Source organism: Opisthocomus hoazin, chromosome 2 (genome assembly GCF_030867145.1).
Source record: "Opisthocomus hoazin isolate bOpiHoa1 chromosome 2, bOpiHoa1.hap1, whole genome shotgun sequence".
NCBI lineage: Eukaryota > Metazoa > Chordata > Aves > Opisthocomiformes > Opisthocomidae > Opisthocomus > Opisthocomus hoazin.
The window spans coordinates 105059526-105170529 of NC_134415.1; the positions used below are offsets into that span (position 1 = coordinate 105059526).

Sequence of the window (111004 nt, forward strand, 5' to 3'; positions counted from 1 at the left end):
CTTGTGTTTCCACAGATGTAGGACCTAAATGATTCCCAGCGAAGTGCATTAAGCCGGTGCTAGACAAGCAACAGACAACAACAAAAGACTCTAAAGCGCCTGCTGAACCGTCAGAAGACATTTTGAGTGATAACACACTGTTTGATGGCAAGTGATTCGTTTGAGACTGTAAAGAGTGGCGTATCAGGCCTTACTAGGCCGCAGGTGTCTATACTTTTAGTCTGTAAGCGCTGTTATGGATATATTATCACACACTGTATATTTTGCAAAAGGTGTTTGATTTATTTTAATGGTAGTTAAATTTTAATGGTAGTAGATTTATCTGAATCGTACCTTAACACCCTTGTGCATTCGCTGTAAAAGAATCGATACCGTAAGTAAGATCTATTCAATCCGCTGTTTTGCTGTAACACAGACCAGTATATAAGATGGAAATGATAACGATCCTCTTAAGCTTGATTGGGTGTATACAAGTAGTATGGGTGCCACCACAACCAAAATAAGTGTGTGGTTCACACTAGCAGACCTGACAAGACCAGATTCAATTTGCCTGTCCATAGCATCTCCAGGGAACCCCCTTTCCCACATGCCTTGTCGGTGTCCCTTTAGATGTATGGCCCATACCATCGGCACTGACCAGTGTGGTCCCCCCAAACAACAGCACAGTCACTGATATGTGGGACCTATGGACTGTTCAACCACCTTTGGCCCAGTTAGAGCCTCAAGAGGTAGAATGGCTTGACTCCATACCAAAGGATTTTTGTTTTGTTTTTTAGCTATGCAAGGAGGAATAAAACACATGCATGGAGCGTTAATACATTCAGCATATCTAAATCAATTAATCAACCACTTGCTTTACCCCATAGAGTATTTATCATTTGTAGGGACCATGCTTAGCCGTGCATCCCATCCCATATAAAGGAAGGTCCCTGTAGTCTAGAGAAATAAACGCTTTTAACACCAAATCAGATCGTGATAATTGGCCACCAAAATACACTATACTGAGGGAAAACAAAACAAAACAAAACAAAAAACCCACGATTCATGCTTTTACCTCAGATTACAAACACAATATCAAATTTTGGAATAACGGTGAAATAATCACTGCATCATTTTTAGCCCCCAAGATTGCAGCATTTCAGGCTCTAGCTGCCCCAGTGAAATTGGCATATGAGTTAACCAAGAAGACTAATGTGACTTCTTGGGCCTTAAGTAGTTTGTTTTTAGATGTTGATTTGGTTAAACACGCAACTTTACAAAATTGTGTGGCAATTTATTTTTGCTTTCAGCACAAGGACATGAGTGTGAAGATTTTGAAGAAATGTGTTGTATGAGTTTGTGTGACCACTCAAAATTGATACATCAACAACTGAGTGAGCTACGCAAAAATTTGAACACTATAGAGGTAGAGTCAAGACTGAGAGACTGGCTCAGTCACCTGGGCATCAGTGGGTGTTGCATCTGGTCAAACAGGGAATAGCGATGTTGGTTATGATTCTGATCATGCTATGCATTTTTAGATGCTTGATAAGTTGTGCCATAATGGTGGTTAAGAAGATGTTTAATGGTATCTGGGTTGCTCAAAAACAAAAAGGGGGATTTGTGGGGTTTCTGGAAGAACAGGACATATTTTGAGCAACCCAGACACTCTGAATATGGACTCAATCGGTTTGTAGTAGTGCAGGCTTCAAGCAGCACAGGCCTCAAGGCCTTTCTCAGGCCGGCTGTGGGAAAACAAATCTTTCTCAGGCTGGCTGTGGGAAAGACTATCATTCTCAGGCCAGCTGCAGGTAAACAGTCGTTCTATGAATACTGACCAATCATAGCTGAGTGTTGCATTGAGTGTTTATGTATAGTGACTAATCACAATTAAGTGCTGCCCATATAATCTAGATTCTTTACTAATGAAGTTGACTGTTATGGATCACATTGGTCGAGTCCTTGATGCCGCCGCAACATTTTATAAGGGAAGAAATAGACTTGTGGTCAATAAAACTTGTTTCTCCTTGTCTGAGACCTATAAATAAATCTGGTTTTATTGAAAAAAGGACCACTACAAACAAAAAATATTTTATAGGATGAAAGCTGATTTTAATATTTTTGAAGTGATTGATTTTTATCTTTCCTTATTGCAAAAACCTCATTTTTATTAGGGAAAAACTCCGAATTTTTGTCCAGCTTTATAATTGCTCAACATCAGATAAAAATAGGATTGAAATCTCTGCTTTACTTCTTTACACCCTCTTTTGAAAATACAAAGATCCTGTAAACCTAAGCTTAGATTATTAATTTTAGTCGTAACAATGCATGTAAACTGAGAGGCTTAGAAAGTTTCACAGCACACACCAGAGACCAAATAGAGGAAACACACACAAGTTTCTATCAAAATATGAAGTCATTATAATATATGAGTTATTGAAGATGAATATTTCACAATGAAATTTGTACTGAGGTTGTTTTTCAGTTGGCTTTGAAGCCTTGATCACCCCTAACTTGTGCCTACATAAATCAGCCTTTTGACCATGCTGAGATACGCACATCAATAAAGACTAAAGGATCCAAACAACAACATTCTGTAAACTGGCTCTTCATTTAAGCCCTCCTTGCCAGCAGCACAATGGGTGTAAATCAGAATTAGGTTTCAGTTTTCAGACTGCTCTGTGCCGGTGCTCCTGTTGGATGCCAAACAGCTTACAGAAATCTGTGTGAGGGTGAATACAGGCTTGGTTAACCTTGTCCTTGGGCGATCAGTAAAGCTTCCAGGACAGAATCAGAGCAGTTGCTGAAGGTTTGCAGCAAGTCTAGGCTGGAGTGATGCATGACTTGGTCTAGCTATTCATGCGGACTCTACTTTTTTATCACAGTAGTGGTGTGCTCCGGTTTAGGAGCTCGATAAGCAGCATGGGGAGAATCCTCCTAACACCCCTTGTTGAATTCTCTAGTGGCAATTGGCTATATACCCTGTCCCCACCTCTAAGAGGATGCTGCTGGAAGCTGGTATCGCGTATGGTCCCCCAAGCCAGTTGCTCAGTGGTTTGTGAGGGTTGCAGGCAGGTACATTTCAAGAAGACTTTGGACATGTCTAAGCTAGAGCACCATGAAGTGTGTCCACAGACCACCATGGGAACTTGACACACCAGGGCATGGCATATGCACTATTTAAAATCTGCCTATGCCCAGCCCAAGATCAATTAAGTGGTACCTGGGCTCCATGCCAGCTGCCTGAATTCTCACAGGCATGGCTTAACAAATTATTTATAAAAGAAACTTATTTTCTTTTCTACTCTAGAGGTTTACGGAACAGCTATTCGAGTTATAGATGACAGTAATCTCATTGATGCAATACCTTTAGATGTCAAAGGAGCTTTATAATTGCATTACGAAAGCCTGTCCTGGAAACAAAATAACAAGAGAGCAAAGAGGAAAGTCTTTCTGGTAAACAGGAATGTGTGGAAGGGGAACAGCCCAAGCTGGACATAGCCATGTTCAGCAAATCCAAAAAAGCATCAGAAAGCTTTGCTTGGCCACTCATCCCTGAGCCTCGAATCAGAGATCTCTTCTTCCCCTTCTTCTTTGCCATCATCCTATTGCTGCCATTGGCAGCATGCAAGACTGCAGAAAAGACAAGGAATCAATACTTACGTGCATACTCTTCCGTGGTCACTGTTCCTGAACCAGATAAAGAAAACCACCAGGTTTGACATAGAAACAATAGACAAGTATTTATTTAATGCTGTCCTTTATTCACTAAATGATGAACCTGAGAGAGAGTTAGAATTAGGCAGGGTGTAAAGAAAAACCATACAATTTTTTTTTTTTTCTGACATCATCAGCCTTTGAAGCACATTCATTACAAATCTGCAAGAAGCCTCTAGTGGAACTGCACCCTCTAGAAGAGGCTGCCAGCAATTGTCAGGCAGAGAAACTATAACAAAACTCCAACTGTGGGGAAAAAAGAAAGTAGCAGCTTTGGGGGGATTTCCTCAGGATAGTTCCCTAGAGATTTTTGTCCTGAGATTCCCCATCTTGAGGTGCTGTCTTAGTACAGCCGTGGCTTTAGACTGATAAACATGATTTTGTTAACACCATGGGTTCTGTGAACAGATATTCAGATTAGCTGTGCTAACATCTGCTGCAGGGGTGCAAAGTGATGCCCGACGTCACAGGTGGATCTATACTAGAGGTGAGAATCTGATCTCTGGTGTTCAGATCCCATTTTCCATCTGCTATGCCATCCTTGTGTCTGTTCACATCCACTTTCAGTTTTGGCAATTTCACCTGAAATGTAGGTAGCAAGTCTGAAACATTTTCATTTCCAGGAGGAGGATCCTGGGAACTACAGGCCTGTCAGCCTGACCTCGGTGCTGAGCAAGATTATGGAGCTGAGGGAACTGGGGCTGTTTAGCCTGGAGAAGAGGAGGCTGAGCAGAGACCTTATTGCTCTCTACAACTACCTGAAAGGAGGTTGTAGTGAGGAGGGTGTTGGTCTCTTCTCCCAGGTAACTAGCGATAGGACGAGAGGCAATGGCCTCAAGTTGGGTCAGAGGAGGTTTAGATTAGCTACTAGGAAAAATTTCTTTACTGAAAGAGTGGTCAGGCATTGGAACAGGCTGCCCAGTGAAGTGGTGGAGTCACCATCCCTGGGGGTGTTAAAAAAACATGTAGATGTGGCACTTTGGGATATGGTTTAGCAGGCACAGTGGTGTTGGGTGGATGGTTGGACTTGATGATCTTAGAGGTCTTTTCCAACCTAAATGATTCTATGATTCTATGATTTCATGGAAACAGGGTAGGAAAATCATAGTTTGCTTCAGCTCTAACTGCGTATTAGCCACGTACACTCAATTTCCAAAATTAATGTTATTGCCCTAAGACATGGGTTCAGTTGTGACGTGAACTGCTTATCTATTTTTTAGACCAAGTTATCACTAAGCAAGTCTGATACCGGCAAACTGTAGTTCAAAATAATTGGGCATTGCTATACCATACGATGAGTGTGTTTTCTGTGTCATACAGTACCGAAAAGAAAAACTTAGGTTACTGTTAAATAGTGAAATAAGCCCAGAAACTTCGGTGGTTAGTCTTTAAATAGTTACTATTACCGAAATATGACCCAGAAAAATCTATAATTTTCTCAATGTGTTAAAGTGTCTCATCCTTGTATTTGGGTAAAATGCCCCAGCAATTTCAAGAAAGCAACTCGGATAGATAGCTACAATAAAACCAGTGAGGCTGCCCACATGGGCTAGTCAAACCAGCGAACTGAAAAGGAAAGACAGTCTCTGCCTTGGGTGGTGGTTCTCACAGAGGTACGTCTTTAAGGTGGGTGGTGCCAGCTTAACAGCAGTGGGAGATTGGCTCTCTAATTGGATATGGCTCGAAACTCCCACCAGAGCTCCAGAGTTTAAACACCCCGAGGAAGATGCCTGTACTGAGTGGAGGCTGAGTTAAGGTCAGGAGGTAAGTGCTAGCTTATGAATTCCTTTTTCTTAAAGGTTTTGAGTGACTTTTTATAGTGATGCTACCTCCAAGTATGTTAGGGCTTCTGCTGGTGTAATGTAAATTATCTGCTCTCTTTAGTTCATATGCCAGGTAGACTAAGTATGGCTTGGTACTGATCACCAGCTGGAAGCTGCAGGAGAGAGAAAGCAAGAGAAAGCTGTTTTTTAACCAGGAAATGAATCCCGTGGTGCGGTTCAGAGCTGAGCAAGGCAGCTGTGAAACTGCTGAGAGGGAAAGCAAAGGTGGGTGGGAGAACGTGACACAAGCCCCCAGTGCTGTGGCAGTTTCTTCTGGGTTTGAGTGGGAAAGCTGCTGCATTTGGTACTCTGGGCTCTGCTCCCAGCTCTGGGGCTAAAGGGTACTTCCCACTGTATGTGGATAATGCTGTTTCTGCAAGACCATCCTCTCTTAAATGATTTTTACATTGCTGAGAAGCATTCTCTGAGAAATTCAGTATGGGCATATTGTTAAGGCTCATTAGGAAATAGGATGGAAATACAGAGTTTAGACAATAGCAGTAAAAACATTTTTATAGAGATAGTTTTTGTTTTTGAGGTCTTTGCTAAATATTACTTAAGGCTAAAGGTAGTGCATGTAAGATGTGATTACTTATTTGGCTGTAACATAAATTCCTGGCATGAACCAGTTCTTCAGCAGTTTCTGGGCTAGTGCACTGATTTCAAAATGCCCTGGATGGTGATGCATTTTTGCTATGGGAATCAGGTGCTGCTTAGGTCAAATAGGAAGGTTTTCCATATTTGCTCCGTATTCCCTGGGAGTCTTTGATCAGTTCATACCTTTTGCAAGAGTCAGTTTCTTCAGCAGGAACAGTCAAACATATCTTTTCAGAAGCAAGTAACACCAGGTTGAACCTTTGGACTGCTTGAAAGCCTGGCAGTTTGCATGGCTATCATGCCGCACCTTTACAGCTATATCAGTTAGACTGTTTCTTATCTCTTAGTTTGTCCTTCTGCTGGCATGGGCGGGCTGACGAATGATACCAAGTTTTGCTGACAACTGTATAGCTCTTAACAGCTCAATAATTTTCAGAGCACTTGATATTCTACTTCCACTAGAAGTTATAAACTCACACAGCTTCCGTAACTGCCCAGTAGCGTGGCATAGTCCAAATGCATATAGAGAATCAACATAAATATTTGCCGTCCTTTCTTTGGTCAGCTTATAGACCTTAGTTAGTGCAATTAATTCAGCTGCTTGTGCACTCAGCTTTGGACTGAGTGGTGAAGCCTCCACTACTTCATTCACAGTAATTATTGAATAACCTGTTAACCTGGTTGCTGTTCAGATAAGAGGACCTGCCCACAAATAGTTTGAGATTGGGATTTAGAAACAGCATGTCTGTGACATCTTCTCAAGTTTCTTCATCTTCATGGGTTGTTACTACACATCCATGATATGGAATTCCTTCCTCAGCTGAAGTGAGTAGAGTAGCAGAATCACAGAATGTTTGGGGTTGGAAGGGAACTCTGTGGGTCATCCAGTCCAACCCCCCTGTTGAAGCAGGGTCATCTAGAGCAGGCTGCACAGGACCTTGTCCAGGCGGGTTTTGAGTATCTCCAGAGAAGGAGACTCCACAAGCTCTCTGGGCAGCCTGTCCCAGTGCTCCATCACCCTCAGAGGGAAGAAGTTCTTACTTCTTTGAGCAGGGTTCAGCATGTTAGATAACATCCCAGAGGCTATCCCTTGCCCTTCTTGTACAGACAAGGTAAAAGGTTTATTGTAGTCTGGCAATCCCAGGGCAGGTGCAGCTTGCTACAAAAGCTTGAATGTGTTTACCTTGTCTGTTGTCCAGTGAATGGATTCTCCAGCATCCTGAGCAATAATCTATATCGGGGGTTTTGCCATTTCCTCAGAAGCAGCTATCCAGGGGTGGCAGAATCCTACAGCTCCTAAAAAGGCTCACGTTTGCTTTTAGTAACTGGTCGGGGAAGATTTTGAATGGTTTTATTGCAGTTTTCAGATAAATGCCACTCCTCTTGTTGGAGAATGTAACCCAGATATTCTACACTACTCTTACAAAAATTTAACTTATGCGGAGAGGCCCAATGGCCCTTTTCAGCTGAGGCAAACAGTAAGGAACAGGTGTCAGCTATACAAGATTCCTTGGCTACTAGTAAGTCATCAACATGAGAACTGGCTGAATGGCAGAACTCAGAGGGTTGTCATCAGCGGCGCTGAGTCTAGTTGGAGGCCGGTGACTAGTGGTGTCCCCCAAGGGTCAGTACTGGGCCCAGTTTTGTTTAACTTTTTCATCAATGACCTGGATGAAGAGTTAGAATGTACCCTCAGCAAGTTTGCTGATGACACCAAACTGTGAGGAGTGGTAGATACACCAGAAGGCTGTGCTGCCATTCAGCGTGACCTGGACAGGCTGGAAAGTTGGGCGCAGAGGAACCTGATGAGGTTCAACAAGGGCAAGTGCAGGGTCCTGCACCTGGAGAGGAACAACCCCATGCACCAGTACAGGCTCGAGGCGGACCTGCTGGAGAGCAGCTCTGTGGAGAGAGACCTGGGAGTCCTGGTGGACAACAAGTTGACCATGAGCCAGCAGTGTGCCCTGGCTGCCAAGAAAGCCAACGGGATTCTGGGATGCATCAAGAGGAGTGTGGCCAGCAGGTCAAGGGAGGATCTCCTTCCCCCCTATGCTGCCCTGGTGAGGCCCCATCTGGAGTACTGTGTCCAGTTCTGGGCTCCCCACTTCAAGAAAGATGAAGAGCTACTGGAGAGAGTCCAGTGGAGGGCTATGAGGATGGTGAGGGGACTGGAGCATCTCTCCTACGAGGAGAGGCTGAGGGAGCTGGGCTTGTTCAGCCTGAAGAAGAGAAGGCTGAGAGGGGACCTAATATATGCTTATAAATATCTGAAGGGTGGGTGTCAGGAGGATGGGGCCAGACTCTTTTCAGTGGTGCCCAGTGACAGGACAAGGGGCAATGGGCACAAACTGAAGCACAGCAAGTTCCATCTGAACATGAGGAAGAACTTCTTCCCTCTGAGGGTAATGGAGCCCTGGAACAGGCTGCCCAGGGAGGTTGTGGAGTCTCCTTCTCTGGAGATATTCCACCTGGACGCGGTCCTGTGGAGCCTACTGTAGGTGACCCTGCTTCAGCAGGAGGGTTGGACTAGATGACCCACAGAGTTCCCTTCCAACCCCTACCATTCTGTGATTCTGTGAACATGTTGTATCAAAAATTGATCTTTTCTTTTTTTTTTTTTCATCACAACATCGTGTAAATCTTTTACTGAAATTTTAGGTAAATGGTGGAGGACTGAGTAAAGTCCTGAGGGAGCTTTGCCTATGTTAGCTGTACCTTTCCCCAAACAAATGCAAAAAGGCATTGAGTGTCTGGATGAATAGGTATGCTGGTTTACGGTAGAAAAATTTGCCCCTGTCCCCAATAAATCCAGGGTTGGATTTATCTTAATCTGCCCACCTTTAGGGAATCTCAGGTGTCAGCAGCCATGAAGGAGTGGGCAGCTCAGCTGAGCCCTTGGGACAAGACTCAGCTGCAGACCCTGGCACTGAAATGTAGGTGTCTGTACGTGAGCTACTGTGTGTCAGGCCCCTGTATAGTCAATGGAGACACATTCAGTGGATCTAAAGATTGAGGCCACTTCACCAAATACCAAGGGGTTTTTTCTGTGTCAGAAGCTGAAGACAATTAAAATCCACTTATGGCTGACAGAGTTATTCTTAATTTTAAAAAAAAGGCAGCTGATGACAGGTTTTTATTCTTCATTTGTTATTCTATACGCTATATACAATGTCTTATTCATGCAGAATGATAAAATGACACCTAAGACTTTTCATTCCCTCTGCTCTTGTTCTGCAAACAATAGATAAAGTTTCCAAGAAGATTAAGTTTCTTATTCCTTGTATTGCAGTCTTTGGCTTTTTTAGTTAAAGGAAAAGTCTTATTTGTTTCAAGTGTCTGCACGTTAGCAGTTGGGGCAATATGTGTTGAAATGGTATGGACGCAATGTATCTGAGAAGTATGATAATGAAAGAGGCACTAGTTAGCTGTTGTGAATGGCACAGATAAGCTGCACTGCCGTGCAGTGAAAGCTAGTCACAGAACGGGCAGAAACTGATAAAACCACGTAGAGGCAAAACATTGTAATTGGCAACAGCTATTTGCCCGTTAAAATTGGAGGTAATCATTTTCTCCTTTATGTGTATTTGGATTATATAATTTTAATTACCTAAAATATCCCTATTTATTGTAGTACTGTGACTTGGCTCTTACCAGAATTGTTCAAGGGAGAACTCTCAATATGACTGTTCTTTAAAAGTTTTGGCAAAATATGTTCCAAATGTACTTTATTTTAAGTACACTTGCAAAGGGCTGTGACTTGAAGAAAACACATCACAAGAGTGTATGGAACCTGACTCGAATGGGAAATGTCATGTGGATGGAAAGTGTGACAGACGTAATGTTGCAGCTTTGGCATATAGCTCTGAGAAAACTGGGGTTGTCTTTAAAATTATTTTTTTAAATCAGGCACTCTACTCTGGTTTCTGAGCCAGTAGGACACAATTAGGATACCCATTTTTAACCTCTTTTTTTCTCCCAGTCATCAGTGTATGATACTAACATCTTCGTGAAGGGGGAGCACTAGTCCAATTTTTTTAGGAATTAGGGCAATGAAGCACAGAGAAATTAAGGCCTGGGTTTGGAAGCACTTGTAGTTGAGTGTCAGCACAGCCAGTCCTTTTGGCTGTCCCTGCGTATGGAACATCTCAACGTGGGTGTGCTCTCTCTGCCGCACACTCTGCTCATGGTGCAGAGAGGTGCTGTTACGGTGAGCTTCAGCCTCTGAAGTGCCGGTCCCCTGGGCACAGTGGTCCTGGTGCCACGAGGGCTACCTTCGGGGGCAGCTGGGGCCAGTGCAGCCAGGTTCCAGATCTGGATTCGAGGGACATCTTGAGGTTGCCATAGGCAGCAAGGAAACAGGCTGAAGCTGTTCAATAGGACTGCTAAGGAAGCTCAGCCTGTCTCACGGAATACAGGGAAGATTAACAATTCATTTGCCCCTATATGAGGAAAGAAGTGATGGCAGTTGAAGATGCAAAAAAAGCTAAGCAAATTTTAGCCTACCAGTATGTTATGTTTTTCCTTTTCTTCACCTTTTCAATGAGGATGATGGCAACGAGGGTGAGGAACTTCCCTGAGGCTGGGGTAGGATTTTTGGTGGCTTTGTAAAATTGTCTTAAAATGCAACAAGGTTCCCTCCCCCTGTAGCTTGGGACTCATACCACTTGTTTAAACATGTCTGTGTTTGCTTTTAATCATAACAAACCTCCCTAGTAGCACTGGGGAAGGCTTTACGGATCTGCACATCTTTCCTTTCCTAGCACAGGCTGTGTGGTGTCACTTGTCCATCTCTCACTTTGTGTTTTAAACCAGATGAAGTTCAAACTTCAACAGACGTAGTGAGAATAAAAGCCTTTGTCTTCCCTCCAATTAATGGTACTTACACCAGTTTTGAGACGCTGTTTTCTGCTTAATGTTTTCCAGGGCACCAGGAGCTCAGAGGCATGTCGGGGAAGCCCAGGCTTACCTACTGTAATGGGAGGGGGCGAATGGAGCCCGTGCGATGGCTGCTGGCTGCAGCCGGCGTGGAGGTTAGTTAACACCAGTCTGGGATGCTGTACCGACTGTCTTCAGCTGGCCTCAGTAAGGAACAATTTAACGTGTACATGGAGGATAAACGGCTGCAAGGGGCTGGCTGAATTCATTTGGCCAGTGACACTGCGTGTTTGTAACTACCCTGTTCAGTGGGTGATATTTGGGGTGCAAACTCGGTGGAGCTTGGAGTTTTATAGAGCTGGTATCAGTCCCCTGAAGTAATTAATCATAATGGGTCAAAATGCGGATTTATTTAAAGGCACTTAAGAAATCTGAGTTTTCCAGCTGTGCCAAACCACCTCAGTCTTACTGAGTTTGTGGTTACAATATGTATAAATAAGTGTATTGTTGATGTGCATGCCCAGGGGTGGGGTTAGAAATAGTTGATTTGCCTTGTGCTTCCCTTGGCACTGGCTGCAACCTTCTGTAGAAGTCTGTTTCTACCCACACTAAGGTTATCTCTGACCCTGGCTGCTTCTGCCTCAGGGCACCAACCCTTCTGCTCCTCTCCAGCTCTGAGGCTGGGTGGGGGATCCCCAGGACATGTGCGGCCAAGCAGAGCAGCTGAAGAGCTGGCTCATCATCTTTTGCTCGGTTGGGTTGTTCTGTGTGTGGTTATGTGCTGTCACTTATGAAGAAAAAGGTTGAAATACAGTGGTGTAACACTCTCTCTCCTTTTCCAGTTTGAAGAAATTTTTTTGGAAACAAAAGAGCAGTATCAGAAGTTAATCAATGGTAAGAATTTGACATTTGAGGTTTAGTCCTTCAAAAAATTGCTCCAATTTAGCTAAATTTGTGGTTTAACATTAGTTTATTTAAACCAGTGCAAACATCTAGGTGTGCTCCTAGAATACTGAAATACTAGTTTTGAGTAACCTGTCCTTTCTGGTGCCGAACAACTCCTATAAGCTAAATGCCACAGCTGCTGTGACTGTGTTTACCATAATATGTTAAACAGGGGTAGCAAACATTCCTATTTGAGCCACTTCTCTGCTGTTGAGCTGTTAGTGTAGTTCCTGGCACAGTTTGGCCCAGGGTGAATAGCACTCCCCAAAGCAATTCCCAGGCATCATTTGGGTGTTATCCAAGGCTGGGGCCACTTCCAAGATGCCATTTAGATGTGACCACCGTGCTCTGTCGGCAGAGACAGCTGAACAGAGTCAATGTGGCTGGTCTGTGCCAGCTGTTGTTGACTGGTATGGTGTGTTGGTTCTGAACTTCAGTGGGATAAGTCTCTAAATGAAAGGCTGGCACGGCACCAAAATCCCCAGGACAGCCAGTTTTCCTTTGTGCTAGGCTCTGTGCGAACACACTAGTGACAGTCCTAAGCAGGATAAGCCTGAGCCATGAAGCTTTCCACAATTAAACAGGGAGTCAGTGGAATGCCTGACATGGTCAAACCAGCAAGCCACACAGGCTTCATGTCAGCCCTGGGGGTGAGACCAGTTCCCAAACACCAGTGCATACCCCCAGCCACTGGCCTTGGTTGTAGGCCAGAGGAAACCCAGCAGTTGCCCTGGAAGGAGAAGACCTTGCTCCTGGGGTGGGGAAGGAGTTGGCACTGAGGAGCGCTACAGAGTGCACCTGCCCTGCAGTTTACCTGCTGCCCAAGACATGTAAGAGAAGCCTCACAGCAGGCTAGGCTTGCCAAAACATACTGGGAGACTTGGAAGAGGACTTGCCTGTATTCTGGCTGCTTGCTTGGAAAGGGAAAGCTGTGTTTAAAGAAATTCTGACAGGGAAATTAAAATGAACAAAAATTTAAAAAGCAGTGGTGTTGAGAAGGTAGGAATTAAAGTTGTAGGTCCAGCTGGCTGGGAATCTGACAACGTGGGAGGGCAGTGCAGTGTAAAGACACCAGTTACAGCTCTAAACAAGATAGCTCAGATACTGAGAGCCCAAATCTGAATTTGCTCCACAGAGCTGATCAATCCAGACTGTGTGGTACAATCCTGGATCCAGTGTCCAGGCCTATGCATAGCCAGAGAGAAGAATTAAATAGTGATGAAAAGAATAGGGAAGTTTTATAAAGAAGAGCAAGGGCTTTAACGTATATGTATTAAGCTTAAAAGAGTGAGAACACAAAGCAAAAGGTGGGGTTTGATATGATATGTTGAAGAAAGACAAATCAGTTAGTCATCGTGAGAAAAGGACCTCTGGAACGGTGCCAGTTGTGTGGGGCAGGACTGAACATGAATAATCTCACATTACCTCTCCCTCTAATTTTTTGTTCTCACTACCAACATGTTTTTTTGCCAGGATATCCTGTGTTTAGACACCACTGCATTGTTAGAATGGCCCGGGCATGACTTTAGCCCATGCCAGCTGACAATCTTCTAAGCAATGCCCCAGCAGTGTCCAGGATGACGCCTGGGCCAGGGGCTGTTCCCAGCAGGCAGCGTGCAGGTAGACAGCAGTTTTGGAGGCTGAGAGAGTTAAATAGCATCGGCCTGGCCAGACCTGTACCTGTTGGCCTGTGAGAGACTAGCCTGGCTCAGTCTGTGCAGCCACAGGTTGCCCAAGTTGCTACCTGGGTATCAACAAGCTCTGCTGGTCAGTGACAAACAGATGATGGTTTTTCAATGCATGCTCCACAGACCACCTTCCACCAGCACAGTCCAATCCACAAAACAAGTGGCAAACCGCTTTTAATTCTGCATATATATATTGTATGCAGTGGTTATGTGAAGTGGTTCTTGATGCAAAGTGAGGAGAAGCAGTCCACTGGTGGTCATGACAGAGAAATCCCTCTTTGCTGTAGATAAAGAAAACAAACCATGCATTCAGTTCATTGATGTGCTGCGTCACTTTTTGTCAAGGGCTACAAAGTCACATTTTATTTTTCACTTCACATCTTTCTGCTGAAAAATATCCTTGCAGAGCTGTTAGTTTTCCCATTATATTGTGTTTCTGCTAGATAGATACCAAGTAATGTTTCTTCCTTAAGCTGCAGAGGTGTGTTCTGGAAAGGCATGAAGACACACAATCTTCCTGTGAATGTCTGCAAGAAACAAACACAGGCTATTTGTTGCTGCAGAGAGAACTACTCTTTGAATTTAAACTAAATTAATAATACAGAATGAGTGAAGAATGTTTATTAATTCTAGACTACCAAAGTATTTTAATAGCTCTGTGGAGAAAAAAAAAGCAAACAGTCATGCCTGTTAGAATGAACCCTGATACCTGAAAGAAGGATGCACTGAACAGATTAAAGTTGAGCAATTAAAATAAATTATTAACTTTGAGCAATGCGAAGTGGCAGCTGCCTAGTTGGATTTGGAATTTTGCTGTGATTTTAACAGGGCAGTGAAATAACAGTGCGATTGTTCTCTGGATGCCCTTAATGGGTAAATAGAAGAGGGAGTATCTCCAAAGATAGTGAATTAGTCCAGCAGAAAACTGGTCTGGAGAAGACTGACTTTGCTAAGCTGAATCTTTGTCAGCTTAGCTCTCGGAGCTGCCTCACTGAAGGCTCAGACAAATGCTGCTTCCAGCACTGGGAGAAAATGGGGCTACAAAGATGTATCTGAGTAGGCTTAAATTGTTGTGGGATGACACTGAGTGTAGGCCCGTAATGAAGACCTATGGGGACTCTCAAACTTTTGTCCCTTGAGTGACTGCATAAAACTTATTTAAACAGCAGCTGCTGCCACAGTCCCTGTCTCTAACTCTGTAGCTTCATGATATTTAAAGCGGCCTGACCTCTTCCTTTATCCCAGTAGCTCAGTCTTGCTGTGGTACTACCCCTTTCGTTCTTTCTACTCATCTGTATGTCCCTGACAGGGAACCGATCTGCATTCAAAATAATTGGATTTTTTTTTGAAGTTCAGATTTAACACATATCTTTATTCTCCTTTGATCCCTTGGGTTGAAAGTGCTGGTTCAGGCTTTTCCTGCCAGCATGAGGCAGGGTCCAGCAGTGCAGAGGAGCAGGCAGTGCCAGCTCCGTCAGCCAGTGAAGCTCTGGCAAAGCTGTGGAGCAAGGGGCCCAGCTGCACTGCGATGACCTAGCTACAAAAGCATGATGCAGGCTAGTTAATATTTGATCTTTCCCACAATGTTAGTTTACTGCATGGAGTTTTACAGTTTGGGCAAGACATCAATGATCTCCGACACTGCAAAAGAACTGTGCTCATCCTCGTGCTCTCCTGTAAAGCTAGCACTCTAGGAGGAATTAACAAGCTTTCTCTCAACTTTCCACCCTAGATGGAGTCCTGCTGTTCCAGCAAGTGCCCCTGGTTGAGATCGATGGGATGAAGATGGTGCAGACCAGAGCCATCCTCAGCTACATAGCAGGGAAATACAATCTCTATGGGAAAGACTTGAAGGAGAGAGCCCTGTACTGTAACACCTCCTTTCACTTAATGACTAATCTCTTATTTGATAGCTGCGTTATATGTAACAAATTTAATCCTGTAAACCCAGTAGAAAGGCATGAGAAAGGCTAACACAATAAAAAGCAAGGACGCTAGCCTTTGCTTAGGTTTTAACCACTGCTTCTGAAACGCTGCTGAGCAGACACAGGCTTTTAGTCTGTTTAAAAAAATATTTAACTTTAGTTTATGTTTAGTTTTGGCTATGAAAATTGGCACTATGGTGGTGATGTAAAATTGCTAGAAGTTTTCCTTAGTTAATTGGAAAACAGATTAAATAACTCCTGTGCTCTTTTCTACTGTCTTTACCCCACCAATAGGATTGACATGTATGTAGAAGGAATAGCAGATCTGATGCAAATGATTTTGATGTTTCCTTTCTCTCCACCTGAGGCAAAGGAGAAAAATCTTGACTCAATTAAGGAGAGGGCAACTAACAGGTACTTCCCTGTCTTTGAAAAGGTAAGTGACAGTGAGGATATGTCTAAAACTTGTATTTAAAATCATCAGAAAGTTTCCCCCAAATAAGAACATCTTTGTAGTGCAGGTCAGTTCCAAATCCTCAGCTTTCTTGGCTCTCTCAAAGAAGCGAAAATACAGCAACACGTGTTCTCTCATTGTTGGCTTGTATTGTCAGGACTCTGGTATTTGAACATCTACAAATGAAACAAAGCAGTATGTTCTCGGCTATACAGCAAAGCTTCTCACTAAAGTAAAAGCAAGCACGTATGATTTTTTTTCTTTCCTGGAGAGGATAGTTCCACACTTACATTTGTTTGGAGCACATCTCTCTTCTACATGTAATTTCAGTTGGAACATATTCATCAGGCAAAAAGATTAGGAGTATTTAGTGAAACAATAGTCATAGATTTCTGCACATCCCACTTTTTAAAAACAAAGAACCAAACCCATATGACTTAGGCATCTGGCAACATTTCTCACTTTTGTAACATTCATCTAGTTTTGATGGAAAACAATAATAAAGGCTGAACAACGTAGAAGTTCTTATGACTAATGATAAATTATTCCCAAAGGCAGGGATTTTCTTTGGTTAGCTGTTCTAATCCTGCGTTCCTAAGTTTGCTTCCACCACGAAAGTTCCTAAGTTTGCTTCCATCAGCATTGGACATAACTTTAAATGAAATATCTAAATGGCAATTTTATAAATTCTCCAAGTTACTCTTTAGTCCCTCCATTATCCCTGTTTCTAATTCTATGACTGTTACCAGTCTACTTAAGTGCGGGGTTTTGTCCCTGTTCATAGAATCATAGAAAGTTTTGGGTTGGAAGGGACCCCTAGAGGTCATCTAGTCCAACCCCCCGCAGCGAGCAGGGACACCGCTAACTAGATCAGGTTGCTCAGAGCCCTGTCCAACCTGGTCTTGAATGTTTTCAGGGATGGGGCCTCCACTACCTCTCTGGGCAACTCGTTCCAGTGTTTCACCACCCTCATTGTAAAGAATTTCTTCTTTATATCCAGCCTAAACCTACCCTGTTTTAGTTTAAAACCATTACCCCTTGTCCTGTTCCCAGTGCCTAGCATCATTCATCATTACCGAGTGACCAAAGTTCGTAGTCTGTGTGATACAAGAATTCAGCTTTTATCCCCAGCAGCAATGAACTGATTTAGGCTCACAGGTTCCAGCTGAAAACTCCATCCTGAAATTTCAGCTATAATCTCTTTTCAGCTCTATAGCTGTGCTGTGAGGCTTAGCTGCCAGGCATCATATGTCTAGTTCTCATCTGCAGCCCACATTCTCTTGTATTCTACAGGTTTTGAAACAACATGGCCAAGACTTTCTCGTGGGCAACAAATTCAGCTGGGCAGATGTTCAGCTAATGGAAGCTATTTTAGCAGTGGAGGAGAAAATACCTGCTGTGCTATCGGGGTTTCCTCAGTTGCAGGTAATGTTGTTATTGAGCATGGCTGTATTCCTGTATTCGGGAGCTGGAGGGCAATTCCAAAGTTATCGTCTCTCCATGCTACGTAAATCAGGAGTGTGGTCTCTTTGAGGAACTGTCACTGTCATATGTTTGCTTAACATTAAGCACAAGAGAGAACTGATTTAGTTGGTTTGTGGTAAGACACTGTGCTCCTGACTAAGCTTGTTCAGGTATGCCTGTCCCTGTTTGAGTGCTATATGCCTCCTCAACAGAAATAAATTAATGTCATCCCAAGGGATTCACTGATCTAAGCTTCCCTGTTTTCATTTTCCTGCTTCCTGCCAGCAGATGCTATCTAATACCAAATAACAAATTAAATTTGTGATACAGGTTGACGTGTTAGATAAAGGTACAGTGTCCCATTTTTTGTACTGGCTGCTATTACAGTTTTGGGATCCCGGTAGCCTCACTTCACTGCTGCCTGCTACAGTATGACTAGAGACTCAAGCCTTAGCGTTGAGCCACGGATGTCTTTCAATAATGAACTCGATACAATCGAGGATGAATTCTCTGCCTTTGTGCCATGTACAAAGTCTGAAACCAAGCAGAAGTGAGGCACTTCTGCGGTGAGACTTGACCAGAAATCAGAAGCCTCCAGTCACGCAGCATGCTGTAGAGCACAGAGCGTGGGCAAGCCTGGGGCACGACCTGCAGGAGTCATGTTGAGATACAGTGGACCCAAGTAGACTGTGCCTGAAAAAAAGCCAGTAGTGTTCAGTAGTCCTCCCATGTGCCTGTAATCCTGGTAATAAAGCAGTGTAGAAAATGCAAATTTGGGCTGAGGATGCAAGGCTTGAGGCCATGCTTCTTTGTGTTTACAACTGTTTATTTGAGGAGTGCACTCGGAGACTTTGGCTTTATTCCCATTAATAAAAGAAGCTGTTCAGCAGCAGACTACCACAGTTAAGTTTTCTGCTTGGAATTGATGACGAAAAGATCTTTGATTTTTTTTTTTTTTTTTTTTTAATTTTTAACTCTCAACACTTTAAAATCTCTTAAACCCCAACAGTTTAAACCTGAATTTACTGTGACAGAATGAGGCACTTCAGCCACAAATTGGCTAGTAATGTGTGTCTGATTTTATGCCATACAGTTTTGCAGCCTCAGGTAATTCTTGCCTCTAGCTCCCATCTTCTAGCAAGACATCGTAGCCACTAGGCATGGGCACAATTCTGCTGAAGCCATGTCTTGAAGATTCCTTCACTGCCAGAAGGGAAGAAGTTTCTAAGATTATTGGTTACTTATTTCACAGTTTTCTCTTTTATTGCTTCTTGTATTTTCCCCTTATCCTTCCAGTGTCTGTAAGGAAGAGGAAATTATGTTCATATGTCTGCCAGCATTTGTGAAGCTCCTCTCTCCCCTTAGTCCCATTGTTAGAAAAGGTTTAACCTAGATTGCTCAGCTAACTGTGGGGTTTCCAGCTATTTGCAGTCTGCATCAGCGAGTCCTCTCTGACTGTCTGTATGATGAGATGTCTCACGATCCTTGAGTCGGTTGCCTTAATGCAGGCATCTGTTGCCACCTGAGATGCCCAGCTCTTTCCTAATCCTAGTCCTGGCCTCCAGCCACTGCTCCAGAAGGTAAAAGGTCTCCCTGAGGGGCTGTTATATCTGCCAGCCCTATGCAGATATTTTGGCTATCCTGGACTACAACATGGTACTAGAAGCCTCTACTGGACAACTGAGTTGAGCCAAGGATGCCCCCGGACATTTCACCTTCACCTATGCAATCCTGGAGGTGCTGGAACAGTGGGACAACAGTGGCCATGCTAGATGTAAACAGAGATCAGATCCTTCCATAATGTAATAAAAATGGAAATCATTTTAATACATATAGTGGTTTGCCCATGTGGTAGTTTGCACCATCGGAACCAGCAATGAGAAGAAGGTCATGAGCTGGGTATTTGTACCTTCAAAACTATTCCCTGGTGCTCCCAGATGTTGAATTTCTGCCTTCAGTTTCTTTCAGTCAGTGGAGATGTAGATATTGTCTGTTCCAGTACTGCCTTCTTCTGTAAGAACAGGGTTTTTGCAGCAGCGGGGTCCTTCTGTTGCGCGGAAGGAGACTGGGGATGGCACAAGATCTGAATGAATACTGAGATCTCTTCTGGCAGCAGGGGGAAGCAGTTGTTCGGTGCAAGGAGCACTGTTTGCTACTGGAGTAGCAGGAATTTCTCCCTTACTCTGTTTTTTATTTTTTAGGCTTTTAAAGTAAGAATGAGTAATATGCCTACAATTAAGAAGTTCCTGCAGCCCGGCAGCCCAAGGAAACCCCCACCAGATGAACATTATATAGAAACTGTTTTGAAGATTTTTAAGTAATGAATGCCTTCCTACCTTCAGTGAGACCCAAAATACTGGGGGGGGGGGGGGGAAGCCCCAAACCAAAGGAATTAGGAAGCTCAGTAAATTAGTATTGTTGTAGTTAAAACCAATGGTAAAAAAACCCCTCCAAAACCAAAATAAAGCATTCTGATTACTCTGGCAATGTGACAGCAGATTTGTCTTTATTGATACAAAATACTTGGCAAAACATGATAATAAAGGACTATGGAGGCAAAGAACTATTTGTAGAGTAGGAAATTTATTCATTTGGAAAAAGATCGATGCTGGGTTAGTACTGTCAAAATGTGACTAGTTGAAAAAGATATTTTCTGGATGAAAATAGGCTTTGGAATAAGAGCTATGGAAGAAAAGAAAGAGAAGGTGGCTCACTGAATCAGTTATCCTTTTAAAGAAGTAGATTTGTTTCAGTTTTGGTAAGTACTTATATGGCATTATTTCTACAGTGTTGTGTGAGTGAAACTTCTAATTTAGTATTAGTTTCACAAATCTCTTTGGTTTCTCACGCTTCCCAGGTCTTGTCCAGGAACCAGCTCTTACGATGTTCCATTATTTTCTTCCTCTGCCTCTTTAATGTGAATCTTCCAGGCACCTTAGTTCGTTGTCCGCCACACGCTGGAGTCTGTGCACCTCTTCACGTGATGAACCTCTTCAAAGTATGCGGAGGGCAGAGCTGCATCTTCAAGCAGACGATCGCTCAGGTTCAATATTTGTTCATGCTGCTTTCTGTGCATTCATCTGTCATTTTGGGAGACTCTCAGCTGCCTCCTAGCCCCAGTTCTGGACACCAATGGCCAGCTACATCTTTGTCCTAGTAAAACAAGAAGCACCAGGCTCCATTCCCTGGCTACGAGGCCATAGACACACTTCTAAACTCTCCTATTACCCAGAGCTGTGTAGCTACATCCCAACAGCCTGTTGCGTCTGGGCCCTGGAGTGGACTGACCATGGCTGGGAGCCATCTGGGTGAGAGCTGCAGGTTCAGACCAACAACCCGCTGTCAATTCAGTAACACAGATGGCATCTTCCAGTGCCCAGGCACTGCCTCGTGATATTTGGAGAACTCCAGAGGGCAAAATCTGAGCCTGAGCTGCTACTTTGCACAGAATGAAATGTGGGTAGCCTGGAGGTGCTGCTGGTCTGGCATTGCCCTTGTGGCAATGTGGTGGGACCAGTGACACCAAGGTGGTCACAGGTCCTTCCAGCGAGGCCTGTCTGCAATGGTGGAGACAGCTCATAGGTGGCAATGGGGAAGGGAGGAGTGGGGTCACAGAGCAGCACAGGTTTTATGGTTAAGACAGCTCAGATGTATTAAAGGTGGAAAAAGGTTGCTGAAGTTTCCCTTACTATCAATTTCTCCTCTTGCAGGTACGTTCACTAACCATTTAGTGAGTTGTGCTCATTATCTCTAACTTAAAAACAATTTAATATTTCCTGGAAAGTGGCTCTGCTCCAAGGTGAGCAATGAAGAATGTGCCACCCAAAAGTTTCCCAGGTCTGATGTCAGGGTCGCTCAGGTTGGAGGGAGGAATGGACCTGCATTGCCCTCACCCCAGATCTCTGCTCCAAACACTGGGCCATTGGGCACCACAGTGGCAGGCGTTGTGGCTGGCATTGCCGCCTTATTCCTCAAGACTGGCAATCCTACTTGGTCGGGACTACCTAATCCTCTGGGAGTCACAGGAGGTCTTGGAAAGATCTCATCTCGAGGTGGCTCCTCATGTACCCAGTGTGCCTCATCCTCACCAGGCACTCTGAGCCACGATTCCCCAGGCCACCCAAGTGCTCGGCTTTGTGCTACCAGCCTCCTTTTGCCACCGCCACCGCCGGTGCTTTGTCTCCTCCTGGTTCCCTAGGGAGTGAAAGCAGCAGGTCTCAGGCAGTTCCTGGAAGAAGCTGCTTTTCCTGTAAAATCCAGAAGGCTGGATTTTATAGGAAAAGTACCTGGATTTATCTGTCAGCAGTTGGCAATGACATAGGCGAATGCCTGTGTGGCTTCGGTGCTGTGTGCACCCTGCCACCTTGTGTCACCAGGCACCTCTGGGCTGACCCAAGAAGAAAGCGACTGCGTGCCTGCTGGTGCAGGGATGCCATCTCCATGGTAGATGCCACTGCAGCGATGTACATCTCCATGCAATTCATGCAGCTTCTACCTCTCCACACTGAGCAACAGGATAGGCTTTGGACATGAAAGTAGAATTACTGTGAGCTGGTTGGTACATCACTTGCTTACACACCTGTAGAAGGTCAAAATGTAGTCAATGTTACTATCTTTAAATTAAGGCCTGTGGTTAAATTGGATTTTTTAAGATCTCTCTGCAAAGTTCCTTGAAAAATTGATTATTTTTCTTCATATGTCAATTATTTCAAACCTTGTTTATGATCTTACCAGCATTTCACAAGCAGGTTACAAATATGTTATCCCTTGAGAGCGAGGCATCACGGAAGAAATACACAATCTATTTTGCAGGCTCAGGTAAGGCAGAGGTGGTTTATTTCTACAGCTGTAGGACAGAACACAGAGCAACAGAGGTTCAGCTTCTATTGATTTCACAACAAAATATACATTTACAGCAGACAAAAACTTCCTAGTGACGGGTCCTGATGTGTCAGAGCAGCATCTGCACAGAAGGAAAACTTTATTTCAGCAGATGTCAGTAACCAAATCTGATGCTTAATATTGCCACAATAAAAGTGTAGAAAAAGGGAAAAAAAATATTGGAAAATGAAGCTGGTAGGAAGAAAACAGCAGAATGAACTTCCTTTTCAGATTGCCCACTCTCCAGCATTCCCCCACGCCTCTCCCATGCAGCAGACTGCAGAAGGACAACTAATTATTGATTTCTGTTAGGATGCAACTAGATGAGGTGGGTTTTTTAACTGAATATTCTCTGCATTTTGTCAGAGGCAAGTTGTTCTTTTTCTGTGTCTGATATTGTTTTGCAGGCTTTTGGCTATGACCTGCAAACACTCATCTTTGCTCATCTGAGGGCAAGTGTGTTCTTACACACAGAACTCGGTGAGTGCTAGTGAACTGTGTACTCAAGTGCACCTTTATGCTTTAAGCATAAATAGAACTGAAGTAGAAAATATACTGATGTGATACACGTGTGTAAGGTAAGGCACTCCTGTAAAATTTTACTTTTGCAACCAGGATTTAAAAAAAAAAAAGCATGTTCCTTAGTGTTGTCAAGCTTTCAAGCAAGCTAAACAAGAGAGTAACTCTTCTCAAAATAAGGTTGCTGGAAAAATGCTAGCGTACCCTATTTGCAGCTTAGCCCTGCAAGAGTTACAAAAAACTTGAGCCCAATTGCATTTCCCACCACTGGTATAGGACATATATTGGCTTAAACTGTAGGGGCAGAGAGCACAAGCAGTTCAAGGAGCCATATGGCATGCTCAGGCTCCACGGAGCAAGAGGGCTGGAGGTTACTGTCGGGAGAAGGCAGATAAATGTAGGCTTCTGGTACCTGGTACGTCAGTCTTCCTTTCCACACCCAACTTGGGTTTCAAAACAGAGGTCACTTTTCCCATCGGTTTTCTGCTCTCAAATTCTGCTGGAGGAAGAGCTCACAGCAGGGTTAAGTGGGTGGCACCCCTCTCTCTAGGGTGGTGAGGACCTGCAGGTCAGATGTCAAAACGGTCAATGCACCTTTGCTTTGGGCCATAAGTGACCTTAGAGTGGAGTCGTGCAGGTTTGTACCGTGTTACTGCTGGAGTGGGCTTGGAGGGATACTTGCAAAGGAAGTTAATCCTTTAACCCTGGGTTCGGAGAGGAGGAGTCTGAAATCAGTACTAGTAGTGATCTAAGAAATGCTTGAAGTTCTGCAAATATGAGGATCCTTTCTGTGCTAGCTGAAAGAAAGCTGAGAGAAGAAGAAGAAAGATGCTGAAGAGAAGGTTTTCAGGTATGAAATGCTCTGGAAATCCTGATATTGCCTGTCCATCATTGGTATGCTACATTCTATTCTTACGTATGGACTGTCTCTACGAGGACAGAATCAGATCCAGAAAGGAGAAAGGTCCAGAGGCTTGAAGTCTGGAGTGGAAAATAGGGAATAACCACAGGTAAGTGAGACAGTTCGGAATTTGCCAGGAAGACACAAAACCAAGCAGGAGAGAGAGAGACAGAGAAAGGGAGCCAGCTAGAGGGAACTAGAAGGAAATCTGAAAGCTTAACATACTGTTATGTGGGGAGAGAGCTCTAAAAGCCACGGTGAGCAGGTAACACTCCATTCACAACCTTCACTTTGTGGGCCTCACATGGAGATGGCAGGAGCTGCTGATGTTAGCCAAAGAAAGATGGTCACTAATTTTCACTGAATATCAAAGTGTTGTTTTGGTTTTGCTTAGGCAAGGTCTTGTGTTTGGTATTCAGACTGTCATGGGAGGAACTGCTGGCAAAAATACATAATAGTAAAAATAATTCAAGCTCAGTAGCACTGAGAACACCTGCTCGTTTCTAGGTAACTCACTTGCTCTTCAAGATGGTTGGGAAACCACCTAATGCCCTTCACACACCTGAAGCCAAGCATTAAGGCAGCATGAGGATCACTGGAGATAAGGACATTTTCTCTCTTTCTCTCTTCTCTATGCAGAGCTCTCTTTTGTAAACATATTCATGGGTTTATGAGATGGTTACACTGCACGCTTACCCTGCCGGGCTCAGAGGCCGTAATTCAGTGTGGAGAAATGTTTCATGTGACTTGCTGTGTGAGCCGCACTTTTCAAGCATGCTGAACATAGGCAGCGCCAGTTTGGAAAAACAACAAGTGGGACCTTTGTTTTAAATGATATGAGACACTGGAGCTGCACTTTCTTTCTGCAGCAAGGCAGGGCTGGGCATGTCCCAGCAGGTCTCGTTAGGCACAGATGAGTTTCCCTTCTCTACAGTCCCTATTCCCCCTGCTAATGCAATAAGGCACAACAGTTTGTGTGTGCACCTGTTTCCCTTGCAAGCACATTTTAAATATTGGCTCATAATTTTGAACACAGCTCCAACCCAAATTAACTTAATTCTGATATGTTTTATGTAGAGAGGAAAGTTCACAAAGCCTGATGACACAAAACATTTTCTAATGCTTTATCAAGAAATTAGTACCATGTCTGAAAAATAAAATTAAAAAAAAATGATATCTTATTGTTTTAAAGGAAGAGGCTAACAGAAACAAGCTGGTGGGCAACAGCAGCAGCTGGCGTGAATATTAGCTCCTAAATTATCAGGGTATCTTTGACATTTCCCCTGGTTTTAACTCCTGGATGGTCAATTTGAACCTATAAGTACTTAAGAGATCAAGTGCCTTCAGGCATGCAAGGTAAAAATGGCGCTTCTATAGCATTTTCCAAAATACTTTACAAGCTCAGTGAAGTGACATTTCCAGAAGTCCTGCTAAATTGGGAGACAGACTGTATTGCATTTTTCACTTTTATTTAGGCTTGTAACTATGCTGAAGAGGACTTCTCTGAAATCTTGGTGGATACCTCTCATAGGGTAAGAAATGTCAGTATCAGGATAAATCACCCCTTGAAAACTCCTCTCCCCTACCCATGAGGAAAGGTTGAAAGGACTGGCTTCATCTAAACTTTTAACTGCCTCAGCTGAGACAGCATCCATCCACCTTTTGAGTACATACTGCTGGCTTTGGTTTGGGTATCAGCTGTAGCTCAAGTGTATGGGGAGGGACTCTGCCTGCTTGAATTTACACCTGTTTCAAGGAGACTTTGACAGCTAGACTATACACAGGTGGCTACAAAGTTCGGGGAGATGAGTTTTCTCAAGTTGTCTACACTGTGATTAAGTTTCATGCTCGAACTCATGTATCGCTACCCTGCAGTCCCCTGACACAGTGGATGTCAACTCCTTGTAGGAGCAGTCACTAGACCTTCTGTGTTATCTCCTAGAGTTTATCACGGCCAGGCCTACAAATCATTAATCCAGCCAAGCCACCTATGAGTGCGTTTGGATTTGTGCAACACCATCAGGCACACCTTGGTGCACATGTCTACGCAGGGAAACCTTCAATCTCCCACATTATCCTAGATTCTGGATCATAAGTCGTGTCTGTCCAACAATGCCGACACACTGTTTCCAGCAGTGTAGTTTGACCTTTTACTCTTAAAAAGCCCTGTGCTAACAGCAAATGTCAGCATGCCCAGAAGGCTAGAGGGGAGAGAAGCCACTTCTCAAGCAAGCAAATAACACATTCTTATGCAGAGTTCTGTTTCATTATAAAATACGAACAAATTATTTCAGACTGGATGCTAACAGAAAACAAAATGTGGGCAGCCTGTGCTTCTACAGCAATACCAAGGGTGGGCTTCTGCTGCATTTAGCCCAGAGGCCTGCGGCTCCCCTTTGACAGCCCTGCAGGGCTGGCCATCGTGCTGTGCTGCACAGCACAGAGCCACGCTCTGCAAAGGTGACTGAGCCCTGCTGCAGGCTTTCAGAGTCTGGAGAGAAGAACTTCCCCAAATGTAGGAAGGGGACAAAGGAAAATAAGAAAGGCAAAGAGCCTGAATTAGAAGGCAGAGTCCATAGGATGTGCTGTCAGCGAGGAGTCCCCTTCTGTGAAGGCTGATTCTCCTCACCGGCCATGGAGCTTACGGAGTGCTCCATCTGGGGATTAGGCACCTCCTGAAAGACAAGACACTGCAGCAGTGACCATTTTGATGCCTCGTTCTCCTGTGGTTCTAGCTCTAAATAAATAATTCCGCTTATTTTAATGTCAAGCATGGAACACATTGGTCTAACAGGCACCAGTGGTGGAGACTGATGGGATGAGGAACGTTTTCAGCTACATAGCAGCAAAGCACAATGTCCACAGACATTGGACAAGAAGGATCTGAAGGAGAGAGGCCCCTGTGCTGTAATAACTCATCTCTTTTGTTTGATAGACTACTATTTGTACAACCTCCCTGTGTAATACGAGAAAAATATCTCGCCTCCCAGTTCCATTCAGGGTGATTCAGCAGATTTTTATGTAGCACGTTACCTTGCTGGCACATGATGTGTACAACAATGTTTAACCAGCTAGATTAGACGGGCAGGATGGTGCACGGGAGTTTATGCTCTATTGATTCTCTGAAGTCAACAGAGTTATCAGAAGAAAGCAGAGTGCAGAGGGCAGTTTGTCTTCTGATGCCGCTCTTCTTTCACCTTCTCCTACTGTTGTCTCTGGCGTGCGTTTTCACCAGGTCAAATTCAAGGAAACATTTTTGATGGAAACAGAAAAAAGCCTTCTACATCCAAGAACGAAATTCAGAAGAAAAAATGTCCTGAAATAATTTTCCCATCACTAAGGAAGGGAAGGAAGCTTGTGATGGATTCACGCTGATTTAGTTGATGTGACTTACGTAGAGTGGCAATCTGGTGGAAGTGAAAAAAACATAAAATATTAAAATAAAATAAAATTTTGATTGCTATCACAGTATTTTTTAAAATTGTTGGGGATTTTCAGCTGTTCTGATTATTTTTAACTAGCAGGTTGCCAGACAATGAAAATAGGAAGCATACAATTTTCTGCTGACACAGATGTTCCCAATGATCATGAACTCTCGTGAATCTTACATTTTTGCATAGTCAGTATTAGTCGGGAATTTATCTTCTGTAGGTGAGAAGTAACTAAACAGACCTAATATTGTTTTTATTAGGAGTTTTCCATTGGCAGAGAACTGTCTGCAGTCATTGTAGGAGGGGCTACAGAGCTATATAATCTCAAGGCAAAGCTACTGAGAGCTTAGAGTGAGTTATACTGCATACAAGGTAAGCTTTTTGGATTTTGGACATGCACAGGGAATTACTGTACTTGAAACTAAGTCAGTGAATGGGTTTTATGGACTTCTATGTATTTTCTTTACTAACACGGTTGTGTGCATCAAATCTTTAATTATTAATCAACTGCTTTCTAGGTGTACAGATTTAAGAAAAAGAAATTCAGATCTCAGAAGTGTGGAGTGCTTCCTCTCATCCCCTTCTTCCTATTGCAGGGAACATGACATGTTATTTACAAGGGGAATATGGGGATTTTTAGCCATTTGCTTTTGCTGCTGTCAATGCTTCATCTTTATTGTTGACACGGTGTTAATAACTGTGAAGCTAGTACAAACTAGGCACTGTCTACATGTTTGCTGCTGATGTGCATGTACTGGTTCTGAACAGGGGGGGTGGCAGTCTGTTTAGAAATTGTTGTTGCTTTAAATTCCAGCAAAGAGTTGGAATTGAACTGAGCAGTTGTTGCACTTCGGCTCCATCTGCGGTAAAGGCAAATCTAATGCTACCAGAGACATAAATTCCACGACTTCAAGTGCTTGCCCAAAGAAGTGAGAGGAGCAGGGAGCATTGTAAATGAGATATTGAATGCTTACAATGGGGGAAAAGATCCTTCCTGTCACTTTATAATGGAGCATAATGGCTGCTGGAGAAAGTACAGCAATTGCTGAGTTTGTATCGTGTATCTGATTAAACAGTAAACTATCCTGAGATAATGCCAAAGTAAACAGGGCAGTGTATCTTGCACACCCTGCTTTTCAGTCAGAGCAGAACACTTTGGGATGCAAAAGGGTTTTTAATTTGCTTGTTCTCTGACATGGGCCAATTGCTCTTGGTACAGCGTTCTGCTTAACTAAACTGCACATATAAAAGACATCTTAAGGCAAAACGATACAATGCAGTCTCTCAGTGTAGTCTTTTACCTCCTCTACTAATTTGATGAGAGTCTTGGACCATAAATTATTGCTTTCAAACAAGACAGCTTTGAACAATGCTTGAGAACCAGTTAGAGACTCAAAACCAGCATTCTGAATCTTTATTTTGCAAAACTTACTTCTTTATTCCAGATAGTAGGACATCAGGCACATAGAAACATGTCTGGGAAACCCAAGCTGCACTACTTCAATGGGCGAGGCCGAATGGAACCAATACGGTGGCTACTAGCAGCCGCCGGGGTTGAGGTTTGCCTCTGTTTCGTATACTAAGAGCATGTGACAAATGTATATTTTTACTGTTCCTTATAAAAAATGTGACTGATCAGCAGTGTCAAGCTCTGCACTTAGTGCACTGCTGCTGAAGCCAACAATGACCACTAGCTTACCCTAAGCAGTGGGGCAAGTTCCCATTTCACTCCCAGGCATCACGTGCCAAGCCCACCGGTGGCACCAGAAATGCCTCTCCCCTGTAGCTAGTGAAAGAAACAGCTCAAAACCACAGCAGCAGGACCTGGCTTCTTATCTTCTGATCACAGGGGTTGAGCACTTTCAAATCTGAAGAATTTCAGTTAAATGACAATGTCCAAAATAGCAAAAAAATTATTATGCCTATTACAATGTCGCTTACCCCTGAATGTATTGTCTGGTATAAAACACGGAGTAATTGTTTTTACCTCTAACAGTTTCTGACATTAAACTGGAGAGGGAGCGTGGGGATCTATGTGTTTTAAGAGCTGTGAGTTTCTGTTGTGGTGATGGGTAACGTGCCAGAAAGATGTATGGGGCACATGAACTCTTCTCTTCATCTGTCCTCTCGCCAGCCTGGGGCAAAGGGAATATGACACAGTTCTGCTGCGTGAATTCACCTGTCCCCTCCTCTGCCTGCACCATCTGTTGCCAGCACTGACAGCAGAAGTGGCGTGGTCCTCGTTTGCTCAGCAGACGGGGTTTCATGCCTTTCAGTCACCTAAGCTTCAGCCAAAATCTTATCTGCACAAAAATATGGATCACATGTGAGAGAGAAGAGGAGAGGATGTGGCAGAGGCAAAATAAGTTCTTAAAGATATTGCTTCCAAATCCGATTTATTTTCTTTTCAAAATGAAATTCCCCAAAACACAGCTCTCTCTGTTTTAACAATCATCTCACACAAAGCAGAAGCTGAAACATGCAGTGACAACACAACTTTTCTTCTGTATTTCCTGCAGTTTGAAGAATGTTTTCTGGAAACAAAGGATGATCTGATAAAGTTACAGAAGGGTAAGTTTCCTTCACTTTTTAATAATTAGATAATAATAATAATAGTAACAATAAGTAGAATTGATTGTCTTAGAACACCTAAGAAATCTTGCATCTCTTAAAAAGAAAATCTGGACTGGATTGTACATGAGGTATCACAGAGGCACACTGCAGCTTGTCAGATGGTATCATCCACACAGCTGTTTCAGTCTTCAGTGGATCACGGAAGGGACCTCTTGAGATCATCTGCTCTAACCCCCCTCTTCAAGCAAGGCCACCTAGAGCCATTTACGCACGAGATAGTGTCCAGTTGGGTTTTGAGTATCTCCAACAATGGAGACTCCACAGCCTCTCTGGGAAACCCACGCCAGTGTTTAGTCACTCTCACCATAAAAAAGCCTTTCCTTGAGTTCAGATGATCGACTCCCCCGCGTTTCAGTTTGTGCCCGTTGCCTCCTGTCCTACGACAATGCAGGTTTTTCTCATCAGATCATCTTGAAAGTAATTAGGATTTTAGGTTCCCTACAAAGTTGTTGCTTTATAATCTGTATGAAACCAGAGTTCCAGATTTCAGCATTTAACCCCTACCTCTGACGCGTTCCTGTTTCCCAAGGGAACTACTCACCTTGCTATCTTCAGCTTCCATCTTTGTGGACATGACATTCACATTTCCTCCAAACCAAATTACATGTCTGTGCGCTTGCAGATCACTTGGCTTTTCAAAGAAGTCTGAGCTAGGGTTGGCATTTGTAGTCCTGCTGTCCTTTAGGATCAATGACTTGATCCCCCTGCCACCTGCTGGCTTTCAAAAAGTATTTTGAGACACAAGCATAAATGAAAATGTGCCCTTAATAGCAGGCAGTTTCTCTGCGTGCTTCCCTTACAGTGGTACAAAGACGGACATAGCTGATCAGCCATTTGAGTCACAAAATATGATTCCATAAAGCAAATACTCTGACTCACTTCTCTGATCGGTTCCTGCAGGTGTTTTGACTTCTTGCTTGCTAGAGTAAGGCTTCTGCAGACTAGTAAGGGATTTACATGGCTACAGTCTCACACCAAGTGATATTTGGCTCTTGCAGGAATCGCATGAAACCCCCCTATTATTCCCTGCTTCACACCTGTACAGATGTATGTCATTGTATGAAGTCAATATAGTAGTCACAAAGATAATATTACATGCATTTATATTCACATTGTATGTTGTCAAGCCCTTAAGCAGTCCAGATTTCCATAATACTTACCAAAGCATGACAGAAACTGGCTCATTATGGGTCAGATCCTTCAGTCCTTCTCATCTGTATTAATCTCCATGAAAATCATCTGAGCTGGGGCCATGCAGGCAGGGACTTTTCTTTTTCAGTGTATGACTGCTGAAAGTTCTGCATTTGGGTACTTCCTCAGGTTTGAAAAAACTTCAAGAAGCTGATTGCTATAATACTGAGCTATTAACATGTCTCTAAGAAATGGCTCTTGGTTTCATGGCAAGTGTTTTCCATACCATGTTATGAGAATGCAGAAGACTGCCACCAAAAGAATTATCAAGCACTGGAAAAGGCTGCCCGGGGAAGTGGTGGAGTCACCATCCCTGGAGGTATTTAAAAGATGTGAAGAGGTGGTGCTTAGGGATATGGTTTAGTGGCGGACTTGGCAGTGTTAGGTTTATGTTTGGACTCGATGATCTTAAGGTCTTTTCCAACCTAGGTAATTCTGTGATTCTAATTAAAAAATAATACTTGTGGTTACTTTACACCCACAAATGGTTCTCACTCAGAGACTGAATGTCTCCCTGTCCTGTCCCCTTTTCCCTAGGTGGATCCCTGCTGTTTCAGCAAGTGCCAATGGTGGAGATTGATGGGATGAAGATGGTGCAGACCAGAGCCATTAGCAACTACATAGCAACGAAGTACAACCTCTACGGGAAAGACCTGAAGGAGAGAGCCCTGTACTGTAACAGTACCACCTTTGTTTGTTAGACAGCAGTTCACGCTACCTCTCTGTGTAACACCAGAATATCCTAGCTCACAGTTAGGTTCAGGGTGACACAGCAGCTTTTCACGCAGCACGTGTTGACTGTGACCACAGGTGATGTCCACACAGTAATAACCAGCTAGATTAGTGAGGCAGGATGGTGCAAGCGAGTTCATGAAGATCAAAGGTCAACAGAGCTATCAGAAGAAAGCAGTCAGGAGCGCAGAGGGCTGTTTGTCTGACTGATGCTGCTTTTAATTGTCCCCTGCAGTTGTCAGCAGCAGGCATTTTCACCACATCAAATTCAGGGAAATGTCCTCGATGGAAACAAAAAACTTCTTCTATAACCAGGAACTGGTTATTAAAGGACAGATCTCTTAGGGCACATGGTTTGACCTGAAGTACTTTTACAAGCTTCAAGTTCATTAGCACATGTAAATACATGTCAAGATATTTGATAGGAATCGCATAGACCCGCTGTTTAACTTGCCGTGTCTGACTGGAATTTTCACACAAGTTTGGGTGACACACATACCAATTTTGTACTCGGGTTCAGAAAAACTTAATACAGAGACGTATAATTTCTAGTGAAAAACGGAAGGGGTACCGTCTTTCAGTTTTTGGTTTGGCACTTTGCACTCATCTTTCACCCACTCTCCCTCTGCACCCCCAGAAGCTACTGCACTCCGGGTGGAACTGCTCCAATCCACGAATGCGGAGAGTTTTATGCCAGTAGCTATCGTGCTATTCCGACCTACTGTGTTTGACTTGACCAACTGGATCTATTCTTTTCAGAATTGATATGTATGTGGAAGGGCTATTGGATCTGTATGAGTTACTCATGACCCATAATTTCCAACCAGCGGATAAAAAGGAGCAACATTTAGCTACTATTGTGGACAAGGCCACAAACAGATACTTCCCAGTCTATGAGAAGGTACGTGACATAGATGTGGTGGCTTAATTAATAGTGTTTTCCTGAAACTCCATCCTGGATCTACACAAACAATTTTTATTGAGGAAAACAAAGAAGAAAAATTATCACTTAAGTATAAAAACTATGATTTTGGTGAGGCTGGGATGAGAATGGAGATAGAGCACTACAGGGGGGACAGAAGGTGCTACCACTCTGGGAGAGACGCAGAGCTGCAAAAGCCCAGGACATACGGAGATCTCCAAATGTCCATGTTCCAGTTTGCATGTTGTTTCAGGCAAAAGCCACTGTAACATCAGCTTTTATGTGAATTTTCCTCCTAAAGTACAGAACCCCCTCTTGCAAATTTTGTATAGGCGTTTGCAGTGATGACTGTATTCCATGAAGCTCAGCCTTCAATGCAGCAGCACTGATTACACGAGCTGCAAAAGCGAAGGCAAGAGGGCTACAACAGAGCTGTCAGGAAAAAATGCAGAAGAGAAAGGACTGATAAATTCTGCCTAGGATGGCAGCGTGGTTTGATCATTTGTTTGTACTGCAGATGTTCTTACTGCATTTCCTTGTTTTCGCAGACAACTCCGTGCAGTGTATGACCTTTCTTTTAAGGTATCATATTAAGCCACAAGAGAAAAAAAAAAATCACATCTGCTTCTTGTTCTCTGTTTTCAGGTTTTGAGAGACCATGGACAAGACTTCCTTGTTGGCAAACAGCTTAGCAAGGGGGATGTGCTACTACTTGAAACCCTTTTAATGGCAGAAGAATGCAAGCCTGATATACTTGCCAAATTTCCTCTCTTGCAGGTAATTGAATGGACAGTTTTAATGGTCAATGAATCAAAGCAGGACCACCAATTTAAACTGGCTGAGGAGTACGGGGGAGTGGGAGGGTGAGGAAAAAAGTGAAAACCAAAATCAAATATCCTAAGTATTTATAGCCCACCTCAAATATTGATGGCCATTGCCACCTTCTATCACCATAGCCAAAAAAGCTTAATAGGATGAAGCATATCGATTCTTCTGCAGAATCAACCCGTAATGTTACTTTTCGAGCATGGATAGCATCTAAACGGCTGAAAACTACCGTGGTTATTAAGCACAGTGCTGTTTTGGTTTTGTTTTGTAGAGTTTTAAAGCAAGAATAAGCAATATCCCCACCATAAAAAAATTCCTGCAGCCTGGCAGCCAGAGGAAACCACCAACACAAGAAAAAGATGTACCAAAAGTGATTAAAATTTTCCACTGAGCAGCAACCCAAACCCACAGAAACTCTGTTCCATTGTCTTTGTGTTTCCTGATAGTGGCAAAGTGAAACTAATGAAAACAGTGAAAAGGTTTTTGAACTCTCTTTCCTTAGCTACAGGACTGGTTTTAGCCTACTGCAAACATTTCCAGAGCAAATCTACGTGAGCGTACCAGCAAATGAAATAGTTTACTGAATTAGGGGGTGCACGGGACGACATCGGATGTCTTAAATTACCTAAGAGAATACCTGCAATAAAGTCTTACTACTGACACCCCAAACCTGTTTGTTCAATGCCTTCTTGCTGCTGCTTACATACCTAAGGGCTCTCTCGTTCTGTCTTTCTGGCATTCCCAAGAGTTGCTGGAAAATGAGGAGAGCTTAGCCCAAACCGTGGGTGATGTATCTGCTCTGGGCAAAGCCTGCAGATTCTGGTTTGATGGGGATGACAGGTTTGGATTCAGCTTTCCTCTGAACTTCACTTTCCTCGGCTCAGAGCACGCTGGGATCAGAGGCCCTGCTGCAGCCCTGTTTTGTCCCCTGTCATCTGAACTCGTGTACTGTAGCGTCACCAAGATTTCCATTAGCAGAAGGTCTGCTGCAGCAGCTAAAAGCCCTGTGCAGACTCAGCTGAGAGACCGAGGATTGTGGCCAGCTGTAACACTGAAAACTTCTTGCTTGAGGAAGGAGGGGTCAGGCTGGAGCCAGGTGCTCGCCAGACCTTGGTGTGTAGGACTTTGTGTCGACTTACATCACTTCATATTAAACCCAGTAAAATACAAGTTTTATGGAAGTTGTACATTGTAATCTCTTAAATCAAGCTCTGCGACGCAGAGGCTAGCCAGACAGCTGAACACATAAATATTTAGGTTATTGAAACACCAGATCAACCAAGTACGCAAATGCAACAGCCAGTGCCCTAAAACCAGCTGATGCTCCGGTGCCGGCAGTCTTCAGCTGGGCACTCGGGGTGATAAAACTCTCGCCAACACCAGCAGATTCTTTATACGAAATGCCGTGCGGCTGCAACCAGTTTGCAGCCTCAAGAAAGGGCAAAACCCCACTGTTTTCCTGCAGCGGAGCTGGTATCGGAGCGGTTGCAGGAGCTGCTCCCCTCCCGCCTCACTGGAGCACCGGGCAGCACCCGTTTCCTCAGCAGCCATTCGAACAGATTTCTAACGGCCCCGGTAATGACGCTGCCGCCGCCAGGCCTGAGCGAGAGCCGGGGCGGGCCGGGGCCGGGCGGCCCAGCCGGGCCCACGGAGGGGAGGAGCGGCCGCCGCTCGGCGGGCCGGGGGGCGGGCCGGGCGGTGGAGGCGCGGCCTGGGCCGGGGCAGCGATCTGCGGCGCGGCCTGCGCGGAGGGTACGGGCGCGGCGGGCTGGGGGCCGCTGCGGGGGTCGGCGGTCCCGGTGTGTAGCGGCGGGGCGCGGGGCCCGGCGGCGGGGCCCGGGCTCGGTGCGGAGGCCGGGCCGGGCGGTGCGTGCAGCCCGGTCTGTGCGGCGGGAGCGTGTCCCGCTGGCTGCTCGGCGGGCCTCGGCCCGGGGTTACCCCCCGCGGGCTGCCCGGCGGCGGGGAGTTGGCGCCTGGCTTCGGGCGGGGTCGCCGGCGGAGCGGCGGAGGAATCGCTGCCGCGAGTGACGAGGCGGGGTGCTTCGCCTTTGGGCTCTACGGGCTCTGCTGGCAGCTGGGGCGGCGAGGGGGACGCCGGCGGAATCCAGGCTTGGCCGGCGCCCCGGTGGAAGCTCCGCGCTGGTGAGCCGTTGCGGTGCGGGGAGGGTCCGGAGCCCCAGCCGGGCTGGGTGCGGTGCAGGGCCGTGCTGGGAGGTCCCGCTGCGTGAGCAGCCCCGCGGGAGCCGTGCTCCCGGCACGGAGCGCTGGCGGGGAGCGGCTTTGGGGCCCGCACCCACGCAGGGAGGCAGCTCCGGATGCTGCGGCGGGCCGTGAGGCGGCTGCTCGGTTCGCTTCACGTGTTTCGCACTGGAAGGCCGGTGCCGGAATTGGTTTTGGACGGAATAGCGTGGTTTCTTTCATACAGTGATCACGGCGGTAGCTGTTACTCTGACAGCCGCCTGGCTGAGGTCCAAGGAAGGTCCAATGCGTTAGAACATCAAGAAAATGTGTGATTTCTTTTCCAGGCCGTTATTGCTATTCAGAGAGGAAATTTAGCGACTTTGCTACTCTGTCATGACTCTACCAAGGGCTATTCATTGCAGACCAGTAGCAGTCATCAAAGTACTTTGCAGCCCTGTGTGAGTGTTCAGCCTAAATCCCACAGTCAGTCCTTGAGTGGTGCGGTGCCAGAAAAAATGAAGCTTTTTGTTACCCGCACAAAAAGCCTCAGCCCTTGGCCAGCCCCCACAAGGAACTGTGATGAACAAGTAGAGGTTGTGTAGATACCTGGCCTTTTTTCCACCAACGGTTGCTCTGCTCTTCAACTTTCCCAGCTGTTTGGAGTGGAGCACGGAGCTGACGCTGGCATGCAGGGCTCGGGCAGAGCTCATTTTTTATCAGCTCTGCCTCTGCTGTGGGGAGAGGTCAGGGACGCTTCCTCTTTCTGGTTACACTAGCCTCTCCTCGTAGTGCATTTCCCAGCCTTGATCCCACATGTTGGAGGTTAGAGGGCTTGTCCAGTCTGTGAGAGCCCAAGTGCAGTTCTCCTCTCTGATGGAGTGGAGTCGAGACCATCGTCTTCTTCCTGAGTGCCAGGGACTGAAGTATTCTTGAAGTGTGGAAGGTTGAGAGCTCTTGGTGCAGTGAAACTCAAAAACTTATGGGAGCTAGAAATGGGGTCTAGGTCATGGTCTTGTGTGTGTAGGGCCTGGTAAGGTCGCTGTGATAAGTCATTTCTCCAAATGCCTTGTTTATGCGCCCTGTTGCTGTTCAGGTATTAGGAATCTAGCTCGGCATCCAGCAGCTCTGCACTAGAGGCCAACTCTAAACCGTCAAGACATAGTAAGGTCTTTATTATCAGGTACGTATTTATGTGTCAGGAGAACTTTGTTGCAAGAGATCGAGGTGTCTGGGGACACAGGCGTTGCCAGCGGTAGGTGGAAGCTGAGCAGTAGTTTTGAAGACCTGTATTTTGGACTGGGGCACCACATTTCTCATGCGAGTCCAGCCCCCAGTAGAGCAATGGCTCTTTGCTAGAGGGTCTCTTGAAGATACCACCCAAGACAAAGGGCTTCAGTGGAGAAGGCCAGGGGTGTGGTCTCTCCTCTCACTATTGGACTATTTGTTTGTGCCCCTGCACTGATGCCTTTGGGATCATGACCAGTGTTTCCACTTTGTGGCTCTATCCTGGTTTTGGCTGGTGTGTTTTGGATTTAGTATGAGAAGAATGTTGGTAATACACTGATGGCTTTAGCTGTGGCTAAGAAATCAAGGACCTTTTTTCAGTTTCCCATGTTTGGCTAAAGAGCAGGTGTGCAGGAGCTGGGAGGGAGCACAGCCAGGCAGCCAGCCCAGGCTGGCCAGTGGAAATACTCCGTACCACAGATGTCATGCTCAGCATATAAACAGGGGCTGGCTGGGGGGCGGGATCTTTTTCTAGGAGTTTGACTTTTCTGTGAGTTCTGCGAGCTCCGTGACATCTGCGAGTTCTGCAGTCGCTGCTTGGGGACTGTCTGCGCAACCGGTTGTTGGGCGGTGAGAGAAACTGTGCTGTGTGTCGCTTGTTTTGCATAGTCTTTCTTCTTACTATTATTCCTTCCTTTGTTGTCTTATTAAGCTGTCTTCATCTCAGCCCACAAGTTTTAGCTTTTGTCCATTTCTCCTTCCCACCCCACTGTGGGGGGAAAGAGGGGAGTGAGCGAGCGGCTGTCTGGTGCTTTGTTGCCAGCTGCCAGGTTAAACCACGACAGGCTGAATTACGTACTGTGAAGTCTATGCAAAAATAAATAAGCCTGCCTGTAAACACAGAAAACCTTGGCTTAACGTTGAAGCGCTCTTTTAGGTCTGTGGCTTTGCTTATTAAAACTGCTTCATTCTTCTGGGACCCATTAGTGATAAGAGTACAGCGTTAGCTCTGTTTCCAGCCCCAGGCAAGCTCACATCAGCTGCCAAGTTCGTACTATGGCGTGTGACTGCACTTGCCAGTGAAATCTGAAAGGGTGAAGTGTTTCATCCCAGTGCCATCACTCGGTGGGCTGACTTCAACCCCCTGCTGCTGGGGGCACTGACCAGGCCTTATCTGCTCAACAGAGGTCATGGTCTCGTTTGCTTGGTTTTGATTTTAAAGTTAATTTTTCAGAGCCAAGAGGCTATAAATCCCTGTTACAGTTTAACTGTCGTTCATAAAATGGGAATGGGTCTTGAAGTCGGTTCGCATTCTCCATAATGGATATATTGTGATTTGGCTAATAGAAGTCAGCAGGCCTGGGGAAATATATGCTGGAATATGTATTGCCGTTATAAGCTCGTATTTGTAAAGGCACAGCAGCATGGGGCTCTGAAATGTCGTAGTAAGAGAGGTGAAGACAATGCTGGTGTCTCTGCGTTGGTCTTGAGGAGCAACTGATTTGGCGTAGTACATTTTCAAGCCTGGTATGGCACGGATGCTGTCACAAAATCCAGCACCCGCTGAAGAGATTTCATTGCTACTAGGTTAAAAATGTATTTATTCAGAAATACCCTGCAATTCTGTTTTGGTTGTAAAACTCATGAGCTCTAATAGTTTTAGTGATACGTATATGATTTAGTAGATGCTTACTACATTCTCTCGTGATTCTTTCTTGAATTGCTGCATATTCTTCTGGTAGCGCGTACCACTTCTTTATTTTCTCTGCTCCAGAGGAAATGTGGTTGCATCAAGCCCAGGTATCTAGGTCTTGATTGCCCTTCTGCTTCACGTTCATCCAACTGTAGTTCGTAGTTTGGAGTGGAACATTTTAAATGCCAATTTAAAACATGCTTTCTGTGAGATCATCTTCTTGAATTTATCAGGAAACAAGAACTCTGAAATCATGGCCGGGAAACCCAAGCTGCACTATAGCAAGGGAAGGGGAAGGATGGAATCAATCCGCTGGCTGTTAGCAGCAGCTGGGGTTGAGGTCTGTATCTTTTTTTTTTTTTTTTAATAAAATGATGAGATTAACCTGTGATTAAAATAAGTAGTCTTTGGAAAGGTTTGCCAATTACACCTGAGCTTAGAGACATGCACAACATCTCACCTTGTGATGCAGAACACTTAGATTCAGCGAGGCACTCTGTTATGTTTTATTTATTTAACGTGTTCCTTGAGCAACAGTTGCCCAGTAAAAGGACTTTGACATACAAAGAGAATTGTTAAGTGCCGTTTTTGAAACATACTTCAGGATGATGAGGTCTTAAATTGTTGCTACAGACCAAAACTTAGTATCGTTGGCTTTTTCTGAATGCTCGTGACTTCTCTGTGTCTCATGATTGTTCTCCACTGGAAGACCACATGTACCACATGAAAAACTTGAACGTTATCTCCAAACGAAGTGCTTTTTGTTCTTTGGGTCAGGATCTGAGTAGGATAAATCAGCAAAGCTACCCGGAAGGCGGAGGGGGAGATATCTCGATTCACATCAGATGAAAACTGCCCTAGGGCATCTTAATTTCTACATGCAATTTTTGCTTGAATACAGTACTTTGAAACTGTTTTCTGAGAAACTATTTGAATAGTTTTTGAATAGCATTGGAAATAAAAGCCTGTTTTAATGGTGCTTACTTGTGAATGTTGCTGACAGAGAAGCTGGAGAGCACGAGTGCTGAGGAAAAAAAAGATCTTGGCCTCATTCAAATCTCCTCATTTAAAAAAAATTGCCAGCAGGGGGAAAGAGGGGGATAAATGCTTTTTAACATTTAACATTAAAAATCTCTGAATATCTCATGTGGCATCAAGTGCTTTTAAGTGAATGATTTGGTGTCTGGTAATTGTGCAGGCACATAGACTGGTCTTTGTAATGAAGGAAGCTGTTTCGGAAGTGTAAAGCATTGTACATTAGTGTGGGGTTGGGGACACTGTAGGGATGGGTTATGTGCTGGAGCAGGGATGGAAGAGTAGGAGTAGGGGATCAACACAATCGTGAGAAGTATGGGAATAGTGTGGAGAGGTGGAGTCTAACTTCCAGACTCTACTTCCCCATTGCCTTTCAGGTGGCACAGCGGTGGTTTCTATCTTTGCTTTTCAGTTTGAGGAAGAATTCATAGAAACGAAGGAAGACCTAGAAAAGTTACGCAATGGTGAGTCTGTAAAGTGTGCTCTGAACATAAATTCACACCAATATAACAAAGGTGAGATTTTTGTAGGACCTCCAGTGCAATGTGGCCTGCAAAGAGAAGATTCGAGAGACCTGCGTGCTTGCAAATGCTTTCATCCCTCAGAACTGGAGATGTCGTGATGTGTTACCAGGTGTCTCTCTCTCAGATTCAGTGTAGTACTGCAGCAGTCTGAGTAGTTTGCTTGTTGTTGTTCCCTAGATGGAGTCCTGCTGTTCCAGCAAGTGCCCATGGTGGAGATCGATGGGATGAAGATGGTGCAGACCAGAGCCATCCTCAGCTACATTGCAGGAAAGTACAACCTGTATGGAAAAGACCTGAAGGAGAGAGCCTGGTACGGTAACAGTGCATACCATCCCTACTATACTATTCCATGATATTTAATATCCGTGAGAAGAATATTACTGTGAAATATCTGCATGTAAAGGTGCATGTACATCTGCTAGTGCTTTGTCTCCTTGGATCCAGGGACTGGGCAAATGGACTTTGTAATTGATAAATGATTGTTGATTGTCAACATAGTGAGAATGTTATGGCCACCTTCAGGCTCTTTTAATTTCCCGGAGACCAGAATTGCATGAAGTTCCTGGGCAACAGCAGGACCTTAATACAATGATAAAGGCTAAGTATGCCTTTTTTTTTTTCCTCTTTAGATGGGAAAACAGTAGTAAAAACTACAGCTGCCTGCAAAAATGAAGTGTCTTGAAGTGTTCTATTTTCCTTTCTTCAAAACGTAAAGAGTCTTTCACAGCTGATTTAAAAAAAGACATGTTCGGTACCTTAGTGCTACTGAAAGCTAAACCAGTACTTTGCTAATAATACCTTACTAGGTAAGCTGTGGATACTTTCCATTGTCGTAACTAAAGGGCTAATGCAAAAGCAAGAATCCTTATTTACTTTTTCCTTAAAAAAAAAAAAGGTCAGGCAAAATTTGAATGAAGTCCTTAACCTAACTGACTACCACTTACTGTAAAGGTTTTGTCCTGTGATAATGAAGGGGCAACTCCAGAGGTTGTGGGGATTATTATGGACTGGCAATTGGCAGCCATTTGTTGCCAGGATCCTTTCATGATTAGACCTCAAAACTATTCTAGGGTGGTTTGTGTCTGTGGTCTTTTGTTCCCCAGCATAGATGAATAGATTATCAGTGGAAAACCGTGTGAACTCAATTTTAAATACATTAGCTGCAGACTCTTGTTTACATACCTTGTTGCAGACACTGTGAGCCTGTTTATAAAGATCTCTGCTTTGAAAACAGTGACCTGGAATCAAAGTGGAAGAACAAGGAAACAGACTTGTGTCTTATGTTACTTTCACTAATGAGCATTTTACTCAGTGCTGCCTTCAGCATTGTATTTCAGGAAAATAACCAAAACAGAATGTTTAAATTGTAAAAGTGAAATAAAAATACTTGTTTCAGGATTGATATGTACGTGGAAGGAACAACAGACCTGATGGGAGTGATCATGCATCTCCCTTTTCAACCAGCTGACACAAAAGAAAAAAATCTTGCCTTAATCATTGAACGAGCTGCAACCAGGTACTTTCCTGTTTATGAAAAGGTAAGTGATAAATCACCAGTCGTCCACAAAGACAGTAAAGTGGGGCGCAGGTTCCCCTCCACCCTACTCCCCAGGGCCCGCACACCTACTCTCCAGAGGGCAAGGGACAGTAGAACTCTGGAGCTGCATGGCGGAGGCAGTATTCAGCAGTGTGAAAAGAGGGCCACAAAATAATATTTGGCTGGTTCCAGTACTGTATATCTTTGCTGTCTTCTTTAAGACTCCTCAAAGAGCAAATCCTACTTTTTACACCTAGCTTAGTGGCTGATAGCTCCTAGCATTTTGCAGAAGTGCACCATTGAAATACCTGTGCCAGCTTTCAGTATTATTGCCTGAAAACGTAATATACTCTTGCTGTTCAAATTTAAATATAATTGTGCTTTATAATTAAGGACCTAATTCTGTGATCTTTCTCAAACTCGCTGCTTAAATATATTTATACTTAGCAGAGTATTACTGTCTTTTTCGGAATCGCTATTTGGGCGTCCTTAGGTGTGCACAAAGAGGCTCTGCAAACAGAATGTATCTAGCTTGAAAAAATAAAGCAATTATTTACTGGCTAGTATGCACTGAAGAGTTAGCCTTTAATGAGCGATGAAGGAAAGCACTGGGATGCTTGCCACCCCCAGAGAGCGCTTCAAGAGTCTTGCTTGGCTAGGCAAGAGTTGTTCAGCAGGGGACGGGTTGTTCTCTGCTTCTCCCTGGAACATAGCCTGAATGTTACTGAGTTGCCATTTTCTACCAACTTGCTGGTTTTCCTGTTATGTTGGTTTGGTTTTCCCTTTAGGACATTTTCATTTTTTTTGCTGTTAATATTTTCCTGTTTGAATTGAGCCAGCTGTGATCGTCATCTCACTATCCTACTTCTGTTTGTAACTTTACCTTTTGTACCTTGTATGACCGTACTGTACAGACTTTCTGACAGCGCTTTTCCAGAGCGTAGCCGTCTCCGCGAGGTCTGTGCCAGGGGTACAAAGCTGTGTTGTTTCAGAGCTGAGCCAGGCTTCTAGCTTGAATCCTTAGTTCACAGGCAGCTGAAGTCCATGCAGAAAATACAGGACTTGATACAATTTCATGTGCCTCTTTACCAGAACCTTAAATCGCAAAAGTGAAACCCAGAGAGGCTGCCCTGTGAAAAAGAGAATGCCCATAAATGACATAAACCAGCGCTCCTGTAACCAGAGTTCATACAGATTCACTGCCATACCAGTGGAAGGCTGTGCTGAGAGAGATTGATTGCACACATCCATCTATCAAAGATTTGAAGTCTGATAACGTCAATATTTAAGTTATTAAAAAATAAAAAAGCAAATTTAGACACCAGTATTCTGTGAACCTGTGCCTAGGTGGCATAAACTACTGCTATAATATGTTTTAGTGTGTATGCTCACTGGAGGAAAGTCTTTAAAATAATCCTTGTTCACTTATGGCAAAGACACAGCTAAGCTTTTCCATGATTTTTAGCCTAGTTAATTTTTGTTAGAATGATGAATAATTTTCCTTCTCTACCAGCTGTTTAAGTCATCCATTGATTCAGCCTTGCAGGGTTTGCAGTCCACGTGCTACGCAATCCTGACAGAAAATATCCCTGGCTGTGAGTGTTCGCTTTAAACACTCGGCAGGCAGATAGAGGCACAAGGTAATGTAAAGCACTGCAGGCAGTCTGGTTCCGATGCTCTGTTTGGGAGTTTCCGTACGGCTGTGGTGGACCTCGTTGGAGCAGTACAGGGAATAACTACGTGAAGGTATCGGCTGTTAAGGGAGAAGCCGCTGCCGGAGCGTTCACACCCCATTCTAGGAGTTGCGCGCACGCCACCTGAGACGTCAACCGCGAGGACTGGAGTCACAGAATCACAGAATCACAGAATGTTAGAGATTGGAAGGGACCTCTGTGGGTCATCCGGTCCAATCCACCTGCCGAAGCAGGGTCACCTACAGCAGGCTGCACAGGACCTTGTCCAGGCCGGTCTTGAATATCTCCAGAGAAGGAGATTCCACAGCCTCCCTGGGCAGCCTGTTCCAGTGCTCCATCACCTTCAGAGTGAAGAAGTTCTTCCTCATGTTCAGACGGAACTTCCTGTGCTTCAGTTTGTGCCCATTGCCCCTTGTCCTGTCACTGGGCACCACTGAAAAGAGCTTGGCCCCATCCTCCTGACACCCACCCTTCAGATATTTATAAGCATATATTAGGTCCCCTCTCAGCCTTCTCTTCTTAAGGCTGAATAAGCCCAGCTCCCTCAGCCTCTCCTCGTAGGAGAGATGCTCCAGTCCCCTCATCATCCTCGTAGCCCTCCGCTGGACTCTCTCCAGTAGCTCCTCATCTTTCTTGAAATGTGGAGCCCAGAACTGGACAGAGTACTCCAGATGGGGCCTCACTAGGCCACACTCCTCTTGATGCATCCCAGGATCCCGTTGGCCTTCTTGGCAGCCAGGGCACACTGCTGGCTCATGGTTAACCTGTCGTCCACCAGCACTCCCAGGTCCCTCTCCACAGAGCTGCTCTCCAGCAGGTCTGCCCTAAGGCTGTGCTGGTGCATGGGGTTGTTCCTCCCCAGGTGCAGGACCCTGCACTTGCCCTTGTTGAACTTCATCAGGTTCCTCTGCGCTCAGCTCTCCAGCCTGTCCAGGTCACGCTGAATGGCAGCACAGCCTTCTGGTGTATTCACCACTCCTCACAGTTTTGTGTCATCAGCAAACTTGCTGAGGGTGCATTCTAACTCTTCAGGTCATTGATGAAGAAGTTAAACAAAACTGGGCCCAGTACTGACCCCTGGGGGACACCACTAGTCACCGGCCTCCAACTAGACTCAGCGCCGCTGATGACAACCCTCTGAGTTCTGCCATTCAGCCAGTTCTCAGTCCACCTCAGTCCCTTCGCAGCAGGCAGCTTGGGGGTGCTGATGGGTGCCCTTTTTCAACTTCCCCTCCTGCCATGTTCCTGCTCCTGGGTGCTTCCTTATCCCTCAGGCTCAACCCTCGGTTTCCCAAAGCAGAGCCTCCAACACGACGTACACCAGATGAATTATTGAGTGGTACAGCAGTGCAAAACAGCTTGGGCTGGGTGCCTCTGGAAAGGGACCCCGAACAAAGAAATCCCTGGGCCATCATGGCCTTACAGTCCAAGTTCCCACCCTGCACAAGTTCTCCACGTGGTGGCCAAGTGGCATCTGATCCAGTGGTGCTGTTTGGATCTGGGACCTTTTGTCCCTCATTGGGCCCATTCATTGTCTCGGGGCAGGCTGGAGATTCTTGCCTTCTCTTTGAAGAGGCCGTGCTGCTGTCAGAGTTTCTAGCTGCAGTTGAGTCCTTGGGGCCCTCCAGCACTGAGCTTGCCAAGGGTCAGTGACAGTTCCCTGTATCCAGGTGGCAGATTTGCAGCGGGCAGCCTAAGGCTTCAGGGAAGTTACCCACTAATGCCAAGCAAGTTACTTATACAAATATATGTATATATGTATGTGAGTAGTGTCCCAGAACACAGAACAGCAACCCTTCTTATGTTTCAACTGATTTTTTTGGTAACATCAGCCTTGTCCCTGTCACAGGTTACTGCCTGTTTTATAGTAAAATTGGGGAATGGGACTGGAGAAGGAATCCACTTCCAAAGTCAGAGGCTGATGTCCTGGTCCTAATGCGCATTTGTTAGTTGTTAAAGTGTAGCACTGGAGTGCATTAGGCACTGACAGGTTTGCTTCTCCTGCTTCTGCTACAAGGGTGATAGTCTTCGGGAAGCAGGTAGGCTGGAGAGCTGGTGGCTGCTCCGAAGCTGTGCTGCAACATTGACCACAGCTTGTCTGTTACAGCTGTTCGCACTGTTGATGGGCTATGGTTCTTGCATCAGCAGTTTGCCGTGAAAGAAGCCTTCCATACAGGATGAAGGGTGGAAAGGCTGTGTTCCTTCATTCCTGACCTGTTTCAAACTATGATCAGCAGTCTCAAATTTTTGCTGAAACTTCTGGGAATTCACTTTTTCTTTTTTTAATCAGAGTACACTATAGGTAAACGGTCCTGACTACCTCTTACAGTTACTTTTGCCCTGTTTCTTTTCTACAATTTGTCTTTCTTTTGGAACTGGGCTTGCTACAGCTACCTGGTGCAGTAGGTTAGAGCGAGCGATAGGTCCACACACACTGAAACATGAGTTCTGATCTAATTTTTTGTTGTGAGAATACCTGTAACTTTCTGAGGTTCTAGATTCTTGCATGGATTAGCTCCGCTGTGTATTTTTGGAGCAATCCGTCTGTAATTAAATATCTAGATAAAATTGTTACATCCTATATGACTTTTTTTTCGCTCCTGTTTTGTAGGCCTTAAAAGACCATGGGCATGATTATCTTGTCGGCAACAAATTAAGCTGGGCAGACATCCAGCTGCTGGAAGCCATTTTAATGGTAGAAGAATGTAAGCCCGATATCCTGTCTGCATTCCCTCTGCTGCAGGTTGGTTATCATCTGATCTCAGTATGGAACGTAGCGTACAAATGTCACTGCCCAGAGTTAAAACCTGATTGATGTTGAAGTCTTTTGAACCATAGGACAGTTCTCTGGTCTACTTCTGTTGACTACAACAGCCTGACCACGCACGCACTGCCTTGCCCCCGTCGCTGCTGGCGCTCACCTTTTATCCAGCTCTGCTGTTCCCAGCTGTTCTCAGCTGGCAGGAATTCGCTTACTGACTCTACAGGTTTGGTCCTGTAACTGCTGCCTTCATGTCTTCAAACACAGCAAGGAGCATCGGGGGGGGGGGGAAGGCTGTGGCCTGCTGTGTCTGCAGTTCCTGCCCTTCTGTTTTTACTAGCAAAATCGTTATTTTGAAGAACTCATGTACAAGAGCTGTGAAGTTTCTTACGTCTTGTCTTCCACGGTGCTTTGCACTGAGATATTCCTGTCCTTGCCTCTTTTTTTGCCCAAATATATCTATGGGATTTAGATTCAAACTGTGGTTTTTGCATTTTCTTTTTTTCTTTCTTTTTTTCTTCCACTTTTACCAGATGAGTCTTAACTCATGAATATGAATTTCTCCCCTCCCCATCTGGTAAACTTTATAGTGCCAGCATTGCAGGTGAGAATATTCACACCTGGATTTTCCAAAAAGACTAATATGTTGTAGGTGTGGGTTTGCATTTGTTTTTTTTTTAAATGGAAAATGCTGAGTGCGGAGCTGGCTATAAAGAGCTACTGCCTTTCTCTGTTTAGTGTGTCTGAGAAGTAAAAATCCAAGTCACCTGATTTTTAAGCTATAAAGGATGGGATTACAATTTCCTTACTCTCATTGGCTTTACTGCTGCTTCTTGCAGGCTTTTAAAGGAAGAATAAGCAACATTCCAACAATCAAAAAATTCTTGCAGCCTGGCAGCCAGAGGAGTCCACCAGAAGATGAGAAGTGTATTGCTGCTGTGAAGAAAATATTCGATATCTAATCATGTGGCTGCTGAAGATAACACAGCTGTAATGCCTTACCAGAGCTGTGCCTTCTAGGTGTGAACTGCACAGATGTAGTCTGTAGCCTGCATCTATAGCTATGATAATCCACGAAACAGAATACGCTTTTACATTAGAGCAAAAGGCTAATTTGGACCCGTTGAGTCCAGAAAATGCTATTCCATGGAGCAGTGACATGACATAAAATATGCTGATACTTTGTGTTTGCTTAATGACAGTGCAGGCTTGGTAGGGTGAAATGTTTCAGCTGTAGCTTTCAGAGCACTGTAGAAAGTCTCCCCCCCTCTTCTTAATAAACTGCAGGAGAGAAGAGCCACTTCATAAAAGCAGGGAAGTCATTTAAAGTCAGGCCTCGAATCTGTTGGTTTTGCTCTCTAGGTGGTCTCCTAGATCAAAGTTCCCCGTCCCCCTGCTGTATTTCACCGCTGTCTCTGTACTTTCAGAGCTGCAGTTCAAAATAAACAAATAAAATTAAAATTCTTGATACTTGTAAGTTTATGGGCCAAAGTTAGGAGCTTGCTTAATCCCCATATGAATCTTCTTGAAGCAATTTTGTTCACTGAGAGATCAAAGTACTTGTGTTTAATTAGCCCGATGTGGTTTTCATCTACTGAAAGCACCTATTCCCTTGCTTTTTTTTTTGCTGCTTGGCTAGGTGGTCACAGTGAGGAAAATGCCTCTTAACTGTTTTTTCTTAAGGTTTTACCTTCTCCAGGCACTTCCCAAGTAGTTGTAAAGAGAACTGCACTGACTGCTCACCTTTCCAGTAGAAGAGCTGGTATTATCTCTGCAGTGCTTAAAGCATTCACTGTTATTTCAGATTGTTTACCCTAATGTGGTGGGAACCATCCCTGCCCCCTTTAAGAACAGTGACATAAACTATTCTTCCTTGCAGTTAGTTGTTTTTCTTGGTAGGACTCGAACTGATGAGGCAGAGAAGACAGCCGCCCAGCGTACGCACAGAACTGCTGCCCAGCAAAGTTAACTCCTTTTCCAACTTGTGCCTAGGAAAAGCCACATCATGCGCCTGAGAGGTACGAACCAGAAACACCCCGATCACCTAGGTAGTGCCCAGAGGAGCTTCTCAGAGTTTGGCATTCAGATTACCGAGGTAGCTGGGAGCAGTAGTTTGCCATGCCCACCACAGTGCTCAGGTTTCACTGAGCTGTTCCAAACAAGCGCTAGGACTGCTGAACCATCAGAGATGGGTGCAGGACATCACCTTCGTGTTGGGCAAGTCCTCAGTCCCACAGGGATATGCTGGACTTGCTGAGCACACTGCTTGTTTGGGCTGCTCAGGAGTTCCAGCAGAAGCACCTAGGTTACAGCTGGGCTTAGAGGCCCCCTTCCCCTAGGGGGGAATTCAGAGAATGGACAGAAGGCTCAACGCTGGACATGCTCAAAAATAGACAATCTTGCTCCATTTAGGATCTGGTGTAGCAGCAACTGCAGGATGGCTTCGTCATTTCAGCACTAGGTTGCTAAATTCACCTACATCAGCATAAAAACGAGCCTCAAAATCATCAAAAGGCTGCAAGAAAACCCAGAACAAAAATCATAAATAAGGTTGCCCATGAACAAAACCAATGAAAGTCGTCATTATATGACAGCACATTCATAAATACCTGACACTAGAGCAGCTAGGAAGCAATCTCTAAATGTCTAAAGCTACAGCCTCTGTGTCTGTTGAAACACACAGTCCACCTGGGCTTGAAAAGCCATCCACAACGGAAAATAACATTTTCCAGTTTAAGTCCTGATTCTTTAATTTTGCATCTTGATAATCTGCATCTGATTTTTTTCCCCTCCTTGTATGTAATTGTAGTAAAACAGTTAGTGGTGTTATATTAAATCTGGTAACGACGAAGCAACAGTTACTATTCCTTCAGAAGACGGAGATTCTGACTTTCAGTTGAAAAATGTTCTCAGTTACAGGCTCACCGGGGAAAAAAAAGTTTCGACTTACTATTTTAGAATTAAATTACGAGTAAGTACAGAAAATGATGTTTTCCAGAATGCCAAAATAAACAGCAGCAGTAAAGCAGTCAGAATGGTTAGAAACATCATAATTTGCAGTAATACTAATCAAAGTTCTTAGGTCAAAAATCTCCTAGTTTTCAAAGATGCTGCGCTTCCAATGGTTTTGAATGCAGCACTTCCAAACCAAAGTGTTGGTCTTTATTAAGATAGCTGTGTTGTACGAAATTAGATGGCTAATTTTATGCATATGTGTCTGAAAACACTGAGGCTTACCTCAGGTTCTTCCAAGAGCCTTATCAGTATGCATTAATACTTAGTGGCAGATCTCTCCTTTCTGTGCTGAGAAAGTCAGTCCGTATCAGGTGTATCCGCCTAGTGAGATGAAAAAGCTGTTCCCTGGGAACGGGACTGTCGCCTCCAGACTAACTTCCCTTAAACCGCGCAGTTGCTGGATGATGGTAACTTCCACTGGTACTGGCTTGAATCAGATGTCAAATGGCCACTGTTTGAAAATCAGTGAAATCTTTATATATATATGTTTACCTCAGGCATGCTACTAGTCCGGCTGGCATTAATTTCTTGGACCTCTTGAACCTCATTCCCATTACAATGGTCAAAAGAAAAGCTGAAACTGTAAAAGACAATTCAATGTATTTATGTTTCCACTTCTCCCAGGGGACCATTCGGGAACACGGAGAGTTATCAAAGGTAGTTGCTATGTTTTGCTATGAACTGCAATTTAATAAAGCATTAAATCATAGATAGGGTCTAAAAAAACATTCTTGCTCTTCCAAAATACACTGCCATGACTTCTTTCCGCCGCAGATAAGGTTCCCAGGTGCAGCAGAATGCTAAATCCTATTCCACAGATACTAAGTTTGTCAGGCACTGAATTCTGCTCCCCCATATCTACATTCATGGGGATACAAATCAAGTAGGAAGAATCTTCATCAGAACAGTAACACATACGCTCAATTACAGGAATAGTTTCTGATAAATCCCGGAATCCTAGATCATTGCAGCCATTTTCTTAACTATTCAAGGAGCCTGAGCATCCAACTTTCTCTCTTTTCTTTTTAGAATGCTAGCTCGCTATTTGCTGAGCGTTAAAAACTAGATTGGAAGGTTTGCCACTTGTTTTCGCTACAGAATGTGGCTATCAACACCTCCTTCATCATGACCACAAGTTTCCTTTTGCTACAAGGGAACCATTCCCAGGAGTAGGGGGGAGTGGGAGGGCGAGGAAAAAAGTGAAAACCAAAATCAAATATCCTAAGTATTTATAGCCCACCTCAAATATTGATGGCCATTGCCACCTTCTATCACCATGGCCAAAAAAGCTTAATAGGATGAAGCATATCGATTCTTCTGCAGGATCAACTCATAATGTTACTTTTCGAGCATGGATAGCATCTAAACGGCTGACAACTACCGTGGTTATTAAGCACAGTGCTGTTTTGGTTTTGTTTTGTAGAGTTTTAAAGCAAGAATAAGCAATATCCCCACCATAAAAAAATTCCTGCAGCCTGGCAGCCAGAGGAAACCACCAACACAAGAAAAAGATGTACCAAAAGTGATTAAAATTTTCCACTGAGCAGCAACCCAAACCCACAGAAACTCTGTTCCATTGTCTTTGTGTTTCCTGATAGTGGCAAAGTGAAACTAATGAAAACAGTGAAAAGGTTTTTGAACTCTCTTTCCTTAGCTACAGGACTGGTTTTAGCCTACTGCAAACATTTCCAGAGCAAATCTACGTGAGCGTACCAGCAAATGAAATAGTTTACTGAATTAGGGGGTGCACGGGACGACATCGGATGTCTTAAATTACCTAAGAGAATACCTGCAATAAAGTCTTACTACTGACACCCCAAACCTGTTTGTTCAATGCCTTCTTGCTGCTGCTTACATACCTAAGGGCTCTCTCGTTCTGTCTTTCTGGCATTCCCAAGAGTTGCTGGAAAATGAGGAGAGCTTAGCCCAAACCGTGGGTGATGTATCTGCTCTGGGCAAAGCCTGCAGATTCTGGTTTGATGGGGATGACAGGTTTGGATTCAGCTTTCCTCTGAACTTCACTTTCCTCGGCTCAGAGCACGCTGGGATCAGAGGCCCTGCTGCAGCCCTGTTTTGTCCCCTGTCATCTGAACTCGTGTACTGTAGCGTCACCAAGATTTCCATTAGCAGAAGGTCTGCTGCAGCAGCTAAAAGCCCTGTGCAGACTCAGCTGAGAGACCGAGGATTGTGGCCAGCTGTAACACTGAAAACTTCTTGCTTGAGGAAGGAGGGGTCAGGCTGGAGCCAGGTGCTCGCCAGACCTTGGTGTGTAGGACTTTGTGTCGACTTACATCACTTCATATTAAACCCAGTAAAATACAAGTTTTATGGAAGTTGTACATTGTAATCTCTTAAATCAAGCTCTGCGACGCAGAGGCTAGCCAGACAGCTGAACACATAAATATTTAGGTTATTGAAACACCAGATCAACCAAGTACGCAAATGCAACAGCCAGTGCCCTAAAACCAGCTGATGCTCCGGTGCCGGCAGTCTTCAGCTGGGCACTCGGGGTGATAAAACTCTCGCCAACACCAGCAGATTCTTTATACGAAATGCCGTGCGGCTGCAACCAGTTTGCAGCCTCAAGAAAGGGCAAAACCCCACTGTTTTCCTGCAGCGGAGCTGGTATCGGAGCGGTTGCAGGAGCTGCTCCCCTCCCGCCTCACTGGAGCACCGGGCAGCACCCGTTTCCTCAGCAGCCATTCGAACAGATTTCTAACGGCCCCGGTAATGACGCTGCCGCCGCCAGGCCTGAGCGAGAGCCGGGGCGGGCCGGGGCCGGGCGGCCCAGCCGGGCCCACGGAGGGGAGGAGCGGCCGCCGCTCGGCGGGCCGGGGGGCGGGCCGGGCGGTGGAGGCGCGGCCTGGGCCGGGGCAGCGATCTGCGGCGCGGCCTGCGCGGAGGGTACGGGCGCGGCGGGCTGGGGGCCGCTGCGGGGGTCGGCGGTCCCGGTGTGTAGCGGCGGGGCGCGGGGCCCGGCGGCGGGGCCCGGGCTCGGTGCGGAGGCCGGGCCGGGCGGTGCGTGCAGCCCGGTCTGTGCGGCGGGAGCGTGTCCCGCTGGCTGCTCGGCGGGCCTCGGCCCGGGGTTACCCCCCGCGGGCTGCCCGGCGGCGGGGAGTTGGCGCCTGGCTTCGGGCGGGGTCGCCGGCGGAGCGGCGGAGGAATCGCTGCCGCGAGTGACGAGGCGGGGTGCTTCGCCTTTGGGCTCTACGGGCTCTGCTGGCAGCTGGGGCGGCGAGGGGGACGCCGGCGGAATCCAGGCTTGGCCGGCGCCCCGGTGGAAGCTCCGCGCTGGTGAGCCGTTGCGGTGCGGGGAGGGTCCGGAGCCCCAGCCGGGCTGGGTGCGGTGCAGGGCCGTGCTGGGAGGTCCCGCTGCGTGAGCAGCCCCGCGGGAGCCGTGCTCCCGGCACGGAGCGCTGGCGGGGAGCGGCTTTGGGGCCCGCACCCACGCAGGGAGGCAGCTCCGGATGCTGCGGCGGGCCGTGAGGCGGCTGCTCGGTTCGCTTCACGTGTTTCGCACTGGAAGGCCGGTGCCGGAATTGGTTTTGGACGGAATAGCGTGGTTTCTTTCATACAGTGATCACGGCGGTAGCTGTTACTCTGACAGCCGCCTGGCTGAGGTCCAAGGAAGGTCCAATGCGTTAGAACATCAAGAAAATGTGTGATTTCTTTTCCAGGCCGTTATTGCTATTCAGAGAGGAAATTTAGCGACTTTGCTACTCTGTCATGACTCTACCAAGGGCTATTCATTGCAGACCAGTAGCAGTCATCAAAGTACTTTGCAGCCCTGTGTGAGTGTTCAGCCTAAATCCCACAGTCAGTCCTTGAGTGGTGCGGTGCCAGAAAAAATGAAGCTTTTTGTTACCCGCACAAAAAGCCTCAGCCCTTGGCCAGCCCCCACAAGGAACTGTGATGAACAAGTAGAGGTTGTGTAGATACCTGGCCTTTTTTCCACCAACGGTTGCTCTGCTCTTCAACTTTCCCAGCTGTTTGGAGTGGAGCACGGAGCTGACGCTGGCATGCAGGGCTCGGGCAGAGCTCATTTTTTATCAGCTCTGCCTCTGCTGTGGGGAGAGGTCAGGGACGCTTCCTCTTTCTGATTACACTAGCCTCTCCTCGTAGTGCATTTCCCAGCCTTGATCCCACATGTTGGAGGTTAGAGGGCTTGTCCAGTCTGTGAGAGCCCAAGTGCAGTTCTCCTCTCTGATGGAGTGGAGTCGAGACCATCGTCTTCTTCCTGAGTGCCAGGGACTGAAGTATTCTTGAAGTGTGGAAGGTTGAGAGCTCTTGGTGTAGTGAAACTCAAAAACTTATGGGAGCTAGAAATGGGGTCTAGGTCATGGTCTTGTGTGTGTAGGGCCTGGTAAGGTCGCTGTGATAAGTCATTTCTCCAAATGCCTTGTTTATGCGCCCTGTTGCTGTTCAGGTATTAGGAATCTAGCTCGGCATCCAGCAGCTCTGCACTAGAGGCCAACTCTAAACCGTCAAGACATAGTAAGGTCTTTATTATCAGGTACGTATTTATGTGTCAGGAGAACTTTGTTGCAAGAGATCGAGGTGTCTGGGGACACAGGCGTTGCCAGCGGTAGGTGGAAGCTGAGCAGTAGTTTTGAAGACCTGTATTTTGGACTGGGGCACCACATTTCTCATGCGAGTCCAGCCCCCAGTAGAGCAATGGCTCTTTGCTAGAGGGTCTCTTGAAGATACCACCCAAGACAAAGGGCTTCAGTGGAGAAGGCCAGGGGTGTGGTCTCTCCTCTCACTATTGGACTATTTGTTTGTGCCCCTGCACTGATGCCTTTGGGATCATGACCAGTGTTTCCACTTTGTGGCTCTATCCTGGTTTTGGCTGGTGTGTTTTGGATTTAGTATGAGAAGAATGTTGGTAATACACTGATGGCTTTAGCTGTGGCTAAGAAATCAAGGACCTTTTTTCAGTTTCCCATGTTTGGCTAAAGAGCAGGTGTGCAGGAGCTGGGAGGGAGCACAGCCAGGCAGCCAGCCCAGGCTGGCCAGTGGAAATACTCCGTACCACAGATGTCATGCTCAGCATATAAACAGGGGCTGGCTGGGGGGCGGGATCTTTTTCTAGGAGTTTGACTTTTCTGTGAGTTCTGCGAGCTCCGTGACATCTGCGAGTTCTGCAGTCGCTGCTTGGGGACTGTCTGCGCAACCGGTTGTTGGGCGGTGAGAGAAACTGTGCTGTGTGTCGCTTGTTTTGCATAGTCTTTCTTCTTACTATTATTCCTTCCTTTGTTGTCTTATTAAGCTGTCTTCATCTCAGCCCACAAGTTTTAGCTTTTGTCCATTTCTCCTTCCCACCCCACTGTGGGGGGAAAGAGGGGAGTGAGCGAGCGGCTGTCTGGTGCTTTGTTGCCAGCTGCCAGGTTAAACCACGACAGGCTGAATTACGTACTGTGAAGTCTATGCAAAAATAAATAAGCCTGCCTGTAAACACAGAAAACCTTGGCTTAACGTTGAAGCGCTCTTTTAGGTCTGTGGCTTTGCTTATTAAAACTGCTTCATTCTTCTGGGACCCATTAGTGATAAGAGTACAGCGTTAGCTCTGTTTCCAGCCCCAGGCAAGCTCACATCAGCTGCCAAGTTCGTACTATGGCGTGTGACTGCACTTGCCAGTGAAATCTGAAAGGGTGAAGTGTTTCATCCCAGTGCCATCACTCGGTGGGCTGACTTCAACCCCCTGCTGCTGGGGGCACTGACCAGGCCTTATCTGCTCAACAGAGGTCATGGTCTCGTTTGCTTGGTTTTGATTTTAAAGTTAATTTTTCAGAGCCAAGAGGCTATAAATCCCTGTTACAGTTTAACTGTCGTTCATAAAATGGGAATGGGTCTTGAAGTCGGTTCGCATTCTCCATAATGGATATATTGTGATTTGGCTAATAGAAGTCAGCAGGCCTGGGGAAATATATGCTGGAATATGTATTGCCGTTATAAGCTCGTATTTGTAAAGGCACAGCAGCATGGGGCTCTGAAATGTCGTAGTAAGAGAGGTGAAGACAATGCTGGTGTCTCTGCGTTGGTCTTGAGGAGCAACTGATTTGGCGTAGTACATTTTCAAGCCTGGTATGGCACGGATGCTGTCACAAAATCCAGCACCCGCTGAAGAGATTTCATTGCTACTAGGTTAAAAATGTATTTATTCAGAAATACCCTGCAATTCTGTTTTGGTTGTAAAACTCATGAGCTCTAATAGTTTTAGTGATACGTATATGATTTAGTAGATGCTTACTACATTCTCTCGTGATTCTTTCTTGAATTGCTGCATATTCTTCTGGTAGTGCGTACCACTTCTTTATTTTCTCTGCTCCAGAGGAAATGTGGTTGCATCAAGCCCAGGTATCTAGGTCTTGATTGCCCTTCTGCTTCACGTTCATCCAACTGTAGTTCATAGTTTGGAGTGGAACATTTTAAATGCCAATTTAAAACATGCTTTCGGTGAGATCATCTTCTTGAATTTATCAGGAAACAAGAACTCTGAAATCATGGCCGGGAAACCCAAGCTGCACTATAGCAAGGGAAGGGGGAAGATGGAGTCAATCCGCTGGCTGTTAGCAGCAGCTGGGGTTGAGGTCTGTATCTTTTTTTTTTTTTTTAATAAAATGATGAGATTAACCTGTGATTAAAATAAGTAGTCTTTGGAAAGGTTTGCCAATTACACCTGAGCTTAGAGACATGCACAACATCTCACCTTGTGATGCAGAACACTTAGATTCAGCGAGGCACTCTGTTATGTTTTATTTATTTAACGTGTTCCTTGAGCAACAGTTGCCCAGTAAAAGGACTTTGACATACAAAGAGAATTGTTAAGTGCCGTTTTTGAAACATACTTCAGGATGATGAGGTCTTAAATTGTTGCTACAGACCAAAACTTAGTATCGTTGGCTTTTTCTGAATGCTCGTGACTTCTCTGTGTCTCATGATTGTTCTCCACTGGAAGACCACATGTACCACATGAAAAACTTTAGAACGTTATCTCCAAACGAAGTGCTTTTTGTTCTTTGGGTCAGGATCTGAGTAGGATAAATCAGCAAAGCTACCCGGAAGGCGGAGGGGGAGATATCTCGATTCACATCAGATGAAAACTGCCCTAGGGCATCTTAATTTCTACATGCAATTTTTGCTTGAATACAGTACTTTGAAACTGTTTTCTGAGAAACTATTTGAATAGTTTTTGAATAGCATTGGAAATAAAAGCCTGTTTTAATGGTGCTTACTTGTGAATGTTGCTGACAGAGGAGCTGGAGAGCACGAGTGCTGAGGAAAAAAAAGATCTTGCCCTCATTCAAATCTCCTCATTTAAAAAAAATTGCCAGCAGGGGGAAAGAGGGGGATAAATGCTTTTTAACATTTAACATTAAAAATCTCTGAATATCTCATGTGGCATCAAGTGCTTTTAAGTGAATGATTTGGTGTCTGGTAATTGTGCAGGCACATAGACTGGTCTTTGTAATGAAGGAAGCTGTTTCGGAAGTGTAAAGCATTGTACATTAGTGTGGGGTTGGGGACACTGTAGGGATGGGTTATGTGCTGGAGCAGGGATGGAAGAGTAGGAGTAGGGGATCAACACAATCGTGAGAAGTATGGGAATAGTGTGGAGAGGTGGAGTCTAACTTCCAGACTCTACTTCCCCATTGCCTTTCAGGTGGCACAGCGGTGGTTTCTATCTTTGCTTTTCAGTTTGAGGAAGAATTCATAGAAACGAAGGAAGACCTAGAAAAGTTACGCAATGGTGAGTCTGTAAAGTGTGCTCTGAACATAAATTCACACCAATATAACAAAGGTGAGATTTTTGTAGGACCTCCAGTGCAGTGTGGCCTGCAAAGAGAAGATTCGAGAGACCTGCGTGCTTGCAAATGCTTTCATCCCTCAGAACTGGAGATGTCGTGATGTGTTACCAGGTGTCTCTCTCTCAGATTCAGTGTAGTACTGCAGCAGTCTGAGTAGTTTGCTTGTTGTTGTTCCCTAGATGGAGTCCTGCTGTTCCAGCAAGTGCCCATGGTGGAGATCGATGGGATGAAGATGGTGCAGACCAGAGCCATCCTCAGCTACATTGCAGGAAAGTACAACCTGTATGGAAAAGACCTGAAGGAGAGAGCCTGGTACGGTAACAGTGCATACCATCCCTACTATACTATTCCATGATATTTAATATCCGTGAGAAGAATATTACTGTGAAATATCTGCATGTAAAGGTGCATGTACATCTGCTAGTGCTTTGTCTCCTTGGATCCAGGGACTGGGCAAATGGACTTTGTAATTGATAAATGATTGTTGATTGTCAACATAGTGAGAATGTTATGGCCACCTTCAGGCTCTTTTAATTTCCCGGAGACCAGAATTGCATGAAGTTCCTGGGCAACAGCAGGACCTTAATACAATGATAAAGGCTAAGTATGCCTTTTTTTTTTTCCTCTTTAGATGGGAAAACAGTAGTAAAAACTACAGCTGCCTGCAAAAATGAAGTGTCTTGAAGTGTTCTATTTTCCTTTCTTCAAAACGTAAAGAGTCTTTCACAGCTGATTTAAAAAAAGACATGTTCGGTACCTTAGTGCTACTGAAAGCTAAACCAGTACTTTGCTAATAATACCTTACTAGGTAAGCTGTGGATACTTTCCATTGTCGTAACTAAAGGGCTAATGCAAAAGCAAGAATCCTTATTTACTTTTTCCTTAAAAAAAAAAAAGGTCAGGCAAAATTTGAATGAAGTCCTTAACCTAACTGACTACCACTTACTGTAAAGGTTTTGTCCTGTGATAATGAAGGGGCAACTCCAGAGGTTGTGGGGATTATTATGGACTGGCAATTGGCAGCCATTTGTTGCCAGGATCCTTTCATGATTAGACCTCAAAACTATTCTAGGGTGGTTTGTGTCTGTGGTCTTTTGTTCCCCAGCATAGATGAATAGATTATCAGTGGAAAACCGTGTGAACTCAATTTTAAATACATTAGCTGCAGACTCTTGTTTACATACCTTGTTGCAGACACTGTGAGCCTGTTTATAAAGATCTCTGCTTTGAAAACAGTGACCTGGAATCAAAGTGGAAGAACAAGGAAACAGACTTGTGTCTTATGTTACTTTCACTAATGAGCATTTTACTCAGTGCTGCCTTCAGCATTGTATTTCAGGAAAATAACCAAAACAGAATGTTTAAATTGTAAAAGTGAAATAAAAATACTTGTTTCAGGATTGATATGTACGTGGAAGGAACAACAGACCTGATGGGAATGATTATGTATCTCCCTTTTCAACCAGCTGACACAAAAGAAAAAAATCTTGCCTTAATCATTGAACGAGCTGCAACCAGGTACTTTCCTGTTTATGAAAAGGTAAGTGATAAATCACCAGTCGTCCACAAAGACAGTAAAGTGGGGCGCAGGTTCCCCTCCACCCTACTCCCCAGGGCCCGCACACCTACTCTCCAGAGGGCAAGGGACAGTAGAACTCTGGAGCTGCATGGCGGAGGCAGTATTCAGCAGTGTGAAAAGAGGGCCACAAAATAATATTTGGCTGGTTCCAGTACTGTATATCTTTGCTGTCTTACTTTAAGACTCCTCAAAGAGCAAATCCTACTTTTTACACCTAGCTTAGTGGCTGATAGCTCCTAGCATTTTGCAGAAGTGCACCATTGAAATACCTGTGCCAGCTTTCAGTATTATTGCCTGAAAACGTAATATACTCTTGCTGTTCAAATTTAAATATAATTGTGCTTTATAATTAAGGACCTAATTCTGTGATCTTTCTCAAACTCGCTGCTTAAATATATTTATACTTAGCAGAGTATTACTGTCTTTTTCGGAATCGCTATTTGGGCGTCCTTAGGTGTGCACAAAGAGGCTCTGCAAACAGAATGTATCTAGCTTGAAAAAATAAAGCAATTATTTACTGGCTAGTATGCACTGAAGAGTTAGCCTTTAATGAGCGATGAAGGAAAGCACTGGGATGCTTGCCACCCCCAGAGAGCGCTTCAAGAGTCTTGCTTGGCTAGGCAAGAGTTGTTCAGCAGGGGACGGGTTGTTCTCTGCTTCTCCCTGGAACATAGCCTGAATGTTACTGAGTTGCCATTTTCTACCAACTTGCTGGTTTTCCTGTTATGTTGGTTTGGTTTTCCCTTTAGGACATTTTCATTTTTTTTGCTGTTAATATTTTCCTGTTTGAATTGAGCCAGCTGTGATCGTCATCTCACTATCCTACTTCTGTTTGTAACTTTACCTTTTGTACCTTGTATGACCGTACTGTACAGACTTTCTGACAGCGCTTTTCCAGAGCGTAGCCGTCTCCGCGAGGTCTGTGCCAGGGGTACAAAGCTGTGTTGTTTCAGAGCTGAGCCAGGCTTCTAGCTTGAATCCTTAGTTCACAGGCAGCTGAAGTCCATGCAGAAAATACAGGACTTGATACAATTTCATGTGCCTCTTTACCAGAACCTTAAATCGCAAAAGTGAAACCCAGAGAGGCTGCCCTGTGAAAAAGAGAATGCCCATAAATGACATAAACCAGCGCTCCTGTAACCAGAGTTCATACAGATTCACTGCCATACCAGTGGAAGGCTGTGCTGAGAGAGATTGATTGCACACATCCATCTATCAAAGATTTGAAGTCTGATAACGTCAATATTTAAGTTATTAAAAAATAAAAAAGCAAATTTAGACACCAGTATTCTGTGAACCTGTGCCTAGGTGGCATAAACTACTGCTATAATATGTTTTAGTGTGTATGCTCACTGGAGGAAAGTCTTTAAAATAATCCTTGTTCACTTATGGCAAAGACACAGCTAAGCTTTTCCATGATTTTTAGCCTAGTTAATTTTTGTTAGAATGATGAATAATTTTCCTTCTGTACCAGCTGTTTAAGTCATCCATTGATTCAGCCTTGCAGGGTTTGCAGTCCACGTGCTACGCAATCCTGACAGAAAATATCCCTGGCTGTGAGTGTTCGCTTTAAACACTCGGCAGGCAGATAGAGGCACAAGGTAATGTAAAGCACTGCAGGCAGTCTGGTTCCGATGCTCTGTTTGGGAGTTTCCGTACGGCTGTGGTGGACCTCGTTGGAGCAGTACAGGGAATAACTACGTGAAGGTATCGGCTGTTAAGGGAGAAGCCGCTGCCCGAGTGTTCACACCCCATTCTAGGAGTCGCGCGCATGCCAACCGAGACGTCAACCGCGAGGACTGGAGTACCTTTGCATCAGGCGGCTCCCAGGTGCCGATGGGTGCCCCTTTTCACCTTCAGCTACCTGGTGCAGTAGGTTAGAGCGAGCGATAGGTGCACGCACACTGAAACATGAGTTCTGATCTAATTTTTTGTTGTGAGAATACCTGTAACTTTCTGAGGTTCTAGATTCTTGCATGGATTAGCTCCGCTGTGTATTTTTGGAGCAATCCGTCTGTAATTAAATATCTAGATAAAATTGTTACATCCTATATGACTTTTTTTTCGCTCCTGTTTTGTAGGCCTTAAAAGACCATGGGCATGATTATCTTGTCGGCAACAAATTAAGCTGGGCAGACATCCAGCTGCTGGAAGCCATTTTAATGGTAGAAGAATGTAAGCCCGATATCCTGTCTGCATTCCCTCTGCTGCAGGTTGGTTATCATCTGATCTCAGTATGGAACGTAGCGTACAAATGTCACTGCCCAGAGTTAAAACCTGATTGATGTTGAAGTCTTTTGAACCATAGGACAGTTCTCTGGTCTACTTCTGTTGACTACAACAGCCTGACCACGCACGCACTGCCTTGCCCCCGTCGCTGCTGGCGCTCACCTTTTATCCAGCTCTGCTGTTCCCAGCTGTTCTCAGCTGGCAGGAATTCGCTTACTGACTCTACAGGTTTGGTCCTGTAACTGCTGCCTTCATGTCTTCAAACACAGCAAGGAGCATCGGGGGGGGGGGAAGGCTGTGGCCTGCTGTGTCTGCAGTTCCTGCCCTTCTGTTTTTACTAGCAAAATCGTTATTTTGAAGAACTCATGTACAAGAGCTGTGAAGTTTCTTACGTCTTGTCTTCCACGGTGCTTTGCACTGAGATATTCCTGTCCTTGCCTCTTTTTTTGCCCAAATATATCTATGGGATTTAGATTCAAACTGTGGTTTTTGCATTTTCTTTTTTTCTTTCTTTTTTTCTTCCACTTTTACCAGATGAGTCTTAACTCATGAATATGAATTTCTCCCCTCCCCATCTGGTAAACTTTATAGTGCCAGCATTGCAGGTGAGAATATTCACACCTGGATTTTCCAAAAAGACTAATATGTTGTAGGTGTGGGTTTGCATTTGTTTTTTTTTTAAATGGAAAATGCTGAGTGCGGAGCTGGCTATAAAGAGCTACTGCCTTTCTCTGTTTAGTGTGTCTGAGAAGTAAAAATCCAAGTCACCTGATTTTTAAACTATAAAGGATGGGATTACAATTTCCTTACTCTCATTGGCTTTACTGCTGCTTCTTGCAGGCTTTTAAAGGAAGAACAAGCAACATTCCAACAATCAAAAAATTCTTGCAGCCTGGCAGCCAGAGGAAGCCACCAGCAGATGAGAAGTTTATTGCTGCTGTGAAGAAAATATTCGATATCTAATCATGTGGCTGCTGAAGATAACACAGCTGTAATGCCTTACCAGAGCTGTGCCTTCTAGGTGTGAACTGCACAGATGTAGTCTGTAGCCTGCATCTATAGCTATGATAATCCACGAAACAGAATACGCTTTTACATTAGAGCAAAAGGCTAATTTGGACCCGTTGAGTCCAGAAAATGCTATTCCATGGAGCAGTGACATGACATAAAATATGCTGATACTTTGTGTTTGCTTAATGACAGTGCAGGCTTGGTAGGGTGAAATGTTTCAGCTGTAGCTTTCAGAGCACTGTAGAAAGCCTCCTCCCCTCTTCTTAATAAACTGCAGGAGAGAAGAGCCACTTCATAAAAGCAGGAAAGTCATTTAAAGTCAGGCCTCGAATCTGTTAGTTTTGCTCTCTAGGTGGTCTCCTAGATCAAAGTTCCCCGTCCCCCTGCTGTATTTCACCGCTGTCTCTGTACTTTCAGAGCTGCAGTTCAAAATAAACAAATAAAATTAAAATTCTTGATACTTGTAAGTTTATGGGCCAAAGTTAGGAGCTTGCTTAATCCCCATATGAATCTTCTTGAAGCAATTTTGTTCACTGAGAGATCAAAGTACTTGTGTTTAATTAGCCCGATGTGGTTTTCATCTACTGAAAGCACCTATTCCCTTGCTTTTTTTTTTGCTGCTTGGCTAGGTGGTCACAGTGAGGAAAATGCCTCTTAACTGTTTTTTCTTAAGGTTTTACCTTCTCCAGGCACTTCCCAAGTAGTTGTAAAGAGAACTGCACTGACTGCTCACCTTTCCAGTAGAAGAGCTGGTATTATCTCTGCAGTGCTTAAAGCATTCACTGTTATTTCAGATTGTTTACCCTAATGTGGTGGGAACCATCCCTGCCCCCTTTAAGAACAGTGACATAAACTATTCTTCCTTGCAGTTAGTTGTTTTTCTTGGTAGGACTCGAACTGATGAGGCAGAGAAGACAGCCGCCCAGCGTACGCACAGAACTGCTGCCCAGCAAAGTTAACTCCTTTTCCAACTTGTGCCTAGGAAAAGCCACATCATGCGCCTGAGAGGTACGAACCAGAAACACCCCGATCACCTAGGTAGTGCCCAGAGGAGCTTCTCAGAGTTTGGCATTCAGATTACCGAGGTAGCTGGGAGCAGTAGTTTGCCATGCCCACCACAGTGCTCAGGTTTCACTGAGCTGTTCCAAACAAGCGCTAGGACTGCTGAACCATCAGAGATGGGTGCAGGACATCACCTTCGTGTTGGGCAAGTCCTCAGTCCCACAGGGATATGCTGGACTTGCTGAGCACGCTGCCTGTTTGGGCTGCTCAGGAGTTCCAGCAGAAGCACCTAGGTTACAGCTGGGCTTAGAGGCCCCCTTCCCCTAGGGGGGAATTCAGAGAATGGACAGAAGGCTCAACGCTGGACATGCTCAAAAATAGACAATCTTGCTCCATTTAGGATCTGGGGCAGCAGCAACTGCAGGATGGCCTGGACAAGGTCCTGTGCAGCCTGCTGTAGGTGACCCTGCTTCGGCAGGAGGGTTGGACTAGATGACCCACAGAGGTCCCTTCCAACCCCTACTATTCTGTGATTCTGCATTTCAGCACTAGGTTGCCAAAACTTTTCACTGGATCCTTTTCACAAGGATTCACCTTGTCTATGGTACAAATATCCAAATTGGCTTTTGTAGGGTACGTGGCAGTTCAATTCCTCTGACCTGCCTGGAAATTCTACTTCAGGATGAAAAGAACTCCATTTTACGCATCCAGCTGCCACCCTGGTCTGAAACCCACAACATACCAGCTCAGTCACCTATAAGCCTGGCGAGACCTGGAGATGACTGATACCAACACTTGTTAGCAAAAGATTCCAGAGCTGGAGGCTGTGGTATGGGGTTGGGAGGGGTGGGAGGGTGTGTGTTTGCCTTTTGTTGGGTTTTTGTTTCGGTCAGTTGTGCCTTAGACCTCTGAGCTGCTCACAGCACCTTGTCACCACCTGAGCCCCTGCCAAGAGTAACAAGCTTGGCATTCCACTGATGGCTTTCCACAGCACGGAGATCTGATATATGGTAGCCTTTAGAAGCAAGCTCTGTGTGAAAAAAATGAAAAGAAGTAAAATTTCTCTGTCTTCAAAAGTGCACTCTCCCATATTCAATTTGCCAATGGTTTGGCTGCACATTCCTGTGCACCACAAGGTGGTCTTAGCCACACTTTCAGACCCAGGGAATATTTAATTATTTTCGATGCAAACCAAAGCAACTTCACTCCCTGCATAGTTTATGTCTAGAACACTCTCCTTGCTTACAGGGAGGGCTTCAGCAAGATGATCCATGTAGGACCACAGCGGCAAACCTGTTAATACGTATGGAGACTGAGAGTTTAGAACCTATTTGTGCAAGATGGTGACCCGTCCTCAGCTGTGGTTCACACATTCACAGCATGGTACACATTTGAGAGCGGTTAGTGAGTACAGAGATCACCAGACTCTTCCATTGACACAACGGCTCGCCAGTCTGCATAAACAAATGAGAAGCTTTGAGCATTTTGTGTTTTATTTGAACACTGATAGTAGTTTTTACATTTAGAACCAGTGGAACAGCATCTGTGTGTCTGAAAGAAAGGTTTTCTAGTGACACACAGTACAGGCATATACCTCTATTGATTAGTAACTGACAATATGATTAGGATCAATTACTTAATCTCAGAAGCTACAAAATTACGGTTCAATAAAATATACCTCTTTAGCATAAATGTGTATTTATGTATATTCTCCTCTCAGAGATACAGTGCAAGACTAACTCAGTTTCTTGGGGCGCTCAGCACCCCTGATAGAGATCAGACTTACAGAGAAAGGTCCCTTGCGCTAACACACTGCTTAGACAGAAGTAGATCAAAGTATATCCTCAACATTTGTTTTAGTTTTTTAAAAAAACTTGCAAAATATCACCAGATGTCAATAAACAAATTACAGGTGCACATCTTTTACAGAAAAGATAAATGCAACGTAAGACTTGTGTTCAAACTTGTCTTTCAAGTACGGAGAGCTTGCCTGTTTGTTCGGTGGGCGTGGCAGTCATGCTTCAGGTCTTAGGTTGCTAAATTCTCTACAGCAGCATAAAAACGAGCCTCAAAATCATCAAAAGGCTGCAAGAAAACCCAGAACAAAAACCATAAATAAGGTTGCCCATGAACAAAACCAATGAAAGTCGTCATTATATGACAGCACATTCATAAATACCTGACACTAGAGCAGCCAGGAAGCAATCTCTAAATGTCTAAAGCTACAGCCTCTGTGTCTGTTGAAACACACAGTCCACCTGGGCTTGAAAAGCCATCCACAACGGAAAATAACATTTTCCAGTTTAAGTCCTGATTCTTTAATTTTGCATCTTGATAATCTGCATCTGATTTTTTTCCCCTCCTTGTATGTAATTGTAGTAAAACAGTTAGTGGTGTTATATTAAATCTGGTAACAACGAAGCAACAGTTACTATTCCTTCAGAAGACGGAGATTCTGACTTTCAGTTGAAAAATGTTCTCAGTTACAGGCTCACCGGGGAAAAAAAAGTTTCGACTTACTATTTTAGAATTAAATTACGAGTAAGTACAGAAAATGATGTTTTCCAGAATGCCAAAATAAACAGCAGCAGTAAAGCAGTCAGAATGGTTAGAAACATCATAATTTGCAGTAATACTAATCAAAGTTCTTAGGTCAAAAATCTCCTAGTTTTCAAAGATGCTGCGCTTCCAATGGTTTTGAATGCAGCACTTCCAAACCAAAGTGTTGGTCTTTATTAAGATAGCTGTGTTGTACGAAATTAGATGGCTAATTTTATGCATATGTGTCTGAAAACACTGAGGCTTACCTCAGGTTCTTCCAAGAGCCTTATCAGTATGCATTAATACTTAGTGGCAGATCTCTCCTTTCTGTGCTGAGAAAGTCAGTCCGTATCAGGTGTATCCGCCTAGTGAGATGAAAAAGCTGTTCCCTGGGAACGGGACTGTCGCCTCCAGACTAACTTCCCTTAAACCGCGCAGTTGCTGGATGATGGTAACTTCCACTGGTACTGGCTTGAATCAGATGTCAAATGGCCACTGTTTGAAAATCAGTGAAATCTTTATATATATATGTTTACCTCAGGCATGCTACTAGTCCGGCTGGCATTAATTTCTTGGACCTCTTGAACCTCATTCCCATTACAATGGTCAAAAGAAAAGCTGAAACTGTAAAAGACAATTCAATGTATTTATGTTTCCACTTCTCCCAGGGGACCATTCGGGAACACGGAGAGTTATCAAAGGTGGTTGCTATGTTTTGCTATGAACTGCAATTTAATAAAGCATTAAATCATAGATAGGGTCTAAAAAAACATTCTTGCTCTTCCAAAATACACTGCCATGACTTCTTTCCGCCGCAGATAAGGTTCCCAGGTGCAGCAGAATGCTAAATCCTATTCCACAGATACTAAGTTTGTCAGGCACTGAATTCTGCTCCCCCATATCTACATTCATGGGGATACAAATCAAGTAGGAAGAATCTTCATCAGAACAGTAACACATACGCTCAATTACAGGAATAGTTTCTGATAAATCCCGGAATCCTAGATCATTGCAGCCATTTTCTTAACTATTCAAGGAGCCTGAGCATCCAACTTTCTCTCTTTTCTTTTTAGAATGCTAGCTCGCTATTTGCTGAGCGTTAAAAACTAGATTGGAAGGTTTGCCACTTGTTTTCGCTACAGAATGTGGCTATCAACACCTCCTTCATCATGACCACAAGTTTCCTTTTGCTACAAGGGAAACATCCTTGTCTGTGACAAGATGTAGGCAGCCCCAGAGGGCAACAAATGCAGTGCAAGCAGCAGAGAACAAACATCATGAAAGGAACTGCATTTTCTTCCTGCAGCAGTTTTACCTAAAAATGGAGGCAGCAATGAACTGTTCGGGGATGGAGATTTCATACCGAACTGTGGCTACAGAGCACTACATAAATGAGAAGATTAATGAGAAGACATAAAACTGCAAAGACAGCTAGCTGTCACCTGAAATGCTTCCTAGAGGTGGGGAGAGAGGCAGGACTTCTCACGGGCAGAATGGCTTTATCACTCTTGCAGACAAAGCAACGGCAGTTACACAAATCTCTTCCCGTTTTTACGGAGCAGTTAAACCAGCTGGATAATTCTCTTCAAACTCCACTGTCTACTCCTGTGCTCAGAGGTGTCAAGAATTAGCTTTAAACTTACTCCAGCGTTACAAAACAACCTCTGACAGTTACAAGCATCTTGCAAAAACTCTACCAGCTATGCATGTGCACGCATTAAAGATACGCTGCAAAAAAACCTTGTCATGCTCCATTATCCATTGCTCTTATTTTCTGGTCCCATAGCCTTGATCCTCTCAGGAATGTCTGAGGAGTGGACTATTCCACAGTATGCGTCCTGCCAGAGCCTGGAGTATATTTACAGTTAATTACAAGCCACGAAGCCCGTTCACTCTGTAATGTCTTTTTTCCAGTTACTAGTATCTGGCTTTTCACACATGCCAGTGAGTTTAAGACATTCAGCTTTTAGATCTGATTTTCAAAAGTGCTAGGTATTCACTGTTTCACCTTAAATCAAAGAAATTCAATAAATCAAGCCAAATTCAATTCAGTAAATCAGATTCAGATCAGAAATTCGATAAATTGGGTGCATCAACTTGCTCTCTGAATAGGACTAACTGTTGCATACTGAAGTCTGAATTTCTACACCTACTCCAAACACATAAAATTGAATTAAAATATTCAAGGAAGCACAGAGTTAATTTAATGGGGAGTCGGAAAAAGCCTGAAAGAATACTTTATAAAACAAATAAGGAAATTTGCCTGGGGTATCTGTATGATACATACTTTTTGTATGTACGACAAGTTACAAGAACCCTACTATCAAGGTCTTGTACTAAAACATTACCTACATTATTGCAGGAGATAAATAGACAATTACGTATTTGGAGGGGGTTCCCCCCCCCCCTTTTAAAAGTTTGGTTTATTTTACGTTGCAATTTACTGGTGTCTAAGTTCAGAGTGGTCACTTTCTTCCATGCACTTTATTTCCTTCGTTCATTTGTACTCTAGCTGCTTTTGGCACTTCAGCAGCTAAGGCATAACTGAAAACATTCTCGTTTTCTGCAAAAGCAATACACATTTATTACAAAAGCCCCTTATTATTCTGAAAGTAGCAAATACAGTAGCCACCAAAGGTTTTTAGGGTGTGGACCTGTAGATGTTTCTGACTGTCTCTAACTGTCCCTTCCTCTGAAGTCTTCCTACTGAGTTCTTCACTCATTTGAGCTTTCTGTGTATACAGAAGCCAGAAGAAGCCTTCTTCCAGACTGAGATACATCAGCCTGGAAGAGATGAAAACCAGCCTGAATGGCTGGCTCTGGCAGAGCACTTTGTATGCAAACTTCCTAACTCACTTCAGGCAAAAATTACCAGTTAGTTCAGACCACCTTATTTGTTTCATTCCGCAGAGGTAGATCTTGAAGAGGCCACCCTTTCACAGCCAAGGTTCAATATATGTTTAGATTTTAAGCAATGACAACATTACTTTGTAAACATTCTGAACTTAGACTGCTTTAAAAAGTCTTTGTTCCTTTTACTCTACATAATAAGAACTTTCTAAAGCAGGTGTAGTGCACTCTCTCTCATCTGTATTGCTATAATTTCTATTAAATTAGTAATATACATTTCTCCATCTGAAAGTCCTCACATGCCTACAGCTACATGAAAGGCACAACACTGACAATATTCTAGTGTATCTGACGTTCACAAGCAGATTAGTAGAAATTTTGTATTAGTCCTTTCAAGACCAGCGAATTGGGAAACAGGCAACATTTAGTAAGTTTTAATTGGTCTTCTCTTCCAGAAACTCTATCCAAATTAGTGATTTAATTGACCCATAAAAGTACAAGACTGTAGGCTACTTAAAATCACCTCACACAGAATGTCTACAAATTTACATATAATTAAGGCTATGTCTTCATTCCAGAAAAGGTGGGGATTTTTAACAATGGGATAACTTAATCTGAGCAAGGTCACAGTGGCAAAACCGGAATATCCAATTTTAGGCCATCTAGGAGCAGATCAGGTATACCATTACCACCACCACTAAAGAACTCGGTTGGTGGGAACACACTTTGCTAACAATGCTATTCAACATTTTTTTGAAATGGTAATTTTTACAACTGTGGCCGGTGTAAAGCACAAAGCCAGCACAAACAGTATACCACAAATTCTAACTAAATTCAGAAGAAGAGATTGTGTACTCACACAATCTGGATTAAATGTATTTTAAATGCGTTTCTGCACGTGAAACCACAGCCTAAGCCACCTTGCTAAAACCGTGAGTGAGACAAGCTGCCAATAGCTCTTACTGCAAATCAACTGTGCGAGGTTAACTCTGTGCTCCTTATAGACTGTAGTTTCCTGCCTCTATGGGGGTTTCATGGCACACTAGCTAACGTGACAGTTATTGCCTAGTTTGTAGCCTCTCCTTCTTAACAGCAAAGGAAAAACACTAAGTCATACTGTTTGTTTCACTGGGAGCTGAGGATACGTTACATTATGCAAGACTGGATCCCTCACCTACTTTACTTCTCATATTACACTCTAATCTGTAGCTCTAATGATTTTCTCATGTCTCTCAGCTGGATTTCACAATATTTGCAATGTTAGGTAACCATCTAATAAAAGGAGGCGCTGCCAGGTGGTAACACATACCTGCTCGCTTTGTGTGAATGATCTGCCTTATCTTGCAAACAGTTCCACATTAAGCTCTTGAATTCTGCAAGCTAAGTTGAAGTGTCTAACTCCATTTTAAAAAAAACAACATTTAAACCAAAGCAATGCTCAAAATTTGATATAAGAGAGATTTTTACATGCAATCCTGGAAACTGCTTTGTTTTGTTGTTGATGGTTATTTTGTTTACTATAGTAAAACACTTACACAATGATATCTTCACATTTCTTGGATCAAGTGTTACGCAGTAAGCTCCGTAACCAGCCACAGAACCAAAGGTGAGACCAGCAGCTAAAGAGATTTTACTACCTGCAAGAAACCATTCATGTGTTATTTCTCAATACAACGTCTTAAGGCTCATTCTTTACACAGTAGTTCTCTCTCTACACAGTAATATTTTAAAAATAGAACCAGTTTTGCCACAGTGCAGTTAGCTCACCCAATGTGAATAGAAAGGTAATATTTCTGTAACTAAGTCATTCTCTTGCATGGCATTAGGGACAGAGTTGACTAAATTACAGGGAGACGAAGAGAATCTAATAATGCAATTTGGGAAAAATAATTTTTGAAGCACAAACCTAAACTTGGCTATTTTCTCTAACATACATACCTTTAGAAGCATTTTTTGTAACTTCTCTGGACTGTCTAATTATATATATTTGTATATTTTATATATATGTTTTCTATTTATATATGTTTTATATTTAATATGTATATTTTAACTATACCTTACAGCACTTGGGAGTCTCCAAAAATAGTCGAAATGTGTCTATATATATATAAGGGTAAACAGGACAACACATGCAGTCATAAGCCTTTCAGTCTGACATCAGTCCTGGACAAAGAAGTGGCATCACCAACATCACATTTAATTAATAAAGCATTAAAAAAGAGTTAAAACAATTAGATGAAAATGAAGATGAAAATATGGCTTTTAAAAATAACTCGACATCTTCATTCAGTGCTATTATAAAAGTGGTTCATAAAACCCAGAGTTTCAGTAATATACCCAGGTGTCTGAATAGGCACTTGACTCGGTACTGTATGGTAAAAGCATAGAGTCAGCACAGCAGACACTACTTGGCTTAAGCTGATACCAAAATCTTTATAAATAAAGAATCCAGATCCCCAGATGTCATTTAGCTCCCAGTCCTGTTATACTGAATATTTTTAATCAAGAATTTGCAAGAAAACAGAAATAATTACCCATAAAAATAACCTAGATTTGCCCCAAGGACTGACCAACTATTGAAGAGTGAAAAGAACAAGCAAATGGGATGGTCAGTGAGCACAGCTGCATACAAACAATGAAACACAGCACGTGTTTTCAGAAAGCCAGCTAGAAAGCCGTATCGCTAAGAGCAAAGCATGTGCACGCTGCGCAGGCGAACAGTGACCCTGCATCACAAGAATCGCGATGGGTAGCGGCCATGGCGGAGAAGACTGACGCGCTGCCAGGACGCGCACCCTGTGGGAGAGCCAAGGGGGCCCAGCCTGGAGATTCCACCTGCCCGTCCTCGCTTCGGCTGCAACCTCTGCCTGGATGCCACGCAAAAGTGACTCAAATAAGGAAAACGTGCTTCATAGTACACTATAACCTAAAAGCTGATTGTCTTGGAGTTAGTATCTGAGGGGTAATTAACCACCAGATCAGAATATGCAAGTACGGGGTTTTCTTTCCAGTGTGCATCTGGAAATCTCAGAATGAAGCCCGGATGCCTCTGTAAAAAATAATCTTTAATCAAAGATCATCTCCTGTGCCCAACACAGGAATGATTAAAGGAAATGAGAAGGACCAAAGTACACTGAAGGTCAAAGATAAGATGACAGCCCCTTTTTGCCCTGAAAACAAACTCATCAGTTAGATTAACATAAAAAAGTGACCACTTCAAGGCTTAAGTTGTCCCAAGTAAATCCCATGAGACTCAGCTCATTCATAGCAGAGCAGGATGGATTTCAGATGCGGTCGTGTTCATTATAGCAAAGTTTTCACGTCTTGCATTGAATCTTTTTTACGAAGCGTAGCAGAGAAGAAACCAAAATGCTTCGTTTCCAAACCCCGCTGTCCCAGTATGTACCTTTGCGCGTGTATCCTACAACACCTCCAACAGCCAGCAACGCAGCATATGCAAAACCAACCCAGTCGATCGCCATGGTCCCACCTCTGCAGAAGAAAACACAGTGCAACTGAAGACAAACAAGTTCCTCCCTGCTGGTGAAAAAAGAAATACTACACGTTAAAAATAATACTACACTCTCCTAAGTTGTATTTGACTACTGTGTCAAAACATTCAAAAGGTGAAGGTGTGTCTGTTGGCTATTGTATCACCTTTCCACTAACCGCTGCCCTTCCTCACACCTCGGTATCCAGGTATTTCCATTGGGGGAAACTGGTATTTCTGGGAAGCAGGTGGCGTGTGTTTTTCCCAGTCAAAAACACGTATGTGCAAGCAAAAAAGCTTGACACCACCCAAAGCATCAGTTTTGCTGCACTGGTGCCATACGGCCGCTCCAGGCAGACGCGACGGACGCGTACAGCTCTTCCGAGCGCACAGCATGGTGCCCTCCGGCCCGGCTGCACCGGCCGTGCTTCAGCGGGCCGTCACGGGCCCTGCCACGCCAGGCACTCTCAGAGCAGCCCAGGCCACCTTCCCGACACCACACGTACGGGAGCTCTGCCCCATGCCTGCCCACATGCCTTTCGCTTCGCCTGCAGGTCTGGACACGTCGTCTGACGGTCGGCTTCTGCCCCCCAAAAACCACTGACGTTGCTGCTGCCGCACTGGTCCCAGTGGCCCCGGCTGCGCTCTGCACAGGTGCGAGCAGTGGTTGGCAACACCACGGCCTTTCCCCGCCACCCGGTGGGACACACCTTCACCCTCCCTAATGAAGCGTACGCTTAATTAAACGCATCCTTCTTTCTACCCGGGTGGGTGCGTCCTTGATCACAGCCCTAAACGGGCGGCAGGGAAGAGCACACACTCGTGGCTTCGTGCCGAGCTTTCCTCACCTCACAGCAAGCTCCTTCCCTCAGCCGTAACCCCCTCAGGAAGGCAGCGGGGTTCAGGGGGCCGCAGCACCCCCGCTACCGCGGCCTGCGGGGGCAGGGGCCGCGGCCCAGGCAGGCGGGCCGAGGCCGCCTGAGCGCTCCCGCTTCCCGCCCCTCGCCGCGCTTCCCCCGCCTCCGCCCGCCGCAGCGCCGCGCTCGCCTCCCCAGCCCGAAGGCAGCGGCTGCGGAGGGGACTCCCGCCGCCCCCCTCCCCCCCCCGGCCCCCTCGCCCCCCGCCGTACCTCGTCCCGCCGCGCCCGCCCCGCTGCCCTCCCTCGGCCCCGCCTCACCGCCCCGCTGCCCGGCGAAAGGGGAGGAGGGCGCTGCCGCCGTCATGGCGGCGCTGCCGCAGGGCCCAGCCGCGGGGATAGCGGCTCCCGCCTCGTGAGGCGGCTTGGCCGCCGGCCGCGGAAGGAGCCGTGGCTTGTTTTAGTCTTCCACGCCTGAAAGGGCCGGCGTGCGGCCCGCCGAGAGCCGGGCGGGGCTGGGGCGGGGGCCTGCTTGCTGCCTGCACCCACCCGGAGGCAGGCCCGGGCACCATGCTGGGCACCCCGCTGCCCTGCGCCCTGGGCAGCTTCTGCCGCCGCCTCCTCTTCCTCCTCCTCCTCCTCCTCTCCCCCTGCACCTTTGAAACTTCGAGGGCTGCCTGCATGAAGTGCTTGACGTGGTTATTTTAACGCCTTGGCTTCTTGTCTGCTGGCCCTGTTCACTGGAGCTGTGCCACCACAAGCTGTTCTGGTCCGTATTTTGACACCCTCTGCAGTGTTTCTTTAGCTTCGTCTCCAGCGAGCCGTGCTCGGCCGGCGCGGGACCTGTACTGCAGCAGTGATTTGGGGGTGCCTGCCTCTGATGTTCCCCGCGCTTCCCCTGTTACCACAAGCAGGCTGAGCGTAAACATGGCCACAGCAAGGAGGGCCGTGCAGTGCCACGTGGTGGGACTTGGATACCTGCCTGCTTTAGGGGTCATCTCAAACTCCCTGCCAAAATCTCGTGTTTCCTTCAGATTCCTTTGCTTAAAGGTGTGGGAGTTTTCCGCTCCAAAGAACTTGCTGGAAAGCGAGTCAGTATTCTCATCGGGGTTAATGTATTTAATTTCCACTCCTAGCGTTCCATTTGTTTTTTCTGTTAGTGTTTAACTGCCGTGACACAATCCCACTCCTTGTGAGCTGTCCAAGTCTGTCTGCTCGGTGGAAAACAGAACCGCTCTCCTTATCTCACCAGTGTCTGTGGGAAGGAAGACTGAAGGTACAGCAGCTCTGGAAAACAAACATAGGACACTTGAGGGCAGGACGGCTCCAAAATGCAAACCAAAAGCAGATTCATAAGCTGAAATTCAGAAATCTTGGATTTCTTTATGAAGTATTCTGCAACTTGCGGGTCTTGAAAAGCAGAGTAAAATAAACAGGGGATTAAGCAGAGCAAAACCATGCCATTCTATTTGACGGGGCTCCAAAGTGGAACAAGCACAGTGTCTTTTGGCACCTCTAGGGAGCTCGCAGCAAAGCTAGTGTTAATGCTGCTAAGGGCTTTCTATTCTAGTTTTCAGTTGTTCATAACTGCCAGTCTGAGCTGAAATTTCCCCTGTTGGGTGTCTGCTTCCAGCTGTTTTGTTTTAGCTTGCTTTCATTGTTTTATTTTGTATTATGATTTGTTTGCTTTGTTTTTGGAAAGTTGCGTTTACAACAATCTAGCCAACTGCTAGGGTGAATTTAGGGGAGAATATACGGTTTTGTCCATTATAAACATAACCATTTCACTGAACAGCCTCTAGCGTCTCTCTGGTTTGGAGAAACAGCTTTCAAATTTGGCAAGTGAATTGCTTTAGTTTCAGGGATATAGTTTTTCATCTTCTTGAAAATGTGACTTGTAGAGAAAAGGGGTTAAAAATGTTGCATGGAGGCTTCTTAAAATTTTACAGCCCAGTCCCCAGAAAGTTCCACCCGTGTTGATCACGTGTAACCTGTTTTAGGCCCATCTGCATTCACAGCTGAATGCGTGCACTCTCTCTGGAGACAGGCTGAGCTTGTGCCTTGCTTTGCTTGTACTCTGGGTAAACCAGGAAGCCTTTAAGGGGCTCGGGCTGAAATGTGACGCAGCCCATCTCTCTCCCTTGAAAATTTTCACCTGTTGTAGCGAGGGTCGTGGCAGAGTGAACCACATAAAAGACCTGTCTCCTGCTGTAAGCTGCTTACAGTTTTTGTTGGTATTACTGTGTTAACACTAAAGACTACTCATAGTTGTAAAGTCCAAGTAAGATTTAATGCTGTTATCCCAGAACATAATGTGATACTGGAAGGGATCTGTAGAAGTGGAGGAATGCCTCCAATATACCAGAGATGGAGGAAGAGGTCTTGAGTGGGCAATTCTGGAAGATTTTTGTGCAAAAGATTGTCCTCTTCCTCAGGTGGGACTAAGGAAAAGGAAGAGGAGTGAAACAGAGTTTTTAAAATGCAGATTTAGAGGCTTCAGGTTTAACAATCTGTAGTTAAATATGAAAGAAGTCAGTTACAGTTACCATGTTCCAGTACAAAAAGGTGACTTAGAAATAAATTTCGTAAGCTTTTGTGTACGTATATATACAAAGCACACACACATATATGTATAGGCAGTGAGAAGGACAGTGGTGTTAGGTTGTTTTAAAAGACTGAGGAGAGTGATCTACAGCCTCATTGGGCTGCCTTTATGGGCTATTGTCCTTCAGTGCTGAGGTATCACTTCCTAGAAAACGTGGTATGAAAGCTTAGAGTCAGAATCATCCCTGGCAATTCAATCAGATGGTAAAAAGCAGAGATAGTCTTTATAATAACCATGAAGTAATCTGGCAGAACACGCACGTTGATGAACAGCCTGTCCTGGCTTCGGCTGGGATAGAGTTGATTTTCCTCCCAGTAGCTGCTGTGTTTTGGATTTAGTACAAGAAGAATGTTGATAACACTGATGTTTTTACCTGTTGCTGAGAAATCAAGGACTTTTCCAAGTTTCTCATATTCAGCTAATGAGCAGGTGTGCAGGAGCTGGGAGGGAGCACAGCCAGGCAGCCAGCCCAAGCTGGCCAGTGGAAATATTCCACGTCATAAATGTCATGCTCAGTTTATAAATGGGGATTGGCGGGGGGGGGGGGGGGGGGGGGGGGAGGATCTCTTTTATGTGGGTTCAAATCCTCTCTTGCTTGGGAGTTTGAACTTTTCCACGTGTTCGGTCTTTTTTTGGAGTTTTTCAAAATTTGCAAAATCTGTGAGTCCAGGTTCCATGATCACTGCTCGTGGACTGACTGCAACTTGGTCATCTGGTGGTGAGAAAATTGTATTGTACGTAGTTTGTTTTGCATATTAATTATTACTATTGTTTTTAGTGTTAGTAGTTCCTTTGTTGTCTTATTAAACTGTCTGTATCTCAACCCGTGAGTTTCCCCTTTTTCCCATTTTCTCCTCCCCATCCCACTGGGGGGAAGGGGAGGAGTGGGCGAGCAGCTGCCTAGTGCTTTGCTGCCAGCTGCCAGGTTAAACCACAACATAGCCACACAAACTAAGGCCCTTTCCAGGAACCAAACAAATCTGAACATGGACTAAAGCATGTGAAGGGAAAAGACATGGGTTCTTGAGCAGTGATTTCACAGGAGGTGGTGCTCAAATTGAACAGCTCACTGCTGCCAAAAGGGCCTCTTCATTTCCAATTAGATATTAGGAAGAAATTCTTTACTATGAGGGTGGTGAAACACTGGAACAGGTTGTCCAGAGAAGCTGTGGCTGGCTCCTCCCTGAAAGTGTTCAAGACCAGGTTGGATGGGGCTTTGAGCAGCCTGATCTACTGGAAGATGTCCCTGCTCACGGCAGGGGGGTTGGAACCAGATGATCTTATGGTCCCTTCCAACTCAAACCATTCTATGATTCTATTTTGTGCAGTAATCGATGGGTCTTGCTCCTTCTCTCCCAATCCTCAATGGCTGAGTCAACTCAGTAGCCCAGCAGAAACATAACCAGGCAGAAAAATACGTAGTTTTCTACGAAACCAGATCAGTCAGTCATTTGTTTCCGTTAGCTCAGTAAGGAGGGTCCAGCGAGCATCAGGGCACAAAGGAAGAGCTGGGCCTGCATGGCTGGGTGGGAGGCTGGGGGGAGCCTCTGCAGGCGTCAGCGAGAAGGAGCGAGGTAACCCAAAGCTGCGCGTTTCCTCTGGCTGTTCAGGGAACTGTGTCTGTGAGAAAGCGGTTTGCTATGGCACCAAGTTAAATTCTTGGTAAATTCAGTGAAATGCCACTCAGAATTATGGTTGGTCAGTGGTATCTCAGGCATCTTCCCAGATGCTGAGTCCAACAAACTAGTATTTCTGGAAGCTAGCAAACACCTGAATAAGGTACCTGCCCATGGAAACCTACCTGTGGGCTCTGGGAGCTAACAATATCCAACAGGATTTTACCGTCAGGGCTCCAGTGAAATGAAGTTCTAGCTACATTTAATATTGGAGAGATTAACAGGAATTAGATGCAAGGATGTGGTTGTGGTATGCAGTGATTTGGGAGAGCATGTGTAAAACTGTTTCTCCCCACCAGGCGTGATCAAAGGACTAAAGTGTCTGTTAAGAGTGACTTCGAGAGATTAAACTGCCTTGGGTTCTGATCAGTGTAGTGATTTGGTTTTCCTAGCTGAGTTCTCAAAAGCTGATAGACTCCGTCTCCTGAAGAAATGGAGGTGTTTCTTTTCAGTATCTCAGGAATCCTTGGTCTAAAAAAATCCAGATTAGGACCACTAGCTGTGCTCTGCTTCTGAGATATCCCAAATTGCCCTGCTTTCTTAATAAGTATGGGTAAGTAAATGGTTCAGGAAGTCCAAGTGAAACCCCAAGGGATTTCAGAGACATTTGAAGTGACTTCTTTGTCATTGATGTTTTCAGCTGACGGAAAACTCATGAAGATGAAAGTTTCTTGGGAGGGAGGAAGGATTTGTGTGTGTCGGTGTATGTATTTTCAGACCCTTTTCCCCGTGTTTGCAGTCCTGTGATAGACATCAGATCTCTGATACCTCTCACTGCTCTGTGCTTGGTAGAGAGGCGTCTCTTTTCAGCTGCACACGCTGAGAGACAAGAGTTTTCCAGACAACAGCTCACCGAAGGACCGAGGCACACGATCGCTTGCCCTCACCAAGTTCTAACAGGTACACTGAGGCATACCTAAAACCTGTGTATGCCTCAAGGCAGCTTCCTTGAGCTGCAAAATAGGTTGAAGCTAAGAAAGTTTTAGGATGAAAGTTCATATATGCATGCCACGTCCTTGCTCTTTCCTAGGTATCAGTTCATGGGCGCTGTTCTTGCTGTTTGGCTCCTGCCCAAGGCCTTTAACTGACACAGGAGCATGAGCTGGTTGGACCTTTGGTCAGGTCCAGTATTGACAAGCTTGTGGATAGGAGTATCCAAATCATAAACATCCTTTGGATCATTCTTGCACCAAAAAAGAAAGGAAAGTAAAACACAACCTCCCTCGCAGAAGGAAGAGGTCTGTGAAATCCTAGCTTTTATGGGGTGCACAGAGAATGGCTTAAGCTGTGATTTTGCAGTAACAACTTATTTCAACTGCCGGCTTCCCCATTCTTGGTCCCTTCCTTGAACCTCCTCTGGCATTCAGTGAACTCTGTGCCAAACCATGATGATAAATCATCAGAAAACTGAAAAATAAATTAGCTTACTGGTGACATTTCTGCTCTGGAACTGCAGTCTCAGAGAGCTGACCATCCCTGGGATCCTTGCTCATTTATTGCAGAGGGGAGTGAAAGGCGGAGGGACAGTCCTGCTCAAACTCATGTGCCGTACTCTCAGGGGGCATATAGAAAGGAGGGAGGCTGTCCGCAGCGTGAGCTTCAATTTGGAGACAGTGGTTGTGATCAGGATATGCAAAATCAAGGCAGTGGGTAGAGCGAATGCAGACTGTTGTTCTGTAAGTCCTGCAGTACTAGAACTAGGGGCGACTCATTGAAACTGATAAGAGATTGTTTTAGAAAAGATAAAAGGGAATACTTTTTTAAGTAGCAGATGCAGTGAACTTGTGCAATTTGCTGCCAGCAAAGGTTTTGGAAGCAGATAGGTCAGCAGACTGGAAAGGACACTAAACAAATGGACTGCAGGGTCATAAAGAGATACTAAAAGGAGCGAGTAATGATGTGCTTCATAACATCCCTAATACAGTGATTGTAGATGCTGGAGGAAATGCATAAAGTAGCCCGGCTTGCCTGTTCTCTTTAAATAGCCTCTCTTATTATTAGGGAAAGGATACTGGGACAGCTGGTTGTTGGTCTGACCCACCAGGGCATCCCTTGTGTTCTTTTCAGGGCCCTGGTTTTGTGTCCACAGGTACGTGAGGAAACATCTGATCTTGGTAGGAGTTCATATTTTATTTTTTGAAGGTGATCTCTCAGGGTTCTCCTGTCTCGGCGAAACCTGATGCTTGGATCCCTAACACTGCGTTGTACCCTGCTGAGGAAACATACAGTTCTAGGACAATCCCCATAGTTTTAGCACTTAGAAAGGAGCCCTTAGACTAAACTATAGCCCTCCTGATACTGCACTTTTCTCCTGGGATCCTTCTGCACTGTCTGCACAGAACTTGATGGATAATCGTGTCCCAGGAAAGATTTTGTAAGCTGTCATAGAATTTTCCCCCAGGATATCGGTGTAGTTTAGATATGTTGTTTGAGAGTCTTCTGCTGGAAAACATCTAGTGCAGCTGAAAGAGAGTGCTAGATTAGACAGATTACTAGGCATGAATCCCAACCCTTATTTGTATGAGTATTCCATCTGCCTTTAGATAATCACATCAACATCAGGAGTTATTGCTTACACAAGTACTACTGAGAAAAAGCAGTGAACAGGCTTGGGCCTTCAAAGCAACGTTCTTGTTCCAGCACTTTCCCAGTAAGATTCTGACCTTGTTTCCTCTTCAGAGCTCATTAGAGTTGGGACATTCAGTAAGGAGGACCACCCACTACTCATCAGCCTCCAGTCATGATTACCAACCCCTCTTCTAGACCTATCAGAAGTAACAGTTTTAACAGTTCAGACATTGTTTTCCTTCCCTTTCCAAAGTTCATCGCACACTTAGATACACGAGGGTGTATTTCATGGTACTACATTTCATGCTTGGTTGATTGTGCAGCCAGCTCTTCGGTCTCTGATGAGGATTTTTTTGCTGCTCCTCCAGTGCAGGTGAGCCAGAAACCTTCCACAACCATGTGGTGAAGGAGCCCCCGGTGGGTGTAAGGCTGGTATTTCATGGTGGTTGTCATCAGGCAGCGTGGGTTAGGATCTCTCTGCTGCCAAGCCAGCCTGGAGGAGCACAGCTCAACGAGACCTCAGGGATCTTGCCTAATAACAGCAGTGACCTAATTTGAAAAAAAAAAGAAAAGCTGTCTTCATTTTTTTGTGGCTGATAATACCCAAAGGAGTATTTGCACTGTGAGTGCAAAGGGAAGATTATAAGCATCAAATGATAGAAAGTGTTTACACGTCTCCTTTTACACGCAATTAATCAAGCTTGGAAAAAATGAAGTAATTTTTATTTGTACACCTAAAAGGAGAAGCCAAGTTAAAGCACTTACATAGATCAGCCCCGAAAATGAAAATGTGAGAAAAATAACGCCAGCAACACTGCAACTTAAACTCCAGATTTCAAGCCAAACATCTTGAAGGAAGAAGTATTCCATGGAAAATATCATATTCTTGCCATCTTTCTGACCGCAGAGTTACGCTCGTTACGGTAGAGCTGTAATAACAGCATTGTGAATACAGTGCTGCAGACAATGGCCTGCCAGTGTTTTTCCACTATAAACCCTCAATGTGAGATTTGCAATTTTGTGAAACATAATTATCTTTGGCTGGGATATCCAGCTACAATCTCAGCCCAGAAATAGATATTATTTTTTTGCTGGTTTCCTTTACCAAGTTGTTCGAAGTCCATTGTTCGGTGAGTGTTGGAGCCTTCCTGACTGATTGCCTGCTTATGCCGTCTCCGTACGGCGAGTTTGCTGTCACTGGCAGTGCATCAAGGCTGGGCAATAGTCAGGGCTGTCAGGCTGTCACAAAGTCCACGCTTTGGACCAAGCTGCCCACGTTTCTGTTGGTGCGGTCTGGGAAAGTCCGGGCAGCAGGGTTATAGTCAATTAGCACTGACTAGCAGAGCCAGGCATGCACAGCGAAATGTGGTTGGGGAATACTGGAGTGTGTGGTTATAGCTATGGAAGGAGGGAGAATTGGCCAGGCCAGCTAAATGGGTAAAACTGGAAAGTTTTGTCTGTCTTACAGAAAAAGGAAGTTCTGAGTTGATGTTACAAAAACCCCTCCAAAAGCTACAGGATTAGTGAAACTCTGCAACATGCAAAAAGGACCGGTACAGTTACGATTCTGGTTCTTTAGTGGGGCTTAGCTAACACTCTGCTCTGTCGCATTGTGGTAACCGAAATCCAAATCCAGCCCAGTTTGTTCTTTTCACAGGCAACTCAGAGGGAAAATATGGTGCAAACAGTGAGTGCTGATCACCACACTGAAGTATAACAGCATGTTTAATTACAAATGCTGACCAAGTAACATCTGCATATAAACTCCATGGAAACAGGACTGAAACAACCATACTTGTAATGTCTTACTTCAAAATAATTATTATGAGACAAATACTGCATGCACTTAAGGGATTTCACCTGTATTTAGATGTGATTCACTAAGCAGGAGTTTATTCTTTACATGAATTTATTCAGTGTCAATGCTCTGGAAGAAAACACAAAATTCTTGTGCTACAGAGATCTCTAGTTGCTTCAGCAAGTTGTTAGGCGTTGCAGGGAGAAACTGCTGAGTTCACGTGGTTTAAAATAAATACGGATCAAAGCAGTTTATTGCTTTATTAACAGTATGCAATTAAGCAGCAATCAGCAAATTAATCATACAAGATCAGTAATACAACAGGCAAACCATACTAGAAATTTCTAAGCAGTCTCCTGTAACTAATCCCAGAGCCGCCTTAGCGTACACAGACACAGAGAGAGGGACACAGGGACGTGGGCACGCGCAGAGTTGTGTGCACCCCCTCACCCACAAGCGATGCGGGTTACAAGAACACCCCCCCCAAAAAAAAAGTGCAAGTCCTCCTGTTTGCGCGTGCCTGCTGCGGGAGATGTGGGTCCTCCACCTGTGTGCAGAGCCCTGCAGCTCCCTACAAGTCGCTGGCTGAGCCACGCACCCTTGAGAAAGCCATTTCCCCTCCAAGGTCTCTCCCTCCTGTTAGGAGTTTTCATGCGTTTCTTATACTTCTTTTCAGTCTGACTCCTGCTTGGTGTCAGGTCTCTTTGTAATTCCCTGTAATTCCCTGTAACTGTTTGGTCTGGCTGAGGGTCATCTTCTGTAACGTGCAGTTTGGTGTGTTTGATCCACAGACACGGGGGACACACACATACACACTATGGACGCATCTTTATCTTCGCAGGTGACATTATCTACACCGTTTTAACTAAGGCTCTTCTTAGCTGTGCATCCTCGCCAGGTCCATCCTTGAGAGGCACGTGGGCTGCAGGAGCGGAGAGAGCAAGGGCCACGGCCAAGCAGCTGCCTGCAGCCGCGTGGCTGACACTGCTCAAACCAGAGAGAGTTGTGGTGTTCTGGATGCATCCCACGCAGTTGGAGGTAATGATAAGCGGGCAAGTAAACCTATTCCCAGACTCTCTTCAGGCTCCAAAATCCAAAGATAAAATTAACAGTTGCTTTGTTAAATGTCTTTTGAACACCTACTATGATTCTCAATAAAAGGATCATAAATGGGATGGAAGCAGCAAATTGGATCACTGGAGAAACTCCGCAGAGAGGCCATCTGGGCCTGGTGCTTTACTGGATGGTGAAGAATTTATGTTTCACACTCCCACAGTTTACATTTTCCGAGGTGATAAAGACATTTGGATCATTTTATTTTCTGGGTGTTTTACATAAAGTGAAGAGCCGTGATTGAAACTGGAACTGGAGTCAGGAAATAACCAGACTCTGTACAATGTGGTAAAGCGCTAACAAATGCCTCGTGTTACATGATTAATTTAGTATAAATGCCAGTTATGGATTTGGTTTGTCAGCAGCTGGCTCAGGTTTTGTGATTACTGGCCAACAGTTTAACTGATGATTTGATCTGTAACAGAATCCTCTGCTTTTGTGAGTGGAAGAGAGTTGCATCGATAATTTAATGCATTGAGTGTACGCAGAGCTGTTAGCATCTAGAAAGGATACAGAGAAGTTCTGGGGCCTTGATGTAACTGATGAGTAGCCTTTTCTCTCAGGGCAAGGGGATAGAGCTATGTGACGGCTATTGTTTCAGTGTGTCTTCAGGCGGTGTTTTTGAATTGCAGGTAGATACACAAGGAAAACTCTGGGTCTGGCTATGAATACAGCTGCAGAGTATGGCACCGCTCTTGCCTCTGAGTCGATCTCTAACCGCTGTTCTTGGCATATCAGCGCTGGGCCACAGGGAAGGGCCATCTGTCAAAGGTAATTGAAAATGGAGGCACTGACCATCTGTAGGTATTTAAGGTCTCCTGACGTTTTTCACAAGCTGAAGGATAATCCAATGTTATGATTTGTGGTGTGTCTACCTATTAGCCTCTACATTTTTCCAGGGAATACAGTATTCTTGGTCTTTTGTCTTTCACTTCTGTGGCCTATCTCTTTATGTCACAAACTTATTTTCCCCCAATCTCTGTGGTTCACTGTTGGCTGAAATGACCCCTGTAAATCTCTGTAAGTTGGAGATTTTTTGAAAGAAGTGCTGTGTAAGGTACAAGTCACTGTTATGACTGGAGCTACAATGCAAGCAGAAGCTTTCCTTGAAGCCTTGGCATTTTGAGTGGGCTAAAATGGAATTCAGATCGAGCTTCTACTTTGTAAAAGTCAATGAATGCTATATTCCCTTGCTTTCTCTGATCCGTATGGTGTAAATCATTTGGCAAATGCCAATGCCAGCTCTATTCCAGAGAAAAGATGTATAGATGTGTAAAGGTACTGTGCCTGCGGACTTCCTGTGTGTGCACAGCTATAGCTACTTAACAGTTAATACCAGTGTACACTATCTGTAGGATCAAACTCTTTTTTTCCATTAGGAAATTAAGAAAGATTTTTAATGGTTACTTTACATGTTGAACAGTTGAATTTTACATACACATTCCTATTTAAACATTTCCAGGGTGTGTCAGTGTGGAGGAAACCAGCTCTGTCACATGCATGAGCATGCACACACAGTTTGGCTTCTTCCAGAAAAAAAAAAGGTTGTTTGAATATTTTTGTTAATTATCTTTCTAATCCAGGCATTCAAATACTGTGCATGTACTGAGCTCACATGGAGAGAAAGGAAAGATACAGAAACTTTTCAATAAAAATGCAGTCCCAGCAGGTTTTTGTTTACACTGCTTTGAAATACAGAGCCAGAACTTTATTATCCAAGCTAAGCAAATTTTCTGAACGTATTCAAGGTGTTGTTATGGTAAGCGAAGGAAGCCTGTGAAATTGCTTGGAGGTGTTTGAGAATAAAAAGTAAAACACATTTACATTTCAGCAGGTGGTTGGCAGACATCAGCACTGAGTCCATTTTTCTGAGCGGGTTCTGCACGCGCGCAGACTGCAGAGAGATGAGACTAATGGCTCATTTGCTGCGCAGCCTCGTGCTCTTCGTAGGTGAACACCGCCTTGGCGTTAGGGAATGGGGAGGTGAGTGTGGGATGCAATGTGGAGCACAGAGCAGCTGAGGATGAAGAGGGAAGAGCAGCTGAGGATGAAAGCTGTGCATTTGTGTCCCAGGGAGGCAAGGCAGGGAATACGCAAGGGTATTCCACCCTTTCCACACAGCATCCTCCCTCCCATTTTCTCTTAATACAGAAGTACCAGGAGAAGAGTGGAGGGTGTGGGAGTTGCTGAGCAGAGCAAGTGGAGCCTGCCTATGGCATGCTGAGCCCTGGCGCCTTAGGGTAACAGTGGTTTTGGCAGCCCTGGGGCTGCGATGCTCTGCACACCTGCATGAAGCTTTGTCTTCTGGACCAAGGAGAGCTGTGACCACCTGCCTGTTCGTTTTCAGAGCTGGGAGCTGGCAGATGGCCAGTAGTGCTGGGGGGAAGGTGGCTTTGTCACCTCCCTGTTCCTGCTGCCCCGAGAGCCTGCCTCTAAAGGCCTGAAATGACCTGCCGTAAAACATCTGTGAAAGACTTACTCTTAGGGTGGAAGAGTTCTTGAAGACACCACCACCAGGGGCCCAGGATTTAGACCAACTGGTTTTGCTTTCCAAGGGAAGAAAAAAAAAAAAGATCTGGATTTTAGTGATACTTTTCCTCCCTAAGGAGCCTTTTATGGTAGAAATGACCATGTGGATCCTGTGTTAGAATAATTAGTCTGACACCAGCTAGCTATCAAACTCATCACTAGAGTATCTGAGCAATTCTTGGGTACAATATTGCCTCAGAGAAGCTACCGCTGTCTGTCATATTCCTACTGCTGTTCGCTGGCTCCAGGGAAAGGAGTTTGCACTTTTCCTTTTAGGGTTGGTTTGGAGGCTTTGTAGAGGGAGGAGGTAAAATTGGTTCAGAGCCTTCAACCACAGACTATACAAAATGCTTGTATTTCCACACGGACATGCTGTTCCTGATCAGATTCCCACTTCTGATATTACAGCTGTGTTATCTCTAAATCACCATCGCCTTCTGGGACCGTAAGTGTCTAACCTCAGGCCAGTCTATTAAAACCTCAGGTGATCTGAATTCCCTTTTTACAGCTTTGCATAGAATGATATTTTACTGATGACAGTGGTTTTGTGAAGGGAAAAATAAGGATCTTGTTTATAATATCACCCTCTTTTTGAGAAAAGGTTTAGTGCACCCACATTTAAATGTAACTCAAGGTTCTTCCTCCTATTTTTGAAGCTTACTGTTCATGTACTTTACAGAAGACGGATGTTACTAGCACAGAACAGTGTGGTGGTTATCTGTTATACCATAATATATTTACTGAGAAAATTTTAATAAATAAACCACAGGCTTGAACCTCTGAACCCTTCTAAACCAGCTGATTCCCATGGGGGGTTCAGTAGTTTTTATGGACGGATACTGTGTTCTCATGAGAATTTTATTAGAGCTCATAGACTTGAGACTGAGTAGCAAGAGAATTTATGAGGTTACATGGGAACTATCACATCTTTCATTCCAACACCCTATGAGTTTATAAAATGAGTGTTATTAAATAACTTAAACTGTGTTGTTAAATAAAAGAGTTCTAATGCAACTTTAATAAAGTATCTAATGTTATGAAAGCTTTCTCATCAGTCAGTGCAACTGGTTAATTTTACCAGCTTTTCAGTTTTCAGTTATCCTGGGTTAGAGAGTTGGGTAAAGGGTTTTTGCTAAAAATTGAAAAAAAGGCAAGAGAGTGGAGGTCATGAGTTACAAAATGCATCAAAGAACGCTTGTGGAGATGGATAATAGGAAGGGCGAATAGTGTCCGCTATGTATTTGCTTAGCCTCTATTCTGTTTACTCTCTTGAATACTCTCTAAAATTCCTCTTGCTGTTTTGTTTAAATTTAGAACAATGTTGAAGTTCTGTAGCTGCTCATTATCCCACTTGAAATTTAACTTAAAATGTTATTTTGCATCATGTAGTTCAGCTGGAAAGCTGCCCAAGCCAGGAACTGAGGTCTGTGGTAGTGAACTACAGAGGAAGTGGTCGAAGCAAGACTCCCTTCTGGGGATATTCCAACATGTCATTACATTGTGTGTACTAATGAGTAGAGCAAAGGACTGAGAGCCAGGAAGGGCAGAATTTTAATCAAATGACTCATGATACGGCCTTCAGCAAAATACGTGACCTTGTAATTCAGCCATCTTAGCTATAGCAGTGGGTAAAAATAGGGGCTTGGTGTAGTATTCAGGCAGAGATAAAGATGTGCCTGTTTCAGTTATGTTCATGCTCTGCAGTTTTTTTCCTCGGCTTTGGAATAGACACCATGGGAAGACAGAAGATTCTCTTTCAGTTACTCCAGAGAAGCTCAAATCAATGTTGACTTGTATTCTTCCTTGAACAAGAGCTTTTAAAACTGTCAGATGGAGGTCAGTCTTTTGCTCAGTCTGATTCACCTGTGAGTGATCAAATTTGTTGGTCATGGTGTCAGGGAGACCAGGCACAAACAGGATGAAGACACACATTTTGAATGGTGGGTTCAAATTGGCTGTGCTCCTGGTGCAGTTTGCCCGACCAGGTGGAGCTGGGAGACTATCAGGGCTGCACAGTTTGGAAGCCCAAAGACTGTTCTTTAATCGGTACATGAAGCGCATCAGATTTCTATGTGGCGCTGGAAATGCTAGCTTGGCCATCGTCCTGACAAACTGTGGTTGTTTAAACTGTCAGAGGCCTGGTTTAAAGCCAAGGGTAGATCTTTGGTTGTCATCTAGCTCTGATCTAGTTAAAAGCAGCCTGCTTCTGCTGCAGCTTCCTGCAGCTCCATCTCCATGTGTTAGTCCTTATGGCTGTCTCAGATCGTGGCCCCAGAGCTCCACCTGGGGAGCTTCAGGCTCTCGGCAGTGTGTGAAATCATTCACCTGTCCCCGATATTCTCTTGGATGGAAGATGCCATACAGAAGTATCAAGAAGAGCAACCTATCCTATTTCTGTATATTTCAGGCCCTAAAAAAGGAACAGATCTGGCTCACTGTACCAAATTTGGAGCCATCCCTTTTATGTCAGTCCCACGCTACACATCTACCTGACTGTCCTTCAGAAATGGGATGAAGAAAACCCAGTGGGATTTGACTGCTTACCTGATCAGCTTTCATACCTTAAAGTCCTGTTGTGATGGCAAAGCACAGGGAACCAGAGTGTCCTTGGTTCTTAGTCTACAGACTTAGCAGAACTGCATTTTTCTGACAATTGTTCAAGCATAGGGAAAACAATAAATGTGTCTCGTGTCTCTAATCTTTACTATCTCAGGACAGGAAGGAATGGGCAAGTTAGATACTGCCTTTGGTAAATCCATTAATCTATGTATTTTCAGATGTTTATGCAGAACAGGTTGACTAAGCCTCTTCTGCTTCAGAGAGAAAGTATCCCTGAGCTAACATTTCACTGATCCTGTGAAGATTAAAATAGAAGGAAATAGCATGCAAACAGGACTACAAATCATTGAAGATCTTTAATAAGAGAAAAGCACTAAGGTGGCTCAAAAACTGTCTGGAAAGGTTTTTTGTGGAAGTTATCAAGGTGACCACGTAGCCAGATACAATTTCTGGACTAATTTTTTATATCTCACCTCATTATTTATATCAAACCATATCAGCATTTTGGAGTTGAATCATTATTCCTCAAGTTCTGTAGCAGTTAGGAAGATAATATCGAAACAATTTTACTTTCTATGACACTAGAAGAGAAAAAGCTTTGAAGGTACAGGAACTGATGAACTCAACTCCTGGCCGTTTTAGTGGAAGTTGCAGGCTTTTGAACATCTCCATAATAAATAGTTACCATATGAGTGAATTTCCACCTCCTTAAAGATTTGCGTCATACCCTGCTTGGTTCTCTGTGCAGTGCTTAACCATTCCTATTACATAAAATTTTCTTAACATAAACAAGGACCAATCAATGTAAATCCACATATTTTTCTCACCAAAACAAGTTCCTATAAAACAAATACAAATTTAGTCAGTGGTCTTTGGTACAGTGTCAGGCCTCTGGTGGGTTAATGAAAACATTCTGGTTTTCTTTTATTCTTTAACATGAACTTTATGTTTGTCTCCTTTTATCAGCTTGTAGCATAACATGAACAAAGAGGCTCATTTTGTATCTCTGAATGACCATCAGGTTCTCATTGGAGTACATTGCAAACAATGCCGTAAACTGCTAGGAATGGCTGAACAACAGTTTTCATGGGGGTATTTACTGCCTCTGGCAAACAAAAAATTGTTCCCCTCGTAGCAGATATTCATATTGCCGGTTATCTGTATCCTCTTCCTGCCAGCCAGTGCCCTAGCAGAGGTGGTGCCTGCTGAGCCCGTATCTCTACTAGAACTGCCCTACTTTGTCCTCTGAACAATTATTTCAGGCTCTGGTGAATGTGTGTTTCCACAAACATCTGGCCTGTGTAGTGTGCCTGCCGACAGAGGCATGCTTTTATTGCCCTGTTCCGGTTGTTACCCTGCGTTGCTGCCTGTTTGCCAGCCCTGACTCTACCAGCTGCTTAGGCTGCTTCAACCGGTGGTGCAAAACACAAAGCTTACTAATAATTGTTTGGTATTTTAGAGTTAGTTTTAATGTAGGAAAGCAGATTTTATTGCTGTGACCTGGCCAGCAGTTCTGGTTGCAACTTGTGCTTCCAAGTGTTCCTCACGGTACAGATATTTTCTAGTAAGAAATTATTTGACCTTTGTCCTGTCTGTCAGTGATGAATCTCTGTCCTAATCTAAGATTCTGGTGCCCGGCTCACCCGCTTTTTCTGCTAGCAAGAAAAGCACTGTTTTTTCCCTACCCGTCCTCAGAGAAGGAAAAAAGCTGAGGACCTTCTCATTAACAGAGTTCAAGCTGAGAGAGGGGATGATCTGAGTGTTCTTGCAATGTGGAAAACTTCAAATGAAAAAAGAAAAATCGAGGAACCTCTAAAAGAATGTTTTCTAATGATGTGTTTTTTAACTGGAGTTTGAATTAAAAGAATGGGAGAAGGAACCTCCTTTTGATGAGCTAATTGATGTCGCAGAATAGCACAGAAGTGTTTTGGAAATACTAACCAGCCATTTCCCTTCACAGCCAAAGAAGGAAAACCCAAGGGAACTGTTGCCTTCCTAATTGTGGAAAAGTGCAGGAGTACAACTTAAACATGCTTTTTCCTTCTTCATTTTAATTGTGCGTTATAGTTTAAACTTCTTTCCATAGTGTGCAAAACAGTAGAGAAACTTGAACTCGAGGTCATGAAAGAAATACACATGGATATTTGCAGAAAGTGTCCTCATTGGGTGCTGCTTCAGAGTATCATTTACATTTCTAAATTTCTTAGGAATTTTTAAAATGTCCTTAGGACAATTACTTTGTAGAAAGCCCATTTCATCAAGTATATTTAAAGTTTATAAAATGTTCATTAGATAAGTTTAAAAATATAGTGTGAGAAAATGTGTTTCTATTGGCACTGCCATGTTATTCATCTGTCTTCTCAGACATGTTTTTGTTGGCATTTTCATCTATGTTTGGCCTCATTTTTAATGAACTTTTAACTGCTAAATAATGGTTATCTGGGACACAAGAATCAAAAGCAGTTAAAGTTTTCAGAGCTAAGAAGAATAGACAGAAGTACTGCTCAGCAATTTACACAGTAAGCTGTGGAACAATGAGCTATAATTATCTCGTGTTAAAAACAGCAAAATAAGAAATATGCCAGTTTAGATTTGAAGTTGGCAGCAGTTCACAAGGTTGAGAGAATGAGAAACTGGGGAAATTCACCACCTTGTTTTTCCCTTCATGCCTCTTCCATGTAAGTTTTTTAGGTTGTGTGCAGATGCTCTAAATTTATTTGCTCTAGAAGCTCCATCTTCCATTCCCTCATCATTAATAGTGATAGCGTGAAGCCAATAAGAGAGGCTTAAAAAGATGTCAGGTGTCGTTATTCTAGGCACAAGGCAAAACAGCTTTCAGCCTAACTTGGTAGTTACATACAGTTCAAATAGATGTGAGGAACAAGAAAGCATTATCATCCTCGTTTTACAGATAGGGAATTAAAATACAAAGATGGCAAGTGTATAGCTCATCTCACTGACCTCATGAGTGCCACATGCAAGTTAGTTATTTAATACTGAACTAATTGCTTAAGCTCCTTCCTTAGTGGAGACAGATAGCCCTCAGTGATTTATCCCATCTGTCTTCGAAGTCTATATTGGAGTGGATAGGATGGGTTATCCTTTGATAAGGCTCTATCTCTCTACTGACTATAAGGGAAGCCGAGGGCAAAAATTCCTCCAGCCAATTCCTCCACTGGTGGTAGTGATCAAAACTAGAGTAACTGAAACTGCAGGTCTTCATAAACCAGTCTTGATCAGTCTCGGAAGCACATTGGCCAACCTCTGCTCATAAGGTTTTCCTAAACCTTCAGATGCAAATTTTAAGCACTCTTCATTCCAGGAACTGGTTGGGTGGTCAGGCTCAGCAGGGAGTGGCTGATAGTTTGTACTCTTCCTGGAGGTCAGTAACGCGTGGGGTACTGCTGAGGTCTGTCCTGGGACCTGTCCTGTTTAACATCTTCATCAGCAACCTGGAGGAGGTGAGGGAGGCAGAGCAGTCTCATCGGATTTGCAGATGACAACAAAGTGGAGTTAGGGGAATGACCAGCTGGTACACTTTAGGGCAGGACCGCCATTCAGAAAGACCTAGACAGGCTGGAGAAATGGGCCAACAGGAACAATATGAGATTCAACAAGAACAAATGCAAAGCTGTGCAGCTGGGATGGCAAACATGAGCCAGCAACATGCTCTTCCGTCAAAGAAGGCTAATGATATCCTGGGCTGCATGTGGAGGAGTGTTGCCAGCAGGTCAAGGGAAGAGATCCTCCCCCTCTACTCAACACTCAACACTGGAAAGGCCACACTAGAGTGCCACATCCAGTTCTGGGCTCACCATTACGAGAGAGACATGGACATACCAGAGCAAGTCCAATGAAGGGCCACAAAGGTGATGAAGGGACTGGAGCATCTCTCCTATGAGGAAAAGCTAAGAGACCTGGGACTGTTCAGCCTAGAGAAGAGACGGCTCAGGGGGAGCACATCAATGTGTATAAATAATTGAAGAGAGGGTATAGAGAAGATGGAGCCAGGCTCTTTTCAGTGGTGCCCAGTGATAAGACAAGAGGCAATGGGCACAAACTGAAACACAGGAGGCTTCAGATGAACATCAGGAAACACTTTTTCACTGTGAGGGTGGCCCATTACTGACACAGGTTACCCAGAGAGGCTGTGGAATCTCCATCTTTGGAGATACTCAAAAGCCATCTCAACATGGCCCTGGGCAACCTGATTTAAGTGACCCTGCTTGAGCAGAGACACTGGACCAGGTGACCTCCAGAGGTGCCTTTAAACCTCATCCATTTTGTGATTCTGTGAAAAAACCCTGTCAGTGATTCAGGCCGAGGCCTGACTGCCTGGGGGGCAGCTCTGCTGAGGAGGCCCTGGGGGTCCTGGTGGGCAGTGAGCTGAGCCTGAGCCAGCAGTGAGCCCTGACAGCTGGTATGGCCAAAAGCATCTGGGCTTGTAATAATAGAAGCATGGTCAGTTGATTTGGGCTAATGCTTATTCCCCTTTACATCATACTCATTAGACCTCATCTAGATTAGGGTGTTCAATTTTGCCTCCAGTCCTCCTCTTGCAACACATAGATAAACTGGAGCAACTTCAGAGGAGTCTTCCAAGATGGTTAGGGCTGGAACACGTGCCCATTGAGAGGAGGCTGAGTGAGCTGGTTTTGTTCAGTCTGCGGAAGAGATGGCTTCAGAAGGACCTAACAACAGCACCCAGTGCCTACAGGGCCGGTGTCAAGGAGACGGAGCTAGGCTCTTCACAGTGGTGCATGGTGGGAGGATGAAGGACAATGTTGTCTTTTGAAATAAGTTCACACTGAGTATGAGTAGAACATTTTCCCTACAAGGACAGCCCAGCAGTGGAACAGATTGGCCAGAGAGGTTGTGCAGTTGCCATCCTTGGAGATTTTCAACAACTGCCTGAGCAACCTGGTCTGACCCCATAGGTGACCCTGCTTTGAGGACAAGTTTGGGCTAAAGGCCTGCTGGGGTCCCTTCCCACCTGAACAAGTCTGTGACTCTCAGCTGACCATGCACTCTAACTTCTCCTTCATGGCCGTTCTTCTCATCAAGGCCAACAATATGTCAGATGTTGTAAGGAGAGGAGCTGAGAACAAAACTGCACACAGCATTACATCACTTTCCTAATCTACGTTGTACCTGGGTTACTGAATGCTCTGCTTAGTTCCACTCACCACACTACAGAATAGATGTAGGAGAACCATGAAAAGATATAGAAAAGAGCACTATGAGGAAAGACTAAATAGGCCTGATTCTGCAACTTGAAGAGAGAGGCTGGGTCTAGGGGCACTACAGGCCTAGGAAGCGATGATTACTGAGGAGATGCTAAAACAGGAATGATTAGTCACTGTTTCTTGGAATACAACGAGTAGAGAGCACTCAAAAGAATGACCAGGCAGCAAGTTTAGAAACAAACAAGACTTGTTCATTAGTATATAATAACATTGTGAAAGACTTTGTGGAGGCCAAAAGTACAAGTAGATTCAAGAAGTGATTAGATGAGTTCATGGAAAATATATCTATTGGTGCACAGGGATTTGGATGAAACTGTCACCTCAGGAAGTTCCTAAATGGCTGTTTGCTGGAAGCCAAGAGGACATGTCAGTAGAGAGTTCAGCCTGTGTATGGCCTTGATTGTGCCTCTGTGCATCTGCTGCTGTCCACTGTAGAGGAGAGTCCTGTGCTGGACGGACGTTGGGCAGTCTGACAGTTCTTATTACTACCTCACCAGCAGCGACCATAGCCTGCTCCTGCTCTTTGATGAGGGTGGATGAAATGGGCAGGTAAAGGAAGAGACACCATAAGTTCTGAAGGAAAAGGAAGCCATGTGAGAAAAAGGCAGGGAATTAGGAGACCCCACTTGTTACTGACTTGGGGCTGCTAGATAGCCCCAGGCTAGCAATTAATTTTTTATCTCTTTGTGCCACATTATCCCAGTCTATAACATTTGTCTTTTTGAATCTTCTTTGGCAGTTATTAGCATTAAAATAATTAGTAAAGCGCAGGCTGCCCAGAAATGTTGTGAGTTCTCCTTCTCTGGAGATATTGGAAACCTCCCTCGACAAGATCCTGTGCAACCTGCTCCAGGTGACCCTGCTTCAGCAGGGGCGTTGGACTAGATGATCCACAGACGTCCCTTCCAACCCCGAACATTCTGTGATTCTGTGATTCTGTGAAACGTGAAATGCAGGAGGTGCCATCTGAACATAAGGAAACACTTTCTTCGCTGTGAAGGTGACTGACACTGGCACAGGCTTCGCAGAGAGGCTGGGAACTCTTTGTCCTTGCAGATATTCAAAAGCCAGCTGGACATGCTCCTGGGAAACCAGCTCTAGGTCACCCTGCTTGAGCAGGCGGGTTGGACCAGATGACTTCCAGAGGTCCCTTCGAACCTCAAACACTGTGATTCTGTGAAACAGCAATGTTAGTAAATATAATTAAAATGTTAGGACTATTCATATTAAATCATTGAACCTGCCTGGAGGTTCAACAATGTGCCTGAGAAAGAAGGGGAGCCACTCTCTATTTAAAGGGAGTTTTTAGGCATGTTTTGTGACATGACCAGTATTGCAGGGCTCTGTGTAACCTACTCTTTTATGAGGTTTCTCTTGCACTGAATTTGGATGCTTCCTGAGGTACAGGTGGGTGAAACCACAGCTGCCACCCACCAGTGTCTTCTTTAAAATGTCTCTGCAGGGCAGAATACTCCTAAGCAAGTATATTAGACGTCTAGATGGCCACCTTATGTTGAAAGACAAGTGCCATGTTTATACAACCATATCTTTCTCTCCAGCGTGCTGGGCACAGAGCTGCTTTCACTATCTATGTATTGTCAACAGCTTCCGTGTTTGGAGCTTTGTCTTTGTGCGGCTTTGATGCATTTATCTGGGCAGATGCCCTTGGCTGAGCTCACAAACACAGCTGTAACCAGAAAACAGAGGTCTTTGGTGTGTCGGTGGCAGGTCTCCAGCTGTGGACTCCTTGGTTTACACCTGTCCCTGACTGCTGCTCTGTGCTTGTGCAGAGCAGGTCTGCACTGCCAGCACCCCGACTAGCCATTGCAATGGTACCCATCCATGAGCGCGGCGCTGCTTGTTTTTCTGGCTTGTTACATGAGTTTTGCAACCTCAGTACACAGAGTTATCATGCCTGGTCATGTCTAAACCCCAGGTCTACACAGATACCTCTGTATTACACTGCAATCCGTACAGCAGGAATCCCCAGGTGTACGTGCAGCATGCCCTTACTGCTGGCCAGGGTGGGCGTTGTGCAACGGTAGTGAGACTGCTTTGCAGATGGAAGAGTATACGGCAGTGCTGGCCTATCCAAAATAACTGGATGGGAAAACAAAAGATACATTTCTTGCTACTCATTAACAGAATGAGTCCCTGAAACACCGCAGTTTTCCGTTGTCCATTGTCTAAGATTTTCCATTGCCAGTTAACCTTTTAATTTTATTCTACCCTGAAAAGAGAGGGTCAGGAGGACAAGAGAAAAATTCACTTTTATCTCAGGCTTTATCCCAAAACGGTACTACCATATAAAATAAATACCTTGGATACTAAGGCATAGAGATTCTGGCCAAGACAAATAAGAAGATATAGACAAAATCTAGACGTGTCTATGTGAAGCTACAATTCTGAAAATTACTCCAGTGTGGAATCTCCGCTTTCCCTGCCGTGGAGTGAGCATCTTGCAGCAAAGAGAAATAGCTGCTTTTTCCTTGAGAAAATCCCTCTGTATTTTACACAAACACATTAAGGTTAGTTGGAATTCAAGTAATCTGTGTGAAATATATCCACCTTATATAAAAGCAAAGTTTCATCCTTCTGCCGTTTTCAGTTTTTAAGATGTAAAATAGATCGGGCCTATGTGAGGTGGCAGGCTGATGACAGTCCAACAAGACAATGTATAGACAAAGAGGGAAGAGGAGAGTTAAAGAGAAAATGCTGGTTTTCTGTGTGTTTGACCCCACGCTGAGCTGTAACTTTTTGTTTCCTGCCTTAATCTTTGCTTGGTATCTCCCTTGTTATTGTAACTTTACCTAATTTTTCTCTCTCTTTTCTTTCTTTATGCCGTTTCTTCATATAAATACAAAAAGCACAGCAGTAAGCACTAAAAACAGCGAGATCAGAATGACTTCAGTTGGCTTACAGCAGGGATGAATTTTCTCCCTTGCCATAGGCCAAGCAAAGGAGCGAGAAGATGAGAGGAATGGATTTCTTGAAAGTAATCAGACACAGACTTCCCAGATTCATGCAGCTTTAAAATCATCAAGGCCACAGCATTTATCGGGCCACTCTTTCTCATTGTCTGTTGCTCTCATGACCGATGCTTTAGTTTTCTTGAGATGTACTTTCTGTCACGTTGGAATGATTGAGAGATGGTTTTCTTGGTGCAATTCATTGATTAGGAAATTAACACTTGGAGGCACAGCTCTCTATGGATTTACACGTTGCTTTGGAAAGCGGAAATGAAACTTTACAAAAATGGCACAGTAGTGTAATAAACCTACCTGGCAGCAGTAGTTTCCCAACTGGAAATGCACAACAGGGGCGAATCAGGCCCTGAGGTTTAATGACCTGCGCGGGCGAGGGAGAGCGAGCGCCCTTTGTATGCAGGGCAGGAACTGCTTGCCTCGACAGTCAGCCAGAGTCAGATCAAAGGGCTGTTTGAAAACCCTGGCTTTTAGAAGCAAAGATGGGAAACAACACCTTTCTTTTCTAGCTCTGGAGTTGGGAGATAGAGGAAACAATAGCCACTGTGTAGACAGAGAGTTATTTGAATTCCCGCTGCTGCCTCTGTGCACCTGATCAAACAGCCGGCGGTGGAAAGGCCGACGCACCGGCGGGCTTCCTGCCTGGTGCCAGCCTGATAAAAACTGCCAAAGCTGGAACATCCAAGAGCACAGAACTCGGAAAGAAACAGATCCCAGGGAGGAAAAGAGAGGCAGAACAAAAAGAGTCCTGAGTCGGGACCCTGTCGTTGTGGCCTGTGCAGGCTTCAGAGGAAGACCAAGGGCAGGAGAGAAAATAGCTGTTCTCCAAATATGCCTTGGATGGGCTGTACACAAGCACTAAAGAAGACGCACTTCCAACCCCCCTTTTTCGTTAATATAGTCTTATCCTGCTACGCTAGTACATCAGCCCCGTGTACCCCTCTGCTATTAATACCCCCCTCTCAGTCCAGGATCCCACTCTCCTGCCTCTGGGATCCCTAACAACCTCCCTCCCTTGCTTCAGCAGCTGGGATCCCTTATCTCACCTCTCTCCAATCTAATTTGTCCCACATCAGTCCATGTTTCCTACTTTTTCTGCCTTGTACCTTCTCCTGCAGCCAGACAGACCCAAGGTGCAGCCCGACATCAGTAGCCTCCGACCATAGGAGCAGGGTGAAGAACAGGGGTCTGTCAACTGTTGGCCTGCATGCAGGGGCTCGCCAGGCAACTCAGCAACTCAATGCTGGAGTTACCACCAAAGGGATACCACTAAATCCTAGCATCCTATGAACCAGCCTTGAGACATGAAAAACCTGACCAGACAGGGTCCTGGGAAACCTGCTGCAGGTGACCCTGCTAGGTGACCCTGGGCTTGGACTAGATGATCACCTGAGGTCCCTTCCCACCTCAACCTTTCTGTGAGTATGGAAGCACTGAGCTCCATGATGCAAGAGGCAAGAGGAGGGAAACGAAACCAACCGCCTGCCCTGTTCAGAGTCATGAAGGTGGAGTTTGAAGTACATCAACGAGTACTGTTGAGGCCAGGCCTGCTTTTTAACCACATGTTTGCTGCCTAAGCTCTGTGCAAACTTTGGTATATTTTTCCTCTGAGAAAAGGCAGAGAGCAGAAAATACTACCTCCCCTGAGACACTTGGCCAGGGACAGCCCCCAGTGACCTGGGCTGTTGGGCAGCAGGGGCGAAATGCAGGGGCACTGCCGGCTGGGGTGAGAGAAGTTGCGTGAACCGATGGAGGGGTGGGGAATGGCAAGGACATGCAAGGGGACAGGTGAAAAGCTGGAAGCAAAATTCCAGTTCAGCCGGCACGTACAATCCTGACAGCTCTGGACAACAAAATGTAAGTCAATACTGTGTCTCCAGGGCAGCGTGGGAAAGCCATGCTACTGTCTGCATTCATTGGGAAAAGGAACTCCTAAACATTCCTGCTATGAAAAATATATCCATTGGAAAGTGTAAAGGAGCAATTGAGTTCAGTAAAAGAGCTGGCACTTCTATTTAAGGGATGGTAGATTCATATCCCCATTATAATTTGCTCTAGGTAAAATAGAGAAAATTACTGCATTTTCACTGGGAGTGTTATCAAGACAACTTTCAGTGCAGTTATTTTGAGAAATTTGTAATACCAGGCAATTTAAAAAGACTTGATTTAATACACTTCTAGATTGTATCCACTTCCTCAAGTTCTTTAGCCAGCCACAGAGTCCAGCTTTACAGCAGTTTCAACGTCACCAGCAGTTGTGATGATTGTGTGTTAGTAGCCATGTGAAATGCCGCGTGCGATCCCCGCTGGTTCTGGTCGCCGCTGGGGAGGGCTGTGCTCTGCATTTGCGGTGTTCAGAGGCTGGTGGAGACCCAAGGCATGGCCAGCAACCCTTGGGCTGAGCTGGGGCACCAAAGGCCATTCAGCAGGTTGGCTTTGCAAAGTCAGCCTTACAGAGCTTGCCTGGTTTATGTTGTTCTTTTGCATTTTGTTTTCTTTTGCTTTGTAAATCACTGTGCGGGAGAGAGCATTTCAACACTTGAAAATTGTTCTTCAGCTGGAGCCAAAAAAGAACAGCCTTACACTGCAGGAACCGTGAGGGGATACGTTTATCCTGGTGGCCTGGGGACTTTGAAAGGGCTTTGGATGACGTAAGGACTTTTGGACATAGCTAATGGGAATTACATTGGATGAGCGTGTTTCAGATATTAAATCACTGTGACTAAATAAGGATGGATTAGATGCAATTTATGAATGCATACTAATAAACTGCTCTTAGGAAGCCTTCCCCTGTTTGCAGTCAGGCTGCCAGCAGAATTACCAGCCCTGTGAGCTCAGTCATCAGGAAGGTGACTGAAATAACTGGCAGCCTGGCTCAGATACTCATCGTTGTTAGGTCTGGTCCTTTAATTCTGGTCTCATATTTTCTTTTGCGCAGTCTGGCAATGAAGCCGTTGTCCTGCTCACACAAGTACAAGCCAGGGAATCAACTCAGCCAATGCAAGGTGCTGCTGTGCTGTGTAACTGCCTCACGCTAGGGACTGGACTGATAGTGCTGTTTTCATAAATAGAAACCACCTCTCTAATCCCAACACTTCTCTGTGTTTAACAAATTGCATCAGCAGATTCTTTAAACAAGGAGACTGATGTTTGTTGTGTTTCATAGCCCAGAGACAGATAACATAGGAAAAAGAAGAGCTCTCCATCATTGGCCACAGGGGAAAAAGGGAATATGAATACAGGTCGTGTAACACAAATTTCCCCAGAGATCTGTGTCCCCGGTTCACTCCTAGTACCCAATGTGAGACTGTGGCTAGTGGAGGAATACGTTGTTTTTCCGTAAGGGTGCTGGCAAGTCATGCAGGTGAGCTGACCCCTTGTTGCTTGGCTCTGGAAAGCTCAAGCGAGTTTACGGCGTGCCCAGCCCGCGCGTCGCAGTCGTGCCAGCAGGTCTCCTGCTGCTCCCGGACCTAGCACAGCCCTGGCGGAGTTTTCCCTTCATGACACAGGAGCATCTCGCTGGAGGATTACTGTAGGCTCTCTCTTCCTCATGTTGCCGCTTTGTGCTCTCTGGGTGCTGAGGTCTTCCAAACTGGATTATCCCCTTATCCTTTCCGGTGCCCCTGGAATCAAGGAAGTCAATGTAGTGTAAGTGATGGTGAGACCGTACTAGAGAAATGCACTGGGTTTTACATGCGAAAATAAATAACCAGAGCAAATAACAGTTTGTAAGCCAGGATACAAAAAAGCACAAGGCAAAAACAGATGGGGAAAAAAAATACCCCAAAGTGGAGAGAGGTAGAAGATAGAGGGAAGGGGCAAGAGAGAGTAACAGAAGTAGCGAGGATACAAGAAAACGGCACACAAATAAATAGACAGCGTGTCTGGCTAAGAGAACAGCGATCTAGAAACAATAAGGAAAGGAAGAAGAAGAGGGATGTCAGCATGAAGCGAGGAGGCTAGAAACCTTTAGGACAACTGAACAACAGAGAAACAAAGTTGAAAGCTGAGAGTGTGGGAGGCTTTTCCATAAAAAAAAAAACCCCAAGTGCAGAAAAATGTAATGAAATCGTGTACTGAATTCACTCTGTCGAAGCTCATTTTCTCAGCAGCAGTGATTACCGCAGCAGCCAGCAATGGAGGAGCTCTCAAGGTCATCTCGTCTGACTGCCTGCAGTGCAGAGAGCTTCTCAGAGCCAATGGTGTCTTTCATTTGCTTCCCCCAGATTTTAATAATGACTAAATATAAACCGAGCTGTTGGCCATAGACGTTATGTTCTCTGTGAGCGGTGCAAGCACGCGTTAGATCCTGACAATAAGGTGTGGAGGTGAGGGAGGTTGTAGGTTGCAGTCAGCGTATTAGCAAGGACAGAAGTGACAACGATTGCCTGTTTCCAGGGAGGAGATTCCAGTTTGTCTGTCCTTCCGCAGTTCAGCTGAGAAGACAGGCCCCAAGATGCTGTACGAATAAACCCGGCTCTGTCGTAGCGCCCAGTCCTCCGATGTGAGACCAGACAAATGATTCTATTTTCTGCTCTTCGGTTTTCTTTGACCGTGGGCTGCACAGATCGAACTGTGCACATCTGCGTGTGGTTTGCTGTTGAATACACACCAGGATGCCTCGGACATTCTGGCTCTGCTGCAGGTATTTCATTATATCAGTTTGAGAAGCACTATTATAATGTAATGTAATACAGCTCCGCTCTCATCATGCATCACTCGGCATGGAAAGTTAAACAAGAGGAATGCTTAGGAGATCATTAACGCCACAGAGAAGGTGATCTTGCCTGAGAGAAGAAATAAAACTTACAACAGTCCAGGGACTTGAAGGTTTAATGCGAGTTTGTTGAGAACTGGATAGGAGCAATCTACTCTGAAGCCAGTGGGAAGGACGTGCCATAGCTGAACACTGGGCAGAGTCTGTGGCCTCAGCTGTCTCACTCTGCAGAGCTTTCCGCTTGGGTAATGGTGGTAGGCTTTGGGGTTTTTTTCTTGGTCATCTCCCAAGTGCATCACTGACTGCACTGAGGCATCCAGACTAAGGTAGAAATAGCCCTAACCATGATTTAGATTTTTCCTTCTAAAATTAGGGACATAATTACACTTTCTGGGCTTCCTGTTTGCTTGGGCAATAGAAATTTCTGGAACAGAGCATGGCATTTAGCTGTGTACTTCACTAGATGAAGTACATCAAACATTGCCTAACAATACCGATCTTTTTTATGGGAACATTGCTAAATAGAACTCAGCTTCTGTTGTTCTCCACAGTACAACATGAGTAGCTCAATATCAGCTGCATTTCATGAAAACAAAGAGGCAGAGAAAGCTGACCTTATGAGAGGGGAGATCTCTACCCGTCCCATCCCCAAAAGGAGGTAGGGTGCCCTGCGTGAGGGTGTCAGGACTCAGAAGCCAAACCACACGCGCATCGCAGGTGCTTGGGTGCGGTGCTCTGGCAGCTCAGCTCATCATTTTTAACAGCCCTCAGGAGCGTGGCATCCCCACGCTGGCCTCTGCGCCCCAGGACGGTGGGAGGTGAACCCCCCTGCTCTTGTCCCTGGACTGCAGGCGCTGGGACGTCTCCTGTGTCCCGCTGGAGGCTGAGAGGCAGGGGACAGCGTCCACCCGGCTCAACGCTGGCACAGATGTCTGCGCCGGGGCTGCTCAAGCTCTGCTGTCCTCATAGCCAGCAGACACATAGTCAACATAAGGAATCAAGCTAGGCTCCACTTCTTCTCACTCTGGAATCAATGTCTAAAATTGTTGGGATGGAGAAAACGCTGGATGTGCATTTATCTCCTGAGTGACGGTATGGAGAAGTGAAAAGGTCTGGGCTCCTCTGTCTCCTGTAAGGGAGTCCAGATCAGCTGTAGTTGTGCAGATTGTGGGTGCCTCAAGTTAACTGAGACGAGCGTGATGTCAAATGCTTTGTCTGCTCAGCTACAGCTCACAGGCCCACGGATCAGCAGCCACAAATTTAAATCAGACACGCTATTTCTATCCGGGACAGCCAAGAAGCGAGCGAAGGAATGCAGGGAGCTCGGCACGGGATCCACAGGCAAAACTGTCCACACTAGGGATCCCTCAAAAATGGGAGGAGAAAGTCTAGTTTTTTTTCTGGTGGAGATGAAAGTCAGAGCACGGGGATCTCTATTCCTCTCCCTGGTTTTGCTGCAAAGTAGGTGATGGAGGGGGGAAAAAATGTAGTTCATTCTTATGGGCCACAGGCTAGTTCATACATTGAACCTGAGGTCCAGCTGACTAGGCTCTGTGTGGGTAAACCAGATGTGAAACACCCAGCTCGTGAGATGAGCATTTGTTTAGATACTGACATTGTTTTCCGAAGGCGCTCCGTAAGCATCCCTGGGTTTGCGTTGCCTTAATCCTCAGCTTCCATCCGGTTCAGACAGCAGCTCGCAAACCCCCCACAGCACACACCCACCCGAGACCTTTCCTGATTTATTATCAGGCTGGGGAGAATCTCAGATGTAGAAATTGGTCCGCTGTGCTTTAAGCGAGTTGCTTGCATAAAGCAAGGTGCATTAAGGCTTGTTACTCTGTCACTGGTTTCTGAAAGCAGCTAAAAATGAAGCTCAAAACTGCTTCACATATTTTCAGTAGGAAATCATAAATCTTCCCTGTTGTTTTGGCAGCCCTCATTCTCCTCTGCCCTCCCATGAAATTCTGTTTTCTAAACTGACTTCCATCATTTCTTTCACTGTGACCCTGACTTGCTACTGCTGCTGGTTTCCCGTATTTTACCATCCTGCAAGGAAAGGATCAGGGTGGTTGGTTTTTCCCCTCTCCCTCCAAACGTAGAGCCTTCCTGCCGGTGTTGGAGGAGAAGCATCACATCCCCTTGGCACGGAGGGCTCCATGGGAGGCAGGGCTCTTCACTGAAGTGCTGTGAGCCTGGTGGGCGTAGAATGAGCGCAGGTCTGTCGGATGCTTTCCCGAGCGTGTCCTGGGCTGGGCACACACTGCTCGTCGCCGTCATCGCCAGCGAATGAACCTGCTGACGCTTCCCTCGCCCTCGGTCGGTCCCGTCCCGTGGGGTCCCGGCGCCTCCCCTGTGCCGGGGTGCTCAGAGGCAGCACTGGCTGTGGAACCCGAGGGTCAGCATCCCTGGCTGGGGATGGGCGAGTGGAGACAGCGCAGAGCTGGTATCTGCTGGTTCACCACGAGATGGTGGTAAACGCTAGCGCTGGGCGGCTTCACCTTCCCTCCCCCAGCAGAACCGGCCCGGGTTCCGCTGGGCACCCACAAACGCTGGCAACGCACCCTGTTTTCATCAGAGCCCGATTTTCTCTCCTTCCAGCTCCTTCACCTTTTCCCATCACAGTCCCGACGCTGGGCGTTCAGCCTCACCCTCCCTGTTTACCCCTTGTTGCCAACACCGCTGTTCTCCCTGCTGCCAGGGTCAGGGGTTCCCTGCAGCAATCCCCTCCGGCCTCCCTTCACAGAGATCCCTCCAGTCTCACGTCGCAGAGATCTCCTCCAGCCTCCCTTCACAGAGATCCCTCCAGTCTCACGTCGCAGAGACCCCTCTGGCCTCGCGTTGCCCCCACGCTGTCTCACACCACGCAGGGAAGGGACGAGGAGACGCGGCTCGCAGAGGTGGTTACACCTGGGGTTTGCGGGGGGCAACGCAGGGTTATCTGCAAAGGGCTCCAGTCTCGCAGCCCTGGCTCCCCAGCGCTCTGGCGCAGGACTCCGTAGGGAACATCTTACAGAAGGCGCCTTCTTAACAGGAATTTTCGAGCTCAGAGTAGCCAGCACGTTACAAAAGCTGGACAGGCAAGACAGCTTGGGTTTGAAGCTTCGTTATAAACTGCACAGAAAGATCCAGGGTTGACATTTTCACCACGGCAGAAACCAGTATGTCCGTTCTGCATTTGCAGTTTAGCGTTGAAAATCATGGAAGCTTAGAAGAAAACCCCTTACCCCTCTGACCCCTTGGCTTGTGAACCCCAAGATCTTGTCCAGCCCTTCTGCGTAGCTCAGCGCAGGAGCTTCACTCACGTAAGCGTTGGGTGTGGAATGTTTAAAAAAAATCCCCATAAGCTGAGATCGCTGCGGGGGCGCAGGGAACGGAGAGCAGGACCAGACATCCAGCCTCCGGAGGAGGCTGAGCCGGCAGGGTGGCGTGTCACCCACCGGGGACTGTGGGTGGCTTGCCGAAAGGACGGGCAAATTTGAGTTCATTTGCACAGGGAAAAGTAGCTGGGACCCCAGTGCTCATGGCTGCCGCCTGGTCTGTGATGGCGTCAGAGATGACACAAAGGCAGCTTTCCCACGGCAGAGGAAAGGACTGAGCGAGCCGAGAGCCTCGGGAGTGGGTATGAGCAAGGGGAGGCTCGTGCCAGGCAACCTGTGAGACAACATCCACACCACACGTGTCAGCTGGGCCCAAATCCCGGGATTTAATCCAAGATGCTGGCTGAGCCACTGCTGCTGTGAACAAATTAGGTCCTAACAAACACTGGACAAACCTCTCGGCTCGAACTTGCTGCCTCCTCACCCAGATCTCCGCTGTTTGCGTGGAGCTGCTCCTTGGCTCCGCTCCTGTGCAAACTCAACAGAGTCACTTCGATGGCAGGCGGTGCAAGAGGACCTCTTTGATCCAGAGAAGAGGCAGACATCAGACTTGGCAGAGCGCTGGAGTCTGACAGCCCCGCCTCTCATGACTGACCTGTGCAGCACAGAGATGCAAACTCCGGCTGCCCTGGCAGGCCAGCCGCTGCTCGTAGGGGCTATGGAGGGTGCTGGAACCCCAAAAAGGAGCCCCGTGAGCCTGAACATAGGAGCTACGTGGCTGTTGCTGAATGCATCGTACTGGCATACTGTGTGACTGAGGAACTGTGTGCTGCAGGGACCGCTTGATGACAGAATTCTTAATTAAGGGCTGCATTCTTCCCCCCTGCCTTAAGTCTCATGTTTCTAATGCGTTTTATAATCAAACTATCAAACTTCTTCCAGGCAGAAGTTAGTAGTATCAGCCAGCCAGGCTGGGTATAGAAACACGGATCTCACCTGGGTGGCAGGAGCAATTCTGAGCACTTCAGAGACACATCGGCGTTGGAGCATGAAGGTATACTCACAAACAGCTGTTAGAAATTAATACTCAGTGGAAAAAATACATTGTTTACCGATGTGAGGAAGCAAAACTCTTAGACATTCTGTACATGACTTAGCTGATCTCTGCTTCAGCCCTTTGGTTTAGTTAAACCTTTACAACCTCATGTGCACAGCCAAGCTGTCTTGGCATACTGCCGGGGTTTGGCTCAAGGAGCCAGACTTCATTACACAGAAAGCAGCACTGGAGATATGTGCAGCCATAAAATGGATTCACTGAAGAGACCCAGTTAAAAATAAAGACTGGGGCAAATCCGGTCCAAACCACAATGGATCCCACATCGATGAGTGAGTCCAAATTTTCTCAGAGTTCAAGGTTGAGGATGAAGATGCAAGCTAGGTGGCTGGTAGGGCAGCCTGTGGGTAGGACTGCCCAATGCGTCTTGCCATCTCAATCCTGGGCTCATTTGAGTATACCTTTGCCCAATGAGCATATATTTATGCCAAAGGTTTCCTTGCCAGGTGTGTGTCAAAGGCTGGGTTTTCTTCAAAGTTTTCAGCCAAAACAATTCCACATTTCTGAGAGCATCCTTTGCCCTTAACTTCAGCACGGCCAAGTTTAAGACAAAACAAAAGCCCACATCCTCATCCCAATACTCTGGTGATCTTCTTCAAAAAGCTGCGGTGCTTGTTTTATTGGAAGAGGGACGTGGAACTGGAAAAAAAAAAACCCTTTACTGCTGAGATGGACTTTATGTAATCTCAGTGAAAAGTCTGTCCCAATTTGGTCAATTCATAAGGCTTTGGGAAAAAACCCAAGCCAGCTGTCGTTCACACGTGCTTGCCAGAGGCCACCTAGAGCTCGCAGGCTTCATTCTCTGGTGAGTTCGTGAGCATGGGACATGCTCCAGAACCCAGGGCAGGACTTTCCTAGCAATTGCAGTTCCTAACTGCTTCAGGCCAAAGCAGCTCTAAATCCAGATACTTGGAGTTGAAAGCACAGATTTTTATTTTTTTTTTTCATCTGTTTGTTTCCAGGCTACATGAAGGTCCTCAGCTGAACTGAATTCAAAGGAGGAGAGATGTGCAAGAGGCGGAGATAGTCTGGAAAAGTAGATTTGGAGCAGACAAAATGAGCCCTGGCTGAGAGCTGGAGGGACCCGAGGTGGGGGGGGGTGGAAATCGAAGGACAGAGAGGAGACTGAGGCATGGCAAAGTGCAGAGTCTGGCAAGGCAGCTGGGAAACGGCACGCAGGGAAAAGATGTGAGTGGTTTCATTTCAGCCTCTCTTTGCACATTATTCTGAGCTCACTGAGGAACACTTGAGCTCACTGAGAAAGCCTTCCCATACCTTACTGACCGTACGTTCAATAAAGCTGGTTTATGAAGACAGAATTACACTTTTCCTCCTGATACCATCGTGGTGAATGTTCTAAAAAAAGGTCCAAAACTTCACAAAATGAAATGAAACGCTTGTTGAACATCCCCAAAATGCAAGGAAAAGCATTATCATCATATTACAAACAAAAAGCCCCAGAGCCTAGAAGTATTTCCTGATTATTCAATCCAAGAAGTATGTTTGCTCTACCAGAAGACTGCTGTATAGCGGTGTGTGGATGTACTTTATATGTTCCTGTTGCCTTCTACAGCAGATGCAAATCCTAAATTCTTCTGCAAACTCGGCTTAATTTAAGCCAGGCACCTAAGGAATAAGGGATGCAAAACTCGTAACTGCATGCAGAAGAATTTGGCCTGAGATGAGGAAGAAGGAAGGGAGAGGTGAGAACCTGGAGCCTGGCAGACCCTTTTCCAATTATTCTATGGTATCATTCGATATGGAAGTTACTCCAAACTTTGAGGGTTCAAGAGCACTCCTTCCTTTCCAGGATGTCATAAAATTTGGAGAGTGTCTGTCTTCTAAAGCAGTGCCCATGGCTTGCTCTGAGATTCCCTGTCCAAACCGGGACTTTGTCATCTCACCGTGACTGTGGCCCCACTGCTTGGCTTGAGTTCCCATTCCCACCTTCTGCAGGGCTTATTGAAGGGTTGCTTAGTTTTTAATCACTGTGGCCAGCATTCTCAGTAACAGGACGTGGCCCTGCTTACTCCTTTGCCTTCATACGCGTTGCGCTGCCAAGAAGAATTGTTAGTTTTAAACCGGCTCCGAGAGCATCAGCCGGCTTGTCAAAGGGACGGGGAGGACAAGATAGCGACAGCAGCCACTCGGCTCTCCCAGCCCTGAGGTGCAAAAGGAGATGTGTTTGAGGTATGGCAGCTGCTGGAATCTCTCGTCTCGTCACAGAACAGGACTACAATAGTACACACAGTCTCTTGTTACTGTTTAAACGTAGAAAACAGCACCATGTCCTGTACTGCAGGAGTACTGTTTGCTGTGCAAAATAGCTGTTTGTAATACCTTTCCTTTTCTGGACAATAAAAATACAGTTTCTTCAGCAAATTCTACTTTTCTGTCTTCTTAAACAGCAGTGTGGATTATGTTACTCACCTATATATATTTCTCTCTTGTTAGAAAAGCAGGTGGGCCTTTGACTGCAACTGAATCGTATCTCCAAGTGTGTGGTTCCAGAAACAAGCAATGCTGTATTTTAATTTATCCTCCCTGGCTATAAAAAACTGTGTTTTTTTAAAAAAAAGCTTTTCAACTTTTGTCAATGTGACCACACTAATGCAATTCCTTGTGGTCAACAGAATTTAATAAAGCACCTTGACGTCAAACCAACTATTTTTTATACCTCATGTGACAAGAAGTGAAGACTTCTTAGTTTATAGAAGCCAAAAAATGCTTGCAGATTATATAGATGAGAGGTAATTTTTTATATTCTCTTTATCACATAAGACTTTAAAAGACTCAGGTGCAAGCTAGCATAAAGACAGTGTAATTTTCTGGATGTTTCTGCTAAAAGTGCGACATTAGACCATAGGAGATGGAAATGCCTGCTTAATCATGAGTGAAAACCTTAAGCAGGGACTGTTATCCATACAGCATGAAAAGTAATTTAACTTAACAGCTCCAGCTCAGGTTTCAGCCTTGAGAACTCTGCATATTGTTTTATTGGTGCCTAACAAATGCTGTACATACAGCATTTGATACTTTTTGGGATCGTTACAGTGTTAACTCTCCCATCTTGGCCAACTGCGAATTAAATTCTCTCCAGCTCAGTTTCCCCTGTGGTCCCAGCTGGATGAAATAGTTGCACAGCTGAGCAAGGCCAGGGGCTGGCTGCATCTAGAAATTCAGAATCGCTTTGGCAGTTTCAGCCTTCATGGGTGTCTCTGAAGAAGATGGGGAAGGAGGGTCTTGATGCAGAGAAGGTGAGACCACAACAGGCATAGCGGCGACAAGGTCTGTGGGCGCCTGTGGTGTCCCAGGCTCATTCATTCCTAACAAGAAAAGGCACTTCAAAAATACGGCACTTTTAGAGCAGAACCCTTCTCCTTTTCCTCATGCTGCAACCACAGCCTGGAGGCTACAACCGCAGGCACGCTGGCGTGAGCATGCAGGGTGATCTCTGGTTCCACCTCGTCCCTAGGGCAGTTGCTTTTTGGGTGCAGAAATGCCCCAGGGCTGAAGACAGAGATCCACGTACCCAGCCAATGCCTTACTCACTGGTTACAGTCATGCTGGCGCTACAAATCTCAAAATCTGTTCCGACCTTTGCCAGAGCACCCAGAAGAGATGAAAAGCGGCACTGGCACACCTCCCTGAGGATGTGGGGTGGTGGGGGAAGTACTGTGGCTCTGGTCTTTCTCAGGCCAGGAGGTGCTGAGACCGTTATCTCCCCACTCCCTGTTCCAGTAACTGGGCTTTGATGCCCTGTAGTAGGGACCATTCTCCAACTCTTCGCCCCTCCATGCTTCAAAGCCCAAATGAGTCCCAGCCCACCTTTCAGAGGGACCCTCTGGAGAGAACACCAGGTCCTGGACACTTTGCAAAGAAGCCAAGGGGGCTTTAGGACCTACCACTCTCCAAAACCCTTTGTACTGGCAGCGCTGGGTGATTCCCATCTCAGTCTATGGTGGTGGGACTGAGATTTGAGGGGCCTGTTTACCACAGAGGCTTTGTGGGGAGCCTGGTGGCTCAGATCAGCAGCTCCGGCCACCACCACATGGCCAGGTGACCAACAGCAACTTCTGCCCTTGAACATCTGCGTCCTCCGTAGTATCTTTGGGCTAATCGGCCAGACAGGTTGAAGCGGTTCTGGTTCGAATTAGTCACGCAGAGAACGCAAACACGAGGCAGCAAAACGTCGTTCGAAAACTGAGTTCCCACACAAGTGGAAGGTGTCCCTGCCCATGGCAGGGGGGTTGGAACCAGATGATCTTTAAGGTCCCTTCCAGCCCAAACCATTCTATGATTGTATGATTGCATGATTCTATGAGAGGGAGACAGACGGGTGTGAAATAGTTTGTACAAGCATAACTCCTGAAGTTTTCATGTGACAAATGCAACCCAGGAACAAGTCATTATCATCCAGGGCAGTGTCTATTCTTCGCGTGTACTCACGGCCGTGCAAACTGCCCAGCAGCAGAAGAGCACGCTCCGGCCGAGGCGGGCGGGAGGGAGACTGGTCTCCGATGGCCAACGCAGCCGTACCAACACCTCCTCTCCCAACAGCGACGTCTCCTTCCCGCCCACCAGCAGCAGACCCCAGCCTCTCCACTGGCATTTGCCCACCACATCCAGTCCTCAAGAGAACGCAGCTTGAAGGAGGTGGGCGGCAGCGGTCTGTCTGGCAGTGGTCTGTCCAGCAGCGGTTTATCTGGCTGAACAGGAACAGGGAAATCGTTTTTGGGCCCGGGAGAAGAATGGAGGAAAGCCGAGATTCACATCAGTGTCTGGAAAGTGCTGAGGGACTCCTCTTCAGGAGAATAACAGATCAGTCAGTCCAGAGCAGGGATGCACATCTGGGACTGGATGAGGACAGGCAGGAGAAACGCTCCCCACGCTGACTGCGAAATTGGTCCCCATGTAAAAAAAAAAAAAAAAAAAAAAAAAAAAAAAATCTTTCCTGGAATCAATCACATGCGGCCATGCCTGACTGAAGCTGATGTTTCTAATCTTCTTTTGTATTAGATTATTGCTGCTTTTCCTTCTCTGGACTTGCTCTGTGTTTTGTTTTAGTTGCGTGACTTTTGCCATTATAAAACTTCATGTGTTGTGTTGTTTTTTTTTTTTTGTCTCATGCTTAGCAAATTGTGCAACATCCTTCACTGGGACCACGGAGCTCCAAACTGATGAGACGGGCAAGAAGTGAAAATGAGGGCAAGGGAAGCCACATCCATCCCTGTCATCAGAGCAGTCTGCTAAAAAGTGATCTAGAATTGCAGGTTAGGCCCAAACCCTGGTTTCCATATTTATAAAGAAAAAGCCTTTGTAAAGCAGGTCACAAGATCTTGAACCTATTAACCAATCTTCCATTGCCCTTCTGGGCTGGGTTGAAATTTCTGCCATTAAAAGTGTCTTTGCTTTGGAGGTGGTGGGGGGACAAGTCTCTTACATCATTTTTAACACTAAGCCAAAAGTCCCAAACCTGCTCCTGGTCCCCTTCGTTATCCAATCCCAAAATAGTTACCTCTCCCTCCCCCAGAGTGAGTATATATACTCTATGCATGCCAAAATGTCAAAATAATCAGGGCCAATTTTTAAGTATTAAAAACCAGTTTTACAGCTATGCTACATTCTACTGAAGGGAGAAAACCCAAGTATCACACTGAGAAAATGCTTCAGAGGGGTTAGGTGCAAGACTGCAGCAGGCTGGAGCCCCTCCCGTGTCCTCCTTAGTCGTTTCTTCACTGCAGCATCAGTCGGTGCTTTAGTGCTGTCTCGCTTCCCTTTTTGGGTTCGCCATTATTGAAGGTAACGTTTCCTTAGTAGGCCCATTCCTTCCACAAAAGCAAACATGGTAACAATGCTGTGGAACTAGCACATAGTGGTGGTGTTGCCAGCTACCAAAGGTTTACATACAATTTAGGCATATGAACAGGGCAGCGTGGAGGGAAATCGCTTTTATCACGTGCACGGATGCAGCTGAAAAAATAAGTTTTTGAGCGTACAGGTCCCTCTCAAGATTTAACATGTCACTAAAACTTTGGTGGCATTTGCCGCCGAGAGATACCTCACGCCTCCGGCTGCAATCTCCCTTCCCACCCCCCGGGTCTGCCCAGGCGGTGCCGGTGCTGTCTGCACAAGACCTGTCGTGCGGCAGAGCCCGACTTCCGGCCAGAGCCAGGGTGCTGCGCGTTAACGAGCATCATTAACAAGCAGCAAGCGGTGCAGGCGTTCGTGGGTGACAA

The 111004-nt window shown here is 45.2% G+C and overlaps 5 protein-coding genes across 21 annotated transcripts; 4 read left to right on the forward strand and 1 right to left on the reverse strand.

Annotated features, from left to right (window-relative positions):
• The first annotated feature begins 5415 nt into the window (after positions 1-5415).
• Positions 5416-22771, forward strand: LOC104336485 (glutathione S-transferase). 2 transcript variants are annotated; one of them, XR_012763248.1, is made up of 8 exons: positions 5416-5460; positions 11040-11146; positions 11834-11885; positions 15357-15489; positions 15844-15985; positions 17297-17428; positions 19669-20510; positions 22756-22771. XR_012763248.1 is itself a non-coding variant. In XM_009942324.2 (7 exons), the coding sequence occupies exons 2-7, from the start codon at positions 11060-11062 to the stop codon at positions 19786-19788; spliced, it is 666 nt and encodes a 221-aa protein (XP_009940626.1). In that variant the 5' UTR covers positions 5416-5460; positions 11040-11059; the 3' UTR covers positions 19789-22509. The 2 variants fall into 2 exon arrangements, 1 of the variants encoding a protein (XP_009940626.1); XM_009942324.2 differs by lacking the exon at positions 22756-22771 and having other exon boundaries at positions 19669-22509.
• A 794-nt stretch (positions 22772-23565) lies between these two features.
• On the forward strand, positions 23566-34175 carry LOC104336483 (glutathione S-transferase). The gene is made up of 8 exons (XM_009942323.2): positions 23566-23717; positions 27460-27571; positions 28645-28758; positions 29719-29770; positions 31562-31694; positions 32516-32657; positions 33324-33455; positions 33778-34175. The coding sequence occupies exons 3-8, from the start codon at positions 28672-28674 to the stop codon at positions 33895-33897; spliced, it is 666 nt and encodes a 221-aa protein (XP_009940625.1). The 5' UTR covers positions 23566-23717; positions 27460-27571; positions 28645-28671; the 3' UTR covers positions 33898-34175.
• Positions 34176-35179: 1004 nt separating this feature from the next.
• On the forward strand, positions 35180-47616 carry LOC104336502 (glutathione S-transferase). 4 transcript variants are annotated; one of them, XM_075414686.1, is made up of 8 exons: positions 35182-35258; positions 37447-37541; positions 38838-38944; positions 40052-40103; positions 40341-40473; positions 41560-41701; positions 46006-46137; positions 46995-47616. In XM_075414686.1, the coding sequence occupies exons 3-8, from the start codon at positions 38858-38860 to the stop codon at positions 47115-47117; spliced, it is 669 nt and encodes a 222-aa protein (XP_075270801.1). In that variant the 5' UTR covers positions 35182-35258; positions 37447-37541; positions 38838-38857; the 3' UTR covers positions 47118-47616. The 4 variants fall into 4 exon arrangements, with proteins under 4 accessions (XP_075270800.1, XP_075270801.1, XP_075270802.1 ...); XM_075414687.1 differs by lacking the exon at positions 35182-35258 and adding an exon at positions 35370-35648; XM_075414685.1 differs by lacking the exon at positions 37447-37541 and having other exon boundaries at positions 35180-35258.
• Positions 47617-51995: 4379 nt separating this feature from the next.
• On the forward strand, positions 51996-62248 carry LOC104334144 (glutathione S-transferase). Of its 4 annotated transcripts, none has more exons than XM_075414691.1 (8): positions 52003-52074; positions 54263-54357; positions 55654-55760; positions 56869-56920; positions 57158-57290; positions 58377-58518; positions 60639-60770; positions 61627-62248. In XM_075414691.1, the coding sequence occupies exons 3-8, from the start codon at positions 55674-55676 to the stop codon at positions 61747-61749; spliced, it is 669 nt and encodes a 222-aa protein (XP_075270806.1). In that variant the 5' UTR covers positions 52003-52074; positions 54263-54357; positions 55654-55673; the 3' UTR covers positions 61750-62248. The 4 variants fall into 4 exon arrangements, with proteins under 4 accessions (XP_075270804.1, XP_075270806.1, XP_075270807.1 ...); XM_075414692.1 differs by lacking the exon at positions 52003-52074 and adding an exon at positions 52198-52464; XM_075414689.1 differs by lacking the exon at positions 54263-54357 and having other exon boundaries at positions 51996-52074.
• A 2023-nt stretch (positions 62249-64271) lies between these two features.
• Positions 64272-73210, reverse strand: TMEM14A (transmembrane protein 14A). 10 transcript variants are annotated; one of them, XM_075414702.1, is made up of 5 exons: positions 73193-73210; positions 71597-71682; positions 69726-69827; positions 65877-65964; positions 64272-64884 (listed from the first exon to the last, which is right to left on the reverse strand). In XM_075414702.1, exons 2-5 carry the CDS (start codon positions 71670-71672, stop codon positions 64845-64847), a joined length of 306 nt encoding a protein of 101 aa, XP_075270817.1. In that variant the 5' UTR covers positions 71673-71682; positions 73193-73210; the 3' UTR covers positions 64272-64844. The 10 variants fall into 10 exon arrangements, with proteins under 10 accessions (XP_075270817.1, XP_075270808.1, XP_075270809.1 ...); XM_075414693.1 differs by lacking the exon at positions 73193-73210 and adding an exon at positions 73086-73125 and having other exon boundaries at positions 71597-71730; XM_075414694.1 differs by lacking the exon at positions 73193-73210 and adding an exon at positions 73086-73123.
• Positions 73211-111004: the final 37794 nt, after the last annotated feature.

Bases quoted from the DNA above. Each gene is read 5' to 3' on its own strand.
- LOC104336485 (XM_009942324.2), top strand. From the start codon at position 11,060: ATGTCGGGGAAGCCCAGGCTTACCTACTGTAATGGGAGGGGGCGAATG. The intron at 11,886-15,356 runs GTAAGAATTTGA...TTTCCACCCTAG, and splicing joins GTATCAGAAGTTAATCAATG to ATGGAGTCCTGCTGTTCCAG. The intron at 15,986-17,296 runs GTAAGTGACAGT...TGTATTCTACAG, and splicing joins ACTTCCCTGTCTTTGAAAAG to GTTTTGAAACAACATGGCCA.
- LOC104336483 (XM_009942323.2), top strand. From the start codon at position 28,672: ATGTCTGGGAAACCCAAGCTGCACTACTTCAATGGGCGAGGCCGAATG. The intron at 31,695-32,515 runs GTACTGTAACAG...TATTCTTTTCAG, and splicing joins GACCTGAAGGAGAGAGCCCT to AATTGATATGTATGTGGAAG. The intron at 33,456-33,777 runs GTAATTGAATGG...TTTGTTTTGTAG, and splicing joins CCAAATTTCCTCTCTTGCAG to AGTTTTAAAGCAAGAATAAG.
- LOC104336502 (XM_075414685.1), top strand. From the start codon at position 38,858: ATGGCCGGGAAACCCAAGCTGCACTATAGCAAGGGAAGGGGAAGGATG. The intron at 38,945-40,051 runs GTCTGTATCTTT...TTTGCTTTTCAG, and splicing joins TAGCAGCAGCTGGGGTTGAG to TTTGAGGAAGAATTCATAGA. The intron at 40,104-40,340 runs GTGAGTCTGTAA...GTTGTTCCCTAG, and splicing joins CCTAGAAAAGTTACGCAATG to ATGGAGTCCTGCTGTTCCAG.
- LOC104334144 (XM_075414689.1), top strand. From the start codon at position 55,674: ATGGCCGGGAAACCCAAGCTGCACTATAGCAAGGGAAGGGGGAAGATG. The intron at 57,291-58,376 runs GTACGGTAACAG...TACTTGTTTCAG, and splicing joins GACCTGAAGGAGAGAGCCTG to GATTGATATGTACGTGGAAG. The intron at 60,771-61,626 runs GTTGGTTATCAT...TGCTTCTTGCAG, and splicing joins CTGCATTCCCTCTGCTGCAG to GCTTTTAAAGGAAGAACAAG.
- TMEM14A (XM_075414693.1), bottom strand. From the start codon at position 73,108: ATGGTGCCCGGGCCTGCCTCCGG. The intron at 69,828-71,596 runs GTACATACTGGG...GGTTTCTTGCAG, and splicing joins TGTAGGATACACGCGCAAAG to GTAGTAAAATCTCTTTAGCT. The intron at 64,885-65,876 runs GTAAACATATAT...GTTTTCTTGCAG, and splicing joins GGACTAGTAGCATGCCTGAG to CCTTTTGATGATTTTGAGGC.